Here is a 142836-nt window from a genome sequence, read left to right as displayed (position 1 = left end):
ATATGAGGAGCAGCTAAGGGAACTGGGGTTGTTTGGTCTGGAGGAGGCTCAGGGGAGACCTTATTGCTGTCTACATCTACCTGAAAGGAAGGTGTGGGGAGCTGGGGGTCGGCCTCTTCTCACAGGTAACGAGTGATAGGACCAGAGGGAATGGCCTCAAGTTGTGCCAGGGGAGGTTCAGGTTGGAAATGAGGAGACATTTCCTCTCAGGAAGAGCAGCCAGGCGTTGGGACGGGTTGCCCAGTGAGGTGGTGGAGTCCCCGTCCCTGGGGGTGTTGAAGGCGAGGTTGGACGTGGTGCTTGGGGACACCGTTCAGTGGGTGACATTGGTGGTAGGGGGGCGGTTGGACCAGGAGATCTTGCAGGGTTTTTCCAGCCATAAGGAGTCCGGGATTCTCAGATTCTAAGCCAGGCGCTCTGAGAACCCCCACTCCCGGCGCCCCGCTCCCCTCACAGGGCTCGCTGCGGGCTGCGGGCGCTGCTGCCCCGGGCGGGCCGGACGGACGCGGCGGGCACCCAATGCGCTCAGCCGCTGCCTCCCCGAAGGGAGGGGAGAGAGCCGCGGCCGGGCCCAATGAGGCGGCGCCCGGAGCGGGACTTCCTCCGGGGAGCCGGCGGCGGCGGGGCAGCGGCGGCGACACGTAAGTGAGGGGCAGGGGGAGCTGCCTTTGTTCCCCTCGGGTGGCGGCGGCGGGGCCGGCCTCAAGGATAGGGGGCGCCTGAGGAGGTGGGCGCCGGGGATCCCGCGGCCCCGCTTCAGCCCGGACCCAGCGCCGGGGGCTGGGACGAGCCGGCCGGGGGCAGCCCCCTCCGGAGAGCCCCTCGCAGCCCCTCAGAGCCCCGCGGCCGCAGCATGCGGCTGGGGCGCCGGCCCCGCTCCGCCTCGCCGCGCCGGGCCCGCCGGCAGGAGGAGAACGGCCCGGGCGTCGCGGCGGTGCCCCGGGGCTGAGGCGCCCTCCCGGCCCCTCCGGCCCTCCCTCCGGCCCTCCCTCCCATGTCTCCGCCTCGTCGTCCGCCGCCTCCAGCCGCCCGCCGCTGAGCCGTGAGGGGCGGGGGGCCCTCGGGACCCCGCCGGGGGACATGGGCAACGGGATGTGCTCCCGAAAACAGAAGCGGATTTTCCAGACCCTTCTGCTCTTGACCGTGGTGTTCGGCTTCATCTACGGGGCCATGCTGTACTACGAGCTGCAGAGCCAGCTGAGGAAGGCTGAGGCCACGGCGCTCAAGTACCAGCAGCATCAGGAGTCCCTCTCGGCCCAGCTACAAGGTACCGCTGCCCTGCTGGCCCCCTGCCCGCGGTCCCCGTACACCCTCCTCTGCTGGGGAAACCCAGCTCCAGCCGTCCCAACGCTTGGGAAGTTTTGCTCCTTGCCTTCTTCTCCCCCTCCTCTCTCCCCGTGAGGTTTTGCTGTCAGGCCGTGGGTGAGACCCCAGCCCCACTGACGTCAGTGGCACGTTTCGCTGCCGGTTCCTAGAAAGCTCCGCTATTCCCTCGCCCCCGCACGCTTTCTGGAGTGCCTCTCGGTCCCAAAGGGTTGCACATCGCTCGGCAGTTCCTGGTATGAAAGGCAGGGATACTCCTGTTCATGTCATACAGAACGTGTCCAGTTCTGGGACTTCTGCGTGCCTCCGCGTTGTCTTAGCAGTACTAGTGGTGCTGAGCAGCTATTCGGCTGTAAAAAAGCAAGGCTACAGTTCCAGGAGGACAGCGTGAAAGTTAAATAGCTCCAGCAGGGTGAGGGATATTCTAATAAACGTTTTTTTTCAAAGGGTAAGTTATTTGGATAAAGGTATTCTATAACTGTTGAAACAGCCTTGATTTTCTTGGCTTAAAGCTGCCACTTAAATACAGATCCATACCTACCTTGGTTTGAGGTTGCACCAACGTGGGCTTTCGGTACTTGAAGACAAAAAGATGCCGATCTCTGACATGTGCGCGTCCGGAAATCAGATGCAAAGCGGCAAACATCTACGTGAAGCATCAGTACTGTAGGTAGGGCAAGACCTCAGCACCTCGCTAATTGTCAGGTGCGAGGTTATCAGCCCAACATGTACAGAGGCCAACGACAACTTTCAGAACGCTTAAGGATTTTTTTTTCTCAAGATTGTGTAAGTCAAGAATACAGGAGATCAGCTGTAGTAACTGTAACACCCCTTCAGTTCAGGGCGATTTTCTGCCATGCTTTTTTACTGTGGAAGCGTACGTAAGAGCACTTCCAGAAGCATACTGCTTTTCTGCAGATAGCAGAATTAGGCTTACGCAGTTAGATTCTCATAGTGGTTCGTAACTTGGAGTATGCTTATCTGTGATCTGAGACCGTTGTTAGTTCCTATTTCAATTTCAGGCAATAATGCTGCAATGCCTTGGGGAAAAAATAAAAAGATAAAATCCTTCATTTTTGTCACTGAAAAGGCCTGAGTGTTTGGCTGGGAGATGGGTATGTGGCAGTGGGCTAAAAGGCTACTTTTGCTAGTCTGTATATTTGCCAACGGTATTTGAAGAGGAAACAGGAACATCTTGTTCTCAAGTTAAAATTCAACAAGTTGGCTTTTTCTGTTGCTCTGGCTATACCAGAGGATCATGCAACAAACTTTATCCTAACAGCGATAGTCTCTTGATCAGATGCATTGGGTCTGGATTGTGAGTTTTAACTTTCCCCTTCTGAAACGTTATTTTAAGTGGGCATCTACCCAAACGATTTCATGGAAGCAGCAGGCAACCAGTAGTTGATGAATGCAGGAACAATGATGCACTGAAAAAAAAAAAGTAAGAGAATAATTATATAAAAATGCAGCAATGAGAAATGTAAAATATGGACCAGGATCTGAAAATGCAAATACATTTGATTATCAATGAAATAACTTTAAATTGTTCTGGGATGCGTGCCAATGTATCAAGCCTATTAAATAGGAATGTTTAGCTATGCCTAATGTGGTAGCTGTAAACTTTGGGGAAAAATACTTACAATTAAATCAGAGCATACAATGAAAAATAAGATTTAAAAATAATTTTTTTTTTCTTAAAAATTGTCCTGTATTGTGGCAACAGTTAATAGAACTAACCGAGGGTGAGGCTGGGAGCTCCGGGCGCGTTAAATGCAGCAGCAAGCGTTAGATTCCTGATCTCCTGCTACAGTAAGTGGAAGCTACAAAGTCAACTTCTCTTCCCTGCGTTTCCCTGTAGATTTCACATGACGCTTGCTAGGATGAACTGCCTCGTGTCATCACCAGCATTTCTGCAGAAGGAGTTCATTAGGGGTGAAAACACGGAGAAGTCAGGATCTATGCCCAGTTCACCCTGAGATACACAAACACCATGTTAACTGGTGAAATACAAAACCAAAGCTATTTCTGAACCTTTCCCATTTGTTAAACTCTTATGGAACAACAGAAGGGAATTTGTTTTAAACAGAGACTTTAAAACAATGCCAAATGCCAACAGAAAACCCTGTGTTTGCAGGTGCAGCATCTGACTGCACTTTGAACTTTTAAGTAGCCTGGATTTTAAATCAACAATGTGTCTGTTGCCAAACAAAAAAGCTCTGCAACTATCTAGGCTACATATCTTTGCTGTCCTTCGCATCGCAAGATGTATTTCCTTGGATTTATCCTTTTAGGAGAACAATAAAATGTGTCATTGCTACCTGTGCAGCACAACTTCTCTTCCATGTGACGTAATCGGTTTCTCAAAGATGCAGATATTGGTGCAGAGAGAACTTTGGGACTTGCAGTGTGCTGGGAGCACTGAAATCTTTAAGAGGGAAGCAGTTAAAAGGGCTGCTTCACTTGCATAGTATTGCCAGGAGGAAAAGAGTGGGTGTATTCACAATGCTTGATTTCTTAGTGCTTACTGCTCTTTTCTGGGTGATTGAATAAGACTTTAAAGCTCATTACAAGCTGAGGAGAGAATTGAACCTTGGACTTCTGCTTCCTGAGCAAACATTTCATCAGTAAGCTTTTATTTAATTAAAAAAAAAGAAAAAGGCAACTTCTTAAAGTTGGCCTTTTGAGGATCCTGAGGCATTATTGTGCTGGGCTGGCTGTGCTCCTGGAAAGCCTGCAGGATTGAAACGCGCGGATGCCAGCGAAATACCAGCCAGTCTCTGAATTTCGGTTGGGTTTCGTTGTGGCTGTTCGGGCCTATAAGGGTAGCTGCTTTCCTGATTGTGCACAGAGCAACACTGTTAGGGCTTGCGGGTGAAATCTGAGTCAGTTTGGGAAATGCTTAAGGGAGTGTAGGTGACTCTTAGGTTTGTATATCCAGTCAGAGCTCGGTGCCAGTTTTAGACTTGAAAGCCTTTGGTCTGCCCAAAATCTTGAGAAGGCTCCTCGGATGTAGCTTGGAGTGTAGCCTCCCTGAACTTCCTGCTATCTGCTGTTTTCTCTCTGTGTAGTTTTTCAGGTTTTTCATCTGCGCTATGTAATAGGAACCTCCCTTTCAGTACTTGCCAGTTGTTTATGCCTGAATGAGCAGTGTTTTCTGTTTTTTGCTTGAAAAGCCAATCTTTTTAGATTTTAATCTTTTTCACAGTCTTGCTTTGTTCAAATGCAGCAAGTGAAGCAGGCTGAATCTTCTGCACGCTTGGGCAAAAGCTGCACCACAACCTACCATGGCAGAAGGTCCAGATCACTGAAAAATGGTGATGGAAAAGGTGTCAAAATCATTTACCTCGTGTGCTGATCTGAAGAATGGGGCATACAATGGTTGTCGTAGGGAGCTCTGCTTTCTGTGAAGCTCACAACTTAAGCTACTGGGCTGGGAAGTATTTGTGCCTCTTGAAATAAGATCAGGTTGCCATTTGAGCAATGATTGGCTTGGGAAGCAGAAGAATAACTGGTTGGAGAGGCTGGATCTTTAGCCCAGCTCATGTTGTAGCAGTTCTCGTATTTGAAAGCTAGGCTTCCAGGGCACTTCATGAAAGAGAACGTCAAACTTCAGTATTATCATCTCTTAACAAAGTCCTGATGGGCAAGGAGAAAGCAATGCTGCCTCTGTAAGTAACAAGGGGAATGCCAGAGGCAAGATTTTGAGATGACACAAAATCTCGTGACTGCTAAGAAAACTTAGTCATTGTTATCTTAAAGTCATTGTTTTCTGGCAGGTGTTTCACAGAGAAGCGGATCTCCCCAGTAAGCTGATTATTTTAGTCTCATTCTCTGAGCATTATGTGTTTGAAACATGAAGATAATCTTACTTAATATTCCTTAAAATGATTAAAAACAAAACTTGATACTGTTCATCTCCCGCGAAGACGCGCCAGAGTAAGTCTGAAGCTACTGGCTTACTGGAACAGACCTCAGTTGCTAGAAGAGATCTGCACTGCCAGCTGTAGACAAACCCAATCAAACCCAATCTTTGCTTCAAGATTTAATGTATCTACAGTATTTATTTATTTATTTACCAGCCTTTGCAACTTCTGTCTTCTCATCCGCTGGGTATTAGGTAATTCCTTGTGTACTGTTTTAATCTGTTTAATCTGTTCTAATCCCTAATCCTAATAACTGCATACATTTCGTGTCTTTTGCTCCCTTATTTTCCTGCTCTCTTAGAGTCTAAATGTGTCTGATGGCTTCAGGAAATCTCTGCAGGCTGAGGCTGTGTGAGGCAACCCAGCAGAGGCTCTGGACTTGCGAGTTGAGAGCATACGCTGTTGTAGACAACGTCTGGATTTCCTCAAAACTATTCCATCCAGTGCTAGAAAGCTTCACCTGAACAGCAAATGGAGAATTCCTCTGGGCCTCTTGTGCTGTTTGTCCTAAATTGAGGCCCCTCCTTGGAGTTGACCCGATAAAACTTCACCAGATGCATGGCAGCTAGGTGTACAGAGACTTGCATAATGTGTCACCGTACTGGATGATAGATTTCCTAGCTGTTTGTAGTGAAGTACTTAAACACGTAATGTACTTCACTATTTCACCCCTTTTTATAGTACTGTATTTAAACTTGTTCCTTAAGTTGGCTGAGCTAGAACTAATTACTTCTGACAGTTTGTTCTTCACGTGCATCATCCAAGCAGAACAACGCCTGTGCAGCTCCTGCGTGGTGTGATTGTTCCCTGTAACAGCAGCCTGAAGTCCTGTGAATCCCGTTAGTGTCAGATTGTACCTAATGCTATAAAAGGGTCCTCTACAGTTTTAGGAAATGGTTCAAACTGATAAAAAGTGCAGAGCAACCTTTAATGTGCGTCCAAACTTAAGGAAATTTGTCTTGCGTGCTAAGTAAGACTCCAGTGCCTGTATTTCGAACTTGCTGATGTTGAGGGCAACGTGCACCTGCTAAAGCGAGTCTTCTGCATCGGTACCACACTAAATAGCAAAGAAGGCATCCCTTGTTCTGCTACCATTGCAGTATCCTGCCCCTTATTCTGAAGTGCTCTGCTTGTGCATGTTTAAAACCAATCTAAATATGTATGTGTCTGTTTTGAAGACAAAAGACCTGTAGATTTAAGGTTACCTGGAGTTACCAGTATTTCTTCATACTCTGAGTACAGAAGAGGTGCTGGAGCTTTGAGTTCTGTAACCCAGGGAGCTGCCTTGTTCCTTCTCGACATGGAGCGGATGGGTCTGGGCAGCTGAATTCCAAGACTGGAAAAAGCAAATTGAGAAAATGCCCATAGTTATAGTTCTGTGTGGCGGTGGTGTTTTTTTACTCCTGTAATACATTCCTGAATGCCCTGAAATCACTTCCCTTATGGGCATAATACTTCCTGGATGAATTTATACTAGTGCTGCAACTTTACACCTGCTTGGGATCTGGTGTGCAGATCACAGAGCGTGTAGCCTGGATGAATGCTGGGCAGTATGAGATAGAGCCAGCGTCCTGAAACTCTGTTGCTGATTACAATTGAAGCCTTTTCAAGCTTGTGAGTGATGGATCTGGCTGGATCTGTGAACATTTCAGAGCTGAGAGAGGAGGGAGACAAGATGTGTCAATGCTTTGGAGGGTTTACATACCGACGTTTTCAACAGTCACCTTCTGTCCTTTGGTCCTAGCAGGTGAAGTTTGACAGGGGCTTCTGCATCACCTAAAACATCTCCAGCTTTGGTGAGGGAGACCCGTAGAGAAGCAGTGGATGCCACAGCCTCAACCTGATGCTTGCAGCTGCAAACTGAGCCCGAGTCCTGTAGTCCCCAGCACAGGTCAAGCGGTGGCTGGCTGTGCTAAGCAAGCGACGCGGGAAGAGTTTGGGGGTGGCTGTGACTCTGCAGTTGCACTGACAGTATTTTTACAGTTAATGTCAGAGAGTTAGGTACTGCTGGAGGGGATCAGTTAAGATTGTAAGATTCTTATGCCTTAAATAAAACGTTCCAGACACATTGTGTCACCGGACTGCGTGTTTTGGCTGGCAGGACGCCGGGTGTCTCTAGGTGGGGCTTCTGTAGGAATAAAGTTTCCACCCGCCCTCTGATTTGGGTATGCATTGTAGCATCTCTTACACAGTCGTGAGGATCTCGTCAGCAATTTGTGGTTAGTATAGTTCGCTTTGCTCATTTTGGAATAGGATCTTTGCATAGCAAAAAGTAATTAAATCTGCCCTGCTGAAAAGTCAGGTGCTATTTTGAGGTTTTATTGTAATGAAAGCTAAATAATTCAGATTAATAGTTCCATGTACTCTGTTTTTTCAGTAATTAAGGCAGAATCTTTTATTGGGTGACTTTTTTAATGAGTTGGGTATGAATTTCTTGTTGTACTGGAGCCTGAGGTAAGCACGTAGGGAATACAGCCTGTTTAGATGCTGTTCTTTGTTTAAAAACGTCTTCTGTGATGAATGTAGTTCTGTTCCTTTTCTGGTGATCTAGCATAACCCAAACTTCCTGAGATTTTTCCACTATGTCTCTAATTAAGAAATTAAAGAAACTTCAACTATTCCGCCTCTTCCTTTGCAGTTTATTTTCTTTCCTCCAAGGTATCCAAAATTAGCCTAGTATCTTATTTCCTAGAGGTGACTCAGATCCCGAGCTTGGCAGTCATTTCCAGGGATAATTACGGAGATGCTGAGAGAAGCGTGGCCTGCTTGCCCTCCTGGAGGGCACGGTAGGCAGCCTATTCCTATTCGTGCCACCACGCTGAATAATGACGTTTTCAGTGTTTCAGTCAATCTGTCATGCTCAGAGGTATATCGTAAGGTTTGATAGTGATCTGTTTAAAAAAAATATATAAAAAATATGAACCACGAACTTAAACTATTGATTTCCGTATGCAGCTTTTTGAAATGTACGACTGAAGCTGACTCCAAGACCCCTATGTTACAGCTCCCTTGAACAACTTCAAGGAAGCGGTTTAGCAGTTTTGTAAGTTGATAACTGTAGCTATTGCATCAATTCTTGCCATACTTCGTTAAGATAAAGGTGCAAATGTAGGTTTCAGTTGGGACAGACCGTTAGAATGTATATATGAAGTAATCTACACACTTTGTTCTTCAATGCCAATTTTATAGTAGTATCTGAATGTATATACCTGAAAAAAGTTTATATATATGGAAAAATACAATCTTAGCAGCATGTAGATAGAGTCACTGGACTTCTTCAGAAAGTTGGAAGAGCTCTAAAACAATTTTTGAGAGAAGGAACAGGCCTTCGTTTCCTGGAGCCAAGAGGTGAGCAGCCCCAGACGTTCAGAAACGAGAAGGAAACTTGTCGCTGCAGCCCTTCTGCATGTTTTTGTGTTTCTACAAAACGAGCCTGTGTGTTGTGACACAAAGGGCAGGAGAACAGAGAGAGGAAAATAAATAAAAAGGGGAGTGGAATCCTGTTAGAAGGAAATTTGCTAATCACCCTGTGTAGTTTAAAGGATAACATAAGCAGCATTCAGGCCACTCGCCAGCCAAGGAGTTGAACAGCCATGTACCTGTGTCTGACAGAAGGATGTGTTTTAAATACAATCATAAAAATAAAATTAAGCATCTAAGTCTAAAATCACTGAACAGGTTTTGTCTGAACTATTTGCATTTGTCACTGTAAAAAAAGCAAACAAAACCAAACAAATTAAAAACCACTTCAGCATAGGCAGGTGGATAGGAAATGCCACATGCAGGGTGAGATGGTAATCTGACCATGGGCGGCACCAGAGGCTGGAAGAAATCGTTGGTGGAGTGTGCAGGAAATCTCTTCTGGGATGGAAAATGTGATCTATTTCCAAATAAGTCATGCTTGAAGCCCAGCAAGCATTAAACATTAAATCACATTTAGTGTTCCTTCTTAAACTTTTGTTTTGGGCAGCACCTACTCCAGTTCACTGCTTCAGCATGATAAATACCTCCCCAAATCCCACCTCATCGTTTTGTTTTACTTGCAATTTGTTTATAAACCTGTTGTTTCCTAGAGGTGGTCTTAACTTCTAAGAAAGAAGACAGTACATAAGGGAGGGTGAAATAGGATTCTGTTAAATTTAGATATTTACTCCAGTTTAGAAATTAATTTTTGCATCATCCTGATAAGCAAATAGAAGCCAAAACTATTTCTCAGAAACATAAGCATGTGTTTCTGGGATGAACTGCATTAGCGTGCTGAATTCCCCCGTTCCACAACTGCAAGCAAGCAAACTTCTAAGATCTGCAACACTTCTGTGTGCTGTGCTTCAGGTTTTCCTTTTCTATTTGAAGATGCAAGGCTGAAGGTTCGATAAAGCAAATAAAACTTCTTGTATGCTTATCTGACCTCTGCACACATTCCAGAGGCGGTTTTGAAGTTCTATCATGATGCTATCATGATGAGTTCTGATATCTTTTTTTAATGTTTCCACACTCAACATTGCAGAGCTTCGTACAAACCCTTTGATGCAGGGCATGTTCCACAGAGAGCATCAGTGATCACTGTCCCTGTCAACACCCCAGGGACTGAGTGGGATTTCGTAGTGCTGGAAGGAGTCTCACAGCTGATTGTGGTAGGGACCAGCAGGATGCAGGTACTTCCCAAACTACCCTCTGGTTTTTCAGATACAATCTAACTTACCTGGAAAAGATGCCAGTGTTGCAAGATTAGAAAAAAAGTTGCATAAAAATGCAAGTCTTCAGTTCTGCATTATCTTTGGGTAGGTTTTATCTAGTAGATTCTTTTTTTTTAACTTTGACATAAATGCCTCCTAACGCAGCACAAAGCTGCATAATTTGCTCAAGTCCCATTCTCCAGTTCTAGTTTAATGTAGGAGAGCTGACTGAGCTAGAGGAACAGCCTTACTTTAATCAGTAGGCTATTTTTGGTGGGGGGGGATCTTTAAAAGCAGTGGATTTTCTTGCCTGTTCCTGTGTTGTAACTGGTTGTAATGTGACAAAGCTGTTATCTGGTTCTTTACATGTGAAAACTGAGAAGTGTAGGACTTTGTTTTAAAGTGAACGTAAATGTGATACTGCCTGCAGTGCTAGTTGGGGTTTTCAGTGAACAAAGTGAGAGCAGCCCATGCCTGCCTGTATACAAAGCTGTTCCTTAATTAAGCCAGAAGAAAGCTTGTTTTTCACGCACGATCAGCTTTGTGTTATCTTGGCTTCTATTTCTGTTCTTTTTATATGCATTCAAAACAGACATTTTAAAGGGCATAAAATATGAAATAGCTTCAATATTTTGTTCAATATATTGTAACTATATGGTTTCTGTAATGCTGTTTTCTTGCACTTTACTTAAAATACAGCTTTCCTACTCTTTAATATGGGAATGTTTCTATGGCTTTATTTTTCTTAGATGTTTGCAGTGTCACTGGAATACTGATTTATTGTTAAGAACCTCTCAAATAAGGCTTTCAAGTAGGCGGAGTGCATCCTGTGACCAGTAGGGGTTTTACTGGTTGGATTGGCAGTGGTGAAACAGGAGATCTTCCCGTTTGAAGGCAGATTCGCTGACTTAATGGCATGCAGAGCTTGGAGCTGGGAGAGCGGGTCGTGCTATGCTAATGTGTTCTCCCAGCATGAAACATTAGCATCAGATGAGTCAAGAAATCTCTTCTGAGATCAAAATTTTAATCACCATCATTGGACTAGGAAATCTATTCTAGAAGGGATTACTTGCCTAATAGAAATGTTTTTCTCCAAACAGGAAAGCTATTTGCATGGGATCACAACTTAAATGGCTTTCTTTGCGGTGACAAGAACTGGAGATGTAACTGTATTTCTGTAACAAGTCTGTGTTCTACAGCCCTTCATAGTGTTACCAGAGAAGTGCTGGTGTGGTAGGCCCTGCTCTGCTGCTTCAGTTCAACTCTGCCCCAGTCTGAGACAAAATAACATTGAATGTTGCCAAGACTACTGAAATCTGCTGGTTTTAAACCAAAGATGGTAGTACTGTGAGCTCAGAGAAGGATTGCAGAATTACTCAAGAAACAGTAACACTGCACTTAGTGAAACTCCTGGCATTGTGTATATTTAAGTTCCAGTATGTTCTTAATTTTTCAGTATGTAAGATGGATGTTGGGGTGCTCAGGACTCTTTTGGGTCATGCTTCAGACAGACCAAAATGCCAAAGTAACACAGCTGCAGAGTCGCTGATAATGTAAAACCAGAAATACTTTCTTTTATATGTATTATAATGGCTTATTTTTTCTAATAGCTTAACTGCTTAGAGATGCAAAGCCAAGTGAGCTAACTACGACTGTTAAATAAACTTGCTTTCATCAGATAACTTGACTCCGGTGTTGCAATTAACGTTCAGCCATGGACACGGTGATGCAATCTGCTGAGAAGCTTCCCCTCCTCCCCTGCTACCTGCTCCTCCACTTTCCTTTCTGCTTGGTAAAAATCTCACACCTTAATTCAAGAACTGTTAGGTGTCTGCTTATTGAAGACAGAGGGTGTCTGAACTAGCTGTGATTTTACTGGTTCTGTTTCTGGGCCCTGCCCTTTGAGGCTGGATCACCTTCCTGTGCATTCCTGTTGTGTTTTGTTTGCTCACATAGGTGACTATAGGTCCCCTAGGCACAATACCTGCCATTATTTTGGTTTGGGAATAGTGCATATTAACATTAAATTATCATGTTTCTCCCTTTGTTTTGTACCGTTCTATTGAATATAACATGTCAACAAAGTACAGTTATTTGTGCAAAGCTTAGTACGAGATTAGCGGTGGGGGAACTTACCCTGTGACAAAGATGTTTAAGTGCTGTGTCTGCATCGCACTGCCAGGAATTTATCCCTTTCCTTATATAGTTTCCATATCCTGGATGGGAAATCTGTAATAGAAAACATGTTTTTCAATACATATATATATATTTGAAATTCTTGCTCAAGTGTATCCATGCTGGTAGTGGAGAAAGAGAAATCCCCTGCTACAGCAACAAGCCTTTGGACTCTTGCCTAGGAAGTTCCTTACTGGTAGGAACCATGTACATTAATGGCAGATAAACTCCAATCTGTACAAAATCTGACCTCTGACCTACTCCCAGAAAGAGCCAGTGAGAAAATATGGCAGCTATGCTTTCTTAACAATTATTCTTAATGTTGCATGTCATGGGTTTTTATTAGAGGAAAAAATGTTGCAGAACATGTTTCAACCAGCACATTAACTAGGTGGGAAGAGAGGTGGGAGGCCATTTTTCTTACCCTCCTCCTTGGTTGCTTTTTGGTCAGCTGAGAGACTTGCATCAGGACGCTGCAGGCCGTATCCCAGGCTTTCAGGGGCTGCCACGCACAAGGTGGCAGTGAGGATGTGCTGCCCGGGAGGGGCACCAACGACCCCAAGTGCTGGGTGAGGGCAGCAGAGCCAGAGCTCAGCAGAGCCAAAATTGGATGCGGAAGTTACAGAGCACTGTGGTCCCTGAAAGCTAAAGCATTACATCCCTCTTCTCCTTTCTTCCGGCCCTTACCGTGATGGCTTTGTTGTGAGTTCCCCACTTGTTAAAACCCCAGGAGGACCTGCGGAAGGTCGCCTGCGGGCAAAGAAGTGCAACAAGAAACGTTACCTCAGAATCCGTTTGTGGCTCAGTCTGCTTGCCAAAAAGCCTCTTTCCACTCCTAATGGCATGGGAGGGGAAAACCATTATGGATTTTCATTTCTCTCCTGAGTTGCTATGCTACAACCGCTGCTCCTTTTGCAATGTGATTCAGCATTCACCATCTTCAGTGCCTAGATAAAACCATTACTGTAGTGCTGCCATCTTTTCTTCTTCTCTGGAAACTTACTTGCTGGCGACTTTGTGAGTGTTCATTAAATGCTTGTTTTGTTGCAGAGGATGTTGATACATTAGTTCATCTTGACTGATGCCCTTGACTTTAGATGATAAATAGCAAAGCAGGGATAGAAGCAGGATTGCTAATCAATCCTTGTCACCTAAGCCAAACTGTAAACATTTTGAGATAAGCCAGTAGCTAAAGAGCCTGCAGAATGTGGCTTGGGGGTATTAAGAATGCTTTTTAAGGTGTAAGAGGAGTTTTCTGTGGCTGCCAAGATACAAATCTTTGTTTGAGACTTCCTGTTGAAGGCTTATGCACACCAATGGTTTAGTTCTCAGAGAACTAGTTTCCTAGTTTTGAAGGAAAAAATCACGTTCCTTTAATTTGTGGAACAGCTCTTTGGTGCAAGAGTGCAAATTAAAATTCAAACAGTGAAAGGTGCTGGTGTCAAACTGAGGTTTAGCAAATCCAATTATGTATTTGTAAGAGTTCTAATTAATATTGTTGCTGCAAAGTTGGCTATTTTAGACAATGATCCTTCTGTCTAGTGAGTGGTGAGGAAAGGATAAATAGGGTCTGATGTTCACTGTCTGTTGAGACACATCCAAAACTTACCGTGCAAAGCACGTACTGCCTGAAGAGCTGCTCAACATGTACCTAAGTGGTGGAACCCTCTGCCAGGGGATACGGCACGTCCGAAGTACGTGTGGGTACAACAAAAATTCTTACAAGCAAAACCCTGTTGGCAGGTAAAACCAGATGTCAATTCATTTTTGTCTGGATTACATGCAGGTGTTCACACAATCTTGGCTTTAAAAGAGCTTATCAAAGACACCAGGACACCCTTCCTAGAGAAGGCATGCCATTTTTCCTAGCAGATGCCCCCCCATGGAGGACATGCTGGCACCCTGCATGCCTGCCTTTGCCTGGCCTGTCGAGGCTTTTGTGGGATGTGCTCTGAAAGCTGTGCCTCAAAGCTCAGCTTGTTGCTCTTTGCCTGAAGCACTGCACACAGACCGCGTCTTCATCTCCAGAATATCATGTGGGTAGTTTGACTCAAAGGAAACGCATAAATGGAGTTAAAAATCAGTGAAGATTAAATTTTGTTCTCAAACTGAAATGATCCATGACTAGCAGTCTCTGATACCCAAGCCTTACGGAGAAGCGTCATGGGATCCGGTTATTTTTTTATTTTAGCTATGCTAGCCCTTCAGATGGCTTATTTTGTTCTTCCTGCTTTATCTCCTGTCCCTTTACAAACAAGGCAGAAGAGAAGGAAAGCATGGGAAAATGGGAAAATGTGTACATACGTACCCTAGAAGGAGCGATGATTTGGTAGGTTTCATGCAGAACAACCATAGCAGACTCTCCACCAAGGACAGAATGCAGTAACTGTAACCTGTAATGCAATAGAAATAAAAACTTCAGGACCAATATCACATCAAAAAAAAAATGTAAGCAGCCCTTAACCTTATGACCTCATTCCACTTGTATTTTCTGGGTACAAGTTTTTTCTTTGGGTGTTCTGGGAGGTGGGGATTTTTATATATTTTTAAATATGCTGCTTTTAAAATTAACTGCGTACAAAATGTCTTTTCAGTTGTATATGAACACAGATCAAGATTAGAAAAATCATTGCAAAAAGAAAGGCTTGAACATAAGAAAGCAAAAGAAGGTAAAATATTATTTTCACCTTGATATCTATGATAAATTGACTATTAAAAATAGTAACTTTAGATGTGTATTGTTCAATTTTAAATGAATTGTCAATATATTAAAAATAAAATAAACACATTAGGAGGACCACCTTGGCAGATCTGTGGAATACATTTTTAGTGCTCTTTACAGATCACTACAACATGGCACAGTATGCACAGGAAGCATGTATATGGATATACCTACAACAAAAATGTATATGGAGTATGGGCGCATGTAAATCCTGTTACAGCATAATGAAGTGTTAAACCTTGTAACAAAAACATGGGATCTTTTCCTGCATTCCAATGTGAAATTAGTCTGATGCAGTTAAATTGATTCACTCTGATTTACTTAAAGGTAAACACATGCTTGCATACCTTTTTCTGATTTAAAATTAAGTTCCCGATGTGTATGACGGAGAAATATTCACACATTTTATTTCTTACTATGCTTTTCTTACCTTTTTTTCTTAACATCTGCCCTCAATGAACCTTTAGCAGAATGCAAACGTTTGAGTTTTCTCTAAGTCTTTCGTAGTTGTAAATTCACTGTAATTCTCAGAGTAAAGTCTGCATTATTCCTAAATCCGATGACTCAGCCACTGAATTCAAATAACTACTTTAGCAAAAGTTAAGAACATTTAAAAAAAACCTTAGTGTGCAGCTCCGGATAGCTGTCTGGTGCCATCTGGTGGATAGCTGCCTCATAGGTATGCAAAGGTGAGTCATCATTTTTAAATCCTGAAAAGAAGCGAAAAGAAGAAATTTCTGTTATGCTTCAATTTAGTGTTGACTTCCAAACTTTTTGAAGTACATATCTTTATCATAATACAAATATGCACGATTTATAAATGTCCTGTTCCTTTTGAATGATGCTACTGCGCCTCTGCAGAGAAAGCTCATGTGATGTATGTAATTGTTTTCACAGTCTTGAGCCTCTACATGTGAGCCTCATAGTCTATATCCCCTATATCTCACACATTTTTAAAATACATTGTTATTTATGATTTTTTTCTGAATGAAAATATTTGGTCAAAATATGAACATTTTGTTAAGTAATTCTGTTCTTGAAGATCTCTTGGAAAATTGTAACTGCATGAATATTCAGCTCATAAGAGAATTTATATACAGATGGTTATGCTATTTAAGTGCAAATGTTTGTTTTTTTTTTCATCTGTATTTTTCCTTTTGTGTTTTAGATTTTCTTGTTTATAAACTAGAAGCACAGGAAACACTAAATAAAGGAAGGGTAAGTCTCATCATTCCTAGTACCAGCTTTTAATAGTTTGCTAATATTTGATGCCATTTGAGCTGCAAGAAAAAGGAAGTGCTTTGCAATTATAGCTGTTCAAAGGAAGAGGTCTCACAAGTGCTAATTGAAGGAGCTCTTATTCCATTTCTGCTCTGCCATTCTTAATTATTTTTACCTCTTATTTTATAAGAAATAGATAATAATCTTTCTAGAAAATGAATTTAAGAAATATCCTCCTGTTTATAGTATTGCAGTTCAAACATTATGTTATTTTAAAGTGCAAAGGCAAATGAGAAGGCATTGGAAATCTTTTCATTGCTTAGTCTGCAGGAAAAAAGGACAGTAACAGCTTTCTAACAAATGGTCTTTGAACTGAAAAGTATAAAAATAAATAATGAACCTGTTTTAGATACCAAGTGCCAGAAGGAAAGATGTGCCTGGTAAAGGACCCAGAGACCTGTAGAGAACTCTTTATAAGAAGAGAATAAGCTAGTATTTTATGGACACTTCAGGTTGAAAGTGGGAAGACTTTGTGAGCTTAGTTACGTATGTTAAAAATACACAGTTGCTGCAGTAAGTGCAAAATATGCATACTTGTTATAGCCAAAACAAGTGGAGAGCTTAATTTGCTTCCTGTGAAGTTATGTCCATTGGCTTGCAACTGCTAAATAACCGCACGTACAGAGGTTAGAAGAATGACAGTATTGTTCTGATGAACACTTTTGTTTTCTTTTTACAGCAAGACTCAAATAGCCGATACAGCGCACTGAGTGTACAACACCAGATGTTGAAGGTAGGTGACTGAGATAACCAGTGTCACAGGACACTGGTGTCCTGCAGTTTGAAGGGTATACGGCCTCAGTGGCTTCTGGAAATTCATTCCAGAACATCAGTACACTGATGGTGCCTTCCTCTTACAACAGTACTGTTGGAAGATGATTTACTGCAGTTTTTACTAGTCAGGCTTTCCAGTGGATAATCTAATCTTCTCAAATGCAATTACTTGCATGGAGCAGTGACTAATCAAACTTTACTTATTTTGGCATCTAAGGAATTTCTTAGACACATTCAGCAGCTCCCCATGGGACAGTGCAACTGCTGAGTGAGGTGACGTAGCCCTAGAACAGGAGACTACTCATCACAGAGATCATTTTGTGTTTGAAAGGATCTGCAGTGTGCATGCTTTGAATAATAAGCTTCCTTTTATGAAAGCTTCGTATTCATCTGGACTTATGAAATAAATTGCCAAAGACAATATTAGGCGGATATGCTAATACAGAACTGTTCCGGTGTCCAACCTGGTATTTGCAGAGTCAACATGAAGAACTAAAGAAACAGCATGCCGACCTTGAGGAAGATCACCGAAAACAAGGAGAAGAGTTTAGCAGAACATTCAGTGATCACAAGGAGAGATATTTACAACTGCAGCAGGAAAAAGAGCAGGAGATCTCTAAGCTGAAGGGTATATGCTGGCTCTCCATATTAAAGTGTGTGTCTGTCATTGTGTTTGTGTGATGTGAGACAAAAGCAGTTTCTCTGTTCTCGCTAACAGGTCATTCATGTACAGCCTATGCCTATGATAAGTTACATTTTCTTGATGATTTTCTGTGGCCTTTCTGAAAGCTTTTCATATTTGTGCCTCATGTTCCTGTCTAGATTAGGGAAGTAGTAAGAAATGTATCACTTAAAAGCCCATCAGTGTCAGAGGCTATCATTATCAGTATCATACCATTCATTTTTAGTTCTAAGATTCATACAAAACCTGGAGAAATAGGTTTCCCTCTTTGCCTTTTGTTTACAAAAAAAAGTTAAAGAATTTTTATCACTTCTATCAGAGATCTAAATGCGCCTTTTTATGAAGAGAGTTTACATACTTTGTTTCTCATAGACCTAATTTTCTGTCTTTCTCAGCTCCTCTGAAACATGTTGCACCTGTATACTTAGGGGATGAAGTATTAATTTTTTTACTTTTAGCATCCTGCTTCCTATTACGGAGATTTCTTGCAGTTTGCAGAACTCTTCAATCCTAATTATACAATAGCATAGAACAAAAGGGTGAGGCGTTCCCCATCAAGGGCCTTTGGCCACTTCCTGCCATGTGTCACTAACACGAGTTAGTTTTGGAGCTGTCTGCAGTTTTGTCTGCACAGTATTTTGCAGGCAGAGGCTGTGTTTATTAGTTCTGCCTTGGCACCACACCAGTGAAGTCATACAGCGAGCTCTTGGGCTGAGCTGGATTGCAGCCTAGCAGCTTGGCGTGTCGGTAGAGCTTGCTTGTGTCTGCTTACAATGTTCCACATCACCATAATGTAACAAGTGGGAAGAAAAGCCCCTCTCCCTGGTCCCAGAACATAGTGCTGCTTAAGTATGCTGGCCATCTGGGCACCTTTTCCAAAATAATAGCGTAGTCCTACAGAACGAAACTCTCACTCACCTGATGCGATGTGGGGGAAGAGGGAAGAGCTGAGGGTGTCTTCCTTTCTGCATTTTAAAGACTCAGATTACCATAATGAATTTTGCCATCTGCAGTCCCTAGAATGAACAGTAATGCATAGTTCCAGTTGCACAGTGGGTGCACCAAAATAAAATGTAACCAAATATTAAGTTTTCTCCTTAAAAATGTCGGGGGGGGGGGGGGGGGGGGGGGGGATGTAAGGTAAGCAAATCCTACAATTACTCTAATCCAGTTTTACTATAGGAGCTGTTTAGAATTAACTGTAGTTCATGTTGCAGTGCTTTAGTATTATAAATCTGGGTTTAACCTCTCTATTTTGTTTCTTTTAAACAGAATCCTTGTATAATTTACGGGAGGAGAACAGACAGTTGAGAAAAGCTCACCAAGACATTCATACCCAGTTACAAGATGTAAAGGTAGGCTTTGTTTTGAAGGAGAACTGTCAAAACAATTGGCAACAAGAACGAATTTCCCAAGTTTTAACAAGCCAGAAATGGACGCTAACAAAGAGTTGTAGTTTATCTACTGTGGCAAAAGAAGAATATAGCTGAACTGGATTTCTCATCTTCTGCCACCAGCATTTAAAGAACATGCTCATTTAAAATAACTAATTAAAAAAGACTAAATCGGAAGAGAAGTATTTAGTATAGAAATTGGAAATTTGACTTTAAGTAATGAACTGTGTGTTTGCCAAAAAGAACGTTTCTCAGCTCTGTTTTATCAAGCATTTATTGAAATCGACTCCAATTTTTAGTTACATAAATTCTGGCCTTCGAATTTTCTTTCCTGGCACGCTCACTTTCTCTGTGCTTAATATGCATTCCAGGTTAAATAAATAAATGCTGTTATGCCAACTCGGTATTTTCATTTTGGAATACACTGAATTATCTTCTTAGTTCAGAACCCCCCAGGCTACCTAATTTACCTTTAGAACGAACTTTGTGAAACATGTAATGTTCTTTTTTTTTGTGTAGCAACAGCATAAGAATTTACTCTCCCAGCACAACCAGCTTGTAGTGACATTGGAAGACCACAAGAGTGCACTAGCTGCTGCACAGGTCAGAAAGGAAAGCAGCCTGTAGTAGCTCTAACCTTCCTTAAAACTGGTTTCTCTTAGTTCAGCTGACTGTAACGTTCTGCATGTAGCCTTTCGCATGGGGAATTTGCAGGTAGCACCATGCTGCACACTGCAGAGAAATGCATGAGTTAAAAGGTTGCTTTCAAGAAGAAGCTGCAACAGCTTATCTGGCTGTCAGAAAACACAAAGCTCTGTTTGTAGGCCCAAGAGCGCATGTATTACTGGTAAGAAAAGTACCTCTGCATTCACGAGAGCTGTAGAATACCTTTCTCTGTCTTCTCTGATAGAACTTCTGATAGTTTAACGTCTCACTTTCTGACATTCACTTATATCACTTTTAAAGACCTCAATGCAGACGTATTGATATATCATGAAGTTCCATTTTGTGTACAACTAGGTCTAGAAGGCTATATACATCAGTGCTACAGGGATCAGGTATATATGGAAGTATGCAAGTGCCATATGAAACCTAAATTAGGTTTTTGTTTAAAAAAAAGGCAGCATTGTCTTAAATGCCAATTTCAAGTGATCTATCTACATAGCTCAAACTTTGCTAGACTACAGCAAATTCAGTCAGCTGTACAGCCTGTGTAGGTCACAGGGGATCAGAAATTAGGAGTAAGGAAGGAAATTTTGAGCAAGGAAGACTTTGGTGAAAGATCAGAGGGAAGGTAATGAGGCAGCATGAAGATACTCTTATTCTTGGCTAATTTTCTTCATTTGAGGGTTTTTCAAGGTCCAAAAAAATCGTGAGTAGGACTAAAAGGACTGAGTTTATTTGAGTTCTGCTTGTTTTATGTGTCACATATAGATATTCAAAAGATAGGGAAAGACCAGAAAAGCCCCTCAGAGAATAAATATGTGAAGATTCTTAATTTCCAGCACTGAAAACATACTGGAAGCTAATTGTAACCTCTCCTCCCACTGGCCCTATTAGTTACATGGTACATATTTGCTTATATCAGAAACTCACCCAGAGCAGATTGAGGGTCTGATGTAAGGTCCACTAAAGCCAAAGGGAGGCTCCTCTTACTTCTGGCTTTTATTCAGTTCTTTATTTCGAACACCTGTGTCACACACAGCCTTTCTATCTGCAATCAGACTGTGGCATTTCTCATGGAGAACCTTTGTTCAAGTGGAGGATCTTGTAGAGCCTTTCAGAACAGAAGGCGTTCAGCACAGTCATGCAGTTTTTCCTGCAAACTAGCTACAGAAAGTTCACAAGGAATTATTGCTTAGAAACACAGCTCTGTAAATTACCCTGCTGTTTCTAGGTGTATTCTAGACATAAAATATCAGTAGTTAACACAGCACTAAGGTACTTGTGACCTGAATCTTTAAGGCGCTGTGATCTTTGTCCTTTCCCATAGCTCAAACAGCCAGACAGATCCTTCATATATTTTTACAAACCCCGTCTGTCTGCCAGCATTAATACCTTTCAGGCTGTGGCCTTGGATCACAGTGTTCAGCTTAGAATGATTTGTATGGTGGGGTGGAGTACTTTGATTCTAGACGTGCACAGTTTAAATATCCATGTGTCGTAGGCTCTCTGCATGGTCAGTGAGTGGGGAGAAAAATCAAAGATCTGTGTATTACTCTTTTGATAAGTAAATACTGTTTTTTACTCTAAAGTTTCTTACTGGACTCTCCAGCAGCTAATCGGGGAACAGCAGTGCCCTTCTGGAATGATGAGTGTAATTACTTTGAACTCTGCTTTGCTTTGCTTTTAGGCCCATCCGTTTTAATGGATGCCATAGTCTTTTGAAGATGCCTCGAGGTGCGTCTAAATTCAGAGCTGTTATGCATTGCATCATGTCAATCCGTAGCACTGTGGATATTGTTTTGTATGAGTATCATGCATTGTACATCAATGCATCGTGCCTGTCTGCTGTACTATTGATTGCTATGATACCACATAACACACACAAAGTGACACACAGTGCTGAGTGTAAAGCGTAACGGTTCTAACCCGAACTCTTAAATGACTTATGAAATATGCACCTCTGACTTCAAAACAGTAAACACTCCCACCACCTCCACTGGAGCAAAAGAGAAACCCTGTCACGGGGCACCACCTCTTGCCTGTGCAGTTGGTCAGCTTTTATAAGTCTTACGTCTCAAAAATTTTACTCTGTTCTTCTCTGCTGCATAGACAGTGACTGGTGTGCCAGTCTTGCTTCTCACGCTGGACTTCAAAGCTTGTTGAAAATACTCTGATCTTGTACAGAGTTAAACTGCAAACCAAAATACAACATCCTACTGTTGCATTTTTTTTCTTCCTTTTTTTCTCGCTCTTCACCAAAGGTGTTCTGTGACTTTCTTTGCCTCAGTTGTGTACCTTGACTGTTGTCTTTTTTAACACCTGCCTAAATATTGTGGAGTTGGCGTTTTCACGGTGTGTATATAAACTCCTGGCTCCAAAAAAAATGAACTGCTTTCTACTGGTAAAGAAGTTGTGGTGCTCTTAATTTCCCTCGCTTTAGTCTACCAAGAAAACTGAATCATCCTCTTCTGACAATTCTCCTGCTTGGCATGAAAAAAACAAATCTTTGTCTTTGTCCCATGGGGATTTTTCCAGCATCTTTGTATGCATGTGCACTTTGGCTGAAAAGATTGTGATGAATCAATGCTGTTTAGCGCATGGAAACAACCAATCTTAAAACCTCTCATCCCTGCTCCTCCCCAGTCTTTGCTCTGATGTGAATATCGAGTCTTTTTCTAGCATATGTCTTGCCAGCAAGTTCACTCGGGGTGACTGTTTTATTGAAAGAGTTTTATTGTTTTTTGTTGATCGGGACACGGTGTAACTAATGTGTTGACTTTAGTCCCAGGTGGAGGAATACAAACAACTGAAGGACACACTAAACAAAATGCCAAGTTTCCGACAGCCTGAGAAGTTGGAACAACCAAATGAGCAACCAGAGGTGCGGGCACCGTCTCCCCACAGCAGCCTCCCAGTACACCGCGAAGCTGTGGCTGAAGAGCCTAAGGAGGTACAGGGCACTGACTGGAGCTATGGGAAATAGTTCTCATTCAGCAAAACACTAGCTGTGTGCTCAGCTTCCATTAGAAGCATGTGGATAATTATACGTGTTTGTCACTTCTTGAATAAGGTAGTTAGGAACAGTTTAATTTGATTGAATAGTAGAAAACTACGGTCAAGATGACGTTCAAAGGCCTTTAAAACGGTTTTATGTAAGCTGTTTTCAGAAGTTGCTAAAAATATGAAATTTAATAATACGCTGTCCCTAACATTTTAGATATTTCATGTGTTATAAAAAGCTCTAGCTTAGTTCTGAAGAAATTCTCTCTTCATGCATTTCATAAGGTTTCAGTGGCACACTTGAAGTCAGTATACTTAAAATTGACATACTACCTGATGCTGAAAGATAAAAAAGGCAAAGATGTGGGTAAAGTCTACAGGTTAAAATGCCAGTTGTGTTTTTGTTTTACTAGAGTTATTGACTGGCAGAACCTACAGGAAATAAAAACAGAGCATTCTTTTTAGATACAAAATTGTAATAGTTTCATTCCACCTCAGAATAAAGTGAGGCTTAAACTGCATTTATGATGCTATTGTGCAACGAGTTGTTTAGCTATGTAGAGCCAGGAGCTGGGTACTCATCCCTTTTGGCAGGAAGGGTAGTTTGTTCTGAGGCAGGCACTTGGCTCTCCTGACTACAGATCCGCTACTGCAGGCTGGAATAAAGGTATCTATATCTGCTCTATAGCTCTCTTGAAAATATGAAATCCTTAATGTCTTGTGCTTGTTTTTCAGAATGAGAAACCAAAAGAGAGAGAAGAAATAAATACCCAGGAAAGAGAAGACAGAGTTGAGCCTTTTCATCTACAAAGAAGGCCTAATGAGGGCCAGCATGCCAAAGAACTGAACATTCAGGAGCAACAAGAAGCTGGAGAGGATGATGAGCAACATGTTGATCAAGTTGAAGAGGAACACAAAAAAGAACTTGAGGAGGAAGAAATGGAGCAGGCAGGTCAGCCTGAGCACTTAGAAGAGGAACAGGATCAAGTACCAGAAGAACACGAGTGGAAGAAACAGGAACAGAAGGAAGAAGAAACCAACATGTTGGGTGAACGTTCTCAGTCAGAGGTATGGAGCACTTCTCTTTCCTACTAATTGATTAGATTTGCTGTTGAAATGGAGGCATCTCTTCTCATTGCTGGCCCTATATCGCATTCACCTGTTCCTAGATAAAATCATATTTATAGAAAGCTTGGGATTCAGAGCACTCACCTGGTTTTAGGTAAAACTAATGTCATATTTATAGAAAATTTGGGATTCAAAGCACTTAGATGCATAGGATTCAGCCTCAACTTCAGCACATACTCACTGCTCTGCTTGCCAAGTGCAGCTTAATGAACATTAATTCTGCTGATAAAAAGCAACAGATGGAAGAAAAGAGCTGTCAGGTTGAATCCTATCTCCTGCTTTAAATTTGAGGCCTGTGGTAGGTGATGGAAAGAAGATAGGTGAGGAGCACAAATCATAGAATATCCTGAGCTGCCAAGGACTTCTGTTCAGCACTTTGATGAAGAGATGTCCCACTTTACTAATTTGATGCATCTCAGCAAATTGCAGTTTCCTTTTCAGGTATAGCTGCCTTCTGTAAATGCTTCCATCCAAGGGTTTGCTGTCATTTAAAAAGGAACTTTAACAACAAGATGAATGTGACTAAAACAGTCAGGGAAAACCAGTGCAGAGCAGTGGCAAGTCTTGCTCTGTGCAGCTCTAAATAAAACCAGTGAAACCTGGATTTACGTTCCAGATCGGATCTCCAATGGAAAATACGTTTTACTGATCTCACGTTAGGCCTTGTAAACACTTACTCTCCTAGCAGATTAACTGTGCAACTCCAATGGGATGAGAAGTCATTGCTGAACAGGTGCAGCGGATTAGAACAACAGCGATAGGTTAAGCTGTGAAAGAAGAGTTACAATTTGGCTGTAAAGAATGTGCAGCGTCTCACTTAAGGCTCACAAGCAGCCCCTACTGAAACTACCCATAGTCAATGGAAGCCTATTTACTGTCTTTATTGCCAGCCCTCAAAGCTTTTTCTATCTGGTAACATGTTGGCTTTTTTTATTAACGTGTAAGAAATGCATGGCTTCCCCAAGTCCTTTATCCTCTTAGCCATGTTCTCCACAAACATGTCAAAACTTCCAAAGTTTGCGCAGTGAAAAATTAATATAAATTTAAACAGGCAAAAATAAACAAAAAATCTTGTCTGTAATTTTCTTGATTGCATTTAGCATCGGTGTAACTTTCCCTCTTCTTTTTGGTGCTATAGGTTTTTTGCATGCTTGCTTCTGATCATTGAATCTAGGATTAAACTATGACTAAAACATTTCTCTGACAGATAACACCAACAAAAGCTGTAACAAAAAGATATAAGGCAGCCTATGAGCAACAGCTGGAGCAGCAGCACCTTGCAGCCCAAAGAGCGGAGGAGGCTGATCAGCTGAGAGAACATCAGGAATCGCTGCACCAGCAAAGACTGCGAACACAGCTATTGCGGCAGCAGCAGCTTCAAGAAAAAGAGCTTCAGCTACAGAAAGAGGCAGAACACGGGGAAAAACTCTATAAAAACCGGCTAAGGTTAAATTCTTTTACATAAGCTTGTTATGGTCTGGGCTCCGGGCTTCATGGCTTCCACCACACAACCACTGACAAGAGGCTGGTTGAATGCTATGAACCGGGACTGCCCAGAAACTAAATAAATACAGTGGGCCTCATTTCCTTCTTTCCAAGGATAAATCTGATTGCTATTTTTAAGGGTGGTTTTTGGTGGATTTTGGTGTTGTTTTGTTTTTTTCCCTTTTACTATAGAAGCTTCTGATGTCTGGAGTAATGAGTGCGTGTTCCAGTTCATAGCATTTTGCTTTGATTATGGACTACACTAGCTTAGGAGTTTTAAAAATACAAGTGAGCTCCTGTTGGTATATATCAAAATATAAGTACAGAAGTTAGTACAGGGGAACAAATGACTATTGGTTCTATACAAAGCACCTTCTTTCAGGAAAGGTGATCCAAAAATACGACAGCTAATAGAGAGCTAGACTGGAACCCGTTCTGGCAGGAGCTGGGAGAGGCAGAGATGAGGTAGGGTAGTTTGTTTCTTGAAGCAGAAACATTCTTTTTGAAGCTGAAATGATGAATTTGCATTTACTTTTCTCAGTCAACAGGCTCGTTATGATAACATGGACCATGACATCGTACAAGGGGAAGAAGAGCAAGGTATTCAGGAAGAAGAAGCAGGTAAGATAACATTTATGCCCCTACCATGTTCATAGGTTCCCTCTGAACTGCCTTTCATGTGAGATTTTAATATCCAGTTTGGATTTAAATGAAATACAAACTCAGTTTAAAACCCCAAGCTCAAATAACACTGGCTGAACCGACTGACTAAAATACAGGTGTTAATAAAGATCCTATCCATATTCCTGAAAAGAAGAGCGCCCTTTTGATTAAGCCACTAGGCTTGTGTCTCTGTTACGTTCCTGGCTCTGCCTATGATTTTGTCGGATGTCTTCAAATTGCATAATCTTCCAGTGTTGGTTTCCTACTAGCAGTAAAATAATTCTGTTGGCATTATCTGTTTAGTAAATGCTTCAGGGAGAAGCTAACTACTGCTAAAAGCACGTATGGAAGCTAGTATATAGGAAACTGTTTCTTAAAAGGGCTAAGTAGAAACTTCTGTAATACAATAATAATATCAAAAATTTGTCAGCTTATGAACGTGACAACCAGCACCAGGATGAAGGTGAAGATGATCAAAATAATGCAAATGAACAGCAAGAACCAGAACATCAAGTAGAAAATCAGCAGGTTGACGAATCAGTGAGTATGAATTAAGATGCTATGGATTGCAATTGCTACTGAAATGAAAACCCAGAAGTCTCATCTAACGTAATTATACACTGCAGAAGTAAGGTGAAACAGAGGTCTGCTAGGAAGACAAGTTTCACAGTTTAAAGCTACATCCGAGATCTATTTAAAGTTGCTGTTACTGATTTGGGAAGAAATAAAAAAGAGCTTTCTTGTTGGAAGCAAGTTGCTTTTCTACATTCCTTTGATCTGTGCTTTATGTGGAATAAAGGATTTGGACTTAGCAGGGACTGAACAGGGAAAATTGGATTCAAAAAAATAACAGAAGTAATTCATTGGTGGTCAGTCAAAGAGTGGTGACTATTTTTTTTTTCTTATCATTAGATAAGAGGGTGAGAGCCAACTTAATAACCACTGAAACCAGCTGGAGTCTTCCCACAGGAATCTGTGATCACTAAATCAAAACCTTTTCAGTATTGAAGAAGTGTGAGCTCTTGAAAGAGAACATAACTCCAGCGCTGAATGCAGCCATAATATGGATTTCACAGAGTTTCAGGAGATCCAGTACTGTGCTTTCCCCAAGTTCCGTCTTACTTGGTGTAGTAGAACATACAGTGCATCATTTTTCCTCCCCTTGTCTTCAGCAAATTTATGTGTATAGCAGATATTTCAAAGGAACTTTATATTGTCATTTATAAAGATATTGGAAACACTTTTCTTGAAAAAAAAAGGCAGTAATAAAATGCTCATTTTTTGAATGGTAAAGTGTGATGAAGACTGCCTGTGTCGGTGTGTGTTTGGGATTTTTCCTCCATGCTCCTGTTAACATAGATGAGGTCAATATTATAGGACAGACTGATCATGAAAGATATCATCAGCTCCTGAGCTGTGCACATTAATTAAACTCTTAGGTATTTTTTTTAAGCTGGTCTTATTAGGTATTGTCAGTTGTTAGATAGTCAGTAAACAGAGTTCAGCAGCTGATGTGAAATAAGTCATCAGCTTCATTCCAGGTTTTAGCATGCAGTTCTGTCCTCTTAGCATGTGTTCAGTACTCTTTCTTTCAGAACTGACAATTCTCTGTTGACTAGGTTTTGATGTAGTGACCCCTGATGTGTGTAGAGATTCCAGCTGGTTTCAGTGGGTATGGAGTTGGCTCTACTATAGCTCATGCTCTAGGGTAGCTTTCAAGTGAAGTGGAATTTGGCTGTGAGATTAAAAATATGTATTTAATATTCATTTCTGAAAATTACAGAAGGCAGCCATGGAAGATTTGAACCCTGCTGATGACCCCAACAACCAGGGAGAAGATGAATTTGAGGAGGCTGAGCAAGAGAGAGAAGAAAATCTACCAGATGAAAATGAAAAGCACAAGCAGAACAGCGAGAAACAAGGACATCCGGGAGTGGAAGAGCACCTAGTGGTCAGTAAAGGGAAAGAAAGATCTGCAGGTGCCCTTTAAGAACAGTGTGTAGCACTGCCTGATGATAGAACACTGAACTCCAGTCTTAAAGATCTTTTTTAAACCACGTATGATGTGCAGGTAGAAGTATGAAACTATTCCTGGTGATACACCAGTACAGCTTTCATCACGAGATTCACTCGGCAAGGTTCTGTAATCTCACACTTAAGGGTGCCCCTATTTCCCTTCCCGTAAGTGCCTGCAGGAACTCCTGTTCGTACGATCTTACTGTATTTGCACAAATTCCTGCTGTGCTGTTTCCATGCCATCAGCACTCAATCGACTGTAAGCAGTGGTGTCCATTTCCTTCTATGGTCATTCCAGTGAATGCTGCACAACTTGAGTTGTGTTCACTCTGTAAACTTTTCTAGGCAGAGATAATTTGTATTTTTATGACATCAGTCTTTATTGGTAAGAGTACGTCATTGTCTTCCTGATTAGTATGGAAAGTCTTGCTTTATTCTGTGAAATGAATTTTATTTTAATCATTCTGCTATTTTTTAATTTAGGGCAATTCTAAATCATGTAGCCAGGCTATCATTAATGCTAATGAAAGCACTATAACTTCGTATGCTGTTATTGTTCCTTTGCCTTGACATGAAGTCTTTAGTCCCAGAACAAGAAGCTTTAACCCTTGGTCTTCTAAAATTAATAGGTATGTACGCAGAACTAAATTTTAACGTGATCTTTCTGCAGATGGCAGGAAATCCTGACCAGCAGGAAGATAATGTGGATGAACAGTATCAGGAAGAAGGAGAAGAGGTAAGAAAACAGAAGTAAGGCGTATGTGGACTCACATAGCATAGCAAATGCTCTTTAACTTTCAATGTTGGTATCGTTTCTAACTGCAAAATGAACCCAAATCACTTTGCCAATGGTAGTTTCTGACTTTGTGAAACCTAGGGAGTCTTTGCCATTACCCTGCTCTCCACTAATGAACACATTTAGTGTTATTCATGCTTACCTGTTGTAATCTATTAGTGTTGTAATCTATTAGCCTTCCGTACAACACGGCATTAATTGTGCAATAATTGAAAAGATTAAGCCATTCACAATGCAAGGAAAAATTCCTGCAAACCTCAAGCCCTTCGGAGGTCATTGAAAACCTCGTGAACTTTGCACCCTTAATCACACGCTGCTGTTCTGAGCCAAGTGCTTTCTTGGTCAGCTATTTACTCTTCAGGACTGACTTCGATTTATCTGTGCTCCTCCTAAGCAGTCCAAGTTGTGTAAGCCCCTACTGTTCATGGAGTCAAGCAGGAAGCTGTTAGCACATTGCTTTGAACTGGAGGAAGAAGGGACTTTTCCTTCGTACGTTGAATGGCATGCTCATTATGCATGCAGCAGCATATATTCTGCTCTGCATTTCTTCAATACGTACCTAATCAATTGCTGTTTTCTACTTCATACTTAATGATTCCCAAAAAGCAATAGAAAAGGCTATTCATTATTCAGTTGTGGGGAGTACTTTGTCTAGATTAGCTGGAATGCAATTAGAATTCACCAGTCCAAAATATGGTTACTTAAATCAAATTAGGTCATCAGGAACTGGGAATAGTTGGCCTTTGGCAATTACCTTGGCTTACAGGAAATAATTTGATGCATGTTTCATGAAGGACTAGAACCAGCGTGCTTACTGGAAGTATTAAGAGTGAGCAGCGATTGAATGGGTAATCAAGAGTGAGGTAAGATGCTATAATTAGGAACAGTTTCTTTAGTGTGGTGACTAAAATACTGCACACTGGAAAGATTATTCAGATCTTTCCAATAAATCCTTCAGTGATCCAGGTTTGATGGTTGCTTATCTCATAGCAGTAATGCCTAACCTCAAACAGCATGTTCACAAGCAGCTTTCTCCTCCTGATGGAAGAAACTGATAAATAAACTGTCCTGCTACTGGTGAAGGTTGATACAAGGAGGGAGAGAAAAAGTATTTGGCTGTTGCTACTATCTGCTACAGGAAGGGAGCCCAGTGAGAAGCAGCACTTGTATTCCTGCTGTTATGGCAGGGGTAGGTGGCAGCAGTGAGTGGTGAATATTTCCCAGCCAGGTGAAATGGCTGTTTTCCACGGGGGAAGCTGAAAGGCTTTCAGGAAGCATCTTCCCCAACTTGTAGGACATCATTTGGAGCAGATGTGCACAAAAGCTCACCATTTTCCAACAGAAAATCAAGTTTACTTCTTTCTAATTTGCACCTAAACATAAATAAACATAAAGGGACATGGAAATGAGGGAAAGTGCTGACATAAAAGAAAGGACGGAAGAGATTATCCTTCCCTACCAGTCCCCACTTGCTCTTCTGTGGTTTTCCAAGAGCAGTTAGCAGAGGGATCACTCAACCACTAGGAAAACATGGACAACGTTAGCATTAAATACGTACATCACCTATCAGAGCTGACATATTTATAGGAGTCCACAGCGGGATGGAATGTTGGTAGTGACTCTGCGTTGTCATGATACTCTCACTGTAAAAGACAAGGAGAAAATACTGTATGCGTCAAGTTAAATGTGGAAAAGCAATTTAAAATAAATTAGCTGATGATAAGAGGGTCTGTAAAAACTGCAGTTAAATACACCTTCAGAGGAATTGAGTTTCCTGATTTGTTCCTTTTTTCCTTTAACCTCTCCATGCCCTTTCCTCTTTTTAAGTCTTCATTCTGCAAAAGTTTAGCTGTGAAAATGTGCACCCTTATGCCTCAGGTTGCTTTTTTAAAGGAAGTTATAATGTACAGAACATCTCCGTGCTTTGCAGATTCAGGAAGATTTGACTGAAGAGAAGAAACGAGAACTGGAACGCAATGCTGAAGAGCCATATGGTGAAAATGATGAAAATGTGAGTACTGTGTAAACCCATAAATTCGGTGACATGACAGGATTAAACACCTTACACAGCTGTGATCATGTCACAGCGACACTGCACAATAATTGTAGTAGCTTTCTTTAGATTATAAACCTTAACATTTCACACTGTCTGAACTTCCTTTTGCTCATCCTTCCACCCCCACATACATTTTTGCTGCTTGAAGACCTCTGAAAAGTTTTTCCTGTGTTTGGTCATTGGCTCTAACAACTCTGAGTCATTTTTTGTGTTCGTTAACTTCCATCTCATGGCCCAAGAATAAACTATAATAAAACTGTCACTTCCATGGAATCTCTTACTTTTTATTTTCTTAATCAGGCTGATGAAAAGAATAATGGGGGAGCAGATCAAGAGCAAGAAATGCCAGAAGAGAACAACCAGAAAGAAGTCCATGAAGAAAATTATGAAGAGGAGGAGGAGGAGGAACGTGGAGCTGCTGCAGCAAAAACGCGTAGACGAGGGGAGATGTAGTCCTCAATCTTTTGCAGCACATACATTCCTGATTTTAAGAAAAACTTTTTTAGGATATTTAATTCCCCAAAGAAGTTTGTGTTTTACACTTTTTACTTTTCTATTTAGATGCTCTCATATGTTTATATGAATACAGTATTTTGATACTCTAGATTAGGATTTCTTTTCTATTAAAGATGTACATAAACAGACATCATATAGGTTTCATTTTCTATAGTTCTGGGCATGTTTTAAGAGGCCATTTTGTAACACATTTTCACCTTACCCAAGTCTGACAGGTGTTTGGTCTAATTTCAGATATGTTCAACGTCTGAGGGAATCTATCTAGTGCCTAAACCCAGTCTGTATTAGTCAAGTTTCATCTTCCTTGACACTACTTAGGGGACTAATGGCTGGCCACACTACTTGTCCAAGGCACAACCTGCAGTGCTCCTAGAGGCCTGCAGGCAGTTTCATTCATTGTAATCTCACGAGATTCTTCAAATCCTTAAAGATAAGCACATGCCCAGCTATTTGCAGGACCAAGCCTCTTACAGATGCAGGGCGGTTATAAAATATGCAAGTTTTACAAGCCTTCAGAATACAGCCAGGTTAACAGCTGCTCATTTTGGCAGCTGTTTATATACAGTTAAATTATGCATTTATTTTAATGAGCATACCTAGGTACTTCAATTACATGCACTACATAGCAGATAACGTAAATGGTGCTCGGCTGAGATGTGAGCTAGAAATCTATTTAGACTTGACGATCCGTTATGCCAAATGAAAACACTACAGCTGTCACACGAATGAAAATCTCCAGAAGGAACAATTTTGTCATCCTAGTTAATATATTATAAATTTGACTGGACAAATGTAATTCCATCACCTTATTGACGTGCTTTCTGGAGACCGCAGAGGTGGTTAAGGCATTTTAAATGAGTTGGCACGATCGGTGCAAGATGTTGAACGAAGGCCTTTACCTTCTTTTACTTATTTATTTTTAAGTCTAATCTGAAAAGATTTCTGTGTCCTCTAGTGTGAAAATCAGACTAGAGACATCCTACAGGAGCTTTTTGAACAGCAAGCATCTCTAGCACTGCATGCCTAAATGTAAGGGAGAGGGGGGTGGGGAATGACACAAAATTGTGCCTTGGTAGGCTACTAGGAACATAATCACAGTGCATGAATATATACAATATTTGTATTGGTACAGACCCCAGTTATTTAATATATGTTATACGGAGAATGGGAATCTGGATTTCCTAGGCTATGCCCCATTGCTGGAAATGGGGCCACAGTAGCTTCCCATGAAAGTGTGTGTTAATATATAAAAGGAGAAGGTTTGGGATTTTTCCCTTTTTAAATAATGATGCATAGCAATGTTTTTAGTTTAACTTTTTATATGAATGTAATTTAATTCATTTTCTACTAACTCAATTATGTTTTATAGCTGGTTTCCATTTTTTGCAATTTTCCTGAGTATCCTAGACACAATGCTTATGTTTCATAGGAATATTTTCGTCAGCAAGTATTTTGGGTTTTAGCTACCATAAATCAGAGTTACCTTATGTATAAAAAAAAAAAGTTTACATGATACTGTAAAATGTATAATATGTACATAATCTGCAGAATACAATTATTTTGGTAAATTGGCCTGTATTTTTAATGTCACTGTTGCAGTATTTAATTATTTGAGGCATAATAAAACTTGACTGCAGTCAATAAACTAGAATATAGTCACTGAACTTTCACAAGCGTGACAGTTTGTTTTATTTTGCCAAATGCTGTGTTCATACCATATTTTAAGATAGAGTACAGTAGAGACTGGCAGAGAGGGGAAGGGAAGGAGCAGCCATGGTGGCATTTGCAGTGAAGTGGAGCTGTGCTAAGGCCAACGCTAACAATAGTGGCAGCTTTAGCTGAGTCTTTCCTCCTCTTGCAGCTCTTCTGTTGCCCCGTGGCAGAGGGCCAGGACTGGAACTCTGAAGGTACAGGTACAAATACTGAACTAAGCTGCACCTCGGAGTACAAAGGGCTCTGTTTTCACAGTACCTCTCACACCTAGAGGTGTACTTCATTTACTTTAATGACACAGCATTGCCTGTTACGGAATGTATATAGCAGCTTCAGTGCTGGTGGAGATGCTGAGAATGGAGACTGTCTTCTGTCTCTTCCTCTTCTGCAGAAGTGGAAAAAGCCAAAATCATCTGCAGATGCAAATGATCTACGCTGTCTCTACCACTGTAGCATCGCCATGCCAAAATAAGCTGCTGCTTGTTCCTCCCAAGTCAAGAAAGCAATTGCTTGAGCAATTCTCGGACGAGGTTACACGGGGGCTTGCACGTTTTGCTGGATTATGGGCCATACTGCTGCCAAGGCCCCTGGGCACAGAGCACGGTTATTGTGCAGCTATGATGATACCCCTTGGTTTGCTGTCAGGCAGTGGGGCTTCACTTGGATAACCTGCGACTCCAGCAAAAGTCCAGAACGACAACAAAACTGCCCAGAATCAGAAGCTACAGAATAAGGGATCCTATTATGTCTTGTGTGAGCCAGTGTTCGCAGCAGATGCAATGTTTACTTTGGCAAGCCTAACGAGTTCAGCCAAAAAAGTCTTAATGAAAGCCTCTTCTGTTCTTTATCGAGGGCCTGCTCACTTCAGAGAAGAGTTACTTGACTGAAGATCAACTCTGAGTGAGACTTAAGTCTTGGCTGACAATAGCAGCGTGCAGGCTCCGTAACACGCCCCAGCTACCGCTCCAGCGATGACTGCCGGGGCTTCCCCAGGGCTCCCCGGCCAACCTCCGCTGCCGGCTGCCTCGGAGGCTGGCATGACTCAAAACATCATTCAATAATACAGTTCAAAAACGAACGCTGGCACAGGGGCAGGATTAGGGGAGCTCCTGCATCACAGGACAAACAACGCAGAGGGTCTGTGTTTGTATCGGTGTCCCTCCAAAGGCTGCTGGTTTTTAGCATGAATTTGTGAAATGTCTGATGGAAGCGTCCCTCTTCCTATCAGGGATTTTGGCTTACAAATATGAATAAGTTAGCACAGTTACACTCCTGAAAGAGCTCACATTCATGTCAGTGCTGACCGTTTCACGTTTGTCTGCAAGATGCAATTAAGAACGCAGCCATGTACTGAAGTAGATAAAGAAGGTTAGCTTTAATGAAAGGTTAAACTTCACGGGGAGTTTTATACACTGCCTTCCGCCAAGGGAACAAAATGTCATAGATGGCGTTTTGGAAAAGGCAGCATCCTGAATGAACAAATGATACTGTTAGCCGTTATCAAAATCAAATAGCCGCAGTCGTGTAAAAATGGGATTATGAAATTAATGCACAATCTGTCTGAGGTGCCTTATTCCACTGGTGTCAAAGCGGGTGGCAAGACCTGCGGTTTCTCCCTGACCTGTGGGACAGACGAGCTCGCTCGTTCCTGGCAGGAGCTGCAAGGCACTGTCCTACCCCAAAAACTGCTGTGAACAGCCCAGGCCCTGCTCGTCTGCAGGAGAGATGGAGCAGCCCTGCTCGCGTGTTGCAGTCCTTTCTTGTGACAGGCCAGAAACGCAAAGGCCCCAGAGACTGTTTATGCTGCTAAAGGCTCCTCACCCCCAAACAAATCCTACACAGATTTAGCTTTACTAACAGTTTTATGCTGCAGTGTCAAAGAGTAAACTCGTTTTCTGGGGAGACACACAAGCGCTCAGAGTGTTTGCTGAAAAAAAAGTTGGTGCAGAGCACAAATCGAGGTGGACGATGCCAGAGACACCTCAGTGCACCTCCAGCATCAGCTCCTAAAAGCAGCAGCGGTGCCAACGAAAACTGCTCTATTCAAGTCACAGCTAACAGGGCCGGTGCCAGAAAACTGACATTAAAGAAAGATTAAAGGAGTTTTCTATTTCTCTGCGGGACCGACCAAGATGTGTGAGAAATGAACATATGCAAATGCCTACTGCAGCAGCCACACTGTGGAAAGCTGACGAGCAACCTCATGGCAAGTCCTGGACACCAGGGCTGCTTTATCAGCTTTTACAAGCTCAGCCCTGCACCAGAGCGATTCCGGGGTGCCGCTGGGATGTGGGGCACTTGGGAAGGATCTCCTGGGATCTGCGCTACACCTCTCTGAATGTCCAAATCTTTCACTGAGGAGCAATAACGTTACATGGCACAGCAGAAACAACGGACTCCTTTACACTCTTTGGGCTTCCAAATGCTCCAGAAGACGTGGAAATAGTTCCAGTTGTCTGACCGGTATGTCAGATGGCCACGTTACCCGATCGATTCGCTTGTGAAATTAGGGGATCTGGTGCGATGACTAAATAGGCTGAGATGTTTCCCATCTCAGGATCAATATTTTGATGTTTTCAAATGAAACATTGAAAATAATGCTGAAATTGAACAAGTCTTTGTCGAAGAGCTACAGTTCACAGTGATAAATGGGAGAGGCCACAAACTGTGTTATTCCTGAAAAGACATTGAGATTTGTTCTAGAGAAAGTTTCTTTGCACCGGAATACTGGACTACGTGAGATCCCTCTGCAGTTTCAGAATAATAGAAGAGTCGCTTACAGAGGAATTTATTGGTGTTTTTATGTAGAGCTTCGTAAGCTCTTCCAGGAGGCACATCTAGCTCCGCTATCCTGAAAACTGAAAACTCCAAGAGGTTGTGCAGATTACCTGGTGGCTGTTACAAACCAAGGTGATTCAGTGCAAGCCCGAGGAAGGAATATGTCAGAGCTGCTAGCCTGCTTCGACCTGCTCTATCGATTCTTACTGTGATGTAATTAGTTGTTCCCCAGGTCGTTCCTCAGGTGATGCCACTCTGTCCAGTGCTCTCTTTGGGGCTTGTCCTCACAGCAAAGGCCATTAAATTCACGCCTGACCTCGGTGCCCGCGACGCTCCCCATCGAGACAAACCTTCCTGTCATTTTGTTCCAGCTAACACAACGAACTTTTGGTCTACCACTCTTAAATGCGACACTGAAAGCAGTTTCCTTGTCCTTTTCGGTGTATTAGAGGTGTGGGATTTTTGATACAACATAAAGCATCACAGATGTATGGTCTAAGATCTAGCATGGGATGGATGTATTTTAAGTAGCAGCACAGAGTCGGGCCCTAGTTTTCAAACCTTTCCGTTCACTTGCCTGCACAGGATGATGTTTTTCCTTCTGAAGCTGTTTTCTTGGGCTAGCTCTGTCCAGAAGCCAGCCAGCTGCCAGCTTGGCTTTCCAGGGGGCTCTGTTGGGCTCCCTCTCTGTTTCTGTTTACCAATCACTCAGCCACCGATTAACACCCCATCTGTACAGGCACTCAGCACCACGGTGCGCTGCCATTACAAGCCAGGCATCAGCTGCTGAATTTGTAGCGTGACAGATTTCAGTCCCTCCAAACGCCTCCCTGCCTCTGAAACCCACAAACTTCCTTACAGCACAGAGCAACAAAAAGCGGGGCTTCAGCCCTCCCAGGGGGGCCTTGGTTTGCTCGGTTCCTCTGATTTCACGGGGAGGTGAAGCCCTTGCACACCGTGCATTACCGGGCCCACGTTCAACAGCTCAGGGAGCGGAACCGCAGGGTATGCGCATCCTCTGCAAGAGAGGCCATCCGTCTCACTTTTGGTAAATATTCCCCATCCCTCAAAAGATTTGTGCCCATATGGGCATCATCTCTTGTACCGTATCAATGCCAACTTTGCATTGCCATACAAACCACTTACAGCGTCCTCAGAACTGACAGGCCGCTTCATTACTTGCTTTTACCAACAGGTAGCAAGCACGCTAACAGCCGACGTAATGCAATACCTAATAAGAGGATTAAGTAGAGAGGATTTCTCTTTAATATTGCATTAGCAATCGCAGATACCTTCCCTGCCTGTCCTAACTCCCTCACAGGATACGGTGTCCACACTTGTAAGGGAAGCTTGCTGACATCTGAGCAGTCAATAAATCTGCGTGTGTTTTTTAATGACCCCAAGAGTTGTTTCCACAGGCTCACATTATCTTCCCAACAATTTACCCTCATAAATTAGTAACTAACTTCAGGGCTTTTTAACCCGAGGACCTCATTTAGCTCTTTTGCATCTCTTCTGACTGTAAATCAAGACTCAGCGTGGGTCAGGCCCAAGCCCCCTGACCAAGGGAACACCACAGGGGCAGAGGCAAGGAAGCCCCTGGTGCGTGCCATCAACCTGACACCCACAAACCTCAGCAAATAAACCTTCTCCAAGGAAATGGGTGATCCAGGAGCTAGGACGCTAGGTTTGGAATAAGCGGTTTTGAGTGTTTGCTGCTAAATCCTGCATGACATTTGAAGTTATTTTCACATCTGTGTTTCAATTTTCTGTCTATAAATGGGGAGGAAAGCACTTTGCTATCACACGAGGATTAGATCAATAAGAATATATTAAAGATTCATATATAAGTGCATTAAAATATCCACGCTAAGCTAATGCCTCCCATCTAAATACCATAAAATGCTCAGTGGGCTTTTGACTGAACCATTAAATGAAAGACTGTCAAATCCGAAACGTCCAGGAAAAAAAAACAGAATTACATTCTGCCATGACACACCGGGCAATTCCCATAAAATCGATGGGACTGCATGGCAGTAAATTGCCGGGGAGATGAGCTTTATTTCATGGCTCATAAATGAAGATGCGTCTCTAACAACCTGCGAGCCCTGACAGCTTTGCCTCTGGAGACAACCGGCCTCTCGGCCGCCGCGGCCGCAGCCTCCGTGCCCTTCCTGCTCCGTCCCTTCCCTGCAAAGGGCCGATGCCTGGTCCCTAAAAAATCTGTGGGATGGCAGAGAAGCCACCTCAGCACTCGGAGGGCCGACCCCACCAAAACACTTGGCACGTGAGGAGGATGCAGGAGGGAACGTGGCATCGTTCAGTCCAACTGCGAAGGCCTCCATGGTGGGGTTTACCTCATGTCCGCCTGACAACCTAACGCTTCAACCAACCAAATGTTTCATTAATAATCTTGTCACTGCACATTAAAGAAGGAGACATGGAGAGGGAAGGCAGCGTGCCTGAAAGCAAACGGAAAATTTACGGCAAGGCCACAAATTGAAACGAGACCAGTGCTCCCACATGCCTTGAAATTTGTGTCCCAGTCCAGAGCCTAACGAAAACAGAAAGATAGGGCATTAGCTAGCTGGTTTTATGTTAGGAAAATTGTTAACACATGGCAGTCATCGAATGAGACTGGCAGCAACTGCGGCGCTACAAAATACATTACAAGAGGAAGGGAGGCATATATGAGAGACTTGGACTTTGGTGACTGTGCTGTGCTCACCGAACCGGTAGGATGGCTGAGTTTGAGGGAAAATGCACGTTAATATGCAAGATGTCCTGCGAACACGAGTAGCTTTGCTGCTCCCTTAGCTTGCTGGCAGAACATTTATCTATCCTTGTATGCCAGACGCCTAGCATGTGCCAATAAATTATCTCTTTTTGGATTACCATACAAATAACTTGTTTTGACACTGGCTGTTCAGTTAGGGACCACGGTGCCATCCTCCTGATTCAACAACAATAAAAGCCAGCAGGGGATCTACACAAATTAGGACTTTGTGGCCATAGCTAGAAATAAAGGTCTACAGGAACAACAGATAAATTTAAATAAATTATAGAAATCCCTGAGGTTCGGGGGAAAAAAAAACCAACACTAAAAAAATCAGAATTTTTATCATTATTTAACATTACCTACTTCTTCTCACACAGAAATTAGAAGAGGCCTTTTTATCTGACAAAGCACAAGCTCCTGATGCCTCAAGACAACAAACCAGCCTAAAACCAGCATGCATTTGCCTTCCAGCCAAGTTCCTAGCCTTATCCTTTCCCCAGATACCGCGTTTGCCTTCGGCTCCCTCCTTCAAGCTGCCAAATCCTCGCAGAGCCCATGTCAGGCAGGCACTTCCATCTATCTCTGCCTGATCTTTCAACTGTTTTCCTCTTCCATAGTGATTTTTCCTGATAATGATTTCTTATTGCCCTCCAAAAGACATTTGAATCTGTTTTCCCAGCTCATACAGCACAATAAATTATCAGGAATCAAATTAGCTATCAAAGGGCTAATAGACTTGCTCCTTCAAGGGCTAAATTAGTTTTATCATACGTTATCTGGAAGGGGGGAGGTTTAAAAACAGGTTTTGTTCCTCATTATGTATACTGAAGCCTATCTTCAGCAGCCACTCAAGGGACCAAGAAAAGTCAGTAGCTCAGCACAGATGGCCTTGAACTAAAGGTCAAATAAAAGAGCACGAAAAACGTGGAAATACTTTAAAAGTGTTCTTGCAGACAGCAGCTGCTGGCTGGAGTTACTTTTCTGTACGGGCTTCACCACCTTTGAAATGTCTTCTCCGTATTACCGCATGCAATTTAATTTTACAAGAATTTTTTGTTTGTTTGTTTAGCTTTGCTTTGTGTTTTAAGAGGGATTTCTGTTATCTCTCAATAAGGGAAAAATATTTGCTTTATTGTGAAAGGATTAGGAAATACAAATGGCTGAATTAGCTCAGACATTGTACAATATCAAAGCAACCTGAACTTTCCATTATACTGCACAAGGTCAACTAAAAAAGCCCTCAAAAACAAACTATGACGACTACTTTTCCCTGTATATAACATCTTGATTCCTACTGAATCAAGCTGAGTGGATGAAAACCCTATACTGGGTATTATTACATCTAGAAAGAACATTGGATAAATACCTATTGACTAGAATTCCTTTCAGCTTGACAGCTGATATCCAAGCAAACTAGCGTACACCATTTCTTTGACATTACTGCTTAAATACTGCTCTCAAATCACAGCTTAGTGCTGCACTCTGTGCACTTTATGTTTCACGTACTCATTAATACAGAGATTATATGAAAACAGAGATGTTGGGTATAACCAATAGGGAACCTGGAACAGTTTAAGTCACGTCAGTTTGCTGCCCAGCTGGGAAAATAAGTCTTTCCAACACACTAAGTCTTCCTTTCTCTGGGGAAGGTTGGACCAGAGGCCCTCCAGAGATGTCCGTTCAACCCAAACTCTCTTATAACACAGCCTTTCCATCACGAGCACTGCACAGAGTGCACCAACCAGCACCAAGTGTTCCAGCAAAACACACGTGTGAGACCTGCATCAAAAGCAGCGGTGTTTGGTGAGAGGGGATGGCTGACCACACGAGAGTGCAAAACCTGCATGCAGCAACAGGGGCTGCTCCTCCCCACACCTAAACTGAGGAATGGCAATATTTATTTATAAGACTTTATTTAACATGTAAGTGACCGGGGGAAGATGAAACTTCATACTTTTGTGGGAAAAAATGGTTAAACAGAGCACAACAGAAACAGGTCACGATAGCTACTTGGGGTGCTTTGAGGAGCTGAATGTACTCCGTTGTACAGTACTTGTTAGAGCTGAGTATCTCGGGACAGAAAAGGCACCTTGTGAGTCTAGACACCCTTAAAATGAATATCTAGTTAATTCTAAGAAGTGCTGTAATAAAGGGATTTTATTCCTTTGAGAACTCCATGACATGGAATTCTTTGAAGCCACCAGGAGGCCCTCAAGAATAATTTGCAGAACCCCCAAAATTACCACAAAGAGAGGAAAAAGCACTTTAAGCCCAAGGCCTGCTGCCAGCTGCCTCAGGTAGGCTCTTTCAGGCATGCTGGACACAACAGGCTACACTTTCAGCACAAAGTCAACAACCGAGGGATCCAGAATGGCTTAAGGAAGAAAGAAAGAGCGGCAAATTGCAGCTGATTGTTATTGTCAAAAAAATCAGTGTTTCTCTGTGAAATCAGAGTTTCTTTTGGCTGTAGTTCAGTCCACAGGGAAAAAAAAAAAAAAAAAAAAATTATTTTTCTCATTCATTTTAACTTTTGAGAGTTGCGCTGCAGCTCATTGGCCCTGGTTTCGTGGCTGCTCTGCTCTCTGCTGTTGTCCTGATTAGATAGTTCAGGTGATACTACTTCGCCCAAGAAAATATTAATTGCTGTGGCAGCTTTCAGTGCTCATACAGGTATCTGTCTAACAGCTAAACCACCAATTCTTTGTAGATCTATCTTTTCTTCCAATCAGCGTGCTTTGTTAAAACAGAGCTAGACACTGAAATGAATAAAAGGAGGTTCTATAGTGAGTAACTACAATTAGTACTGAGAGAGTTACAAAGCCCCCTGCTTTGGGAAGGATCCGCGTATGGGCTGGTGATATGCAGATTTGTCCTTCACCAATCTCTAGAAGAGAACAAGAGCTAAGCATAGCTGAGAAACCCTATTTGTTTTCTTTGAAAGATTGCACCTTGGCTGTACTGCAAATAGCACACCGTCCGTATAGCCCTATCTCAAACTAAAGGATGCGTCTCCAAGTAAATTAGAAAAACAATTTATTCTAAAGAAAGAGATGAATTATAACTTAATTAAAACTACACAAGAAGGCTAGGGAAAGAAGGATTAATTCAGGCCAGTCCCAAGGGAACTCCAGCCCTAGCAGCACTTTGAAAAAAGACATTTGGTTACCATCCATCACCAGCACAGGAATTGCCATCAGTTATTCCCAGGGGGCATGACTTTTCCCAGGTAGATGGCTTCACAAATGTACCTCTTTACCACAGCGTGCTTCCCGAGCACAGAAATCACTCACTCCAAAGTCAGTTTGTATTTAGAAACAAAAAGAAGCAGAGATTGAATGGGAACACAGCAGCAGGCTACTTTGGAAAGATTTAGAGTCACGGCAGACAGCATAGAAGATGCGATACTTGCATAGCATAAAATGCACCCTTAATTTACAGCAAAATCGCCAAAGAGGGTGTTTCAGCATGCTGCCCCATGTTGGAGAGCAGACAGTACTATTGGAAGGTTGATATATGCACGGAGAGTGTTAACCTTCAGCAATATATATCCTGTAAAGAAACTTGTTTACCAGCTGCTTTCCCCCAACAATGTCACATTCAGTAATTAATAACCCAAGCTTTATGGTCTATGAAAAGATGTGTTATAATTAGCTTACCTTGTTTAGCACCACGTTGCCTCTTTATTTGCTTCCATTTGCGTGTTGGTAGCTGTCCTCAGACTATTGGGAAGGGGCTTCAGCAAGTCGGCCGAGGCTGGGGGAGCGAACCACAGTAAGTCCTGAGGGGCAAGCACTTGCGCAAAACAAATTCAACCTCTGCGATCCCCCTTCCCTGCCACTCCACACCCCAACCCTTCATCTACTCTTTCTTTGGAGGCTCTGAATTTCGGGTCACCAAGTTTCACCTTGTTAGGCAGAGCCTACAGGTGCCTTGGTCAGCTGGCTGTGCTTCTGCTCTGGGCCTTATAAGCATGTCCTTTACCAGCTCTGCTTGGTGGGAGCCTCATGGCTCCTGTCTTCAGCTTCCTGAGAGCCTCACAAAAGCCCTGCCCGTACCGGAAGGGCTGCCTTATATCTGGAGATGGCCGCGCAGGCCCCAGGCCTGAAGGAAAGGATATTTTTAATTTAGAGGCAGGGGAAGGAGGAGAGGGAGTGACAGGAAGACCAGTAGCAACTGGAATATGAGCACATCAGGAGCCCAGCTCACTTAGTGACAGGCCTTGCAGCAGCCATACTGGACTCCGGCCCTTCAGAGGAATCAGGCCCATGGAGGAGATACGCTTATAGAGGCAGAAATGGCTTTCATTTACACACAGATGTTTATAATTAGAAACAGAAACTGAGATATTTTTTCCCTCAATATTGTCACGAGATATGTTCCACTGCAGTTATTTAAAAAAGGCCTAGAGTATTTCAGAAATGACCATTTACATAATTTACCAACCAAGCCACGGCATGCTCCCAGAGCCCTGACGCTTCTCTCACATTACAAGCAGCCCCTTCTAGCTGCCCTTACTTCGAAGTTGCTTGATGTTAAACACACACACGGAGTTACTACGTCCCATTATATTTTGCTCTAAGCGGAGATATTTGGGATATCGGGGGCTTTAATTACTTACCAGGACTTTCACTACTGCTAAGTACCACAGAAGACATTACCTTTTCAGCCATGTTTGCGGTTGCACACCTGAAGGTAACTGAGCACTGCGTCACAGTCACAAGGAAGGCACGGCAATCCATCTTCTGGGCCACCGAGGCATTACGCAGTGATGTAGAGCTGAAATGTCTCTCCAACAGCACCCTTCTAGCCCTTGGCCAGGCTCTGTCCCAGCCCTAGGTGGTCCCTGGCCGTCCGACCCTCCGGTGAATCCCCGCGGCCTGGTCTGGCTCCTCGTCATGGCACAAACCTCTGCCGCGCGGCCCTGCCCAGGCTCGCGCACGTTATACTAGCGTTGTACTAACGTTATCCTGCTTCCAGCACCGCAGCTCCTTCACCCATCCAGGCACTGGGATGTGACAATCCAGAATTTAAAGGCAGGTTTAGGGTGGACTTAATTATAGCCTTTTCAGTAACTGGCAGACATCTGGGCAGTAAATAGACCTGACTAGAATAAATGGAATTATAACTGGAGACAAATTTGTCCTGGAATTATTCTGGTACATTCAAGCTGACAAATATAATAACTAGGCACTCTGCTATTGTGAGTCTCTTTTTGGTTCAGAGTGCCCAAGTGTGATACTGTCGCAGGAAAAACCTTAGGACACTTTTATCTAATCTTTGCGGCACGGGACATAAGAAGTACTTTGAACACTTCCCTTTGTAGTTAAATTAATACTATATTCCAATTTCTCTCTGGGCATAGAGCTATACTTCTGAACTTCAGCTGTGGTTTTAGGCTTGTATGCATTGCAATGTTTAGACAAAGACAATAAACAAAGCAAAGGAGCAGAGGAAAACAGAATGCCAATACGTCCAAGTTAGAATCGGTGGTAAAACATTAAGCTGAGTGAAGAACTGCAGCAGGTCTAAGCTCCTTATCCTTTGTCTTGTAGACACTGTTGATTTTAAATGTCCTCCGAGTTGAACTCATTCTTCTATAATCTTGTGCCCTGAATTAGACATCTGTCCTCACGAAGAACTCTGCCTTTGAAAGATTAAATAGGGACAGCTCATTCAGAATGGATGTCTGTTTAATTTAAATTATTTTACTGATTTATTTAAATCCACAGAACTTTTTGCTCCACCAACAGTTTTGCTTTGCCTTCATGATACCAAGCATACCACATGCAGTGGTGGGCCTGAAGGTGGAAGTGGGAGAAACTGGGAGAACAGCTGGGCCTGGCAGGCAACGAAAGGCTTGCAGCAGCCTGAATGACCGGACCCGGAGTTTCATGCTCAAAAGAAGCATGGGCCCAACACAAGGAAGGTCTCTGGAGCTACAAGAGTGGCGCTGAACTAACACAGAAGAAGATGCAGGATAAGACCCCAAAACGTAAAACTCAAAGACACGCAATGCTGAGGAAAAGGTGAGAGCAAAGTACTGACTCTGAAAGGGCTTGGAGCCGCCAGTATAGATGCAGTCTCCTGTTTGACTTCCCTTGTGTTCAGAAAAATGGAACTTTGTACATTTTATGCAGGAAATTGAAGTTGCGTCAGAGAAACATCTGACTTCACCATCAGTTCCTTTTAATAGGAACATCCTTAAACCGGCTCAGTGCTCAGGTTGAAAGGAGTAATTCCAGCAATCTAATAGAAAGAAAACAGACAGTACATAGAGTAGAAGTGGGAAATTTATTATGTTAACACACAATAAAAATAAAACGATCAGTGTGAAAAAGAAAAAAAAAAGGCTGACTGCACAGTTTCCTGTAGTTTGACTATTCAAGAACCTTCTGGTCATTCCCAATTTGTTACTATCCATGCTTGTCTCGTCCCTGGTATGGTCATTACATTTATTTTTATAGCTGCTTTTATCCAAAGCATATGTTTTCAATGGCCTTCATTCCTTATCTTCAGTGCTTTCAATTACATAATGCGGCACGGTACCTGGCAATTCCAAAGCAAATGTATCTTGGATGATAGATTACAAATGAAAAATGAACGCTCTGAGACATCTTAATAGCTTATTTCCACCCATGCTTCCTGCCAATGTGCCTCTGTGTCTCATACATGTATCCAGATAGATCAAAACATCAGTATATTCAGTATATTCACCAGTCGGTATATTCACTGCATTCATTTTTAGTTTCAGTGCTGATAGCCAGGAAATAATCAAAAATGCTGAAGGTTCTTTATTGAACAGCAAAACTTAAATGGCAGTGATTGAAAACCGCCTTTATAGACTAGAAAGTATCTGATTTTAATTAGTTAGGAAGGAAATGGTAAAACAAAAGAACATAGTCTGATCTTCAGAAACATCCTCATGGGAAAGGGGAGAGTGCTCTGCTTCTCAAAGGTTAACAGCCTCGCGGTGCCCTTTCTGGGTACCCGGTGCCTGATTTGCGAGCTGGTTGCTTCCTGCCTTCCTCTCGTCCATGCAGAAGAAAGCTGTGCTTCTGCAGCTTCGAAGACAGTGGAAGTTTTGCTGTTAAATTAAACATGGGAAGGACTTGGGTAGTCACTTGTGTTAAGTGAGGGAATAAGCAAGTACCGAAGGCACCACTGTCTGATGCTGAATCTGCAGGCTCCATTGTTCATTTCTAGTTTGCCTCTGTTGCGCTCTCAGCCTCTGAAGCTCAGTGTAAGGGAGCTAAAAGAAAATGTTTGTAAAGAAAACCAGTGAGCCACTGCTCTCCTGTTCACTGTGCTCGTGTCTGGTACTGGTGGCTGCAACGCACAGTCCCGGAGAAGGATAATGGCCCACGGTCTTCATTTCCTGGGTGATTTAAATCATTTGGGCTGATAAGAACACAGTGTGCTTGTGCTTCGTGTTGTACAGGGTTAATGTGTACATGAGCCAAGGATCTTCTTTGAAATGCTCATTAGTAGCTGATGATTTCTTTTCTGTTAGGGCTTTGACTGCTTCCAAGACCCATGTACTTAATACTTTCAGATGTTTTAAATCCTGCTCTGGAATTCCCGGGATGACAGTAAATAGACTAAATGACAAGTGTTGTTTTTTCTCATTTTCTTTCAGGAATCTGTCTTTGATTTGGTATTGCTCACTCCTTATTTCATACTGAAAGACTGAGACATAATGACAGGTAGACAGTTATAACGAGACTTGGGAACTCACTTCTGATCTCTGTCAAACCCAGACCTGTCTCATGATGTTAGGCAAGATTTTGGGAATGTTCTGGTAAAGTTTCATGAAATATCAGGTCTGAAGGTATCTTTGTAAGTAATCAGAAATACACAGTTCATTTTGGGATGCTTTGATACCAAGCTCACAGGTGGTTGTTATTATTCTAGATTTCAGAGCGCAATCACTGTAAATAAAATCTCAAAACCTCCAGCCAAATAAAGGCTCTACTTTCATTCCACTCCTTCCAGGTTTTCTTGAAACCTTAGATTGGGTTTCGATTAGACCACTCCATAACATAACTGCAGAAAACAAAGGAATAAAGCTCAAGAGTAATTTGCTTCGAGCCCATCTTTTCTTGGGCTTGGACAGGTGTTTCTCATGACTGCAACACAGTCTTGGGCCGAAAGCCCATCTTTTGAGATGAGAACAAAACAGTCTCTTAACCTCATAGCAGCTGCAGTGATTCCTTCATCTTTTCTGAGCCCTGACCAAGTGCAAGGGATCTGCTCTCAGTGGTGCCAGGCCTGGAACACTGAAATGGGGCAAGCTTGGAATTCCCCCCCTAACAAATGTCACAGTCAAGCTGAGTGTAAGTTTAGCAGGAAAGGAAAGACAGCAATAATCAAATTTAGAGCCTAAAATGTGTGTTAATTTATCCCTGGTTTGGCTTGTTTCTAAAGGTTCCTGCTGCTGGGGTTTCCAGCTGCCTGGTGATGTTGAAATGTGTCCAGGGTGCTTCCTCTGTCTCGTGGCTGTTGTCCAGCCAAACAGCTGGAACCTGATTGCTCTTTCTTCCCGGTTTCCCTTGTGACAGTGCTGACAGTGAACGTCTCATTTAAATCTCATTGCAGCAAAGTGACTCAAACATTACCGGTACATTTTTGCTCCTGGATGCACTTTAAATAAGATCAGCGTGGCTCCCCAGATGGTACCTACATTCATCTGGGATTCCAAGCCAGAGCATTAAAATACTGAAAGGAAAACCGAGGGTGGAACCAGCTCCCCATCAGGAAAGAATAAACCAGCGTCCGTTCCTCTGTCTTGCGACTGACCCAGGTTTCGGGTCAAGAGAGGAAAGCCTCCGAGGGTGTTCCCAGGAGACAATCAGCCAGTTTCTTTGGAAAAGCTTGTTCCCCTTTTCCATCTCTCGATGCAGCAGCCTCACAGCAGGCAGTGTTGAGCTGCTTGCTCCTGTCTGTCTCCACCCGGGCCAGCAGGGGTTTTCCTTCCCACCCCATCTCCTCTCAGCCTTCGTTCCTGGCCTTACTTCGGAGGACACGGTGTTTTCTCACATACGTCCTCAGTCAAGAAGAATATATTCCATCCTTTGTTCTCACGCTTTCCATTCCCAAATGCAACAGTTGGGGTTTTATGTTGATTACTGTGTTATACTAGTTCTGGATAAATCTCTAGACTCGAGGTAGAGTACGGGCCTCATTCCTCAGAAGGTTTTCAGGTTTTCTGCTCTTTTCCTCCCTGCGTGAAAGACACCTGCTCTCTGGACCAGTTTGCCATGCTGCCCAGCACACGCTGTTTTGCTTTGCCTATCTCAAAGTTCTTGTCCCTGTGTAAACCACATCTCTTCCCTGAAGCTGTAAGAGCTTGTTGGACTGTATCATCTTGATATACCCTGTGTACGAGCCCCCAGCCTGACGCTTTTCCTTTCACAGCTTTACAAAAGATTTTGAGCTAGGTGCTGTTACACATTCAAAATCATGGGGTCTAGCTCATGCAATATTTTGATCAGGATCTTGACCAACTGTTTTGACTGCTAAGCTGTGGGAGAGGTAAGGATACTCGTAAGGGAGGGCCTTAACTTCTCGAGCTGGTCATTTCCCTTGCTCTGATCCAACGCAGCCCGAGCTGCTGCAGCTTTTCTGTGGCACTGCAGAGCACACAGGGCTGGGCACTCATTATTCCTCTCTCCGTAACTGAACCAAACCGCGCCTGTAGCCAATACACAGCAGAGAATTTATTGTCTGTCTCTGGAATTAGGCAATTCTGTTAATTGTCTTCGTTTTCCAGGACTCTATCATTGTCTTCCCGAACCATTAGTGGCATAGCTATTTGTGTACCAGCATGAGCTGCCTGGAAGAAAAGCTAAAATTGAACAGAAAGTGAATCAAAGACAAGGACAGACACCTCTCAAAGACAATTGCACTCAGATATCCCAGGGAGCCCTGATAAATCCCTTTCTTGCTTCCACAGCTCTTTTCCCTCATTGTAGCTTTGGTTTGAGGAACCTTTACTAAGCAGCAAGACATTCCTAAACAACACCAGCCACCAGCTGAAAGGCTTCTTTCTTCTTTTGTGATTTACTTTGTCACTGTTTTCTAGACATACCAAACGCAATGGTGCTCCTAAACAAATACTTTTTGCATTATTTTTGATTTTCTAAGTGCCAAAATGATTGGGGTGGCTCTGGCTTTCCCAAATACAAAGCCCACTCAAAAGCACTAAGGACATCAGTGGGACATAAAGAAGGAAAGTGCACAGCCTGGTCTTCTATTCATTTTTTTTCCCTTTGCAGCCTGGATGTTAATCCCTGTAACATTTCCTGCATTGGACATGTGGTCTGGAGTTGGACATGCTTTTGGTGAACACAATGGGAGTCAATAATTTTTTTTTTTTTACACAGAGTTCTTAGACCAACAAGTCACCCAATATTTTTAATACACTAAATTCATGACACTCAGCATACACGTTATGTCTTATTTATGTCATTTATCCATACTTACTTGGTGTCTGTGGTATCATGAGCACATTCAGAAGAATTTTATTTCTGATTCAATGCCTCTTTGATCAGAAAAAAAATATTAACTTCCATGTGCAGGATTTATTGATTCTTTAAATAAGGTGATTCAAGCGCAGTTGTGATGATACAAGAACACAGTGCTAGAGCACAGTACACATTTTGGGGAAAAAACTGGTATCTGGGGGTGAAAAGTCCTCTGGTAGTTTTGGGATACCATCCAGTATTTTCAGATTTGGCAAACTGAAGAATACACTTAAAAAGAGACAAAAGAAAAATAGAAATTGAGAGAAGTATTCTTTGGAGATGTTGAGAACCAAACAGACACTGACCAAAAAAAAAAAAAAGGGGGGGGGGATACAAAGATAACCAAAATATGTTTGTGTTGTTGGAAATCTTGATTTGGTATTTGTTGCAGAATTGATTCGGTAAAGAATTAATTAAATTTTCTCAGTTTTCATTCTGTTGCCAAATTTTTATATCCTCAAACTCATGAAAGCACTCCAGGTGTCTACATTTTGAACAGAGTACAACCAAACCAGTTGTCTGATGCAAAAGAGGGGGCACAGGGTTAGCCTAGACTGAAATTCCTAGGCTGCTGAAAATCAAAGACTCAGACTGCAAGGAGCTCAGCTCAACTTTTATCCTTCTGTGAGAGAGAAGCAGGGCTCTCTGCAAAGCACCTCCATTTCTCACAAAGAAAATAAGTCCTCCCTCTTTGGTAGGCATGCTGCCAAACTGAAATGAATGGCTCTACCTCCTGTCATACTGCTCCTTTCAAACAGCGTATCAGTATCTCTAACCTTGGTCATTACGACTGCTGTTTGCTTCAGAGGAGGCGTCTGATGGAATTGTTGCTCCCTACAAGCATTACACAGGGTCCTAACCCACATGCTGTGGCATTTGCTCCTGCGCCTTCTGAGGTGAGCACGGACTTCAGGGCTCAGCCTCGGCATGTCAGGGCTTTATCTAGGCTTGAAAATGATTCACTCTGTCTTCCAACACTGGCAGCGAAAGCAATACCAGAGAGATATATTTAATTGCTTTAAAAGTTGGTAGGATTAAGGGCATAAAGATAATTAATAGTTGTTAAAAAGCGCTTTTCAGCTTTTCTTCTCCTGGACCTTTTGATATGTAAATAAGATGTGAAACCCATTATATTAAATTTACTGTGTAACTTTCACTTTGATATCTGCCTATCCATCTTTAAAACGCACAAACATTACCATCACACCGGTAAAAGGCTGCCTACTAGACTGAAGTAAAAGACAACTGGAAGCTCAGAAAGATTTTCATTTAACAAGTTCCTTCTCTTTTTTTCTCTCCCGGAAAGAAAGGACTTCTCAGACACATGCAGTAAGGTTTATCTCAGAAATAACCTGCTGTAGATGACTGACTAGATTCTGTGTTTGTTGTTGGGAAAAACACCCAACCGTGTCGATTTCAGGAGTTCAGAAGGAACATGCTTCATTCCCCATCTTGACCTGTGTCCAATTTTTTTCCTGGCAATAGGGTTTTGGAGTCAACATTAATTGGGTAAAATGGAATAGGGATGTGAGTGTCAAAATGTGCATGAGACTCAGAATAAATTATCTTGCCCTGAATTCTCTACTCTGTCATGGATTTGAGTTTTCATTTCTAGTATCTGAGGCAGCTCAGTTAAGTTTATGCTATGTGGCATTGCCTGCAACCTGCACATACACCAGGTGGAGGATTCAAGGCAGTGCAGCTCCCACAGTGCTGTCACAGAGAGAAAGCACCGAATACAGAAAAAATCAAATGAAGGTAACTGAAATGTCTCTTGCTTTAGCTCCCATCTTTCAACACATCCTTCTCATTCCACCTCTGACATCTAATGCAATTTAGACTCCTTTCGGAATACATGAGTGATGCAATGAGACAGAAGAGAGTTTGAGTAATAGGTAGTTTCTATTAATAAAAGAGAATCTAATTTATCTGCCCTACTCGCTGTCTCTAAACGTGATCCATGGACTTAGTTCAGTTCATGAACTGCCATTCACATGATTAGAAAGCCTCCCAGGAAGTTTCTGAATACTTTGTGGCTATTCTCAGATAATGGCTTGCCAGCCCACCTTCCTGAAGCACCTGTGATGGTTGGGAATATGGGCAAATAAAGAGATTACTTGGGAGAGCTTGTATTTCACAGAGTCACAGAATGGCCCGGGATGGAAGGGACCTCTGGAGGTCATCTGGTCCAAACTCTTCTTCTGTCATTGGACACCAAATCTGGGATCCTGGTTGAGATCCTACTCTTTTTGTGCTCTCTCACAAATATTTCTTGTGTTAACCCACTTTTTTGCCCACGGGATGATAAGACTTACTGTTGCCTGTAGCTTTCTTGAAACTCACAGGGATTCCTCTTGAGTATAAGGGATTCGAGTGGAGTGTGTCTCAAGTCTGATATTCCACTTAGTGTCATAATGTTATTTTCAGCCAGTGATAAGTGCTGAATCTGAGGTATTTTTGGCAGCTGTTTGAAGGATGTAAAGTAGTTTTTATTGACATTTAGTTCTCTGCATCTGTAAAGTACAAAGCATATGACATCACTGACCACATTCATAATAGTACACACCTGTAATCCAAGCATGGCATCTTGGAGTTTCCAATGAGAGGTACAACAATTTGATTCCTAGGGACCTGTTTTCACACTTTTTTACATATGTGTTATTTTTGCTAACCAAGGTCTGCAAGATAATATCTTTATACTTTATACTCTCAGCTTTCTCTATATTGTACAATAGATACATCATTACTCCTGTTCCCTGTATGAGAACTTTTGATATACCTGGCCACAAGACATCAGAATAGCAATAGATCCATTGTAAAAATATAGTTGTAATGGTTGCACCTGGCCTCTCTGCTCAGGTCATGTTCCACCATCTCTTCGTACACATTCTTTTAGCGTTTAACAAGTTCTCTTTTAGGAAAAATATCACTGAACTTGAGAAGATTCATGAATTATCCACCAGGAATAAAGGGGACATCATCTTACCTCCTTACTGAATATTTTCAACTCGGGTATTACATGAACTCAGAATAGAAATATACTGATGGGATTCTCAATATAACAACTCCCAAAATATCATATTTTGGCAGTTTGCAAGAGTCTGCTCCAGCCATTACTTACATAAATAACAGTTTTTATTTCTATGATATCAAATATATATATATATATACGCAGAACATTTTGTCTACCTTGGCAACCGTATGGCACTTAGGTCTGTCAAAGAATTGTCCACCAACCACAGTTTTTCCACACGAATTAATCTTTGAAGAATTCTTCTGAAGTTTTCCACCTGGTAAAGATCACCCAGGTCCTGAAATGAGAGGTTCAGCTCCTTGGGAGAGAAAAATAATAGAAATTACTTAAATTTTTTTCTTGCTTTCTAGTAACTACATTACTAAATCTTTTCAACGTCAGAATTAGTTAAAAGGTGAATCGATTTTATTATGCTTCTCTTCCACCAATTAAAAACAAAAGGTGGTGCCAAATTTGCCTTTGAATCATAGCGATGCACTGCATAATGCAATGAAAGTAAGGGTCACCTGAAGCGGTAATGATAGAAAAAGCTGGAGTTTTGCCAATCAGATAGCAGTCATCTGCGTGGGGTTGCAGATAGGAGTGTTTCTCGAACTCCAGCTCTCTCTATCGTCATCTGATCCACCGGTCTCCTTCCTCCACCCACTCTCCAACAGTCTTTTCCATAATCTCCCATTTTCTTTGCTTCATTATTTTTTTATTTTCTCCCTTGTGCTCTTTTATTCCAGAAAACATCTCTTAAGCATGTGAACCTTTCTTCCAGTCTCCTCCTTCCTCTTTGATTAGGGATGCCTGCGTGTGTGCTGGGTGGACAAAGCAGGACTAAGTGATCATGGCTTAAAGTAAGTTCCTACATGGCTTCCTCCTTGATCTCAGGGAGGTCATCACTTATTCCTGATGAGAACCTGCAATAATGTGGTACCTCCAGCCAAAAGAATTGCCTAAGCTGGTATGAGGACAGAGAGGGAGAACTGAAATGAAACTACTCCATTCTCTAACATTTGATTATCATTTTTTTGAGGAAGGTGCTAAGAAGGCAAAGAATTTCACTATTTTTATACGCCCAAGCACAAATGAAGCTCTATTACAAGATAGGAGCTAACTCTTCTTGCTGGGTCAGAACTCAAATTACAACGTATTCCAGTGTTCCTTCCAGCTTGTTGTTTAAACCTTCTGGTTTAAAGTGTCGTGGTGCCAACCTGAGCTTTAAAACTACCAACTGCAAGGAGCAGCCAGTGCATTATTTATTTGGCTTATTTACAATCACAGAACAAAGAACTAATGAGAAAGTTTTACAGCACAGTTTTCCCAGTTCTCTTGAAGTTTCTTTTGCCACTTCTCTGTGTCAGTTACTAGTTTTCTTTTTTTCAAAGTATGTTCTTCTCCTCTGAAAAACAGCTCTTCTTCTGAAGGCCCTGCTCAGAAAAAAAAAAAAAAAAGATTTACAGTAATGGATGTGATATAGAACTGGCATTTAGCTACTTGCTGAAAGATTATATATATGGCTGGGATGATATCTGAAATGAGGGAATATATATAGTATTAAAGGTGCGTAGGTTTCCAGGCTTCAATGAAGTAAATTATTGTGAAGATGTTCTACCATTTCTGGGCCCATTATTCAGCAAGCAATTTAAGGTCATGATGATTTGGTACATGGTTAGTAAGTGACATTTCTTCTACAGCTCAGAAAAAAAGGTTTTTTTCTAAACGGTTGCGCACAAGCATCTGAGTTCTAAAATACTGTTTCTATATATTCTTTCATAGGGTTTAACTAAGATTATGTAACAGAGATGTACTTATCCTTCAACTGTCCTGAGCAAGAGATATGTTTCTAACTCACCAGTCACTGATAACAGCTGCAACTTGGCCTAATATCCTCATTTAAAACTTCTTTGTATTAAGAACAAAACATGCTGAAGACTTAAAGTCAGTGGGTCTACTGAAATGCTAACAGCTATGAACATCTTTAAATTTCTACTGAAAGAAAGGACAGTGTGGCAGTCACTAACATGCAAACACCAGATTTTAAAATCCATCTTTCATTCCTCTTTCTTGAGTACACCTTTAGACTTTAGCCTTAGAGTAATGTATGTGTCACTGTTTGCAGGACTAGACTTCACTCTTGGTTTCTTGTTTGGTATATGCCTGTAGCATTTTGAACAGTATTTAAATGTTAATGAACTTTTGAGAGAGGTAGTAAACACCAGAATACTAAATTTTTTTAAATTAAGACTTCTGCCTTTTGTTTCCTGTTTTCAGAGTTACAAAGAGTATTTTCATAGCAATTTTCAAAAAGTAAGGTTGTACAATATGGAGCGAAATCCCATCCCTTTTCAAAACAGTGCTGAACTCCATGGTTTCATCTCTAACATTTAACAGCACGCTTTTAGAATAAATAGAGATGAGGCATAAACATAAATATGTCTTTTTGTTCTTTACCTTTTCTCACTCGGGGACAGTGAAGCTGATTTCCTTGAACATCATGTTCTTCTATGTCATGCCAGCTGAGATACTTGAAGGAATCAGAAGGAAGCTTAAAAAAAAGCACACACGCACACACAATAAAAACAAAGAACTAAAAGAGTCAGTTAACGGTTTTTTAGGTTTTGGCATTATATTTTCTTATATTTCTTGCCTTATTACAGTATCAACAATATTCATACATGTTTACACTGTCTTCTACCTTAATAACATTTGGTGAAGAGCAAAATGATGTATGGGAGTGAGAATACAACAGCATGCATTTGTACATGCATATGCATGTACACACATTTATGGATCATCTTACATACAAAATAACCTGCATGCAAATGAGACATTAAATCTAAACATAAAAAACGTGCCACTGCAGTCAAGAACATGAGGTTTCTGCCCATTTTGCCTTTCCACTGAAACGTGTTCTATAATTTCCAGGGCATTTTCCCCTCAAGTTAATGGCTGAGCAATGTATGCATCCAGAAGCTGGTAGATGCTGTAGGGATTCAGCCACAGCTGACACCATAGCATATAATCTTATTTGTAATCTGATCTAGCTTTGGAAGATAAAAGGCCTCCTTGCATTAACATAATAAGCTTCAAAGCTGAGGAAGAGATTTCAGCCTTAGTTACCCTTTGTCGATGTCTCTCATCTATAAACTTGTCATCGGACCAGTACACCAAACACTTACTGGGGAAGGCAGTCCTGAGTCCCAGTTCTGTCTGATGAATCCTCTGCTTGGTGATAAAACTGGTGGAATAATATCTGTATCACTCAGGACGGAGCAGCAGGTTGAATAGGACTTACAGAATTTCTGATTGCTTGTAGTCAGACCTGAGGAACTAGAGAGATGTAAAACCAGTAATCGATTCTGTTCAAAGAAACACAAAATATTTTATAATACTAGAAAATACAGAGTAGCAAGGGGTAGGGCATACCACCAGATGAGAGCCTCATGATCCTGTCAAACCACAGTTACAGCAGTCCCCTCCGGTCCCTTAACAGGACCTCTCACCTAAGGAGCATTTACGTACATACAGGAGGCTTTCAGGGGTACGTCCAAACATTAGGCAGAGGCACTTACTGGCAGTTTGTCAGAAAAACTCAGCCTTGGAGATAATGAAGAACTGAACCTGTTCAATAACATGGTATGTCCCCTTCTCTCCTTTAATTTATAATAAGATATAATAATAATATTATAATAATAAGACATTTAATAAATAGCCCTGCTGTCATATATCCAGCTTGTATGAAAAGATAACTCAGCTGCATAGTTATTTTAATCGAAGTTCCAAAGAGGAGCTGAACTTTGTTTAATAGAGTCTTGAAGTCATGTGCTTGTGAGCTTTGCCAGCTCATTGCCCAAGAACACTTTCAAAAGTACATTTTATATACCCCAAATGGTGTAATTTCTCCAATTGTGCTTCACAGATATCGAATAATTTGCAGACTGGCAGATGCAATTTAGAAATTTACCATGGAATACTTCAGAAAAATAATTTTAACTTAGTAAGTGTGTGCATACAGCACTATAATTTGACTTTTACTGTACCAGCTCAGCTTGCCAAAAAGTATCAGCTGTCAGAAAGCATCATTAAAACAATTATAGTCAGGAGCAGAAATGGAGAATAAAAATGCTGCTTTAAAATGGTCTGGTGAGGATGGTAATGAAAGTTTCATATTTAGTGTTAAAGACAAGCTAGATAGCACATCGGCTAAAACTTAAGATTACAGACTTATTGGCAAATAATCATGAAGAGACTTACTCTGTTGACCTTCTAAGATTGTTATGCCTCTTCAAACATTATCAAAACCAAATATTACTTCTAGCCTGGAAGCGCATACTGGCTGTAGAGAAAAGTACTGACATATGGAATTACACCTCCCTTCTTGTTTTACGATTTTTATTTTTTTTTAATGCAATCAAAGCTGCCACAATAAACCATAGGTGACTTAAAAGCTGAGAATGCTCAGCATTTCTGAAAATAACAGTTATTTACTTAGGCATTTTTAGAGGTTGTCTTGAGGCAAAGAGACCATTTTCAGATGTGTGTGCTGCTACAAGTCAGCAGGCATTCACGCACGCAGCAACTGTGAAAAGAAGATTTACCTTTGGTCAATGTGAAAAAAGAAAAGAAAAGAGAAAAAAAGTGCTGGGAACTCTTGCTTAGAATTGTCCTGGTATTTACTTTGCTTCCTTACGCATTAAATGAGGTCATATTAGAGAAAGATATAAAAATGCTTTTATATTCAAGGAAAAGATCTGTTATTCTTCTAAGTAATGGAAAAAATTGTTAAGACATATTCAAATAACTGTTTTTAATTGTGAGACTTTTCAAAACCTTCCTCTCACCTAGAAACTGCCTCCTCTGCTGAGACATGAACATACACTGCCAGTCCCTTGAAATGTGGGCTAAAACATTTTAGCTGGATGATTTCTATTCTGATATTTTGGCAGAAACCCACTCGCTAAATTCTGTACCAGTGATAGAAAATAAAACATAAAATTCCAGAATCAATATGTGATAGATAACACTTCTCAAGTCAGGTGGGTAGTGAGATTTCTATTGGAAAGAGTGACAGAAGGAAGCATTTTTCATCTCAAAACTGCCTGAGTTTAATAAGCACCAGCTGGACCCTAACAATGTGTCACAGGATTTTGCAGAAGGAGTGAGTGCAACACCGCTTTTCTCTCTCTTGCTTTGTTTTCCCGATCATTTTGCTGTAAAATTGACATAAAAGAAATTGCAATGAATGAGGCAGGATGCAATTCCAAACAATTACAGATCACACAATACATGAAAGTAACAAAATTTTCTGCCTTGATTGTGAGGCCCTTCGGCTGGATATGAATCTCCAATGACACCTCTGGGAGCACCACACTAGATTATGTCAAGCATTAGGGAAAAAAATTAGATTCATGATGTCTGTCCAGGCTGACTCATTTCCTCTCACTTTGCCTGCAGTGAGAAATTGGTGGCTATCATAAATCACAGATCTAAATTCTTATGAGAGAGGAATTAATTTCAGTAATGGAAACCCTCTGTGGCAATAACCTTCCTCCATTCCTCTCTCTTCTTGGGGTTTGGGGTGGGGGGGGTCAGCATCTGTGATGTCTTTTAAGTAGAGATACTTAGCTATATTTTAAGAATCCTATAAAACGGGATTGGAAATGAAACATAAAATAGTAAGGGGGAAAAACCTTGTATGTGACCAACTCCTAATTTCTGAGGCTGCTGGTATCATCAGTATGGCTTTGGCCACTGTTATCCAATCTGCGCACAAAATTAGAGAATAATCAAGTAAACATTAAACATCTAAAACCTTGATCTGGATGAAATATGATTATTCTCACCTAGCTGGAGTTGCCAGCCTGCAAATTGTCTTGACTCCGTCTACAGTTCGTGGAGACAAGTGGGTACGTCCATATATTTCCAGCTGGAGTCTGCTCTGCCTACACGAGGACTACGATAAAGGAGGACTATCATGACGGTAAGTCATGACTATCGCTGTGTTCTTTATACTTGTTCATTGGTGGAAGTCAGAGTGGAGAATGAAGTGGCTCAAATACTTTGTGAACTGGGCAGAATGAGTAGAGAACAGCTATTGTTTTTTTCAAAACATGATTTATGAGACTTCACGCTGTATCTTGAAACATCGTGCACTCCTATAGACTTAACTAATAAAAGTCACAGAAATATCGAGACGTCGGTGTCAGTCCTGCCAGTGAAATGGGTCTGCCTCTCCTCACACTGAAATCTTAGCAAAATTTTCATAGGCAATAAAACATTGTGAATTTTCTCACAGCAATGGGAGTACATTTGAGTCCAGCTGACTTTAAGGGTAGAATACATTAAAAGCCCATGAAACGCTTTGATGAGCTATGGGTGTGCTACTTCTGAAGCTATACCAGTGAAATAGATATTCTGTGTGAAAAATATCCCTCCTGTGTATTATTTTAGGCATTTGGCCTTTAAGAAAAGGCTTTCGGTCAAAAGACTTTTCTCCTGACACAACTGGCAGCCTTGATACGGAAACATTTTAGACGCTGGAGCGCATGTTCAGCTTTGCCTCGTGAAAAACAGTAAATGGCAAGCTCGGCAGATGAGCAGTCGAGACAAGGTGGGCTATAAGCAAACACTTGCAATTGGGATTTGGAAGGCTTTTGTCCTGGTGTGTTGAGCAGTTGCGGGGCCTGGCCTAGCCTCCAGGAGCGCTATCCCCAGCTGCTTCCCAGGACTCAGCGGCTCCAAGCAGGCCTAGCTTTCACTGAACCATGCCTACTTTCCATTTAAATCTGAAATGCCCTTGATACAAAAGAAGTAGGGCTGCTTATTCTGTCTCTTGGGGACATGCAGAGTGGGAATTGCTCTGGTGACTGCTACGGCTTCACCTCCACACAAAGCAGAGAGCACGTGTGATGGAGGGCGTCAGGCTCCTGTGCAGCTGACCCCAGTGAAGCCCGCTCAGATTGCTACTTAACAGCAGAGTGCTTCGAGACCTTTTAGTCCTGCAACTATACAAGTGGAAAACATGGATCACTCTAAGGGATTAAAATCTGCTGAATTTTAAGATCATCTTTAAGAAAACAAAAAAAAAAAGAAAAAAAAAAGGTGATAAACCCTCCCAGAGTGAAGAGTTCTTATATCCAGATAAGAGCCACTGGGTTCGCATAGGCTCTGACAGAGCTGGTTATGGATCTGTCCAAACCACTCGCACAAATAGCTAGCTGTTTGCCTGCATGATGCAAACACCCAGTTATTTATGTTGTCTCAGCCAAAGCTGATCAACAGAAATGAACTGCAGGGTTAACTTACAAATGCAATTTGTAAAGGTATTTAAAAGGCAGGAAACTCGGAATTCAGGCTGTGCTTTGTTCAAAATGCACACAATTTACTGCTATGTAGCAGGTGTTGCTTGTATGCGAAGGTTTATTATGAGAACCCTCTGAACTTAGAAGAGTAGAGGACTTGGACATAGTGTTTTCATGCTCTATTGCCCTTCAATTATTTTTATAGGGGTTTTATGAGACGTTATCTCGCATTCTGAAGCAGTTCATCTGAGCATAATTTAGTAACAAACACACCTGTAAGTTACGAATCCAATGCATCCTTGCTGCTAACTCAATCATCAATTATCTTGCTTTACGCATCATGAAGTTGCCCCCCCAAAAGACATAATTAACATAATTAGTTCTTATTGACATAATTATACATTCCTAGTATATTAACTAGTATTCCGTGCAGCTCTTCATGGATCTAACTTGCCAAAATACAAATTCCACACCTCAACGTGCCTGTTGCACATCTTTATAATAAATCATACACCTTTGTTGGGACACCTTCTGTCTTCCAGTAATGACACCAAGCCAATGACACCAAGAAAAAACAAAACAAAACCATTTTTTCCTGTTTTCACTGTGCAACAATCTCCATCAGCAATACAGGTTGGCACATTTTAAAAAGACACTCGATCCTGTAACACTATCTTTGTTGTCAAAGCATGTCAAGCCAGCTGTGCAATGTCTGCAGGTACTTCTCTTCTTTCACCCTCCTACCTTTCAGACATGTCTTGCTGCTGCATGAAATCCTCTCATCATGCAGAAGGCCATTTGTCTACAGCCCACGCTTATCTTCCCATCTTTTCCCCTGCACAGAGAGGAGGTTCGACATCCTCGGAAGAGAAATGACCCGCAAGGATCCTGGCCAGGGCTGTATGGATTCAGAGTCTCCAGGACAACCCTGTCACCTCGCAACGCAGCGGGGTTAGGAGCAATTGTCACCGATCCCTTAATTGCATCAAGCAAATCCCTCTGCTGGTGTAGCTGGTACCGGTGAGCTGTCCGTCCTTCCCTGAGGTGGCTGCAGGTAGGTGGGTGATACCTGCTGCCAGACACGTGGTCACCCCGATCAGTCTCCCTGACTGCACGTTTCTGACTTCTTTCACGGTTTTGCCCACTTGAAGTTCAGATTGCCTTTGCTTAAAACATCCCCTCCTTCACTAACGTCTGTTAAACAGCTTGCTAAGTAATCCAAGAACTTGGGATGAAAACAAAATAGATGCTTGTAGAATCTGATATTTTAAGTAATGTTCATTGAGGGCCTTTATGAGCATCTCTCTGCTCTGCTGAATGTCCTTGCACCACTTAAGCATGCTCAGCCATTTTATACCCAACCTTCCAGGCTACCTTCTTCGAGTTTGCATCTGAGAATGAAAACAAGGAACTTGGTGGAAACTGACAGGTCAGTTTTGTGCCTATTTTTATATTATATTTTTCTTTCAAGTTTAAAGCTATAGGTCTTGTGAATGTGTAGTGAAGCTATCCACTTTAAAATGGGTTCGGTGGTATGCTCATTTGGTTCACTCAGACAGAGTGGAGCTGCTGGCAGCATGCCACTGATGGAATTGCAGCAGCTCAGTATTGTTATGGACATTGACTAGTCTCTGCTGAAGTTTACAGGTGGCTTTTAAACTCCAACAGTAGTTACGGGAACCAAGTTTTGATGTTGTGCTGTATAAGGTTATAATAGAGCAGTCAATCATGCCCTATTGATCTGCAAGTGCAGCTCCCACATTGCAGGCATAGCTCCTTCCTCACTTGAGCCTAGCCTTCATACTGAAAGAAGAGGGGATAAATGGATTAGGATCAATGTGAAAAAAATTACATAGTAAACTCCTCTGCCCAGGGATACTCAACTGGAAATAACATAGTCATGAACTTCTACGGTTCTGCCTTCCGACCTTTCATTTTCTTCACAGAAAAACTATTCCCTGTCCTCCCTTTCCTTCAGAATTCCCTTTTCTCTTCTTCTTGGTCATTATAAAGGCTGGTCATTAAAATAGATTTTTACATATAAAGGCTCATACTTTCACGAAGAGTGCTTGAAGTCTCCAAAACATTCTGTTAGAAATTTTACTGGCAAATTTTATTTTGCCAGTAAAATACAAGATATACAATATACAAAGGTATTTGTGGCCCCAAATGTTGACTCATCAGTTCATTATCTGAAATTTAATAAAATAGCTACTCCACTCAGGTTTCACTAAAACTTCAGGTTGTACAGAGTTAACTACAGGGTGGGCAGAGAATGGGGTATGAAGAATCTCATCAGGTCAGTTAAGCACATCTTTTCTCTACCTGCTCAGAATAAAAATTAATATTTCATTTTTAAATTAAACAAGACGGTAATCTGGGGGCTTCTTACTTAATATTTTTCTTCTCTGTATTAAATGAAAGTCCACATCATATTAGTCCACATCACAGCCTAATGGGCTTCAGATCTTCTATGGCAAATACTTTCCTCATAAAGCATATGAAAAATTTCCTATGTGCTACTTCAGTGAAATGACATATTTAAGGTGGTGGCAGCATTTCCATTGTAAACACTCTTTTTCACATCCTTACAACCTGCCCATAAAAATGTGCTTCTGCCTAGAAATTCAGCAGCATAACCACAACCCTGCAAGAAAGCAATAGCTTCTCCCTCTTTGTCCAATTCTGATAATAATTTTGTTTTCGAAGTGGCTGAGTGGGGCAAATACACAGTGAGCAGCCTTCTCAGCCACGTGTCCCTCCCACCCACATGCGACTGATCAGATGCTTCCCTGCATGTCCTACAGATCCAGCTGGTGCTCTCCTGAAATATGTATGAACTGTGCGGAATCCGCCTCATCCTGAGACCTGACTAATGACAGCAACAACTCAAATTATCACGGCTGCTGTAGGCCACAAGATGCCCTGTTGTTCTGGGCACCACAGAAAGGCACTAAAGAGAGTTTGCTCCAGAGAGTTTAATTGAACAGAGCAGACAGACAAAGAGTAGGAGAAAGGCAATAATATTATCCTTCCCCCTTTCATAATAACTGAAATACTCAGACCATGAAATCCTGGCGCTGTGGCAGTCAACAGCAAAAAATCTGTTAATGTGAATAGGGTCAGCATTCATACATGATTCACAGAGACTGGCTTCATTAAAATCAGACCAGACGAGCAATCTGCCTTTAAAGCCTATGCACTTAAACTGCTGAGATTTTCAGATCTGACATTGTGTTAATAATCTTTAAAGAATAGTTAACTGACAGTTCTTCATTATGTTTTTGTGATGTGGGAATACAGCAGTTTGTAAAAATCAGTTTGTTGATTTTATTTCATGTTCTTTATGGAAGTTTCTTACTTAGTGTTAGCTTGATACCTGTTGGTGTTTTCAGACCGTTAGGTTGATGACACCAGTACAATCAGATCTAAAAATCTGATGACATTTATCTACAGTAGAAAGTTAATTTTTGATAAAACCAGGAATCTATGGTAATCATGCTGGATGACTTGGTTAGGGAGAATTTCTTCGAATATTTAATTGGCATAATCTGAATGGATACTCAGAGGAAGCACTAGGAAAGGAACTGAATATTAAACGCATATATGCTCATCTGTGCTCCGGCACATAAGCAGGCATTCTTGCATAAACTCTCCAGTTATTTTGTCGGGTTTCCTAGGCAACAAATTTCTTTTTGTCCTGCCCATTCAGGATTCCAGTAAAATGTTTCACTCCCAGTGGTAGGACTTGGAGAGAGTTTACAGGGAAAAGCCAAGTACAGCAGAATAAAGCCTTGGACAGGAGAAGAGCAGAGGTAGCGCAGCAGTTCATCAGGGTTACCAGACAAAAAGGAATCAACAACTAACTGCATAAATAACTGAAGAGAAAACTACGTATGTCTGGTTTTCCAAGGTGTTATAAAGCCAAGAGTTTCTGGGGGGTTGCTGGGGCCGTAACCAAGCAACACTACTGAAACTTGGTCCTCCCTTCTGGAAAAACAAAGGGCTTGCGAGGCCTAACGACAATATCTGGCACTGAGGATTGAGTCTTTCCATTGATTTTATGGTCTTTGGCTCAAGTCACAGAAAGAGATATTTATGGAATGAAGAATGGCATTTTTATTTGGTTTAGGAGACACTATCAAATTTGCCTTTACTAATAAAACGTCAGTCAAAAATTCTGGAAGAAGTACACTTTTTCTGACACTACAGAAAGAACACGTATAAGTAATGATTTGAGATTTTTTTTTCTCAAAAGTTTCTTTTCTTTACAGAAAATATACATTTCCTAAAAAATAGAATGGGCATAACTTGCCTTCTCTTGTAGCTGGCAACTTATCTGTGGGTATGTGAAAGGGAAAACAAAATTATATCCAAAGTCAGTGGCATGCAGCACTCCTGTTCATCGAAGTGCAATAATGATTTCTCCCATTAGAAGTCTCACTTAGATAAGGTATATTTCCCCTTTCACCTTAAAACACAGCTTTTCATATTGCACAGTTATTGCATCCCTCATCCACAGATGCACTTAAACTTACGCTTAACCTTTTAGTCCTTAAGAGTAAGGCCACTGCATTCAATTGGAGCAGAGTCAAACTTCCATGTGCCTACAGAAGAAAATAAATAAATAAATAAATAGATGGTATCTGCCAGATATCTGACAGATTTTTCACGAGAATGAACCAAGCATTCTTCTAGGGAGGTCATGGTTTAGAGCTCATTGAAATTGATAGGCAAACTGCCATCCATTTTAATGAGCTTTCTGTCAGTCCTGACTTGTCCAAATGCTATTTCTGTCTATTCTCAAAAATTGAAACATCTTATCCAAAGCTGCCAAAATGAATAAAGTCAGACAGTTGATGAAGCCACCAAGAGATGAAAACTCTGATAAGAGCAGGACAGTCTCACTGTCTCCATCCACGTCTCTGTTATGAATCTCATGTTTCACCTTTTCATATTTTAATTGTTAATAATTCCCAGTGGAATACAATGCTCATTAAGCGCTTCCTAATTTATTGAACATAAGTTTCATGAGGTAATTTTAATCATACGAAAATCATTCTAAATTAATTTTGATAAATAATTTCCTGTTGCAGTCTTCTAAGCTTCCTTTTGCACTCTGCCATTTGAAGCAGCATCTCTGGTTATTCTCCTGTCTAACTTCCATCATTGCAGATGCTACCGAATTTCCATAAACTGTTGTATTTATTTATGTAACTGCTGACAATTGCTAAAGAGTTATGTTTCTTTTTTGGGGGGGAAGGGGGAGAACTGATTACCTGAATTATAGGGAAAAAATTGTTTCACGTCATATATCAAAATCCTGCCTTCCTGAAACTCACATCTTGCAAATATGGGAATACTTAGGAGTCACCACAGCACGCCTTTAATAAGCTGGCTTTACAAAGTTGTCATATGTTAGGTATTTAGGATAAATAGGCATAATCTTTTTAAATATGGAACAGGAAAACTACTTATAATACATTTGACTCATTCGGTCTGGCATTATCAATGCCAGCAGTTCTCAAATTCTTTATATTGCGCAGCCTTTCCTTTTGTCTGAAATACTTTGCACCTTTCCCTTCCTTTCTCCCCAGTACATTTTTGCCTTACATGTACATCTGTTTCATTCATATACTGAATACGTGTAGGTGGGTGCGTGTACACACAATACACAGGATGCCACCTGCACAGCCAACCCATTTTATATGTGTACTTATAGGTAAGTGTAACCGTAGAAGTGCATATACATTTGAGTGTGCATATTTATGCACATCTGCATACACATATTTAATAAATGTGCAGGGACAGGCAGGGAAACAGAGTATAAGTACTCTTATACAGATAACAGTTTCATAGAAGATCACTGAATTTTAGTACAAATGTGCTTTAACGAATACCTACTCTCTTTCAAAGAGCAATCCCTTCTTGCTCTAGTTTCGATGATACAGGATGTTCTCCTGAGCTACAGTTCTGATTAATGTTACCCTGTTGCTGGGACAAGACCATAAAAACCACCGAGCTCTACATATGCGAAGAAAGGACTGAAAAAACAGGAAAGCACGCGAAGCAATGCAGCTGAATGACGAACATAATTTGGTTGTTTAAAATTCACAGACAGCTGCCTCCACTGCAACCAATGATGGAACTGAGACCTATGAATGTGTATTTACAGGCAGAACTTGTTTCCTGACATCTCTGATTTTTTTTATCCCTGTTCTTTCCACAAGTCTTATTGCCAAGAAAAAAAAAGTAGTTCAAATGAAAGTCTTGTTATTATTCACTGTCTGCAAGCATAATAAAGATGTTTTCTAGCTGAAAACAGAAAGCAGGGCCTCCTACAATCATGGGGAAAAGAAGAGTGAAGTGCCATCTATTTTTATTGAAGATCTATTGTTCATGCAACTTTTCTCAGGAAATCCGAGTAATTTGCTCCCAATTGCTTTCAGTTTGAAAAAAATGGCAGCCTGGTGTTACAAGCAAGCAGAAAGAGCATTATTTCCCTTCAGTGCTTATTTTATAGGAAGGACAAAGACACATTGTAGCTAGAAACTGGCACGCCCTGCCAAAAGAGATGAAACGTAATGAAAATGTGTTTCTGGTTGAAGTCAGAGAATGCATTTGCCGTATCACATGGTCATAAAGACTTCACAAAGGCACAAGAAACTCGGGAAGAAAGGAGAATATGCACGTCCTGAGGGCTACATCACCGTTCTCTGGCACTGGGGAGACACTGCTGCACTCCACTGCTTCGGCAGTACTGGGGGAAGTTGAGAGTTCCTTGGACTGATTTTCCATCGCTTTGTCCCTCAGCTGGGTATTTGTACCTGCTGCTATGCAGGTGGGAGTGCTGGCCTCACCAAATGGGGGACTCTGAGTAACAAGCATTTCGCATTCACAAAACACAGACATAATTATCAAATCCAAAACAGCTCTACTGGCTTTGTAGAGAAGGCATTCTTGACTCGTGTGTTCGTTCAAATGACAAGAAGACCTTAAAGCACCTCCAGTTGAATAGGGTACCTTCTGCTTACTCCACCTAACGCTGCCTTTCTGCCCAAGTGCTGGTGTTACAGGACACCGAATCTCCACTTTGCCTTGCTCTGCCAGTTCCGTGCTGTATTCCAGCACTTGGAAAACACGAAATTTCTTTTCTCCTTGACTTGCACCGGGGGAAGGGGCCCTGCCTTCAGCAGGAAACGTTATGTGGAGTTGTTACATTTTCAGGCAAACGAATCTTATTAAAAAATGTGACTAGGTGTAATTCTGTTGATTACGGTAGCTTATCGTTTCTATTGCTACTTGTAATTTTTTATCCATTCAGACCCCTGAGTTTTTGCAGTGAAATTGTGAAAGATCAGCAGCTGAGCTTCAATAGCATTCCTCCTCATTTCGCATGCTGCCTTTCCTGTTTTGTAGAGCTTCTGAATACAAAATGAAGCAGCAAGAGTGTGTTTGCTCTATAGCTAGCAAGGCATGAAGCACTTCTTTCTACAGCTGTGGAGTACATCCAGAATATTCGTAACAGTGCTGCAGGAGATGTGATTCAATGTGTGACAGTCAGCGTGCCATTGTGTGACACCAGATGATTAATGCTCACAGCAAAACACTGCTTGGTTTAAGCAAACAAAATTAAATATTTCTTTATGATTACAGAAATCACATGTTAGATCTCTGGGGGAACATCAGCTGCTGCTCTCAAATGCTTCATATTTGTTGACTTGTTTTCAAATGCTTTGATCCTGCACTGAATTTCCCTACCACATAAATCCACTGACACTTTGGGCCAGCACGGTGATTCAGTGATTGCGGACGGTAGCTCAGGACACAGTGGGTACCTGCCCATCAGTTTCCCTCTTGTTTTAGGACCTGCAAATTTACAGCATCGCTTTGTTCCCATTTTCAGCCTTAGAAAGACATCACGGGAGTTTCAAAGGGCAGGGATCTTAACCCAAGTGCCAAACCAGGAAGGTTCTTCCTTTCTAGCCCCCAGGGCATTACACCAACCTCACCTGTTGGTCACTCAGCATGGGGGTTGTATTCTCTGTGCTGGCAGTGCTTTCTGTGGGACGAATCACCTGGGCTACAAAGCAGGTGGGTCAGGGAACGGGGCTGGGTCCAGCGTGTTCCCTGGAGCATCCAGCCGCATTTGCCCCGTATTGGAGCAAAGCTGTATGGTGCACACCACCACCCCCTGCTCCTCGCCCTCCATCGGAAGGAAAGGCAGGCATGCAAACCACTAGACCGTGTCACATTCAGTCGGGTCCTCTCTCTGGCGATCACAGGCACTGGACCCAAGGGAGAGCCAAAAGGAGGGCCAGCCCCACGTTGCACGTGTTGTACATGAACACACACGCGAAATAAACTCCATCTTTCATTTTAAAAAAATATGTTTCGTACAGAAAATCTAAAGAATAAGCTGGCCTTACAGCACTGAAGGAAAAGTAAAGGTAAAACATGTTTCCCACTTGAAAACCTTTGTTTACAGAGTTGCCAGGATGCGTCTTCCGTGGAAACAGCAGACTTTGATCTGTCTTGTTCTTGAATGCTGTTCATATTATTATGCTTACAATGAAGGAGGGTGGAAAATGGGCTGCCAGATGGTTAATGGCCCTTCTGAAAAATAGCCTTCTATGTTGTTTTTTGAAGTCACTTGTCAGGGAACTATCATAATATAATCTCTGTATTCTTGTCATTCATAGAAGGAATCATATTTTAAGCAGGTGTTGTCAAGGCCAAGAAAGCCCAAATTAACTTGTCCTAAAGCTACTTCTCAGTGCACTGCCAATAAATCTACCAACAAGTTGCTGTATCCAGAAAATACATGCAAAATAATACACAGACAGCATATGAAGGAGTGATTTCTGCCAGCTCCTCAAATGAGGGTCATGACTCCTCTTTAGGGCTCTCTGCACTGAGAGTGGCTGGGTGGCTGGCGAGCTTTGCCACTGCCCAACATAAGCACTGATAGCCCTTTATTTCGCCAGCATCCCTTGCCTTCATTTTTCTACTTATAGTTCACTTGTGAATTCTCTGTGCAATGGCTGTAGCAACAAGAATGCACTGCCAAGAGTCCCAAGAGGCCTGAATTTATCTCATTTAATTTCAGGGACCCAAGGAAAGGCATCTAGCTAAGTTAGGCTCCCTGAACAGTTAACGAGAAAGGAGGAGAGACAAACAACCTATTTTTATTCTATTACATGCACCCTGCACCAAAAAGAAGTCCTCCAACCTCTAACCCAAGAAGCACAGGATAGCTTCACTATTTTGTGCTGTATTATCTTATGGTTTCATGTAAATATACTTAGGTTAGGTTCTGATTACTTATTATAATAGTATAATAATAACAACAGTATTTGCACCAAATTATACTTTTATAGATTCTAAAACTTTCATGCTTATAGTCTTTTTTTTTTTTGTAGAAACACTGATTAGAAGTCCATTTTGCATTTTCAGGTATGTGGCCTGAAGTCATATTTGTAATAATTGGGCAAAAGTCATGTTCTTACTAATCATCCAAAAGCAGAGCTATGTCACTTCCCACCTGGTTCTCTGTACTCATACATCAGGGCATAGCCTGACAGAAAACTGCACACGGTCCCAAACTGAAACTTGGCAATTTTTTTTTTTTATGGACTACAGAGGGATTTGGATCTCCAGATGGCTTTGTTTAAATTTAGCTTTTTATGACGTTTTTTTCTTTGTTTTGGACACTACATGATTGCTTACTTAATTTAAATAATTAACATCACGGAACTAGACGTTCCTTAATTTCTGCTCAGAGGTAACCGTACATTGCCCCTTGGGATTGTTTTACCTACCTTGTTGTAATGATCACAGTGAAGGGGAAAGCTGGTAACGTCCTCAGCTTTTGAAAGTGCCCGATACAAGGCTATTTTACTCATGGTTCCAAGCTCTCTGTCCAACATGTATCACAATTCAGAAGGTCACTAATCAACACATCACTTCTGCAGAACACTTTGTTCCATAGATATATATACATTACAGATGGAGGGAAACTGGAAAATAAATTAATTAAATAATCAAGATTGGCCTGTTCTGCTTGCATAACTGTAGCACTATAGCACTAAAATATTGCAACGACTGACAAGTAATTCCTGTTCAAAAACTCTGAACTGAGCTTATAAACTCTAACACTGTTTACAATTCTTGTTTTCATTAGACCAAGGTGAAAATTCTGTAGAGGAAAAATGGAGGGACATATGCAAAGCTGGTGGGAACAACATTAGAAATGGCCTCTTTAACCTGTAAATTTCACCGAGGTTTTTAACAGCAGCTCAGCTGATTAGGATGTATCCTTGGTTCAGAGCTGGCAGAAGAGTTTTAGGCAGTCCTGCTCCTGGAGGATGAACCATCCCCGCACTCTGCTAATTCCAAGCTGCAGCTTGACCCAAAGAGAACATTTCCCAGAAGACCTAATGAATTTTTCAGACCAATATTTCTCTTGTAATGAACCTGAGAAATTCTATTAATTTTTGTCATACTAGAGCAGCTTTCTCAATGTTACTTTTAGAAATATGCTATTTACAAAGCATACAAAAAAAGCCTCAAAGAGACTTCTTGTATAGGATTGTTGGTGACTGGTAACACCTGGCATTGTCTAGCCCATGATCCTTACATGCCTCAGGGAAAGATGGACTATGATATCTTGTATTTCTTAGCATGTTTTGGCATACTTCTTTCATTCTGTTCAGGTAATGATATCATACAGTTACCACTCGTAAGCATTCTGTCATTGCAAGTAACTTGGTTTTAAAACATTAATCTGAACAAATACATGCAAATAAAATAAAAATGTTGAACTATGATTGGATTTAAGTGCATTTGGTAGCATTAGAGTAGTTGAATGAATGGTTGAAGCCCATCTAAACAAATACTTTTGAAAGAAAAAACAGGATTTTTCCATGGCCAATTCCAATCCCCTAACGAAAGCATGTAAAGTGTGATTTAGATACAAACCAGATTTTATTTGTATATTTTTTCTTCTTTACTTAAAAGCACTTCTACACAAATACAAAACCATTTTTCCTTCAGTTTGTCCAAAAGATGCTTCTTCCATAAGGAGCAGAAGATGCGTGTTTATGAGAGCTAGATGGTAAAACAACTTCTCACCAGCAAAGCACTGGTCAGATCTGAAAAGTCGTTTATGTTAAGATTCAGTGTGGCTGCAAAGATAAAAACTCAGGCAACTCAGGCTAAATTCCCCAGATGCAGGTATTATTTCAAGCTTTTTCCTCAGCCAGGTCCTCGTAGACCTAGAACTTTACTACTATCTGCCAGACTAGCTTCCAGAACACAACACTGCAAACACATCCTTAAGAAAAAATCTTTCAGACTATTTTATCACAGTGGAGAGTGGACAGTATTGTGAAAACTTTTGCATACCATACTTTTTAGCAACAGCTGCCAACATCTTGAGCTTTGCTATGCTTCTATTTTTGAATGATTAGCTGCCCGACTTCCAGACACAGTCATTAACAGAATTTTGAGGCTGCATTTGTAAAGTGCTTCGAAAAAGTCTAAACAATTTCTAAAACAGCGAGTGTGTCACCTATTGCTTGAATAACACATCTTTACTGCCTTTCTCCATTTACCTACCTGCCAGAGTGGCTGTGAGTAAGTTTGCTATCCCTCACTAGCCTTACAGCCTTGACTATTGTAATGACCTGTTGTCTATGAACTGCAATTTAAAATGCATTTTGTTACAGGACTCATGTTTCTATTTTGTTTTGTTTGACTAATGCCTCAAACAATTGGTCCACGACTTCTAATTACTGCTGTGAAATGAAAAATGTTGACATCAGTGTGGTTTTAAGAGCAGTCCTATATTGAGAATGTCACTTGAGAAGCCCCAGTAGCTGGGGGTAACATACACAGTGTTGTTCACAAGTTACATAGTACTGCTGTGTTTGTGTATTGCCAATGGTTTTCCATGTCTAACTTTGTTTTATATCCCTTAACCAATGCCAGCTGGAAGCCGAAGACTAACTATTGAACCAACTACTAAAGGTCCCCAGTAAGCAAACAGTTTTCATTTTGTCTGGACCCTTGTAACTACTGCAGCTTGATCCAAAATACTTGGGGAATGCAGACAGTTTCACAAGCTAAAATAATCTACAATTCCTCATCAACCACATCAGTAGATGCAGAGTTCATGGGGGAAGTGAATTCACTTCTTGCTGGTACTAGCTGAATTACTAAGGTATGGTTTTCCTTCTCCTTGGCACCGTGCTTTTAATAAAATCTATTTCCATTTCCCACAGTGGGGACAAATGCAAAGATCGTTCATTAAAATGGACGGAAACAACTTGAGAATTAGCTTGTAAACATAGCTTTTGGAGTATGCTTAGTATTCTTTTTTAGAAAATCCTTGTAGGGAAAATATTGCTTCCTCCCCAGGAAGAGAGGACACCTCCTTACACTGGTGCAATTTCATTGTACAAGGGGAGAATACACTGGGAATCTGCTCACATGGAAATTCTAGTGACTGTTCACAAGGCAGCAAAGGAAAGGGGAAATAACAGAGGTAAGCAAATGAAAACAACAGAATAGTAGGATCAGTGCATCAATGACTTCAACCCTGCCATTCCTCTAGTTAAGAAAATTCCATAGTTAAGGAAATGTCTCCTATTGTAGCACTTAAGGCTCGGAAGTAAGCACAGTACAGCTCTCCTGTGGTTCATCAAAATGGGTTGAAAAACGTTTATCATCCAGACTATGAACAGGACAAAAACACCCCTATGAAGAATGGATTTTATCTAGCAATCCTTTATCAAGAATCAGAGAAAAGCTTCTAAGTTGTTTTTTCTTCCAATCATTAATCTCAGGCAGTGGCTAATTACACTCTCAAACACAACCCATTGATTTTACCAAGACCTACGTATACTTGAACCTCATTCAGGATGTATTCAGCTTTCCAACATTCCCCTAGGATTACTGCCCTATGAGAAAGTACTTCTTAGCTTCTTAGGATAGAGTGACATCTTGTGGTTTCTCCTGTCCATCATTGAAAAATTAGCCACAAAAGCTTTGACCAAATCTTTTGCTGTTGCCTGTACAGCACAAAGATCTCATTCGAGTAATATCACGTACTTCTCTCAGTACCTTGTAAGTCCAGTTTTATACTTCTGCATTTGCTGTGAGACTGCAGTGGGGTGAATCAAGTGCAAAATGCAAGCCATGATCCTTACTGTAATTTAACTACAGACTGTGACTACAGCAAATGAAAAGCGCTTAGCATCTAATAGAAAACCACAGCCAGAAACTGAGTGGCTTTCAAAAAAAGTCAGTCTAGCCCCCAGTTAAGTACAGGTCTGATTGTATTAAGCAACAACTTGCTTTGCCATTTTCAATAACCTTTCAGTCTCTTCTGTGCACCTGGGAAGTGGTGGTTGTGTTTGGTGTTTTTTTTTTTTTTTAAACATTCAACAATTACTTCAATCAAGAGTGTAGTGAGACAGTGAAAATTAGTGCTTGGAACAGCAATATATTAACATTTTAATACATAGAACATGACAAGTTTTGTTTGAATGAAGAACTAATCCAGAAATACCGTTTGCTGCTCAAGGTCATTTAAATGTGGGATCTTAACTGTTAAGTCAGTCAGTCTCAGGTCACAGCCCCACTACTAAAAGGACTAGCAGGAAAAACAGTCTCTTGAATTGAAGCTCTGAAAAACATTTCCAGCTGGACTCCAGTAAATGTATGCAAGGAGGACAGATGACAATGACATTAGGGAACCGCACCTTGTGCTTAAACTCCACATGTTCGCAGAAGGATCTCAGTAGACACTCACATCATGGGTCACTTACACAGCACAACTACAGAAGTTTCAGTAATTTATTTTCTGATATAGCCCCCAACACAAAATACAAATTTATTATTTTAAGAAGACCACACACCTAAACTCACCATATGAAATACTATTGTGGAATTCCCCTTACCATAAAAACAGAAAGACAAAGTATTTTGCTAGTTTCGTCTCAGAAGCAATAGCATCTTTGAAAAGAATATACAAAATCTAGATTAAAACCACAATGTAATAGTATTCATATACCTCAGTAAACTGGTAACAATACTTAAGATATTACTACTGAAAAACTGTATTGTTTGTGACCTGCTCTCGTTGTGGTGTACAACTAACAATTGTGCATAATTTAGTGATAAACCCACTCTTATTACTGAAAACCAGATAATTCTCAATTTTCAAGAAACATGAAATGGCTATTTTGCATCTGTAAGGACTAGGTGAGTATCAAGTGAAACAGCTAGTGCTTGCACCTCTGTTTTCTGCTTGCTTTCCAAAATACCGAGACAATTCTCAGAATCAGACTTAGCACATGAGGTGCATCATTCCTCTCAGTACCTATGGTTGGTCTAACTGCTAGGGAAGTCTGTGCACTTGCCTGATATCCTACTTCTGTCTGGCAGTTGTCCTTCTATAACTCCATAGCTTTCGTTCATGTCTATCTTCAAAGTCCTTCCCTTGGTAAGGAGCAAGGAACTGCAAGGAACTAATGCAAAAAAACCACAGAATTGGTCAGAAAGATCTTTCACTGCACTGGGAATAAACTTCATTGAGTTATCTTTCTCATGTCTTTCCACTTCAGTGAGCACCTCAAAATTTAGCCTGAAAAAATGTAACAGCATAAAACTCAGGCTCCCACTGAGGTTAAAAACACAGGAGATCTTTAGCATGTGGGGTTACTTTTACAGACATTAGGTGGTTTCCATGAAATCATGTAAACATGAAGATCCAGCCCTTCTGTAACAGCGTCAAAGGAACTGGATTTAAGCGCATTGAGGCTAGTTCTACACCTTGGTAAAATTAGCCTTCTCTTTCTTAGGAGGGAGAGGGAATGCTTCTAGGTATAACATTTTTAATTATATAGAACTAAGATTATAATTTGTCTAAATTTCAATACAAAAAATTTCTTATCAAGTCTAGACTATAAGACACTAAGGGCTATACCAAACAGCAGAACACTGCAGAAGAAGCAGGAGCTTCGTTTTTTGCTTCATTTTTCCTCTTTGCAATAGAATGAAACAGTCCAAGGAGGCAGGACTTGGTATGTGCTCAAACACCCTCCAAGGCAGCCCACCCAGCCTCCATGGAGTGCACGCATCACTTCGCAGCCTAACCTGCAGGATTTGCACCAGCAGGATGAAAATGTGACCCATGTGCCAACCTTGGGAAGTTCTCCTTGCATGAGTAACTTTGTGAGCAGTACCTATGCTGTTCTGAACTGAATGCATGCCTGAGAGGCCCGTAAGTTAAATTCAGCCACTGTGCATTTGTTCCCATAGAATTCAAAATAAAACTTCTATTGTCTGAAAACCCCACTTATCTACAAGTCTGTATTTATGATCTGTTTCGAGAGCTCCTCCCTTTTCTCTTATTCTTTCACCTTTTTAATAACTTCTGTTCATCTCATATTTTGTGCAATAAGGGAAGAAATAATTACATGCCTGCCTAGTGATCGCTGGTACTTCTTGCAAATGGAAACAGCAGCTAATTCCAGGCTAACATTTACTTGTGGTACGTGTCATTCTCCTCTGACAGTTTGTCCTCAATAAAAAGTTAGGGAACAAAAAGGATTACGCTGTTCCTTTAGACATTCATGAACTGAACATCTTTAGACATCTTTATACACTTAAAATTAAGAAAATAAGTATTTAACTTTAAGAAAGATCATTCTAGATCACTGAAGTGAGATACTGTAAAGCTCAGGTTAAAGTAGAACAACTACTTTTGTGGAAAAAATGTGTTCACACAAATGACATGACTATTCACCTATTTTTACTTCAGTCACATACATAGCTATTCTCTACTGACTAGGTTCAAATATTCATGCGATCAAATTTTATTGGCATCAACATTTATGGAAGGTGAATCGCAGAATCGCATGCAGGAGCATTCATAAAAGCAACATTGTAGAATCACATGTGGGAGTTCACACAGAAAGTCAACCACAGTTATCTTAGATAGAATCCATTAGGCTTAATTTTTTCCCATTAACTTTGATGAGACAGCATACCGCAGTCTGTTTACTATTACAAGAAGAGATTACATTTTTCCAGATGTAGTTCTTCAACTGTAAGTTATCATCAAGGTTTGCCATTTGATTATTCAGAGCTGCACACATTCTGCTCCTATCTCATTGATCCAGTCAGTCTTTGGACTGTGAAAAATTTAGGATTTATGGATTTGCAAGTTTGTTGCTTTACAATTCACTAGAACAAGAAAGAGTTGTTGACATGTACACAGTTTTATTTTAAGGACACAGCAATCACAATGACAAACGGAACCATTATTTTAATACTGTGAACTTTCCTCTGGAAACTGACTTGCACACAGATCTGAAAGCATTTAAAACAGTATCTTGGGGGAAAACACGGCAAACCTTAAATACATTAACTTCAAACTTCATGTGCTTTTTTCCTCGTTTTGGTAGCTGGCAGTAGTTAAAGCTCTTCAAAGTCATGGCCACTCGTATTCATTGCTTCAGGGTGCATTACCCTCCCCATGAATAACACAGTACCTGGAAAAGGGAAGAAGAGAGGGGAAGGAAAGATGTTAGAACTAAAAGGAAATGCTGACGTTATACAACGGTGAATTACTGATACTGAGTTCTAGACTGTCTGGTCCACAATTTTTAAAAACAGGAGTCAATCACAAACACTTCGGATATTCTTGTGAATAAGAGTAACCATTACAGAGTTCCCTGGCTTGCTTGCAGAGCAGGTAAGGCACTGGAACACAGATCCATCTGACAGTCCGTGGCTGCACAGTAACATTTTGACACCAAGCCACAACCACATCATTAAGACAACTTACAAATATGAAACTAAGGAATTAACTTAATCATTGCCCATTTTGCTAGTGAACGCTGTTCTCATCTCTTGCCTGCCACAGACCATTTCAAGAGCACAACAGAATTATTCATAGCTGTAATATATGTCCATTATGTAAAACACTCAGTACTAGGAACACAGCTCTTCCCACAGCGAAGCTCTTATGGAATACAGTGATTATGGTTATTCAGGGCAGTAACATTGCATTCTGATAAAAATGGTGAATTTTTATTCCCTGGGGCTTTTAATCACTGAATCAAGTATTTTTCATGATTATATCAAATTTCAGTTTTGTATTTGGAGAAACATGAAGTGGACATAGAAGGACTCTCGGTCTTTCAATGTTAGGAATTCCAATACAAATTGAGGAAAATTTGTAATACAGGGACAATTTGTTGATCAAAATACGTCATTTTCTTTTGTACCTCTGGTGATACACTGGTGAAAGATGTAGAAGAGTGAAAAATCTCACCTGTTCTTCTGTTCCTGACCAAAAAGAAGAAAGGATGATCAACTATGACTTGGGGATACAGCACTGCCATTCTGCTAATTGCGATCATTCCTAAAGGAGAAAGGACATAGTCAACTGAAGTATCACTGCACATTTTCTCCTGCTCTTCATGAAAGACACTCATAAGGCTGATGAGCAGACACTGAAGTACCACACCGCCGGCACTGAATGTCACCAAGAAATTGCACAATCTAACCAAAAACGAAAATGACCTCCAGAATAACTGCATGCCTATTTGTGCTTTAAGAAACGTTAAGAATGAAGTGGTACAATTTCCCAGGCTGAGGGAACAGCTTATAATTTAGAGATGCAGAACCTTAAGAGAAATTATGAAACCTGCTTACTTGTAGAAAGAAAATGCATTATGTTAGACAGCACTACTGACCTCTTTTAAACAGCTTCTAGCCTGCCTTTGATAGGAAAAGGTAACCCTTAACAGCTATAGAGAATAAAACTAAACGGGCTGATCTTGCAGCTTTTAGCTTCACTTGAATCTTTAAACAATGCAAAGGTTGAGGGTAAAATTAAGTGGGAGTCAGGCAGAATTTTGCTCTTCATTATTTTTATTTGGTGATGCATGGATTTCTCCAGGGCATTATCTCCCAGTGTTTCATTTATTTTTACAGTTTCACTGCACTGACAATGAAGACTCATGCATAACAGTAATCCCTGTCCATATTAATGTTACAATCCAGAACAGTTTCTAATATTCATCAGCAAGTCAGTCATTTTTTCCTTCCTCAAAGAAAGGTACAAGTTGCGGCAATTAGAAACCAGATAATGATACAAAATGGAACTTATTTTCAGGTAAACTAACAACCTGGCCTTCTAACAGTAATACTGGAGAGCTTTCTTTCCCCCATCTCACTTCTCTGTAAATGAGCTTCAAATGCAACTGCAACAACTCTCAGCTCCTAACTACTCTAGATCAAATGCTTTCAACCATTCTCAATTAGCAGATCAAAATTTATGAATGTTTATCAATGCTCAAGTTCCATGAAGATACAAACTGCAGTCTGACCCCCCCCCCCCCAACACTCATAAGCAAAATATTGAAGGTTTTCCACAGGATGCTCCAAACTTTGTGAAACACACCATGTTCAGAAAACGCTAACGCTTATTTCCAAATTTCTGTTCTGATGAGGAATATAGTTGCTGTGCTCTGTATCCATGCTACAAGCTATTTAGCTTTCCTGGCTTTCCAGCAAGTCATTTTTAAAATATTAATTAACACAGAATAACTCAGCATTTGAATTTGTTCTGTTTTTCACTCAGGTACCTGAGGCAGCAGCAGCTTCTGATCCTTCCTCATTAACTTCTAGGAAAGCCTTGTGAAACGCCTTTGCCAGGTAAAGTTCTTTGTTATCTGGAGAGGAAAAAGAAATATATTTCAAGCAGCTCAATAAAAACGAAGCATTTAGGAAAAAACACAGCCCCAAACCCTAGCACTATTATCCACCCTTTATACCAAGCAGGGAAGGATAAGAACGTTGTACATGGGACGTGCATTACAATATCTTCTGCCGATGCCTTTAACAGCACCCTTTACCTTGCTCAAGACGGTAGTGCTCTTCTACCCTTTACGTATTAGAATAGCATGGCACTACCTAGAGCACCAACATACCAGAGTAAAAGACAATCCTTGCACTCAAGATTTTGAATGTAATTACTGGGGAAAGGGCTTATGACACTATAATGCAAATAATTATAGAGAAAGACTTTGTCTGGGGGAAAAAAACAGGTATTTTCTTTCTTGCCATTATAAATCTTCAGTTTCTTTTAAATTTATTTACTGCAATAAAAATCACCACAAAACTGATTTTTTTTAAGTCTTGTTTTCCATCCTTCTTTCCCAGTATTTTAATTCAGGTCCAAGCCTACTCCTGCTTAAGTCAGTGGGTGTTTCATTACTTTTCTTTCGTGTCTAAGTGATCAGACCTATTGAAATAGTCAGCACCTTGCAGGAAGCAATACATTACACCATTTAATCAGTTTGACTAAGTTTCATCAGTACGACATAATGAGGATTAGATATACATTTATTGTACCTGCATAAAACGCACAGTAATGACAGAGCACAACTGGCAGTTAGGAAAGGAATAAAAGCTTTCTCAACAGGGAGTTACACAGCCATGAAAATCTAATCTAACCACCCCAGTGAGACAGCGATGCCATTTTGCATTTCTGATCCTTCAATGCCAGAACTCGAGCTGAAGGCTGAGTAAGAGGGGAAAGACTGGGACTACCTTCTTCTAATTGTTATTCATTTTTTTTGGCTTGCACAGCTGCAGCCGGCAGCCGTAATACTAACACAAACCAAAACCACAAGAGACAATAGTTTAAAATCTCTCCTGGGCAGGTCTCACTACTGCTACATACATAAGAGTGAACTAGACCTCATAGTTCAGCTGCTTAACTCAAAACTCACCATCAAAAGCCCCAGATGATTCCCTTTGAGACTGCATCTAGTAAAACACACTAGATTGCTAAATATTAGAAATTCTAGGCATCAGATCCAAGCCTCCAGTAATGTTGAGAGCTAGGATAAGATTTCCATTGCTGCTGTAAAACATGGGACATGAAGCATCCAATTATCTTGAAAACTAAGCACAATCCCCTCCCCAGCATTTGTCTCTAACTCTACCTAACCCATTTCTGTTAACAGAAACACCACCTGAAAGCTGTGCTTACATTCCAACACCAACACTTCCAAGCCCTGAGTGCTACCTGTAAAAATAGCTGAACGCTCGGATCAGGTGCTTAACAGCCATCCTCTAAAGCTTCCATTCTTACAAATGCATTAAGACCAAAGTTTCCCAAAACCGTTTTAGAACAAGCCCTGGATGTGCAAGAACATTACGGAAGTGATAATGGACAGATACGCCAGGCAAAAGAGGGTGACAGACACCTGTAAATCTAATTCCTATTGCACGCCTTGCATTGTGTGCACTGACTTTGTACACGTCAGTTAACAGGAATCCTGGTAAGTGCGTTGGTCAGTTCTGCCCATTTCTTCATTCCAGACGGCTGCATTCTGCTATCCTTGCTCGAGACCATTCCGATGCTCTATTGAGCACTTAAGCTATATACAACAAATACCAGTACAAAACAAACTCTGCAACCTCTGGAGAAAAATGCTGTTTCAGAGCTTATCCTAAACCCAAATAAATATTTATGCTTATTAGACAAAGACTTTGACACTTATCCTAATCACCCATTTCAATCATGGTTTTGTTTTTAATTCTATCAATTTCATGACCTCAAACTATATCCAAAGATCTCCGTGGTTAAGTTTTCCATAAGAGAGGCACTTTATTTGGTTTCAGTTTCTTGTCTTTCACTCCAATGGATATCTTTGTCCTTGGATGGTGAAAATAGCAATTCCACATCCAGTTTACCTTCTCTAGACTACTTGCTTTATATTGCCACCACCTCATCCCTCTCATTTATCTCTCCCTGAAGCGAGTCTGTTTCCATATGGGAGGATAATGTTGTCACCTGGTATTCAGACATCCTTCCTTGCTGCACTCTGTGATTGTCAAGTCACTGACTGCAGTACTTCATCATATACAACATTATATCTTTCCCTTACGATTTCAACTGTGGAAGAGGTGGGGCTTACCTGAGTATCTACTATCATGTCATTTTTCTCTAGTACCTTCTTTGAATTCAGATCTCCATAGATGTGATTTGACCTCTATCATCTCAGAAAAGCCCCGTAGGGATTTGGTACCAGGGTGAGCTTTCTGCAGGGCCCTAGCCTAGATACCCATTAATGTGTAGGAGGCTTACTTCTAATGTACATGACTCTGTTAGCATCTCATTTCATTTGTCACTACACTCCATATGCTTGCAAACTCCTACTCAGAGTTGCCAACTGGTTGCTCTGCAAGTCTCATTTTTAAGCATGCATATTTATTGGCTTTTTTGGCTTAGGTTGCCCCAGAAAAATGACACCTTCCTCAGCGAAGACTTTGAAGAATCATTTACTGGGATGTTGCCCTTCCAGCTACATTATATTGGGAAAGTAAGTCATTAAGATCACTTCACTGGTCCCCAAAGTGCACGTCACCTTGAGGTTAAAAGCATTTGCCATTTAAGGCATTATACAACAGTACAGTATTTTAATCATTTGAAAGAGAAGAGGAACTTTGCTACAGAAGACCAAAACAAGCTCAAGGGTAAGCCCTAAGAGGTGCCAAGATACTCAAGCTGCAAGATCACACGCTGTGTAAGTTATAAAGCCCCAAATACAAGAAGCTGTTTCCAGATTTGTTTATTCCAAAATTCCAGGTTTGATTATTTTGAACACCTGATAAAATCAGAGATTGAAATCAAATCTGTTGAGGATTTTTTTTACTGAAAGTGAGTCAGAATACGTGAAACTAGATATTTGAATAGGAACGTCCTCCTACTCACCTGTGTATATTGACAAATAATTTCTGCAAGAGCTACATCTACAGCATGCATCTAGATTAATACTTTATTTGGTTGCTCACGATCCAGACATCCTAGAAGGTAAAACTGACTCAGCTATTTCCATTTTTCAGATTGAGTGTAAAAAGTAAAATAAATATTGAAAAATCAGTCTAATCCTGCAATTTGATTTATATCCGCTAAACCCACATAGAGTTTCACTGAAGTCAACAATCTGTGCCTGGATCTGATTACAGGATTAGGGCTGTTGAAACTGCAGAAGGCTTTCCTTGACAACAATCCAAAGGCAACAGCAACAAGAGAGGGGGAGGAGAGTATTTTTAAATGCAACTATTTCTCAAAAAGTCTCATTTTCTTCCCAAATTAAAAAAGTGTTGAGACAAACATTTTGTTCATATATTTTCATTTAAGGTTTCATGAAGTGGCAAGTTTTCCAGAGGGCTGACACCGAACTGCATGTAAATTTCTGGCTTCAACCTCCTTATTAACTGACACATTACTCAGGTATTTGCAAAAGTAAGCTTTTAACATTTCCCTTTATGACTTACTTTCCTTTTTCCCCCTCCCCATTTTACACTGGGGAAATTAGAAATGGAGAACATCGTCTATATTTTAATTACTTGAAATTTCATCTCTATAGCATGAACAGTAGGGTTTTCATTAAGGATTATTTTGAAAACATTCTTATTCTTAATTTATCAAAGACCTTTTTGTTACCTGGTGGCACATGCTCTCTTAAGTGACAGGTAAGAATGTTATAGTAAAACTCATGAATTCTCTCTATACACTGCTCTACATTTAATAAACAAGTTACTCTTTAAATGGTAGAGGAGTTAATTCACTTATGCAAAACATGGTATTTTGATTTTATACGGCACAACCGTAAAAAATATAAAACTTTAAACAAGCCATTAGTCACATGGATTAAAGCATGAGCAAGTTCCAATCTTTCTGCTTACCTCAGCTACAGAATTATTCCCTGATATTTAGGCATATTTTAAATGAAATAAGAGCCAAGAATTGCCTTTGCAGTTAAACCTGCCCTGTGCATTTTCTATTCTCCTTGGTACTTTTCTTCTAATAAATTTTTTTTCCATACACAGACCAGAAGTTATTGTAAGGCTTACTTTTCTTTGGGGCAACAGAGAAATCAGAAGTATTTCTCTTCAGAAAACTGATTTTAAGGAAGCATTATTCATTTATGCAAATTGCTTTCGCATGAGCTATCTCTAGCTTTTCCCACCATTTCGCAGGAAAAGTGAAATCAGCAAAACAGCAGGATAGGCTACATGACAGCCTATAAATGGCACTTCAAACTTAAAAGTGAAAAGGAGATGAAAGTGTTAAGCATTTTTCTGTCAGTTTTATAGGAAGGTTCCCCTTCATTACCACCACCTCGAACAAGCCACACCAGTGTGTTTGCTTCCAGGATCAGCCCATTAGGAGCAGTTATTTCCCATCAGCTAAGCAAATATCTGGCTGATTAGAAAGTAACCCATAGAGCAGAAACACATACGGGAAGGTGTCTGAAAGCATCAATTACAGGAACCATTATGATCATCCTACACTGGTAACATGTTTCTAGCTAGAGAAGGAGCTGGTCTGCCACGCTTCAGGTCTGGACAGACCACGCTAAATGCACTGCTTGTGTGGCTACTTTTCTTACAAACAAAGGAAGAAACTTTAGATGAAGATCACTCAATTACCTTTTTTTTTTTAAACACTTCCATTCCTTTTAGAAGGTATTAAATGCATAAATATCTCCTGTCCACCTGTTTTTTGTTTTTTTTTTTTTTTTTACATGCATTGGATATTTCAACTTCTGAAAATAGTCTTGACAACATACTGAAATAGACAAGCAGCATACATTTGTTTATCTCAGAACTTTCTTTCCTGTGCTGCTCCTATACAGAAGGTATCTGGGGAGATGACTAATTGTACAAGAACTAAAAGCTCTTACTGCCATGAACAAATAGCCTCTGGAGATGAAAGATGACAACCCCTGGGGTGCATGAACCCCATCTGCCATCAAGGCACTGAAGACAAATATTGCTTTAACGTGGATCTGCTTCTTGCATAGTATTGAACTCTCTAAATTTCCGGTAAGACCCAATTGTAAAACACCCCGAATGAACTTTCCCAGGTCAAAATACCCCTTCCCACCCTGATGGATTGCTCCCCTGCCCCAGCTGCTCCTACAGTGGAAGTACTCATACATCATCCCCAAATCCCAAGGGATCAAGAACTTGCTAACAGTTTTTTTGTTGTTTTTATTTAAGAATCAAAACAACATTCTGTAGAGTTTATCGGTTATCTTCAGGCGGATGATTTTAGTACTTCCTCATATATCTTGGAAGACAAAACAAGAACCTCTTACCCGACATCGCAGTGAGGTCAGCACTACGGCTGAACAGTTCTGTAATTCCAAGACCTCTCAAGACATCTTTCAGATCAATTTCCTGTTCAACTGTGAACCTGGAGAACGTAACAGAAAATTGCAAAAATCAGAATGGAAGCAGTACCTAAATTAAAGATTAAAATTTCTAGCTAATGACAATTAAAGTACTATGGTAAATAATGTAAAGCAGGAGATTCAGCACTAGTTGCATAGCAGTGACACTTTGTATAAAAATGCTTACAAATAAGTTAGTTTACATTCACAGCTGAAATATTTTCTAATGCAGAAGCAGTTAAAAACATGCTGATGGTACATACAGTCCCTGACCATAAAACCTCAGAACAAAATTATGCAGCAGCTAAATGCAAAATGCTCGTGTCTTACACAACAGGTTTACTGTAAGAGCTGAATTTAATTGTAGACATACTAGAATGGAATAAATAAGACAAGGGACTGTAAAAACTTCATAGGCAGCTGTTGGCAAAGAAAGAATATGAAAGGATGCTCCGTTTTTATTTAGACAGATTAAGCAAAGACCAACAACTATGAACACTAATAGAACACTATGAACACAAAAGCTTTGCTGACTTTGCTTCTAACTACTGCTGTAGCAAAGTTCTAATTGGCTTTTGAATATGAATACAAAACAAAAATAATTGCTAGTGCAAATGCACTTGTGACGATCACCTGCCAAGACTTTGGGGACTTCGGGGTTAGCTTGCAAACCCGTGCTCTAGGTTACGTTACTATTCTGGCAGGCAGCACAAATTGAGATTTATCCTGAGGGCACGATTTTGACCAAGAGCTTGTTCCATTTGCAAAGACTTTTCAAACATTCTGAAAACTTATGCCTGGTATTCATAAAATGAACAAACTCAAGTTTTGTATATGGCAGAAACAGACTGGGCAGCTACGGAAACAATGAAAGATGCCAAAATACAATGGCAGCCCTGCCCAGAAGGTGCCAGAAGTCTACAGACACAAGAGACAAATTGAGCAGAGTTGTGAGTTCTTTGTAGACTAACAGCATTACAGATTTAAATTATGTTGACAATGACTGGTTATAGCAAGTGTACAGCAAAATATATAGTACATACAGTATTGTTAGTTTCTCCAGCAAACCTTTTAGTCACAAACAACTTTGCAATTACACTGCAGTCTTTAGTGAAGGGTCTTGTCTGTGCTAGATCCAAAGAAAATAAAATATCCTTCTGTGCAATTTCTTATAATATTTTTTTTTCCAGGACTAAGCTTCCTCAATTACATGTAGGAACATGTTCTTTCCAGGAGAAAGTATAACCCAGAAATCTGAGCAGCGAACAGCAGATGAAAAGCTGGGATGAGTGATACCTCTGCATGTACAAGCCTCGGCAGCTTGAAAAAGAATAACCTGGACATCAAAAGATGACTCGGTAAGAGTCAAGTGGATCTTCCTCCCTTACACCAAGTGCATTCATAATGATCCGCGATAGAATAAATGTTAATCATTACCCAGAGAAGAACTTTATGCAAGTTAAAATAAGATCTGGATGGAGCTCAGGACTAACAAATCACTGATGGCATCGCATGTGGTCATGTAACCTGTCCAGATGAATTCCAGTCTGTGCCTGGAATAAAACAGGAGAACTGATACTTGTGGTTTTATTGTTTTGGCAGTTCTCAGAAGAATCAGAGACCAAAAGACTTACGTCCTAGAGGAAGCTTCTCAGGTGTTCTGGCATGGAATGCATCAGCACAGCAGCATTTTTAAAGGTAAATAAAAATAGAAGGCTTTTCTTAACAAATGATTGCCCAGGATTGTGACAATTAGGAAGTCTCACGTGGTCAGAAAAGCAATCTAAATGAGCCACCACTCAAAAATAGTATCTCCCCTATTTCCTCACACATACTAAAGCACGTTACAGATAAGCTCTAATAATATTTAGATTTCCATGTATTTCTTATAGCCAGTGATGTCAGTTTTTGTTTAGAATATCTACAACCTAACCCACAGAAGAGACAGCCGGTCTCGTTTCCAAAGCCAGGTATTTGCTGTATGGCCAGACTTTGGTAATGCTGAACTACACGGTACTAGCCCCGGCCCACGGTTATCTGCAGTATCTGTTCCCTGTAACTAAACAGATGGCCTTTTCCCTACAATCTTTTAGGTGTTTCTGATGCTGAAAATAGCATGAAAAGTGGATTTCAGTACTTTAGTATCAGAAGTCAAGTTGCAACTGGGAACATTAAAGACTGAACGGAAGTAAGAAAGCACAGACACCGAAGGGAAAACGAGAAACGTTTTCACCATAGGGCTAGAAACGAAATAGAAAGACTGGTCTATTGAGTCAAAAGGAGAGCTTTCATAGCTAAGCAGTTCCGGAAGGTTCACCAACACACACGTACATGGCTACAAGCTCCCACAGGCAGCCTTAGGAAGCACTCAGCAGAAATAGCAGCAAGGGATAGTGACTGCCCATTAGCTATTAGCGAGACAACGAGAAGTGAAGATGGGAATTCAGCTCCCCACCCCAATGTTCCTTTGTGAAGTCTTTCCTATACGTAAAACGCAGTCCAAAAAGCTGATCAAAAATGTTTTCCTTCATTTCCACTGTCTTTGGGTCGCTCCCACACGAAATGAAGGACAGAAGGATGCTTTGGAAGTAGTATTAGATTGAGAAACTAAAGGAGCTCTCTGGAGAGTTGAGCAAAGAAAGATAATATTTTCATGTTTTTCAAATTTAAAACATCAACATCATCAGCATTAGATTCAAATTACATCAGCATTAGATTCAAATTACATATTTATGTCATTGACAGTCTCCTTTGTTGTGTACCTGAAGCTCTAGGTTTTACATAAAGCACTAACCGTTTCAGGCTTTCTTCTAGTTTATAGACTTTCAAGACAGAAAAAGGACAGCTTCATCTTGTACGAGGCTGTGCAACCCTTCTGAAATGCTGAATTTTTACTGAAGTCCTTAGGTGTTCAGGATCATGTGGGACTAAGCACACTTTCTAGTTACACAGCAGAAGTGAACTACAGCCTAACGCGATTCATCCCAGAGGCTAGAATTTCAAAAATTACTATAAATTCTGAGTGAGAAAAAGCAAGAAATTCCAGGTTCTCAGTTTTGTTCTAATACATTGCAGTCTGCAGAACAAGAAGCAGAGGAATAGCTCCATTTCAAGAAATCAACAATTTCTTGCTTGGAAAAGTGGCCCTCAGGATCTGAATCACTATTTCAGCCTAGTAAGCGGCTTTTAATACCAAGCTGCTAGCTGACATCAATTCCAACTTTTCAGCTGGAATTTCAGCAAGGCTGTCCTGAGGTGCTAGAACAAGCTTGCATAATTTAATAGACTGAAATCAAACAACAATAATCCTGCCACGCTGCTGTTCTAACCAAGCAGAGCAAGGCAGGTTATGGCTCTTTCTCAGGCAAAGTCCTGCTGTCCAGGGCTAAACATGGGCTGCAGACGTTGGCTAAGTGTGTATTTATTTCAGCAGTGCAGTTCTACACCTCCTGTGATTGCATCCCAAGAACAATAAGAATGGCCTCATAAGAAGGGGACTCAAGACAGCATGTTAAAAGGGGATAATGCCTGGGTTTTTTGATAGAAAGAGAAAAAAAATCACACAAAGAAACTTATTTCAACACCATCTCAGGCATTTTTAAGATGCTTTCAATGAACACAAAAGCAGGAAGGTCATTGTAGAAAGCCAAGCGTGCTGGGACAGTCTTTAAGAGGCGATCTGCAGACTGGGGTACTGTCACCAGGTAGCAGTTCCTCCTGTGTTCTTCAGATAAATTGTTAGTTTTGTAAATTAGATTCATGGTCTGTTTCACTTCTATGCAAAAAACGGATTAAATTGTTGATCACTTTAGTCTGGGTTAAGCTGGAAACAATGATTTGAAAATGAAAATGAGAAAGTATAATTTAACAATTCTGTACAAATCTCTCGTTTGCTATTAAGAGGCGTAATATGCAATTTCATTTGCACACAGATAATGCAGACAGAAACTGGGAAGTTGTGATTAACTTCTGCTTTGGCTAGTTGTTCAGGCCCTATTACAAGTGTATAAGTTTAAAAAATGTTCACTTTATAATTGGATAGCATCTTCCAGGATATAAAAATTTAATTTTATTCCACTGCTGCTTTCAGTTTCTCAGTGGACAGAGCCTGCAGGCCACATTTCATAACACGCCTTCCTGAGTCAGAGCATAAAATATTTATGAAGTTTTTATTTAGAGCATTGATAAAAATCCTGCAGATACCCTCCAAACCCCTAATGGAAATCCAACACCTTGGGAACACGCAATCAATCTTTAATTTTTATAAGGAAATTGCAGTATTACCGCATGGCGTTTCAAGCTCACGAGAGCTATCTCATAATCAGAAAATACTGAAGGTAATCAGCACCTGGTTGTACCTGTTTTACCTCTGTATAGCCTCAGTTTGAAAACATTTACCAAGTTCTTTGAGGTTCTTAAATGAGTGGCAGGCATGAAAACTAGCCTGAGGAAAGAATTGTTGGGCACAGAATAAATAAGGAAGTTATATGACCACACAAAACCTCAACCTCCAACTCATGTCTGAGATCCTGGCTGCAGAGAATCCTGGAGTCTCTGCTCACAGCTCCTGGGAAATGAAACTCCAGGTGAAAAACAACCACAAAATGCCAAGACTGTGCATTAGGCTCAGCCTGTACAAAATCTGCGGTGCAACTCTGCTGCTGTGCCTTCTTCAAATGAAACATTACTAAAAAAGGAGCACTTACTGCAGGACAAAGATACAGAGCCCCAAAATGCTGCTGTTCCCTCACTGTGATTCCAATCATAATGGCTTTAAAGGGAAGCAGAATTCTATCTTGAGCTGGATTCAGGGCATGCCAACAGCACCAGTCCATCTCAACCTAATTTATCCTGGCTGCCCTTGGTTTATGGTGCTCAGCTGCAGATAGCTCCTTGAGAATGGTTTTTACTATGGAAAGGAAGTTGATAAAAAGCACGGATTCTTGCCCTGCTCTTTACTCGTCAAATATGACCAACCCAAATCTCCAAATCACAGGAAAACAATAACTATTTGAGTGATTAAAAGAATTCACTGTATTTTTCTTCTGCCGTGTACTGTTTTGCACAGCACCACAGAAAGCTGAGTACATAGGGGTGATCCACACCAAGCTTGTGCCACACTGTTCTATCAACACTTCAATTAAATCATTATGAATCACTTGAAGAGTATTATGAACCAACTACACAGTTAGTAGTAAACAAGTATAAGGTAAGCATGGAAAAACAATTAGAGGCAGATGAAGCAATTCTAGGAAAGAGAACTAAGTGGTATATGTGAGTAAATACACCACTGAACACATAACTTATGTTTACAAATAAACAAATTTTACTGCTCTGAAGAAAAAGAAATCAACCCTTATAAATAAAAAAGAGACAAAAAAAGACTGACTGGAATTACCTCTCAACATTCAGCCGTTCGTGTCTACATAGACACACCAGTAGAACTTTTAAAATTAGCAGCAAACAGTAATCTAATTAGTACCCAAATGAAACATTTTAGCTTTTGTTAATAGAGGCTAGCAATATTTCTATGGCTCCCGTCTAAATGGAATGGTTAACATAATGAGCTCTGCAATAAAAAGGGAGCCATCATTCAGAGCGAATATATTTCTCATGAAGTAATCCTTTCAGGAGCTTACACCTGGAAGGGACACAAATGCAGCGTTCACTTGTTGCTCAAACTACCACCACTCTACCCTGAATGCCCTCAAGGCTTTCTTGTCACAGCAACCTTCATTCGGGTGCTACATAACTACAGACTTGATCAAGACGTTCAGGTTTTACCTCCTCTGCTGCTCCAACCGAAATGAATGCAGTCTTTCCCCTTTATTGACATGGGAGCATATTCTCACCTTGGTAAATATACTTCCACTTTTTGCTTTTTCACTGAGTTAGCCCATTCGTTAATCAACGAGGCTTTGACGAGGGGTTCCAGTGTGACCAGCGGAACTTCTTGTCTGGAAAGAACGATCATCATACTAATTTCATCTCCTTCGTATGGTATTTCCAGAACTTGATAGATACCACCTGCTTCATTGGAGCCATCACTGAACTCTCCTACAAGAGAATACACCAAAAAATGCTATCAGTAGTATTTCCTTCTGTCTTCACCAAAGAGAATGGAAAAATAAAAGGTTAATACTAGGCAATGTTTACCAAGTACTGGAGCTAAAGATGACCCACAAATTCTATATAAAATTTATAATGGTTTCTCCATCACAGGATTTGAGCCTGATTTCCGCTTTCATAAAGAAGGTAAGCTTAGGCAATCACAGTTTGTAGGTAATCATACCTCTGAACTTATTTATCTTCCATCGTTTGAACAGAGAACTCTAACGGTTGTTAAAGCTGCCAAGAGTTCCATGGAAACAGGTAGAGGTTTTTTTTTTTTTTTATTCAGAAGAGAATTTATTAATGAGTGAAATACTGCCCATGCTAGACACTGTAGAACCCATCTGGAGCTCAAGCTTAAGCTAAAAACAATCATTAGCTCTGCTATTCAGAGAACTCATATTTCACCTAAGGATGTTAGAGCATTAATGAACAAGCATTATTCTTAAACTTTATGTTTATTAGACTTTATATTTATTTAGAATAGTTCAGCTGGAAGATACCTACAAAGATCTTCAAGTCTAACTACCTGACCATCACTTTAGGGCTAACCTGAAGTTGAAGCATTTTAATGAGGACATTATACAAATGACTCATGAACACACTGACAGGTTTTGGGCAGCAACCTCTGCTCTAGGAAGCCTGTTCCAGTGTTTGACCACCATCACAGTCAAGAATTTTTTCCTAATGTCCAGTCTATTCATTTTAGTATTTAACACAGCACAAGAATATTTTAGCAAGAAGCAGGAATAGCTCCATAGTTGTAAAGAGTTTAGAGATAATGGATAAACATTCTGAAATTCCCCACGTGGCACCAAACATATCTAAAAAGTAATAAAAGATGTCATTATATATGTTGCTATCCAGTATAATACAAAAGCACACACATTAAGAAAGCATCAAATAAGCATCCCTTCACTGGGCAAACACCACATTTAAAATTCTAGGTGGATGAACAGTCAACAATACAAATAGGTATTACTGCAACAAAGCTATTAGGGGAAGACTTATTGGATTTAAATTGCTAAATCTCCAACTCACCATAGTAAAATTCTCCCTGCTGGTACATCATTGGAATCTGCACTTCGCTTTCATCATCTTTAGTAAAAGAAAAAGTTCTTGTATTTTCAGGTCTGAATTGTGATTTCCAATTGCCTTTAAAGTAGATTGCATTGATGAGAGCCAAATGAGTTAGAGCACCAAAATCTCTTGATGACACAAAATCTTTGATCATATCTAAGAAGAAAAACAACTGTCACTCTGCATGTCAAATTGAGCATTAAATCAAAACTTAAGACAGCTTGAAAAAAAGCAAGAAAATAAAGAGCTTTGCTAACATGTAATTTCCAATTCAGATGTTCCATTAAATCTCAAATTAAATTGTCAGTGTTTTGTAAACCTAAAATCACAGTGTAGGTGCATAAATCTTTCATTTGGTACATGTTATTCAACTGTTTCTTTATCACTACTTAAATATAACCCCACAATGAAATCAAGCAGAAAAGGGATCAAAAATATTTACACAGGTGCTATAATACAGTTCAGCATTATGCTCTTAAGGTCTGCTCATCTACAAACTTGGGTTCCAATCCAAAGAAGCACTTAAAATGGGTGCTTCAAGTGCATAAGCATACCTATTGGAACTTCACCCGGGCCAATTCTGAAGTGCTCAGTTTCTAATCAAGTAACGTCCCACTGATTAGTAAGGACTAATCATACAAAAAAGTGCTCAGCATTTGTCCCACTGACCCTAGCTCTTGAAAAAGCACAAGACATCCAGCATCTGCTCTGTGCAAGGGAGTGTGTCAGCTGAGAACAGCAGCTGCTTTGCTCCTACTCCTAAATAAGCAATTTACACGAGAATAGTCTCACCTGCCTTAACTCACCTTAAATAGCTTGCTTTTCAGCAAAACAATTTCGAGTTTGTTAAATTTGGTGCACTGACCAACCACCTTTGTCATTGTTCTTGAAGAACTACAGCCTACTTCAGATGGCTTTCTTACTCGTTCCTATTTTTAACTGACATTGCAGTGTAAGGTGTTAAAATAAACACATTCCTCAGACTGATTATTACTTCTTAATCCATGGTTTAAAACAAATTAATTCTGCTTTCTGGAGCATATGACACCTATCAACTGGAGTGAAATTTGTGTACCACAGGGCAGTTATTTGTTTTGGTTCACTGTTCATACTGCATTTTACCTAGAACATTCTTAAAAATGAGATATGACCCATACTTTCATACTTTATGGTTGGAAAAAAGAAAAAAATAAGGAATATACTTCACATTTTGCCTGTTTTATTTGGTACATCATTTCCTCTTGTGTTTTTCAGCCCCATCTTGTTAGTACACAAACATATGTTAATTTTTCAGGCCAGAGAAACCTTCGTTTATGTTTTCTGCTCTGAGCCTCCCATCATGCTAAACATGCTGGAGCTGGAAACCTGACTGTCTTATACTCCTTACCTAATGAGAAAATGAGCCTTCTGTCAGAGCTGGCAGACAGGAGAGAATAAAATGTAGTGCTCAGAGATTAGGCTGAGGGACTGTTACTATCGCAACCTAATGCTGCAAAACCTATAGCTGCCTTTGTTAGCTCGACAGTTCCTTGCAGGATGATGGTTATGAGCTTGGTCAGCAGATGTGGCAGCTATTAAGCATGAGACCTGGGTGCTCTTATAAGAGTCTTACTTTTCCCTCAGACACCATGCTTCTCTGAAAACACTGGGCAAGCTGCTGCATTACTTATATTCCCTCTATTTCTGCAGCTTAAGATAAAGGGCAGAATTTATTATAAATATAATAGGCTCCATTTTCCCTTGGAAAAACTAGATCATTTTAAAAATGGTCTAGAAGCATTATACGAGGTGTTTTCCCACTTTGGTACTGTAAATTTCCATACAGCATTATGGATTCTTAAATGCTTGTACAATATGATGGTGTTATGTTCCTTAAAGGAGGCTCCAATACCTTCAGTTTCACAATGGTACAACTGATGTTAGAACTGAATTTCTGTTGAATCGCTCAAAATATCATCCATCCCTCAGAGGGCACCAGATGAACTGCAAAGAGATTATGCTTTGATCCCTAGAAGAAGGCACTATATTCACCCCCATACCTTGGCTGCACATGCATTCAGAAAGTGTCACATCACTGGGATGCCACATGTGAACAACCATCACACCAAGCAGATCTAACAGGTACATTTACATCAGTCATTTTATACTTACTTCTTTCCCCTGCTACACGTTTTTGTTGTAAAACTCTGATGACAATATTCCTACAATCAAATACCCTTTCAACATGCTATCTAGTTCCCTCACATGGGAAAGATTAAATTACAGGGTCTGATTTTGTGCTTATTAAAATTATCTTTAGCAGTCATTAGTATTCAATTTCTCTGTACCTTGTACCTATGAGTTTCTCAGCATTTGTGATCCTCCCACACATCCAAAGCATAGGTCAATAACCCCTCTGTAGAGGTGTTTTCTGCATTTAGCAATAGTACCTATCTACTTTTTATACCTTAATACCAAAATCAGTATTAAAATGACTACCATTAAAACATTCTCCTTCAGTAAATATTACAGATGATCCCTGCACAAGGAAAAATATAAACGCACAAAGAGCTGATACTAGTATTTTTTTTTAATGGGAGGAGATATCTTGACTTTTATCTGTTTTGTTTAAGACTAAAGTAACAATTCAACAATGTTGTGTAACTCTGGAAACACAACAAATGCTCACTGCAGGAAGTATATAAAAATCACGTGGACTTACTATTTGTGTGATTCTCCACCCACTTATTGATGTGGGTAGCTACAGCTGCACTCTGGCTGAAATCTATATTCTCTACTTCAGCTTTAAAGTATTTTTTCACCAACTGCAAAAATTTGTCACTGACGTGAAATCCATTCTGCACATAAAGAGAGTTAGCAATATTCAGAACATAATGACTTTCTTCACTAGTTGCCATATCAGAAAGGTCCTTCAAAAAGGTAAACTCATCACCTGAGGAAAGAAAAACAAGTTCAGTGAGAATATTTTAGAAAAAGTTATTCCATGTTTTTCTGCTGGAAATTCAAAGTCATTTTATGAAAAGATTCTTTTTTTAAAGAATTGTTTCTAAATCCAGTAGCGATCAGCACATGTAGCCTCATTGACTGAAACCTGAACACACCTTCAGTTCTGAAAAAACAATCTGCAAGGCAGAACACGTTTAGAGCTTATTCTTTCTACTTCCTATAATTAGCAATATTAACAATCTATTTGAACTCCATTACAGACAAAGCTACCGAAAGCAATCCTTTCAACACCAGGAGTAACTTAAAATTATTCTTATGAGTCATACTGCTGTGCTTTACCACCACAAAGCCAACAGAATTTTCATTATTTCCTAAAAACTGTTCAGGAGCTTGGTAGGGAAAATTAAGTTCTGATGCTAAGGGACCCCCACAAGGTTCCTTCAACAAAGATCAGGTTTAGAATTTCCCAGAGTACTACATGGATTAAAAAAAAACATAAGCCATTTAACTGCTCCTGCGGCCAAAAGCCAACAGGACTCAAAAACGTGGTCTGCTTCAAAACATAAGGCTTTTAGTGTTGCGTTGCCTACTTGAAGCTGAAAATTCTAGCTTAAAATTTGAATTCAATTATATGTTCCAATCTCAAATTGTTGGAGTACTTTCCCTGAATAGCACTGATGCAAGAATGGTGAATGGTCTAGCTCAAATCTGTTGCATAACTCCCTCAGTTACAGCTAGGGGACAGTTTAATCAACATTTAGAGAAACTGCAGAACTAAATATTCACCATAACTTCCACAGAAAGACATAATCTGCAGAGAGGTATGGTGCAAGAAAATTTGCCAAATAATTCCTTTCTGAACTGTATTCAGAATTCCTTCCCCAATATCTGTTTGCTGAGAACTTAAAATTCCAACAAGTTTGAGGAATGAGACATTTCATTCAGGTTTTAAACCAGTCATTCCAACATCAAAATTCATAGAAACCACTTCTTCAGAACAATTTTTTCCTCCTTTGCTCATCTTCTCCATTTGCAGTCATAACAGAGTGGTTTGCATTGAATATGCTTGCACTTCACAGCACTACATCCAGATGTATGACTGCTTATCCCATACTACAAACAGGATGGCACGGTAGTATTGTTCTCTGCAAAAAGTGCATCTTGTGTATCAGGAAGGCTGCGGGGAACATGTGGAGTATCATGCTGAAACAACCAAAATGCTTCTATTTCCTAAATTAGCCTGCAAGCCTATATGATGTATTATGCAGTGCAAACAGAACATTAAAGACCTAGAATATATGGTAAAATCTACGTGTTCTACCTATAAGAACCAAGCCAGTTTTGTCAAAGTAAGACGTAATGCCTTCTTTCAAACTACCAACATTTTCATACTTTCTTCTAAACTATATTGCCGAAAACGACTGCCTTCCTCTTCAGGTTTCATTGTAAGCCCTAAAAAAGATACTTCCAAAAGTCTTTTCACGCCTGTAGAGGCAAAAGCATCCTTATTTTGCAGAAAGGAACAAAGATAATAGCTAACTGCAGTCACCTAAAATTCAGGTGCCCAAGTCAAGATTGTAAATAGGCATCTCTTGACTTGGAATCCACTCAAGCATGCCTCAGCAGACTCAGGCCAAACAAGATGTCAATAAGTCTACTTATTAAGAATCTGTGAACATCATTGGGTCATTTTCATGGTTGTTCAAGCATTTTCAAGTATTGCTATCTGTTTCTTTAAGACAAAAAGCCCCTTGTAAAACATGATTGAAAGGTCTTACCATTTTTTAAGCTGTCAAAACCCAATGAATGACGAATTTCTTTCAAAGTGGTTCCATGGGCTCCAAGCTCTACCATTCCCATGGCTATTGCAATGCTCAGAGGAGAGAAAAGAATATTCTCATCTTCTCTTGCAGCTCGCAGCTGATTGTAAACATTCACAGAAAGCTCAGCAATAGTTTCATCAGGAAAATTTGTCTTGAAGGCTTTACTTTGCAAAACAAGCAAAGACAACAGTCCAAGGAAATACATGTTGTAAGATGTTAAGATCTGCAAGATAAAATATAGAGGAAATAAGTTAATCTTATAAATAACAGTACATAACAGTCAGAAAATACAACAGTATTTTCAGTTTTAAAGCTGTGTGGAAAAAATCTAGTTATGAAGTCAAATGTAGACGTCAGTTATTTGGAGGAGATGCTGATAGATATACCCTTTGAACGGAAGTAATCATTTATTCTTCAAATAGCCTATTTCATTACGTGGCCTCATGCAACTTCTACAGAAAAAGACATCAAAGCACAGCAACGCCTCTCCTACTTTTCCCTTTAAAGCAGGATATTGTTAAGCAATCCTGATTTGGCATCGGTGTATATTTCTGCACTTTGTCCAGCAATGAGACTTACAAACACATTTCTTTCATTTGACCTTCCAGTAAGATGCAACTTATTCATCTAAGCCGCTCTAAGCCTGGAACTGGTAGAACTGCTTCAGGCACTGCAGGAGAGCTCGCTGACACTGGTGACAAAGGGAGCGTACCCTGACGCTGCTTGGTTGCAAAACCCATGGCAAGCAGCCAAAAAGCCTGTTAGTAAATAAAGGAGAGTTGGCTAGTCAAGCCAGCTAAGAGAGAAGCCCTGCTCAGAGACCTGCAGAGGAGAGCTGAAGTTACTGTGTGTAACAGGAAAGTGAGCTGGAGAAAAGGTTGCTACTAAAGCCTTTGACTGATCTACCTCCACCCAGGCCTTCTGAAAAAGCTTCAGGAAACAACAGCACTCACCCCAGCCCGGTTTGGCTCGTCACACAGCCAGTGACACCGCCAGAACTCCACCTCACGGGGCACTGCACATCTACCTCCGGCCTTCCATTTTCCTTTCAGCTTCCCACTGCCGTGGCACTGAACCCACCGCTGCCCGGGGCAGCCACAGCAGCCGACACCACCTGCGTTTCAGTTACAAAGCTTGGACACTTAGGGCATCTCTACCACAATGGAGCAGACAGCTCTGGTCCAGAAGAAGCATTTACACGTTACCCTGTAAATATGGGACAAATTCAGGTGAATGTTGCTGTTCTGCTGAGTGAAGTCCACACGCGGCCAGCCCAAAGGCCTCTGCCTCGCGCTTCCCAGCTCTCCCGGCTCCGCAGTTACCAGAGTTTCTGTGCACCTCACACGGAGACCCTTGGTAAGCTTTCTACAACATTTATATAGCTCATCTCGTCTTCAGAGGACTGTGTAGCATTAGATAATTAACTTGCATAACACTGAACGATACATAATTTAAGCGTTATTCTTCACATTTTATAGCTGAGAAAATACAAGAAGCAACAGGGTACACGTACGCACCTTGGCAGCAACCCATGCGGCCACTGTTTAAGATTCTTCCTGTCCCTCACCATGGCTCAGCCTTTTGTTTATTTTTTTTTCAGTGAGAAAATGAAACAGATGAACTAGTGCAGCAGACGTGCTGCAGGGGAAAAGGGCAGGAGCCCAGCGAGACACGAGCCAGAGGCCTGTTCCTCCCTCTCCCCGCCTCCCTTCTGATGACTGCGTACGTATTTCTATGAAACACGCTCCATTTCTCAATTCCTAATGAGCCTGCCCCTGTGCTGGCTTCACTTCATCTCTGGGCTACCGGATGAATCTTTCTGATTCTTCGCAAGACATCAAGAACCTCCACCAAAGGCTCCTAATCTCCTCAAGAATGGCACCGAACAAGTCACAGGCCCACAGCTGCAGCACCATATTGTGCTTATTTCTTGACGACTTTATTTCAGCACACGTATAAAACTCACATTTCACTGCCTCCCAAGGGAAAGGGCTTCAGTCTGAGGCACAACCACCATTTACCTCAAACACTTTGAAAAACTGTGGTCCAAAACAGTATGAATAAACTTCCCTAATAGTTTTTTAATAACACTTTAATAGCAGTGGTTTTTAACTATCTATTAGTTACTGACAAGGATATTAAGATTTGTTACAGCAGACAACTTGATTTTTGGGGGGGGGGGGGGGGGGGGGGCGCGTTATTTGGCTCATCCTAAAAGCCCTACCAGGTAACATGCACATGAACTTGTGTGCCAAAAACACTCCAAAAACAGTGAGGCAGCAGCTTATCTTTTATGCTGAGGATGAACACAGAGCATCACTGTGGCTTTCAAATTGGTCTGTAAAATTGGGGAATCTCACATCATAATTTAAGCAAACTTGTGTTGTGTTGCTCAGTGTGGTTGTAATTACACAGACAGCTACGGGTTCCCCCTCCCACCCTATATGAAGACCATAGCATTGAACTGTCCAAACTCAGACACCTGACAAGGTTACAAGAGACCTAAGATAATTTTCAGTTTTAAAAAAGGTTTCCCCAGCCTTTCAGTTGCAGAGGCAGCTACTCAGCACTCCACCACTGATCCCTGCCACATATGCTATTGCTAGGCAGGCTTAGATGACTGCAGCAGGCAGGCACAGGATACGCTCAGGTCCTTTGGTGGCAGCGCTCTCAGGCTATTTGCAAGGCAAAGGGCTTTCTCAGTGCACACGTACAAAATAAGGGAAGGTGTTTTAAAGCAAACTAAAGATCTGTGGGCGATGTCAGTGGGGAAAGGCTGTAGAACAACCCTTGTGCCAGCCAAAGCAAAAAATGATTATCTGTAAGTTTTGTCCTCAGTCTAATCCAAGACATTTGGGGTAAATCTTCAGCTCAACGCTGTCCTGCTGGTACACATGTACACTGTTTTACTGACAACTGGGAACCTCTCTTAATTATTATTCTAGTCATAAGTTACTGCTTCTCTGCTTCCACCTTACTTTAGGCTATATTACACTTGGTTTTATGCTTTCGCATGCCTCTTTATGCAGGTCTTGATCCAACAAACAGCTGGGCACTTACAGTGCAGCATGTTCTTAGCATCTTTCTTCAGTAAGAGGAGGGCACTCTTGTTCCCACAGCAGTATGGAATTACAGAGCATTTTAAGATTGCCTGTACCCTGCTCACAAGCATACTTTAAGCAAAGGAAACGAAGCTGAACATTGTGCAACGTATGGCTGGGATGTTAAACAGTTCTTGAGTATCAGACTTCTCAGGCAGCCTTTTCAGGCTGTTTATCAGCAGTGCAGTCTGTCGTAGTCTGTCCGTAACAATGAAATCAGTTAAATACTGCATCAGCTGAAGAGGAGATGAAGTCTACATTGCACAGTTTAAAAAATTCAAAGCCATCTGGTTAAAAAGTTACTGCATAGATTTTGCATTTATTAGCTACCTATATGATTAAAGTTGTTAAAGTTGCTTTCATCCCTTAAGCACACAAACATTAAGACCAAAGATGCAGATTTCTCATCTAGGGTCCAGTGACAGATGCTAAAATAAAGCAGAACTTAAATCAACTTATACATGAATACCACTCTCTCCTACTGCCAGGTGATCAAAGAACCAGCCCAAACTCTTCTTGCAGTAGCCTCTTCTTGAAACAACTGTGTATAAAATCATCTGTTCCTATAGAGGTTTGTCAGAACATTAGTTTTGTTCTTGGTTGTAACAGTTCTCAGTAAAAAGACAGTAACAAATCTAACGAAACATTAAACAATGCAGTATTGCCTCAGAAAACTGAAGAGATGCCCGCAGCTCCATATAAAACATTATTGCACAGTTGTAGAGATGTTATTTGATGACTTGTACCTCCTGGTGTATTCTCTGAGTACAGAGACGTGCCTGTTTCACCCAGGGGCTTCTTTAGGTTTTGGACACTGCTCTGTGGAGGTTTTAAGAGTTCCTTGGACCCATCTTAATGAAAGACACTCCTCTTTCTGATTTTTCTTGTTTATTAATTCTCACACTACCTAAAATAATCAGAAAGAGCTTCCAGCTATATGCCATTCAGTAGGTGTTTGCATTGAAACCTAGTTTCGTTCCCCAAAAGCTTGTGTAAAGGTTTCATCGCTCCTGGAATTCAGTTTGCCACATTCCCACAACAGATCACAGCCAGCTCAGTGGAAGGGCAGCGCTTCTGTTCTTTGTCCTTTAGCCAGCACAGATGTACTCCTGTACATGGGCAGAAGGGAAACCAATTTTATACCATTTGAAGAAAAACATGCATAGGCTAGAATACAGGGCTGATTAACTATAGCTCTTGCCTTCCTCCAAGCATAAGGCTGGAATGACTAAGAGGAAGTAGAACAACATCGCCCCCTCACACCCACAAGCTGTGAACTATTCAGATCATTACATATGCTTTCAGAAAAATGCAAAAGGGGCAAGCATCCTCTGGAAGCCAGGATATTTTGAGACATCATACCGACAAACTCAAACTGAGTTCACAGAAATGAAGCACCGTGAATTTTGAGACAGCGAGAAGAATTGAACTCACAGTAGGAAGGTGCCAAAAATTCAATTAAGGGTCGAATTCTAGTACCTTGTGCATGCCAGACAGGTTGGAAAAAAAAGGTTATCATTTGCTTGTCTTTTACACCTTCAGACTGTGGGTTTTATAAAGAAACTCCTTTACAGCTTTAGAAGCCTAGAGACTTTACAAAATAGAACTGTGATATATTGCCTTAGTTCCTCAGCACAGACCAAACTAAGATTAGTTGCCTTAAAGATTACTCTTGGCTACATGTAAGCTAAACACCAAAAGTGTGGGAAGCAGAAATGGGAAAAACTGCTGATTCCTTCTGAGCAGTGTGTAAAAGAAAAGCAAGTATGGTGACAGGACTGGCTGCATTCTTTCCTGTAAAGAAGGGCATCTGTAGGAACAGACACGTCTGGCAGAACGGTTTTGTAAAGCAAGGATGCGTTTACTTAGGGAGCAAGCCTTGCTGGTTGGAGGACAGAAAACACCAGAGTTGCATCCAGGCTGGAGCTGGGTGCCACCTTCTGCCCCCCAAGGCCAACAGAACTGTATCATGGCTGGGACAAATTATGGGAAGGAGACATGTTGAGTGAAATTCAGCCTACTGCTTTGCCAGTTAGTGAACAGGACAATCAGAGAAACCTTCTGTATTCCTGCTGATCTCTTGTTAGCAATCATAACAAACAGTACCATGGAGAGAGGGCTGCATAACTACAATTATCATTTAAGAACTCGCCACAACTCTCCCTCCAAAGAGGCCGGAGGAGACCAGCAGACCAGAGGAGATGCCCAGAGCTGCTCACATTTGGGAGGGCCATGCAGTGGCTGCCGCAGCTACCCTAAAGGATAAGCAGGAGGCACACAGCAGCACAGAGGCGCTCGGGAGGTTGGGCATGTCACTGTAATCAAGCATCTAAATACAAAGTCTACATCCTACCAACTGCTTTACAATCTGTGTACACGATCCACTTGGGCATACTTGTACATGGAACTGAGAGGGAGCCTTCTTGAAGACCAGAGGAAAAATAGTATTGATTTTCAGAACACGAGACATGAAATTCATGAGGTATTATTGCTTAGAGCCAGGCAGGACGATATACCCAAGGAAACAGGGAATAACTAGGTGTCCAGAAGACATTAAGATACAGCTATCATGTACAATGCAAGCAGTACATGATAATATTTACAAAGTACTTGCCATGACAGGGATTACCTTTAGCCAGCAAGTCAACCTCATATCAGGGCGCACATTTTTATATTCCTGTCTCGCAAAACATGTTTACCTCAAAAAAAACATTTATGCTTAGCTCATGTGAGCATATGACCTTGTCAAATGGAGATTCTACAGACAGATGTAGAATCATTAAGCTCGTTTGATTCCGTTTGTTTCAGAGATGTGCAATTACACTCATATTTCAATCTGCACAGACATTAGTAATAAAGTTATGGGATTTTATCACCATCTGTCAATTATGGAATCGCTGCCTTCTGGAACAGGAAACCTGGAGGTCAATTTCATTAGAAAGCAGCACAATAACAATATATCAAATACTGTGGTATTTAAACCACTAGCATACAGGAGCTAAAACTAGGAAATGTTTGGGCCATACTGGAATCTTGCTCTCCAACCCGCAGCTAGGCAAGCCCCCCAGGACTTGGTTTTAAGGCCCCATAATATCAGCAGCTTCTAGGAAACCTGAAAAGAAAACATACTGAAAACTTTCATATTGACAATTTCTATCATTAAATCCCAAATGTTTTTAAACTTTCATGGAGCTTGGCACTGACTCACTAACCTGCTGAGGCAATTATGCGAGCCAAAGTTGTCTTAATTGAGCTTCCTCAGGCATAATCCCTCAGCTCCAATTAAAAAATAGCAGAAGATGCTGAGAAGCTATGTCCAAAATACTTAAATTTGAATAGCCTAAAGCAAACATCTAAATCCAAGTCTAGACAATTAGGGTGGTCTTTTTTTTTTCAAGGAACTACTGCTACAAGGCCTGCAATTTTAAGGACCTATATACAACCTCTATATTTGTTTTTCCTGTCTAGGAGGAAAACATTCAAGTTCTTTGGCAGAGCGTTTTTCTGTGACAGCTCCAATGTGTCCCACAAGGAATAAACTATAAATAAGAAAAATACAAAAGAAGTCTCAAGAAGAAGAGCTGATGTACTAGTACAGAAGTGGGGGATCCCAAAGGTTCAGAATGGGGGGGTGCCTGCAAGCAGCCCTGCTGAGAAAGTCAAAACCAGAGTGGGGAAAGCTTCCAAAGCTGGAGACAAATACTACATCGATCTGCTTTCAACAGCCCAGAAGGGTCTACCTGTCAAGTCCCACAGAAACAGCTTAATCAGGCATAGATTTTTAATAGATATTCTATTTATTCTTCAGGGAGGGCTGTCAGTCCTGTACACCACTGAATGAGGCCACTCCCACGCATGCTGGTGTTGATGCAGTACGTTTTAAGATTTTGGGCATTTTCCAGCATTCGGAAGTGATATGGATGGATTTCTCACATGAACAGAGTAAGACAAACAGAAAGGTCTGTATAAGTGCCAAGCTGCTTTACCTTGGATCCTGAGAAGCAAGCAGCTGGAGCCTCCTCTTAGGACTCATTTTGCTATGGAACAAGGATCAGTGCCTGACCTGGGAGGGGAAGCTGGGTCTTAAACTCAAGAACTGATTTTGACAAGCTCTACTTCTGGACTTTTTTTTTTTTAAAGATCAATGTAATACTCCACTCATAACACAACCATCTAGGGAAGATCCCAAATGAAACAGTAACGTTATTTTTTCCTCCCTCAGATTTCCACTGGGTGGTTTAGGAAAGGAAGGAAGAGGAAGGGTATGGTCTGATTCTGCAGTAGTCATTTTCTATCGGCAGTAGAGATGGCACACTGAGTTATTTTATATACAAAAACAGCTTCTTGCCTGCTCTTGCATGTACTGCAAATTCCCTTACTTACAATAAGTCACATTTCTGTTATTTTACTGTGAAATTCAGTTGATCAGCAAGCTCCCAGAAGCAAGCTCCCAACTATAATTTAATTAAAAGGGCAGTAGCTAAGTTTCACCATATGCAACTGCCAGATGCAATCACTGCAGTTCAAGTCTAAAGGCAATGTTACTGCATGTACTGGAGCGTAGTTTTATAAGTGATGAAAGCTGTCACTTATGTCACAGACACTGCTGTAATGCATTATGATATTACAGTTTCAGCAGAACCAAAAAATATTAATAATACATTTTGTGAATGCATTTACAGGCTGCAAGTTTGAAAATACAACGTTCCAAGTGCCATGCACCTTCTTGCAACTCTGTATGTATGCATAATGGGAGCTGAGATACCGCATTACACTGCGCACTGCATCTGGCATTACCAAGCTCTCAAAGCCAATATCAGATCTTCAAGAGTTGGAGAACAGAAGGGCACAGCTAATTAGGGATAAGCGGAACAGGGGCCCTTCGATATCCATAAAGTCATTGGAACGGTGAGTATCACACCAAAAGTACCTTAAAATTGTTTCTCTTTGGAGGAGACTTTCTGAATCCATTTCAGAAGCTTACCAACCGAGGAAAAGTTCATGAAATTCTTAAATGCATTTTAATAAAGAGCTATTGCCTTTAAATCACCTCAAAATAGCTAAATAGACAAGGCATATACTCATTGTGAGACCATTTCATAAGTTCAATGTATTGAAGCATTAACTTCTGCTTGGTTCGGCTTCCTTCAACTGGAATTCAGACGAAAAAAGATCAGGTTATGGATACAACTAAATCAAGAAAATGAAGAAAGTTAATTAAAACATATCAGGATTTCAGAAAAGTAGTCTATCACTTCATGAACTGAATGCAAGTGAGACATACAAAACAGCTTTCTAATCTACAAAACAATATTGGCTTCAGACTTGCAATCAGCATTGAGCTCCATTTAAATTTAGGTAATGTCACTATTGCAAAGATAGTTATTATTCACTTGTTACACCACTCAGATCAGAATTAATTTCTCATGGCACACAAATAAGACATACAGATTGCTTTAGAAAAATATAACAGCTAACCCTAGCCTTAAAGTAGATGTTACACCCAAATTAATTAAGTGGCAAATCATCATTGTAAAGATGATTTACAATGCACAGGTATCGCTTCTTCAACACTTCACCTCACGGTCCATTCCTAGGCACAAGACAAGACGACAGCAGCCACAGCCATGGGTGAGCTTCCAGCCAGCTGCGATTCCTCCTGGAAGCAGCTGCACACACCAGACAGGCCCTCGGGACAGCCCTGGCCCTGACGGCCAGCAGCAGCAGGACATTAAATGCCAGCCCACAACAGCTCAGGAGCGCGCCACCGAGGCCAGGCCAGCAGCAGCCTGCTGGTAGAGCCCTGCTGGCAGAGGCTGCACATGACCTCCGAAGGACTGCTTGGAAACCAGCTGGAAGAGCTGCTTTGGCAAGCATCATAGGCCTGACCACAGAGCCACCATTAATACAAAACCAAAATGAACACAGTTGTAAAACTGGTCTCACAAAAAAACTAAGACAAAGACAAGAAAAAGAGTATGAAAGTGTTTGCTTCTGAACCAGCAGAACTGAATCAATGAGCAACATTTAACATAAACATTTAACGCTAATACCGTGCAAGATTCCCCACTTCAAGTATTTCTTTAACATCAGAACATCTGTTACAAACTAAAGACTTCTAAAACCAGAATCATCTAGATGCAAAATTCAGGCAGCAGGAGGATGTTCCACCCCAGACTTCACACAACAGGAAACTCCCAACAAGGCTTTCTGATGTGAAGGATGCTGATCCCTTCTATTTGAGGGATAAATACAACACGGTATTTATCTGCAAACATGTAAAGAAGGAAAGCATCTGGAGCTTTGGAGCTCTCTGGACCATGGTTATAGAAACCAATACAGAAAACTGTTCAACTTACAGTACCCCGGACAAGAGGGAAGAACAACTTTCATGAGATAGTGGACAGAACCATGACTAAAATCCTCATGTTTTCTTCCACATCATTCAGTTCCTTCCTCCCTCTCACTTCTCTGCATCCATGAAGTTACCACCTTAGAAAAATGGAATAGTAACCTCATACTATTCAAACTGGGTGAACAGGCAAGGTATGAAGTCAAGAATCAAATTCATCAACGTGTTACTGGAATTGTTCAGAGGGTATTTGGAACAACAGCACTTTCAAGGGATAAACGGCAAAATGGGAAGCAGAATGAAAGCCATAGAGGAAAAAATCCCTACTTTCTGTGGAAGATTTCCATAGAGGAAAAATACCTGTGTAGGTATCTTGTCCCCAACAGATGATGTGCACCAAAGAAATACAAATTCTTCAGTTATAGGAAAAAAGTCTCATTTTACTTAGAAAGATACAAAGAAAATACTCACGTTTTTGTTCTAACAGTTTTGTTTATCCTGGCCTTTGAGACCTATAGCTGTTAATAAATCCCTTTTGGCTCACCATGGACAGAACAGCTCAGTTTAGAGTCCAGTATTCAAGCTGTGTCTGGAAGGTGGAATTTGGCCTTGAAGATCACTGTGCAAGCCTCATTGGTTTGTGTTTATGAGAACTGATGCTGCTCCAAGTATCCTCTCCATGATAAGCCACTTAAAGACCACATGCAGGGAGCTGAATTTGTTTTAATCTCCCTTACTCTCCCACACAGAAACTTGTATCATGTTAGATCTGAAAGTAAATGCTGAAGCAACTCATATGACCAAAAGCAAACATGAAACACTTGTGTTGTTCACTGGCTCACACCAATACAGTCTCCCTAGGGCAGTATGAACATACATGGGGCAGGTTTCACCCAAATTTATGTATTTAAGATCGTAAAAGTTTATAACAGGAGAGCTCCAATCCTTTACAAAAGGCAACCGACACATTGCCAACACCTACATTCAGTGAAGAGTCAGGGTTGAACCTCAGTCCCCCTCACCAAAAATATGACTACTTGTTTTCCAGTAAGTCGTAGGTGTTTCCTTTAAGATTTCCTATGGCAAGTTAATATTAATTCTGCCCTTTGATAGAATATAATACTAGCCCCTTATTTTGTATTATAGACTATGATTCATGCGCGTCTGGTATTTTACATTGGTGGGTAAGACACACACCCTTATGAAAAATTAGGTTAATCATCTTAATTAGCTTGGCTTTGAAAAATAAACAGGCTAACCTGAATTCTTGTGACTGTATATATGATTTCAATTTTCAAGCCCTCCGCAGGTTATTTGGTCAAGTCTAAATGAAGACATTAAACAGGTGAGGTGGACAGCTGTACCTCAGAGCAAGGGATTTTGACCCCACTGCATGCCACCCAATTCCATTAACACACAAGAGATTTTAATTTTCAATCAATACATCTCAGCAGCAAACTCATTAGCCAACAATCAGCTAGAACACATTGCCTCATACAGACCTCCTGCAGTTAGTGCAGCTGTTGCAAAGCATTGCCCAAAGCACACAGACTTTTTAGTTACTCACTGCAGAACAGTTATTCTGGTGGTTCCAAACACACCCCAAAGTGTAAATGGGCAAAAGCTCACCTCTAATCATACAAAGAAGCTGTTAACCCTTGAAGAAACAGATCAACTGTACACCTTGTAGGTTCTACACTGCACCCACCTCCATCTCATCATCATATGAAGTTCATCACCTTGATGCACTACATGTTTTAAACGATGGCTACCCTTCCTATTAGAGGGAGAAAATCAGGCATGGCAGTGGAATTAAAAGGAGAAGCATTACTTACAATATGAAGTTATCCACCCGATGTTAATTTCAAGCTTATTTCTCCTTTGTTCAGTAAGGAAAAATGGACTATAAAAGCTCCAAATGAAGAACCATGCTCAAAGACTTGCTTTAAGCAGTAAACTGCCTGTGTACAGGTGGAAGCAATTTAACAGCATCAGGAGTCCAATCCTGTTTGACATTCAATGGCAGGCACTTCTGCATGGCTTAAAAAGCAAATGGTAATCAGCTGAGACATCAGCTTGGTGCTTGTTTTCATAAAAATATAGAGAAGCCAAGTGCAAACATCAAACCTTGAACAGGACACCTTTTCCAGCTCCCGGTCTGTAGTGACCTACCGCATTAATAATGGAATAAAAACTCACCCCACGTTTTCCTCCAACACTAAATTAAAAAAGCTAGACTTTAAACAAGCCAATCTTCATTGCACACAGAGTTGTAGTATTTGCATGTTTACTGTAGCTACCAAATACAACGTTAATGATGTCAGACAAAGACGCACTTGGCTAGGTAAGACTTATGTCTCTATCCAGAAATTAATAGCCTAACATTTGTCTCCCGTGATTCACTGGGTTTCAGGAATTGTTGCCATGTACTAGGAGGGGCAAAGAAAGGCCTAGTAAAATAATGGATTAAGAAAACTAAGTATAGCAAGACTTGAAAACAGGTTTATCAGAGCTGTAATTGCAAGTCTGAATGGTCACAGTTGATCCCTAACCTCAAACACTGTCTGAACTCCCAATCTGAGGCTGCATTAGAAAAAAAATCTTTAGTGTGGCCTTATTAAACATCTTTAAGGTTCTTCTCATTCAACCTGCTTATATAAAGCTTTTACTTCTTCTTGTGTGTTTTTTCCAGCCTAAATTGTAACGTTTTGTAATGCTGTGGCCTGAATCATAGAACCAAGTTAGACCATTAACTACCTCAAAGTCCTCAGGTTGTACAGTTTTGCTGAAGTCTCATCATTGCCTTTTTGCTGAACTGTTTCAGGAAGGGAACAGGACAGGACCCACGTTAACCTGCTATTTGTCAGCTCACCAACCGCTCTATAACAATTGCTCAGCTTGCTTCGCCCAGGAGTGCATACTGTTAACTTCTTTTCCTGCACTGTCCTGATCACACTGTGGATGTCTCGGTGTATTTGTCTTCTGGTGTTGCTAATGAATCAGAGGTCTGGATGGTTACTGTGAAATATTACCTTGTATTCTGAAGTAGTACTTTTCAAAAACCAGGAGAATTTTTTATGCCTAAGTAATTTACTCCTGAGCTTGGCTGTGACTCCAGCCCAGCTCTGAATTCTTTAAGACAGGTACTTATTTTTGTAATTGGACTAACAATGATGCCAGTTGAGGTAGCCAAGTATCAAAGTAATGTGGATTTAAAAGCTCAAAGTTTGCCAGTTCGGGGTTGTTTTATTCCAGCTTTTTTTTTTTTTTAAATCAAAAAAGGAAGAAGGTGGAAAAAAGGACTCTCACTGCTCCAATTCCATGCACACAGTAAATGGGATAAGAACAACCTGAAACTGCAGTAACCAAATGCCAGGTTAGACTAAATAGTTCACAACAAAGACAACGAAGCTCTGGAACAGACTGGCTGGGGAAGGCTCTAGGTCTACCCAACATCCCATAGAGTCATTTAAGAAGGTGAGGCAAGCATATCAGGAGTCAAGGAATGGTTGACTGGAAAGACAGATGAACTGGATGAGTGAGTTTTGAAGTTCTTCATATACAGCATACATTTTCACCATCCCCATGTTGACATACACCTCCTCATATGCATTGACTTCAGGGCCTTGTACAGCCTAAATGATTCTACGGAAAGTGAACACCAAGAAGGGTCTACTGCAAACTCTTGGTTCAATGCTTATGCAATTCTTTGGCAGGCCAGGCATGAAAGGTTCCAACCTCTGGTCGGAGTCTCACATGAAAACAGGGACTACGTCCATGTTGCAAGTTTTATGGCTGCCTTATAAAACCCATTAGGAACCAAGTTTTGTTCACTATTCATCTTCACTGCTATTTAAAAGGCATGAAAAAAATATTTCTTTGAACTGTTACAAAATATTGAGCTACTCAATTTGTGTTGGGTTTCTCAATCCATAGGGGAAGAAGTTAATGACAGAGCCCAACTGTGCATTTATCGTCCCAGCACCAAGTCACTCACTGTATGTCCAGAAGAAACATTGACAGAGTTCATCTCGCTTTACAGAAGCTGCGGTTACCATTTTTAAATAACTGAACAATTAACAATATGCTACTTCTCACGTTATGAAATTGAACCAAAGTGGCAAAATGCTTGAATTTAGCTCAAATGCCAGCTTATTGTGAACGTGGCCTCTTTTTGTTCCTATATACAATGTCAACACTCAGAGCTGGAGATCAGAGAGCAGCACACCAGAGTGCAGCTGAGAACAGGAGCAGCCAAGCACAGGAGAAAGCAAGCCTCTTACTGCCTAAATGAGAGAAACATTCCAGGAAAAAGGACTATTTCTAATCATAAGATAAGCAATTCTGAGAAAGTCAGCCTTTGATACACCTGTTTCCAGCAACATCAAGAAGGACAGATTCTGACTAGCTACCAGAGTTTCACTGGACTTTAAGTGAGCAACAGCAATTAATTTCAGCTAAAATATCTGCTACGTTCTTTAACAGATTTAATAAATATGGATTCAATTCAACAGTCAATATCCAAGAGATGTTATCAGTGATGAACTGAGCCCACAGGCATAACTGTGCCAACTAGAAGGTAGGTTTCCCCAGACAGAAAAAGTACTTTGCATATTTCAAGATCGTATCAACTTATCTATGCAGAACTAGTGTCCAGACAAATCTGCCACGCATGAGTGGGAACAGTCTGCAGTTACAGCTGAACTCTGGAATACCTGAATTAACCAATAAGATACTCACATTTTTATTTATTCCATAAAATAATATAACTAACATAGTAAACTTACTGGTTAGCTACATTTAAAATACAATTACTAACAATTAACTATTTGCACATATTAGACAAGCAGCTAAAACAGTAATTCTTTCCCCTATAATATCCAGGGCAATTTTTAGAAGATCTAAATACATTGGACTTCTATTAGCTGGAGGGTGACTTGCAAAGCATTATAGCAAGAATCTATTAATAAAATTTCCCACTTCAAACCCTTAAGCCATTCATCTGGACCCCAAAACCCAGACAGCAAGGATACAAGGATGTATATGAAAAAAAATTTCTACTTACCATGTTTTTATTGTCAAACATTTTCTTACAACAGAAGTAAGGAAACTGTTCTGAAGGAAATGAAAGCAGAACTAGCAGTCACTTAATTACAAGAACTGCCTTTTTTTTTAATGGAAAGTCAAACTATTGGGAGAACGGTAACAACCTCTCAAAAGGGTGCCGTAAAAATCATTTCACCCAAGCCTGTCCCACACATTGGGTCCTTTTTTCCCCCTCCTACTTCCCCAACCATCCTTTGTATTTGTAAGGAGCTAACTGAAGAACAACCAGGATTGTTATTGTTCAGACTTGCATAACTGAGCTTAGAAAAAGATTCAACATGGAATTTTCTAGCAAGCCTAAGAACCACTGAAAAGAAGAAAGCTTTAGCTACCAAGTCATTTCTGGATTTTGAAACTCTCAACCTTAGTAGAGAAGTTACAATAAAAATATGTCATTCTGGAAAATGAGCATTAAGTTAAAAAAACAGTGAAGGAAGAATATATGATTTTGGAGTTGAACGATACGCAGGAGGGAATAAGAAAAGGAATTGAAGTTAGAATCCTAGAATTAAGATTAAAAGGAAAACAGGTGGAAAAGCCAACAATAGTATGGGCAAGTATGTAATTATAGATTCAGTCAAACCTAACCTAACATCACATTTAAGGATCAGATAGATGTTATTAAGCAGTACTGAAACATGCTCTAAAAAAGAAACAAATGTTATTGTGCCTACCTCCCTGAAAAATAAAGGGTCTATTCGAGAAGTACGCATGCATACAAACCTCTCATGAGCTCACAGAATTCTGTTATGTAATGAAAAACAAAATTTGCTGATACAGGAGTCACGTAGATCTAAAACGGACATTTTATGTAAGAGACCAGCCAATAAAAGAAAAACACTGAAACATCGTTGATCTGTAACACAAAAACTTCTGTGGCTTGGTGTATTCACCAAGATAGCCCAATACCTCTGTTATGGGTTATTGATATTGTGCTTCTGAACCACTACTTAAATACCATCAAGCTGCTAGCTCCCACTGAGATACTGACCTAGCTACATCTTCCTTGTTTTGAATGCAGAAAATGATCATGAATTGGTACATACAGCTGTAGACTAGTAAAACCCTAACATTTCCATTAGGGAAGTGAAGGGATCCCTACGAAGCTAACAATTTGTAGCTTTTCTTGACACACAAAACGTGGTTATAGCATAATTTAACTTTTACAAGAACTTTGAATTGTGTGCTAATTATCCTCAGGTTCAAGTCTTCCAACCAAATCTACATGTCAGCCTCTGACATGCTGACGTCCATACAGAAGCATGTTGTCACCTCATCAGGTCATCACTTCCAACACGCCAGGATATAGGAAAGATCTAAATACCAGCTTGAACAGTACGTGTTAGTTCTTGTGATCCCTGTTTGCATGACCAGATCTAACATGCTTTCTGAGAAGTATTTTTTATCACATAAGGCTACTGCTGCCTGGTATCATCACTACGTCGGGCCCTTTTATTAGAAACCTCCAACAAAAAAAGTGGTTCGTCCAATATACATACACAAGATTAGCCCAAGGTCAGATTCTGCTTTAGAGGCTACAGCCCAGTACTACTCAGGCCAGGAAATACTCTAAACAAAATAAAAAAAAATACCAACAAGAAAAATAAGCGATTTCCCTAAGCATTTCCATAGCTTGCATAAAGACGTCAATTACCATAGCTTGTCTTCTAAATTAATGATTCACAGTGATGGATTATTCATGCAAGTCGGCCAGCTGAACATTATACTTTGACTCTGGGGAGAAAGTATAACATGTCTTAATTAACTATGTTTTGTATAAGCTAGAAGACAGTCAGAAACATTTTTCATTAATTTAGTCAACCAGGTAAAATGTAAGGAAATAGAACTAGTGGCGGCTGAACAAAAAAACTTCAGTACCCCCCATAACTCACAACTGAAGTGAACTGGATAGAGCACATTGCTTCAACTAAGCTCTGTAAAGTAGTTCCAAAGTGCTGTTTAGTTGAACAAACAGACTTCAGATTTACTCCATTTAAGCATGAAAGATGGGAAGTTCATGTTAATGTTGTCTGCTGTACACACAGCCTTGCAAGACTTCAAGGATGGAACAATTTGTTTCAGAAGGGTATCAAGTATTTTCGCACCATTGAACAAAATTCCACTCAACGCTGAGTTTTTCTACAAGTGAATGATGCATCATCACCTTTAACATTTTTCTAAATGAATGCTGTATTCTAATGACCTCCGTGAACACACATAACATTAACAAATATCATGAGTAGGCTTACGTAACAGATCAGGACAGTGCAAAACACCTCTAATTCAAACAATACCTAGGTCTTACAACTGTTCGCTTTCAGACAGTGTTATTCAACCACTGTACTGAAAGACTTGCAAATTAAAAACGGAAAGTCTATGACAAATGGTACCGTTTCTTCTTAAAGTAACATGAATGATCTAATATCTCAAAATCTATTGCAAGATGATCTAGGATGGCAAAGACAACCATGCCTGATGAGTATCATGGCCACCTAGTTGCTTACATAGCTTATATAAAACACATTAAGGTTGTTAAAAGTATTAATCACATCCATATTGACCTATACCTTTCTAAAGCTAATACCCAGGTGCCTGACAATCATTATTGGATTTTACTTTAAGAAAAGCCTACTTTCATTTTATGCTGGAGAAATACAGGTTAAGTATAGATTAAATTACTTGTTTTCAGACCTTAGTAGCAGACAAGGGAGTTTTTTCTTCTTTAGAACTAGGCTATCTATTGTAATAAGTAATTAAATAACTCGTGGATAGGATAGTTACAGGGTTATTTCAATTAATACGAAACTCATTTAAGAAGGGATGGAAAATATCAACTCAATTCATTTCTACAAACGTTGACATGACAAACAGCGGGAACGCATACAAGGCATACATCTTCCTCTTCAGGGCTTTCACTGCAGGTAAAGATGATACCATATTAGATAGACTTAGCTTCTTCTAACATTCTTATCTGCAGATTTGAACTTATGTTGATTGCTTTTCCTTCTAAATAGGAAGATATGATAAGAGTTCTTGTTGGGGAATATGCTCTTATCACATCAAGAATTTATTTTCGTTGTGAGTTTGTCCTCTCAAAGCTAATTGGTATTTTGCTGTCACTTCATATATGAAGATGTGGTATTAGTCCACATCAAACCTGTAAGTGATATCATGATACTGTATGTGTATTTTCCTCCCTCACACATGAAGTTACCCATGGCATTTTCATTCATGCATATCATCCCCTCAAAGTAAATCTACTTACAGTCAATTCATTTGACTCAATCTCCTGAATAACCTCTGCGTCTGCCCTGCTGCTCTGCATCCTCCATAATACATTTCTGCTTGCTTGTTTTTCTGATACTTGCTTTTCTCAGTATCTCCTCATGAAACTAGTATTCTGCTTTCTTTAGTATTTCAACACATGCACTACAGGGTGAGCAGATGGAAATTGCCAGCTACAGATGATGCTGAGTAGCTTCTGTGCAAGTGGAGACTCCAAACGTTTCCGAATCCACATGTTATTTGTGCTACCACGACATTTTCTGTGCCTCGGAGACGTTGCAGAGGACTTATCAAAGGCTCTCCTACAGGAGACTGAGCACAGCACGGTTACAGCATGCAGTGGCCACACCGGTGACAGAAATGAGCAGCTGCAGTCAGACATGAATGGCACATGAGCCCGTCCCCAGGAGGAAGAATGAGCACAGCCACAGCTGCAAAGCACCACAAGTGTTGTTTCGGGCTGCTTATTCCTTCAGACATCATTCTTCTGTTAGGAGCGTTACCTCATGCCTCACTGAATTTCCAATAGGTATTTAGGGATGCTCTTTACACACCTGTCAGTTGAGGGGCAGGGGAAGTATGTAGAGAAGTTATTCATCAGCCACTCTTGTTTCTGACTAAAATACATTTTAAAACACTTCTTCCAGGCAAAGTTCATTGGGGTTATATTTCAAAGACTATTATTTCCTGTTTGGACTGGTAGCAAACAAATTCCTCCTATTTACTCTAAAAGGAAACCAGCCAACATTACTGCAGGATGCAAGCAAGATCACAGCAACGAAAGACCAAAGCAGTGCTGAACAAAGCTCTGCATCTCCTGTTTATATCGTAATTGCAAGATGGTTCGGTTGTTCTCTTGGAAGTGCCTTCAGAGATTCTCATGAACAACTGTCCTCTTATTCTCCACTCAACTGGGATACCTCCAGTAATAACTTCTAGGGAATAGGGAGAAATAGGGGAACAGAATGAATTCTGCAATGGCTAATCACTGCCAGGGAGCCACAGGACAACTTGCTGAAACAAGATCTCATTTTTCACATCAAACCCTGGAATGAGAGGCATATTAAGCATTAAACTAAAAGGCTATTCTGTGATCTTCGACTCAAATGTCAGCTTTGACAAATATTATCTGAATCTTTATTTTAGAAGCACAAAGTCAGCTTTTTTTTTTTTTTAAACTTTACAGGAAGCAACTGTTTTTATTATAGCAAAGTTATTATGAATACTCTACTTCGACAGAGGCTTATAGTCACCATATGTAAGTGCACATGCTTTTAGAGACGAAACAGAATTACTACAGTGTTTTAAAAGTCCATATCCAGTCTAATAAGATACTAGTTTATTCCTTTTTAATACTTGTAAGAATCATTAGACATCTTTTGACTCCCACTAATGACTTTGGTTTTGGCAGACATTACTATTTCCTCCTCCTGCTTTCTGAATAAATCTGAAATTAACAAGTCAATAAACTGATACATTTACAGTAAAAATAACTTTGCTTTCTTCTCATCTTCCTCCCACTCCTCATATTTCTCTTTGCAGATGATAAGGATACCGTTCACCTGCAGGCTTACATGTACTCACAGCTACATGGGTAGAGACCCAGGCATCTTTCCTTTATATCAAGAGGATCTCAAGTTGAAGACCTTGCATTACAGTAGCTGTTTGTGTTGTCATAGGTTTTAATATCTTTAAGTAGTTTAGAGCAAATACTTCTTTTTTGAAATAGATATCTGAGAAAGAAAACATGAGTTGCTTCAGTGAACTTAAATTGCTATGTGAAGTACCCAATCATTAAATGCTCCAAGAACTGCTTTAATTTAAATGTACAAAGAAAAGCATTCCAAAAGGGCAATTTTAGTGTGCCAATTAAAGAGATGTCTTAAATCTTTAAACCTATTTTCTTTCTAGCTATAACTTATATAACTGATATGTACACAGGAAAAACTGGGGCAGTAAATGCTACCTCAGACAGAAATTGCAGTTACTGAAAAATGGCATTTTGCTCTATTGTCAAGGCAGGACGCAGTCTCCAGTGGCTCAGTGATCATGAGGAATTGAGACAGGCTGTCTTCAGTAGAGTACCCAGGCTCCTAACACCACCCTGGCGTGCCAAGGTCAGTTAAAAATAGCATTTAAAAGTCTATAAACAAGTTCTTTAGCTTTCTCCAAACTTCTGCAGGAGAGCCAAGGGCTGGACTGGCATCTGTGCTTTAGAAGTACTGGATGCAAAATGCAACTAGTGAGCAAGAGCCTGGGCATATTTTACTGCAAAGGCAATTAAAGTGCTTGCTGCAGTGTCTGAACACAATTCACAGAATTCAGTGAGAATTCCTGAAGTAAGAGAGTGTCTTAAGTACATTGTTAGAAGTTAAAAAGCAATTGATAGTTCTCCCTTCTCACACATGAAAAAAAACAAGCCTACTACAGAGAAGACAATGCATGAAAACAGACAAGCACAGGAACTGAAGTCCTTCCAAGGCTTAGAGGGATCGTTCTGAGCTAACCAGCACTTCTGCTTGCCTAGTTCAGAAATCCCACTACACACACAGCGCGGTTTCAGTTTTGACAGGAGGGATCTTCCCAGAAGCCAGCTGTCCATTAGACCCATCAAGTCATCATGAGTTTAAATTTCTCAGACATACACGGCGTATTAGGTACGCTTTACATTATTAAGCAATTATTAGTGTAGATGTAATGGTAATGCTGAAGAGCTGCAGGGTTGAAGCACAACCAGATAAGCAGAAAGATGCCCTCTGATTAATAGGCTAGTGATTTGGTTACATCTGAGCACAACCACATTGCTCAACTTCCTCCTCCGAGCAGGAATGTTACTTACTATTAATTCTTCCAGGAAGAATAGTCTCAAGATTTGAGAAAATATTCCTAAAGAATTATCATAATATTTAAACACTAAGCTAAACCAAAAATCCTCTACAACACAGAAGGTCAAATCTTATTAACTTAAAAGCGAGGCACATGTTTAACTCATTAGCTTGTATCAACACAAAATTTTCTCTTTTTCCATCTCATAGCTACAAGCTGCTTTGCAATGATTCTAAAAGACCAAAAGGGATAGGGATAACTTGTGCAGCTTTTATCACATTAGCCACACTCTGCAGTTTTCATAATCATTAGCTTTGAAGTATATTAAACAAAGCAGAATGTGACCTTAGAGTTGATATTTTAATCACACCCCATAAAAACAACTCCTTATCAAACATTTCAGGCCACCAAACGAGATGCTGTTCAGAATTACTCAAGACACGAAGAGGCAGTAAAGAACACCACTGCTGCCCTGCCAGGGAAACCAGGCAGTGACCACCCTACCAGGGAGGGCTGTTTTTTAGGGACAAGTCACTAGACAGCTCATGATCTGAGCTTGCTTGAAGAAATAACAAGCAACTGAACATGTACGAGACTAATAGGAGAAATGGAAGCTTACTAAGGCAATGTAGCATAGCTTCGTTTATTAGCAGACTGCATAGATTATGTTATCTAAGTTTATATTTAGTGCAGTGTGATTACTAAAATTCCACTAACCTTCTGACATCCAGTTTATAAGACTAACAGTATTCAAGATGCAAATTAAACCCAAGAATTTTAAAGATGTTTCCAAATTTAAATTAACTACATTGTTCTTAAGTGTATATGAGCAAAAATAGTTATCGCTAATCACAGCTGACTACGTAGATGTCTTTCCCTACCATCTGTCCATTACAGTGACATCTAACCATTAATACCCACAGTATCAACGATACACAATTATATGTAAAATAGAGAGAATTAAGCATTAATTTTTAAACTTATGTTTACATTTTGATTTGCAAAATTATTTGACTAGCAGAATGATGGAGAAAAAGACAACCTAAATACAGAGCATAGAACAAATGCATCTTGTATCAATTCATATTCAGCCTCTGTTTTACAAAGGCAGAATAAGTCTCGCCTGCTCAGAACATGGTTTGCCAGAAATTATTTTAAGAGGTATTCAACCACGTCAAATGTGTCTTCATAGATGAAGAGCAACAAAATAAATTTGAGTTTGAGAAAAAAAAAGTTAGGTACGTTAGTTGAAAAATATTCTAAAGACCTAGAAGTAGCTAGAACTTGATGTGAAGAATCCTAACCTTATTAAGCTTCAGATAAGCATATGACATTTATTCTGTAGCTGCAAGTGTCATCTGAGCAATTACAGCGGTGTAGTGGTCAGACACACTCCCAGAACCCCGTCAGACTGTGTGCATACCTTCTATGAGAAGAAAAGAGGTTACAAGAAACGTATCTTAAAATCAAGCACCAGAAGCTCACCACAGCCCCACGCTGCAGTAGGAACCAAGTCACGTAACAGGTACGTTAATCCCGGGGCAGTTTTGGAAGCAGCTTGATTGAGACGCACTGCTGTAGCTAGAGGGTTCAGACACACAGGGTACTGCGCGGTTTCAAAAAGAGGTACGAAGATGAGTGACAACTTCAGGAATACCTTCCCATACACATGACCAAACCATTCACTGGAAGCGGTTGACAGTGTAACAGAGTCAAAGCAAATTTCAAAACCCAAGTCAGCCTGAGAACATTAACACCTAGGACAGACAGTCTTGCAGAATCAGTACAAACTCTGCAGCTCATGCAAGCTATGAACAGCAAACTTAGCCTCACCACAAACCTTCACCCTGTACTACCTCAGGGTTGCCCTGTACAGTCCTGTAGAGCATCCACAGCTTGAAGTAAAAAGCCAACGGTCATCCCTCCCTTTTCCCTCACCTCACTGAGGGTCACTCCTCAGCACACTTAGAGCTACAACTGTTCTGAAAAATACAAAAGAAGTAAAAATAGCAAAGAATGAAACTGCTCTAAAACATCAGTGCTTAAAAAGAAAAAACATCATAAAGCATCCTTAGATAGGATAATCTATTTTGAATGTTAACAGCAGCAGCAGGACTGCAGCTTTATAGCTTTAAAGCATCCTAGTTTCACGGAGAAGTAAGAACGCCACGGACAGGCACATGCCTCAGTCTGTGCTATGACATTTTGGCAAACATCTCTCACCTCAGCAGGGCAGCATCATCTCCTACTGGGCTGAAGTACTGACCGCATCAGGCACAGGGAGACAAGAAATCAGGAACCAGGGACAGCAGGCGATTAACGACGAACAGCGCGTACAAACCCTACAAGTTATGAGTAGCCCCTTACCACCACGACACGCAGAGCATCTGACACAGGAGGTGACACGCACACCTGACCAAAACAAGGCGAGTTGGCGCGGCCAGGAGCCAACTCCGCACACACACACACCGAAGCACCGCAAACCTGGTGCTGGCTCCCCAGCGCTGCTCCTCACCCGCAGGGAGGACGACAGGGACCAGGAACAGGCACGGGGTGAGCACGGTGCCCCTCGGGCAGACGCCAAAGCCTCCCCACTTCGCATCCCAGGGGGACGAGAAGTCAGAGCCCCGCTCGGCGGGCACAGCGGCTTCACCCACCCACCCACCCACCCACCCGCGGGTTAGCGGCGGGACCCGCGAGCCCCGCTCGCGGCAGCGAACGCCACGCAGAATTTTTAAAAAGTTAGGCACCAACGCATCAAAACCGCGGATACAAACCCAAAACGGCGCCGCACGCCCAGACCGGAGCTGGTTGTTAACGCTGACACCTCCCGAGCCCCTCAGCGCCCCCCGGCCCGTGCAGAGCCCCTCAGGGGGCACCCGTGAAGGCAGCGGCGGGGGCTCCCCTCAGCGCCCCCACCCCACGCTAACCCCGCAGCGGCCGCTCCCGGGCGGCTCCCCCCGCCGCCCCCAGCCCCGCTGCGCTCCACGGGAGCCCCTCAGAGCCCAGCCCCGCTGCGGGGGACACTCACCGGCCCGCCGCCCCTGCCTGCCCGCCCGCTGGGTGCCGGTGCGAGCCCGCCCGGCAGCGCCGCCCCTCGCCCGCCGCCCGCGCCCCGCCGCGGGCACTGCCGCTGCCGCCGCCTCCCGCGCCGGGTTATGCCCAGCGCCCCGCCCCGCCCCTCGCGCCGATTCGCCTCCTCCTCCCCCCTCCTCCTTGCTCCCTCCCCCCGCCCCGCGCTGCATTGTGGGGCGGGCGGTTGCGGCCGGCGGACTACAAGTCCCAAGGGGCCCCGCGGCTGCCCGGCAGTTCCGGACAACGCCTGCTGGGCGCTCACCGCGGCGGGCGCTTCCTCCTTGCGGGCGCTTCCGGCGGCGGCGGCGAAGCCCCCCCGGGGAGCTCCGTGGGCCCGGCGGGGCGGGGAGCGCCCGAGGTACGGTGGCGGGGCCGGGGCTGCCCCCTGCGGCCTGCTCCCGCTGAGGGCCGAGCGCGGGGAGGGAGGGAGAGAAGGAGGGCGGGCGAGGGTCACCGGTGCGTTTGCGTAGGGCCTGGCTCTGCCCGTGGGGCTGCGCCGCGCTAGGAGCGTAACGCTGCTTCCAGAATCGGGGGCCGGCGGAGGGCTGAGGGAAGGCGGCGGGCGCGGCTCGGGCCTGGCCGGGCGGGGAGAGGCCGGGGGGGGCCCGCACCGGCTTGGGGGGGCCCTGAGGGACCCTGCCCGACCCCTCGGGCAGCCCAGGCCCGGCCGCCGGCTCCCAGCCCGTCCTTCTGCCTCCAGCAGCGCTGCCGGGCGGCGGGGGGCGCTGGCAGGGCAGTCCCGGGCCCTCCCCGGGGGTGAAAGCAGCGGGCGGCCCCTCGGGGACGGGCGGCGGCGCTCTGTGGGGACCGCCCGTTAGTGGGGGGTTGGGGGGGGGGTGGGGAGGGTCCTGTCCTGCGGCTCGGCCAGGCAGGGACACGGGGACCTCTGGTTATAGCTGGGGTCCTGTGGTCCCTCTGTGGGGGTTTAGCTGCTCCCTGGTCTTTGTGTGCTCGTTGGGGAGCGTTTGTGTGTGTGGAGGTTTGTGCCTTATCTCCTAGCGCCTGGTGGAGTAACGCAGCCGGCGTGTTAGCTTTGCTTTCGGATTCCTAAGGAAGAGGAAAACAACTTGAAAAAGAAACAAGAAAACGCTGTTGTGGGTATATGCACGCAGAGCTCTGTCCCCTTTCGCTTGCTCTGTGTTACAGCTCTCAGTGGGCAACTACTGAAATTGGGGCCTGCTCCAGGTGAGGTAGTTTCTCTTGTAGGCACACAAAACCGTGTTTTAGGGCAGACTAAACAACTTCCATCCTGAAGTTCACAATGCGAATTAATTGTCAGCCTGATCTCGGAGTAGGCTTGAATTATTTTGGAGTTGATGCGAGCCTAAAAATAGGCATCTTGTGTTTATTGCGGTTCGTGTGACTTGAATTAGTCACACAAATTGCCCTCACAATAATAAAATGCATAAGCAGTCATGCTTTGTCTGAGTGAACCCAACCGTTAGTGTGTTACACGTGCGTGGAGATGTTGGAAGAGTGCATGTCTCTTCCAGCAAGAGACATTTAAAGATACTTTTAAGACTCCAATCTTATCTTCTGATAATATTTCTTTGGTCACCTCTTCAAACTGCCAAGTATTAGAAGAATAGGGAATCGGTACAGCAGAGTGCCTTTTTCTAATTTTCTTGCCATCTTCTCTGGTTAATAAGGGAAACTTTAAAGTACCCAGCTATGCAAGGGGTAGGTGTATAGTTAAAATAGCGCACACTGTAATTTTTTCTCTTCTGTAAAATTTGCATCTGCAACTAGTCAAATATCTAAGCTCCCTTCCGCTGCGCCCATTGGTTTTACACGTAAGGGCCAAAAAGACCTTTGCCCTTAAAATCAAGATAGACATCATGTTAAGCGCTCTTGCCGTTCCCCACCCTTTCTTCCTGACCTTAAATAAGTTGTTCTGGTAACTCAGGGGGGTCTTGGAGGCTTTTCCTTTAACCCGATCTTCTTGAATCCTCACCGCAAGAAGTGGAGCAGAACTTTTTGGCAGTAAGGATAACCTTTCTGTAGCGGGAGCAGAGCTGTAACTTGGCTCTACCCATAAGGCAGCCATTGAATTAATCGTTCTGGTAGATTGCTGCCTCGGGCCTTCTTCCTCTTTAGTGCTTTTCTTAAAGAAAAAACATCTAAAGGTGCTTAAAATTTTCTACATTCTCCAGGCTCTATCTACATCAGATGGAGCAGAGACAACACTGGTGGTGCAGGTGGATCTCCCGATGACATAAGTGACCAGTGACGTCCTGCCAGAGTTTCCATTGTTTTGAAAGTCTTCAAAGGTCGCGGTCGTGAGACTGCTGCCTTCTCTTTAAATGCTCTTTCAGAAGCTAATACTACACAAATGCCTTTCTTTCATAGATCCCTTGCCTTGGCTTCACGCTGGCCAGTGAGCAGAGGTGGGTTTGGGAAAGATCGCTGTGCTCACTGGTTGTTTTCTTATTAGGTAGCTCGGTTCTTCTGCTACACGATCTTTAGTGCTTGACTGAAAGTCTGTCAGTAAGTGACAGGTTAGAGAAGCGAGCTTTCACCTGGGGCGCTTAGCACAGTACCTGTACGTTTGGGGAATTTCGGTGTTTCTTTTTACCCTTTTTGGTTTACAGGAAGCTTATCTTAATGTAGCTTTTTTCCCCTGACATAGTTCAGTTGGATGATTTTAAACATCGTTGGATGGGAATGGAGAAATAGGTCGATAACTGAATTCTTCAAAAACTTGTTCCTTGTCAAAATGTGCCGGTCCCCTCTGTGACTGCTGAATAGCTGGGGCAGTATTTTAGTGCCGAAATGGTGAAGGTTGTAATGTCGGATTTGTACTGACAGTGAAAGTACACTCCATGCTAGTACTTCTCTGGGAACAGAGCTTGATGGTTTTAACACTAAGCAGACAGGACTGTACTAGGTGGCATCTTAGCATTGTTTTCAAGTTGAAATCACCTTTAAATTCACTGTATCTGTCCTGTGTATTCTCTCTGATGGTTGATTTCATCTGATGCAGTGGGAAGCATGACTTCTAATCCCATATGCTGGGAACAGGCTACATTTGAATCTGTGGGATCGCTGTTTAAAAAGAAAAATCAGGCTAACATGCAAATTATATTTGGCAGTCTGTCTATTCCCATGCAGTGTGTCCTTCGATCTTCTCCTTGTCTCCCCCATCAGAGCTGTTACGAAACTTGCCAGCTGAATAGCACCTTTTTTTGCACCTAATAGCAATTTGCCAGGATTTTCTGAGCCACGTGACTATATCGTGCTGTTCTAATGGACCATCTTTTTATGAGATCGTATTCCAGCTTTTTTGAGTGTCTAAGGGAAAAAAAAAAAAAAAACAGTTGGGAGGTGGAAGCAGTGTAAATTCCTCTCAAGGAAAACCACCTGAGATTCTGGTGAGCTGAAGTTACACTTTTAGGAGACGGTGTTGCCATAAAGCCTGGCAGCCAAGCAGATGGCTACTTTTGATCAGACACCAAAAGAAATGCTGAAAGCTCCCAGTTGCTGCATGATAATGTGCATTAAGCTGTGGCTTTAGCCAGGCCATCTTGAAGGCTATTGGAATATCTAATAATTCACCTAAATGATAGAGTTGACTTCTGTTTTCATGAGGATTTGGTCATAATCAGGACCTCTTAGAAGGTGTTGGTTTGTCATGGGTGTGCTAGAACCCATACAGTCTCTGTACCGCAAATGTGTTTTGGGGGAAGCCTTCACCACTGCCATTTAAGGCTGACCAAGACTGCAGCGCATCCAAGTTACCCCAAAAAGGTGTGAAGGCAGTCCTGGCCGCAAAGAGATAGCGGGGCAGTAACAGCAAACGGATGTGCTGGGCGGAGTGTGGGGTTCGTACGTGAGTCAGAGGAAAGATCCCGGGGTAAGGAGCAGCCGCTGCGATTGAGATACCACGTATATTTTCATACGCTGGCGACAGAAGGATTTCGAGTCTTTTGGTGTGTACATATATTTAAAGCCACCCCTTGCCTTCAGTCACAGCGCTCGTACCCTTTGTGTTAGTACACATCCAAGATTTATTTACTTGGTTTGAAGAGTGTCGGTGCCTGGTAAGGAGGTAGGAGCTGGTGCCTGATTGTTTTTATATGGGGTGTTTAACCGTACCATGGATGAGTAACAGTAGCTTATGGCTCTTCAGGAGAAAATGAGCTCTTCACAATAGTCCGCGGTGAGGTTTTCATCATCATAAAAATCTATCATTTCAGTTGGTATTTTATTTTCTTTGTGGATTCTGATAACCCATAAAACCGAGGTAATTATTTCTAATGGTTATTTTGTCCTTCTTTGCCCTTCTCCAGATGATCAAAAATCTTTTGGGTAGACTAAAGCAACCTTCACTTACCTGTTTTTAACAACTTTTATGTTGACAGTGCAGTGCTTTAGTTAAAAAAACTTGCAGCCAGTTAGTCTATGAACACTATCTTCGGTGGTACTCTTTTGTGTAGGATCTTCCTGGACTGTTCATTTTTACTGAACTTCCAGAAACACAGGAGGAAACTGCAAAACAAGCAGCTCGCCCTCCACCCTGCCCCTCATGTGCCACAGTCCTTGGTGCAGGCAGGCAGTGAGTGTAATAAATAGACGGGACAGCTTGGGCTCGTGCTCGGGAGGCAAGCTTGTTCAGACGAGTCCCCCCCGTGAGTAGACTTTGCATGAATTTGGGTAACTCTGGATCGAGTTCTTTAAACGTAATCAACTTTTTAAGAAATAGCAAATATTCGCTTGTATTCTTCCAAGGTCTTGAATAAAACAGCTACGGGTAGGTGATGAAAATATGAGCCCTGACCTTCTGCGGCTCTATTCATGCTAACGTTTCTACACAGACCCCTTTTTATTTGAAGTCAGGGTAAGCCCTTTTTGTGGCTAAGGGACTCCGCTCATGTATGTCTCGTTGAAAGTTTCAAACGCTAAGAGAAATACAGATGAGATATTTGCAATCTGTAATCCATGTCAGAAGGTCTGTATAAATAGCTGTCGCTTGTCACTATATTTATGTTTAACTTCTAATAATATTTTCTTAACTGTCGGCTATTTCTGTAACGTGACCGGTTCCTCCCTTGGTTTATCACTTTGGGGTATGTTCATACTGCCCAGTCCCACGCTCGGGTGAGGCGGGTGTGATGTTTGCAGCCAGCCAAGTTCCTCCCTGTGCTTACTGTAGTCAATAACAAATTTCACTTAGCTATAATTACAGCTGTACTACTATATACTTGCCCTGGGCAAAAAGTTCATCTGTTTTTCTATTTAAATGGTTCAATGCAGAAGATTTTTAGCCAGTGCGGAACAAAAGTGGGAACATAGCTCCAAGAAGCATCTTAGTATGTTTTGACCTGTTCGCGCTATTGGGAAGTGATATCGATTACTGTCGTAGCTCCTGCTCTTTCTGAAAGATTTTGCTATATTCATTTTTCACTAAAGTATCAATAAAATCCAGTACTTGAACATACAGATGCCAGATGTCTAAAGGTTCTTGGGGATGGAAAAACTCCTCTAGCATGTTAAATACCGAGCAAATCTTAAAAAAAAAAAAAAAAAAAAAAAAAAAAAGGTAATATTTTTTGTGCGTCTTTATTTCTATTTTGGATGTTTGGATGTTAAGTCTTTAAGCTCCATTATGTTATATAAAATATTCTCAAAATCTTGACTTGTTGAACAGAAAACGTAGACTGTTGGAGAGATTGCTTATGAAGTGCAGGGCTACCTTCCTTTTTTCCACTTAATTCCTGGGTCTGAGCAATGATCACTCTGTGTTGGGTGTATGATGAGCTAGACTGGGTGGAGAACTTCCAAAACCTGGGTTCAGTTACTGGAACAATAATTTTCCATTGAGTTAACATAGTCCTGGACACACCCTGAGTGGAAAGATGACTGAAGACTCTTGCTTATATAAAAACAAAGGCGTAGTATTCACCATTTTTTTTATCGTGTATCAAATCAAATTACTTTCAGGAAAATTAACTATGTAAGAACTCGCAGTAAAGATTTTCTGGTAGTATGTTACTATAAAATATTTGCTCACTTAATAAATTAGAATTAGGGCTTTAAAATTGCATGAAGTAGTAATTCTATATTTACTTAAGCTGATGTCATAAAATAATTCCTGCTTTCTGGGCAGGAAATAACGTTCTGTGCTTTTCATTTTTTAGAAATTGTTAGTCATTCTAACTCATAATTGTTCTTTTTCTTTTTTCCTCACGACATAAGGACGATATATTTCAAGTTCTTCAAATATTCTTGCACAACGAGGAAAAAGAAGAAACGTTTCATTGAATGAGGAGTTCTTTGCTTCTATAGCATTTTTCTTGAGAAGTGGTTCTTTGAATGAGGATGACAATGGAAGAGATGAAGAATGAAGCAGAGACCACTTCTATGGTTTCCATGCCACTCTATGCTGTTATGTACCCCGTCTTTAATGAGGTAAGCTCTCTGCTTTTGCTGTAGAACATAGTAATCCTTTTATATCAGGAAACCTGATGGCAGTAACAGCCAGCTTAGCTTGATGGGGAGAACTTCAGGTGTTTAACACAGCCTTCTTTCTATGCTTTTCTTACTCTTTCACCCTGCTTTCCATGAACACAATTCCAAGCTCGTCAGTGGTTGCTAGTTGTCTTGGCCCTGGTCTCTTTTCTTAGCTTTTACAGAGGGTTTTAGCAAAAATGCTAGGTAACATTCGATTTTTTTCCTTGACACTGCAGTTCGTTTTCAGGTGGTCATTTCAGTGTTCTTATTTTCCTTTCATCACTGTAAATGTGCACGTAACTTTTTGCAAGGCTTTTTGCGAAGCTGTTTCAGCTCTAATGGTCACAGATCTAGCACGGCATTAGGAACTAGTGCAATCTGTGACAGGAAATAAGGTACAGTTTAACATGTACCTGTGAGCAGCTTGATGCATTTGTATTTTAACTGCTAATGGCTATAATTTAATAGGATACTTGTCTTTCTGTAAGTATCAGAGGCTGTCAAGATGTTCTCAAAATCTTCTGTCAGACTTCTGATGAAGGCTGAATAAAAGCAAAGTACGTCCAGTGACATGTCTGATTATTTAGGGAGGAAGTCCTTTGTTTGGATCAAACTCCACACTTTCTATCTCAAATGAGACCAGTCTCACTTCTTCTGCCAAGCACCTTTTTCATCATGCTGTGTAAGGCAAGGCATGAGTACTTTACTTGTTTTGTTCTGATAATGTTCGAACTGCTAATTGGTCTAAACTTTTATTGCAGCTAGAAAGAGTAAATCTGTCAGCAGCTCAGACGCTGAGAGCGGCCTTTATTAAGGTGAGAAGTTACTTGTATTGAAAAATGGTCATTTAAAAGGTAAATGATACGGTGAAGTTCAAAATAACTTTGCTTCCTTGTGTCGTCATGTTTGAAGATTAGATCTTTCTTAATCAGTAGTCTTAAATAAAAATGTGTGAACAATCACATGGACTAAGTTTGAAATGAGTGCACACATGAGTAGGAATCTGAATAATTTAAGCATATTGAGCAATTTTAAACAGAATCTTACTTTGTGTATGTACAAAAGGTAACAACTAAGCAATGCTTTGCTGTTTCTCCACTTTAAGTGTAAGTGTACCTAGATAGCTACAGCTCTCAGAACTCTTCCAAGTTAAATGTTACTTACAGCTGGTGGTAAGGGGCTGTGCTGAATGCAAATACCAGAAACTGAGATATTGGAGGAAATGGTAGTGCTCACTAAAAACACCCACGCTCATTCAACGCAGAATAATTTTTTCGATAGCAGCACAGGTAGTGTGAATATGTCCAGTGTTAGAATCTAGCTTAGCTTAATTTAGGTATGTCATCAGTTAAAAGGAGTTTTCTGTGAAAAGGCAATTCAAAGATGTTTGAACATATGTGATTTGTAAGAGGCACGCTTAAAAAATACCATGTGGAAGATGGGGGAGTTGCACCTGTGAATAAGTGAATTAAATTCTGGTATGTGCAATATCTTTGTTTCAAAGCAAAGTGTTTACAGGAATACAACAATACAAAGAATTTCGTTACAAAATATCTCTTACTCAAATTGAAGGGAGTGGAAGGGTTTATTGGAAAAGTTGCTTATACAAAACTACTTATGAAAAGAAAAATGGAAGAGTAGTTTTCAATGTAATATGCTAGTTTAAAACCATTAGACTTTTTAAAAATTTCTGGCAAATTGCTGCGGTATCTGAAGCAAATTACTTGGAAGTCTGCTTTTGTCCTTGCAATATTATGATTGATGGCATTTTTAAGAATAAATCCTCTCGCGATGCAGGCTGAAAAAGAAAATCCAGGTCTCACACAGGACATTATTATGAAAATTCTGGAGAAAAAAAGTGTGGATGTGAACTTTACAGAGTCTCTCCTGCGTATGGCTGCTGATGATGTAGAAGGTAATATCAGGTCTCTTACCTTGAATAAGCGTTTTCTTAATTACAGTGCCAAACAGGAGTATACATTTCTCTGTGCCCATTTTCAGAGGAAGTTTTCTGTTAATAGATTTCTTCTACCATGCTGAAGAATAGGAATAGTTGTTTTTCTGAATACATCTTTTGGAGGTACATATGTGACTAATAAGAGAAAATTAATTTTTAGAAGGTAGCTCACCTTCTGCAGATTTCTTCAAATTAAAAGCAAGTGTTGCACTGTCAGAGAAGGGCAGTGTATAGTAGGCTTAAAGTCCTTTTAATATTGCATTTAATTAGTGTAATGTCGTCAGGATTTCTTTTAAATAACATCTCCAACTTCCAATAAGAAAGGCTATTGTCGCGCGGTGTTTTTATTAATGCAGAATGTTCACTGTGGGTTTGTGGTCATGGCTGTCTTTTGTGCAGTCAGCCTTCAAATCCTTCCTGGCAATACTGCTGCATTTTGTGAAGCAGTGTTTTTTAGCTGCCACTAGGAACTTACTGAAAAATGCCATTATTTTTTCCTCAATATGTCCTTTTTGTTAGAATATATGATTGAAAGACCAGAACCAGAATTCCAAGATCTGAATGAAAAGGCGCGAGCACTTAAACAGATTCTTAGTAAGATTCCCGATGAGATCAATGACAGAGTGAGGTTTCTTCAGACAATCAAGTAAGTACTGTATTATATATTTTTCTGCAGTTCGAGGGGATCAAACTTTGCATTTGTATCTGGATGCTTAAATGCTGTGGGAGATGCTAGCAACACTGTTGCTGTTGGAAAAGAGCTTGACCTGTGGTTATAAATGAGTGAATAGAGTTGAATTTTGTTAATGAAAGCCCCGTATTAAGAGACAGAACTTAACTTGTTGATTTTTAATTTGAATTGGCATGTTACTTGTCCACGTCTTTGGTCTTTGTACAGAAGGAATATCAGATAGGATGTAGGGCTGTTAGAAGGGGTTTAAATTCCAACATTTAAATAGTATAGCTTATTGATATTGCAACTCTTTTCATTGTCAAATAGGGACATCGCGAGTGCAATAAAGGAACTTCTTGACACAGTAAATAATGTCTTCAAGAAATACCAATACCAGAACCGGAGGGTATGTGAAAACTTTTTTATATGCTGTTTTTAATAGTACAAGAGGAAGCCATTTGATCAAAGGATTAATAGCGTAACTGGTCAGTGACATAATGCTTTAGAAGAGGGTGACTTCTCTGCACGTCTTTCTTAAAAATAAGTAAATACCAGAAAAAAAACCCAAAACTACCACCACCCTAAACCTAAAATTCCTGTATCTACATACTGTTTGCTTGTTTTCTTCTGTCTTTAATGTCAAGACCCTCATTGTATCCAACACTCTGTGATCTTATAACCTTTTTGGTGTTTTTGTTTTCTTAGGCACTTGAGCACCAAAAGAAAGAGTTTGTAAAATACTCCAAAAGTTTCAGTGATACTCTGAAAACCTATTTTAAAGATGGAAAGTAAGTATACTTTTGTACTAAATTTATACATAATGAAAAGGTCTTGTTTGCCAAACTAGTATGATTAGGGAAAATAAGACAAGATTTTTGTTATAAGGGCTGATATGTGTTGTTCACTTACCCCAAACATACTGAAAGAGACCAGTTCTGTTCAGCCCTGTGTGAAGTGAATGCTGTGGCATGTGTTGTGGGCATAGGCTTTACAGTGCCTTGGGTATTATCAATATTGCAAGAAATACCAGGTAAGACTTGTGTTCCTTGTAATTTACATCTGTCTGAACTACATGTTCTTTTACCCCGCTCCCACCAGAAAGGAACAGCACTAAACAAAATCGCCTTGCTTACAGGTGTCACTTCTGAGATCAAAAACCTCAGTGGCCCCACACTTCTTTCATAACAAAGATTATTGAAATAATAGGTATTTGAGGAAAGTTGCAAATTCTGAAATTATCAGGGGATGGAGTGAAAAGAACAGGCATTTAATGATCATTTGCTCTACTCTTTTTTGTAGTTAAAACCACAAAGCTAAATAGAGAGCCAAAGTCTTTTAAGTTCCTGCCAATAAACATAGTCTTTCTAGAATTAGCTATGCAAGTAAGTCTGTTTGCCAGCTGTAAACTTCAGGTACATCACAATATGGTAAGACATCAATATGTTTCCAATTTGCCTAGATGCCAATATATTTAGTTACCCTGATTTAATGCTGTATTTATTGAACAAAGTTTTGAAAAGTGTTTAAACTAATATCTTTGTTTTTCTACCAGGGCAATAAATGTGTTCATAAGTGCCAACCGACTAATTCATCAAACCAACTTGATACTCCAGACCTTCAAAACTGTGGCCTGAAAACTGTATATGTTGAGAGTTGTACTTTTCAATGGTGAATAGGGTACCTTTATATGTAAATTTTAAAGTTGACTGTATAAATTATCAGCCCCTCTTTAGGGGCCTAATGCAGGATTTTGAATGGGATTATTGCCATCTTACACCATATTTTTGTAAAACATTGTAGCTTAATCATAATCTCACAACGAAGATTTTTTGCATCACTTTTTGCTATTATCATTCTTTTCAGAATTATAAGCCAAAAGAATTTACGCCTTAATGTGTCATTATGTAACATTCCTTATAAGAATTGTAAATATTTGGTGTTCTGTTTCTGACATTTTAACTTGAAAGCGGAAAACTGCAAGATTATGTATTTAACAATATTGGTGGCAAATATTCAATAAATAGTTTACATCTGTTAGACTGTCTTTTTGTATGTGAACAAAAAAGCATAACTCATCCTTTTAGAACTGCAGAGCATACATTAAATGGAAAAATTAAAACTGGGTGCTTAAAGTCACTGGCAGTTCAAATCAGTATAAAATGAGGGTTTTTCCTTAAAACTGAGATTTTGGTTGTGATCCAATACTAGACCAGAATACCAGAATAATCATATTAAAATGTCTTTGACAAAGTAATAAAGAACCCAAGAAGTGAGGTGTGTGTTTTGGTTTTTCGTAGAAACTAAATCCAACTTAATCTTTTGGTGGTAGGCTAACAGGTTTTTACTCCTCTGCTATTCCAGGGTTTTGTGCAGTAAAGGGTGAACTTAAAATATGAACAACTTTTTTTTTATACTGGTACCCTTTTGGGAGGGAGGAGGAGAGAAAATAGAAGTCTTCCAAGAAGCACTAGTGATATCTCTACTATGCATGCCATAAAGCAACTTCTTCCAGGGATTTAAATCATGAGACCTAGCTTGACAAATGTTCTATAGATGGTTGAGAACTGCTGATGGACAAATTGAACCTTTGTCACTGTGAGTTCATGGTAGCTTTTTGCAAGTTCTACTGAATATCGTGCATGCCCCTTTGAGGCGCACCTCAATATTACTTTGAAATACTAGGAATCTGGAAGATTTTTAGGAAAACTAGGAATCTGGAAGATTTTTAGGAAAACTAGGAATCTGGAAGATTTTTAGGATTTCCTTCTATAAATACTTACATGGGCATAACTAGTAAATTTAGGAAAGAATGGAGCAGCTTATAAAGCTGCAGAAACTGTTGCAGGAAGATCACTTCAAACTGAAGGAGCACAATGCTATAGGACTACTCTTTGGGTGTAAATGATGAATAAATATGGCCAGACTTCTCTTACACACTGGCCTGGTGCTGTACTGCTCATCTGGGGCGAGTGCCTTATCCGGAGTACATCAGCTGGGTCTTTGAATTCATTTATCTGCTTAAATGCTCTAGAAAAGAAAAGCCATACATACCTGCTGCCCTCTGAAGTAGCACTAGATGGATAGCTAGGTGAAAGAATGGAAAGTCATGTAGAGTTTTTGGAACTTCATTTCACTTGAAAAGAGTGTTTGGTACTGGGGAAGCTATGTCTGCCCATTTGATTCCTTGATGGTAAAATCAAAGAGGCTGTCAGGAAACGAACCGTTTCTGTCCATCAGTTCTTCCTATACCTTCATCCTTTATTGCATAAAGCTACCTAGTATAGGGCTAAGCTCCAGGTAGTCTGGCCAACGTGTCTTGTTCGTAAACTTACCGTGACTTTTTTTTTTTTTTTTACCTTTTCAGTGGTGGAAAATTATTGTAATCCATGCCTGGTGATAGGAAAACTTGAAAATTGATACCAGGTCGCACTCTTCTACTGTATGCAATGAATACATATCTAGTAGTCTTATAACTTTGCTTTATCTTCCACTGAGTACAAGCTGGGGCATATATTTATCTGAATTTTATTATGGTTTTGCACTTTATCTTCAAGTTACCCAAATAGCTAAAGATAAGTTTCTCTTAATGCATTTATAATACAGTAGCTGGTGTTGCAAATTGGTATCAGAAAACTTCTGCTGTGAATGCGGGTTATACTTGATATGATAATGTTAACGTACAGAATAAAACTGTGTATTTGTTAATAATGCAAAGAAACATTGTCTTAATCACTTCTTTTGATAGTCTTTTATCTAAAAAGAAATGAAGGAAAACATTGACTTGTTTCTGGTTAGCAGCTTCCTGCTTTAATGCTGAATTTTCTTTCTTTAAAAGTGTGAGATATGTCAGGTGCCCAGCTTCAATCAAAACTTTGTCTTGAACTGACATGAGGTAGTGGGTGTGAAATCTCATGGAAGAAGTGGTTGAGGCCTGATGTCAGAACACCAATTCATGCAGGCAGTAAGTTGCTCAGGTAGTATCAGCGTTGATTAACCATCATCTTTTCATGCAGTCTTAACTAGGTTACCACTGAAGTGTTTCCTCCTAGTGTTCTTTTCAGATCTTTGACTGTATGTCAAGGGAAAACATACCTTGTTTATTCTGCAAGTGTTATCTCTGGTCTGTTTATTTTTCGCCAAGGCTGTGTGCTGCTTTGGGAAATGGGTGGGGAAGGGAAAGGCTGTCTAGACAAGCTTGCCACAAATCTCAGGCTTAGCTAACTTCATTCTGAAAGGAATAAGAGGGAGCTAAAATAAACGCCAGTTAAGGTGTGAGATAGTAACCATCACATTTGGCATGGCATTGATGATCACTTACCCGTGGAGAAGGCGCTGGCTGTTCCCCCTGAGAATATCGCTGTGCCAGGCACTGCCTGGCTCCATCTTCCTGCAGCGCCGCTAACCAGCGCCTTCTGAAATGGGTACTGCAGGCAGTTTCTGCTTGTGAGCTGTGGGAGCTCTTCCAATTCATGTAGTGGTTCAGTGGCTTTGCTAACTTTGTCATTTTTCACTCCACGGTTTTGGTTTTCCCTTGGTCTGTTCTGGGCAGACTTTCCGTTCAAAGGAGACTAGTAGGAAGTGCACTTCAGGAACAGAACCGCTCCCGAGTTGCAACCTTAGTGCTAAAAAATAGCACTCAAAAGATGGTCCTGGGTCATCAAGCTTGGCTTCTTACCGAAGTTAAGAATTACCTACCGTATAATGTTGGTCATAAATCTATCGAGTTCTATTTTAAACCACCTTCCTTGTCCTCATTTCTCTTGTTAGGTATCATTTAAAAATGGTGGGGGGGGGGGGGGGAAGAAGCCTTCAAATATGGAAGCTTAATATCTATCATAAATTTAATTTATGATGAAGAATTCACTAACCTTGTTCACAACCAATTGTTCTTTTCCCCCTTCTTCACTTAGCCGTTTAATGTGTTATGAGGGTCTGATTGAATCCCATCTTGGGCCTCACTTTAAAAATACACCATCCCAAGTTTTTGGCCTTCTCTAAAAAGAGTGGAGGCATAGGCACTGCTAAGTTTGCCCCTTCCAGGCTGATATTAAACAACTTGTCCTCATGAGGTGGAGAAGGAGGGCTTGGCTTATTTTGAGATGTCCCTTCTTAGCGTCTGTCTCTCCTGCCCTGCCACTTGTTTGTGATCCTGTAGGCATGGTGCCTGATTTCTGAGACAATGCAAGAGAGTTCTCACTAGGTACAACACGGTTGGGTGGCATAAGCCTCTTCTGCATAACTTCTCATTTTGTGCCTTTTTCTCCTTTGCCTTCACCCAGATACGGCTGCTACAAACAGCTCAGGAGGCAGAGCACGTGTGCTGCTGGGGCTGCAGGCAGCGCACAGACACATCAAGGACTCAGGCAGTGCTGGGAGAAAAGCTCTTCATTTACGCTGGGGCCGACTCCTAGATGCTCACGTGTGATTTTCTTCTCTAATTTTGCACACATTGTTTGTCTCTACTATTTTTTTCAAAACCTGCCAGCACATGGTTCTTCTTTACACCCATTGCAAGGACGAGGAATGCAGCTTGCTGACCTATGAGGTGCAAGGATTGGTTGTGCCTACATTGCCCTCATCGTAAAAAGCTCAGACCGTGATAACGATAGCTGGACACTATCAGAGTATATGATTATAGGACAAAGGGTTTAATCTCTTCCCTTCTGCCACCTTGCAGTGCTTTTATCACAGCTCAAGTTGTGTTAAGATCAGTAAGACTTGACCTGCAAGCACGAGTAGTGAGAATCTGCAATGTTAGGAGTCTGCCGTTCGTGCAAATGTGCATTGTGTAAAGATCACTTTGGTCGGAAAGTACCAGTTTAAAATCTGTCTTTGTTTAGACTTTGCTACTGGTGTTCTTCTAGAATTTTTCTCACGATTAAAGATTCATGGGTGCTTCCTTTTTCAACCAGTAACTGAAGGTTTCCATGGAGGAAACCGCTTATTTAGGGATTGTCGGGGATTGTGACGCCTGTGAGCACCAAGAGCAAGGGATGTACAACGACTGCTGCTGCAAACATTAAACTTTTCTACCCTAGAGACACAAGTGTTCCTGCTTACTGAGTGTCTTCAAGAATGAACTGGAATTAGAGCACTAAGCAACGCGTTATTGGTAACAAGGTGAGCAAAATAGGTTTTCAGTTGCTGATTTCTAATGTGTGCTCAGATGCGCTGTACCAAATGTTTGTGAATTTGCTTTCTGTACCAGTCAAAGACATCATTGTACCAGATGGATGTAATGACTGGAGAGAATATTTTGTAGTATTTCACTAAACTAAGAAGTTTAAAACACTATATCTAAATTAGACATTTGTCTTTGACATTTTATTATTTCATAATTGTAACTACCAGGCTTTTCAGAGTGGATAATTGCTTTTTTCCTGAAGCTGTATTAGTCTTCAAGGACAAGTGATGGGTGAAATAGAAGCCTGAGTGCCTGAAGTTTTAAAATAAAGAGAATCAAGTATGAGCTACAAGTATAATTCACTTAAACTCCCTTTCAGCTGCTGGGTATCTAATCTCAGACAGAGCCACAGTGAAAAATGCTGTGGATGAATTTGAAAGCAGACTGAGTATAACCTTTAAGAAAATGCAGGACCGTTTCATGGTAAGTGAATTTTCTAATTAAAATGTTAATTGGAAGGATTTTGCATTGCTTATCGAGAAAGTGTGGTAACCATTTTTCATTGCTGTTTGCATAGCCATGTGGTATTAATAATTTTGTGTGCTTTTCTGCATCTGCTTAATGAGAGTGACAAACAGAATTTTCTGAAGTGGTTCGTAATGGAACATCAGAAATTCCTGTCAAGGATGTCATGCAATAAAGATATTTATTATTATTCTGCAAAGGTAATGATGGGCCACAAATGGAAAGGCAGATGCTTGAGGAAATTTCCAAACTTGTTCTGTGGTTCTAGTGTAACGGTTCTGTTTTCTCTGGAGATGCAGAGTCACTCAAGTCACCCAAGTGCTATCAGGAGGCAAAGAAAAAAAGGTGTAAAAGTGCAGTAGAGAGTACAAGCTGAAGTTTCCACTCTGAGCTACTGAGCAGGCGTTTGTTTACAGAAAGCTTTGTCAAAATCAAGTTTAAGAAAAGTCCCAAAGGAAAAGTTCTTCTGGAGTTTCACAAAGAGCTTTGGTTGCTGCAAGTAGGGGAAGAAAATCCTATTTGACATGAACTATCAATATCTAAGGGGCAAAGGAAAATTAAATTGGGTCTGAGTTTTACTTGCATTTTTCACATTGCAAAACTTTAAATATGAAAAATTTAAACACTAAACAGAGAAGCCTTGTGCAAGAAGATATTTTCTATCACAGAAACATCTCAAACGAGAACTGAGCTGCTCTTTCCAAAGAGAAAACGTCGGCATTATTGAGGCATAAAAGCTAAGTGTTTTTTTTTTCCTTCTAGCAGAAGGAAAGCAAAATATTGCATGTATATTGTGAAATAAAAGCAATAACAACTGCTGATGATGCCAAAGTAAGTGAAGTTCAGCCTGTTGACCTCTTACTAGCTGGAGCTGTTTCTCATGAACATGCAATAATGCTGCTGTAATTCTCTGCCAATATATGGAAACAAGTTGCGTTAGCGGAGTAATGCATATGGCAATTACAGCTGAGGTGCAAAAAACCCTGTTGTAATCATGTCTTTGCTAGACACAAATTAAACTGCGAGGCTGGCGTGCTGGAATAATTAGAGATCAAAACTGCTATTTGGCCAATTCTCATTTACTGAGGTGTCAAGTGTGATGGGTAACCTTGTGCCAGCGCTGCATCTGCAAGGACGCCGGGGCTGCGGGACACGCTCCCTCTTCTGCTGTCTGCGCTGGGGGAGGAAACCAGCGGCCCCCTCATGCTGAGGTTGCTTTTGTTCACCCAACTCCCGAAATGCTCGGCGAGCAGCCACTGCTTCTTCCTCTGCTTTATATACATACGTATATATGTGCATGTATATATATAATCTCAATTCTGGAATCTTAAGAGTAGGGTGCAAACCTTTCAGACTCTCCAGAGAGCATGTATTTACCGATTGCAGCAAAAAAATCGTTCTTTACTTCTGCAGGCCGCAAATCAGCCTCGCAGCTGTTGGGTTTAGAGCAAACACCTGTGGGCTCTGGGTATACAGCTGAGGGCAGGTGTGATGGGGAGGGTTCTGTGGCCGTTCTGCGTGAGGCCTTGCCCTCAGTTATGCTCAGTGTCATACCTTTCAGCACACACTTTTTACTTGTTTCCAGCCTCTTCTGTGGCCTTTGAGGCTGGTTGAAACGGATGGGGTTCATTTGTTCAAGGTACACCTACACGTACTGCCATTTATTTTCATAACAGCAGTCTTTGGGCTTCCTTTTGTGTGCTCAGCCTGCAAGCTCCAATTTCTGTTCTTCTCCAGGCTATTCGTCACTGTCCTTCGGGCCTAACTTTAGGAACAACTGGAGAAGTTCATCATCAAAAATTCCTAAAATAAATGGATTTCGCTAGGGGAATGGCCCAGCTGCAAACCAGTCATTTCTGCTCATCTCTAGTCTGTCACTCTGAATCAAGTGCCTGCAATTAAACTGCCGGAGCTGGCAGCTTTGTGGGGTTTCCGATTTCATAAAGTCTGAATTTTAAACCTCTTCCCTCAGCCACTTGTGCACCTTGCATGCAAAACGTTTTGTCACTTCTACAGAAAATTATACAGAGAACATGTAGTAGAACTGAATGAAAAGCTTGGTCGTTGCGTTTGTTTTCTTGGCCTCCGAAAAGTAACCAGTGTGTTGGATGCCTTGGGGAGGAGAGGGAACGAAGATCTGTTCTTGGCCCTGCCAGCAAATCTGCGGCCACTCAAGATAAATTTCCTTCCCGTTCTGGGCTCTTGCATGCACCCGCCTCATTCCTTCGCCTGTTTCTGCTGTAGGGTTGACATCAGGTCTTTTCTTAGAGGCGGTGGACCGGTTGTTTTGTCTCTACTTTTGCTGCAGTTTTGACATCTCAGGAAAGACCGTCAGGGAACGAGGACGGGCTTCTTTCAAATGGTGGTCGCGCTTCCAGCGATCCTACCCTTTGTGTGACCTCGCCCAGGGTGCTTCATTTCTCTGTGCCTCAGTTCCCTGGTCATTATTTAAGGAGTACGCACAATTGGGCCCTGATCTCTGCTACATTACTGTAATAATAATAAAATTTCCCAAGCATAAAGGAAAGCTTTGCAAGCCAATGAGTCTGTCACAATTTTAGAGTGCCATATAGTCTTTGGAATGAGAAACATTTTAATTTGAACAAGGGCAAATCACATAGAGTATGGGAGAATTCAAAACCTAGATGGTATCTTTTAAATATCTTAGAATTGAGGTAAAATAGAGAAGTTAGTGTCCTTCAGCTAAAGGGCTCGGATAATTTTCTGCATGCCAGAGAATATCAGAGAAGCAACTACTGGGGGAGAATGGTCAGAGCTTGCAGAATGTGGTTGTGTGAAAGGTGAAAAATCTTTCCTCTCTCATTAAAGTCTGCTGCCTGTTTTCCTCCTGGGAATGCTGAAGATACTTCAGCAGCTTAGATTGCTCCTTCTCCAGCTGAGTGTTCACCAGGACCTGCAGAGGTGCCAGGAGGAACTGATCCATGGTTCTCTGGGCTGCTATGCGCCATTTTTTGGGCATCTTGCAGCCACCTCACTGCTGCCCGTGCACCCTCCTGGCTTCAAGAGGCAGCACTGGTACACACCAGCCTCCGAGACAGCACCGGGGGGCTGCTTTGTAGGGTGCTAGCACCCTTTGGGCAGCGAGAGAGGAATGAGAACGGGAGAGATGGTCTTACCCACCTTCCCCGTATGCTTAAATAGGTTTCATTTATGTGGCAGAGAGAATTTCCGAGCTTCGCCTTTTTTCCCAAAGATTGTTTGAAAAATGTCTTGAACTAAAATGTCACCTCTTATTTCCCTATTTCTTTTGTATCTTTTCTATTTTAGGAATATAGTAGGAGCTCTTAATCTTTATGAAAAATTACTCCTAGGTGGTCTCTATTTCAACCTTATTCTAGAAATATAGCATAATTTACGGTATTGAAATACCAAAAGTTGTCAGCTCGGAATGGGGTCCTGTTATGCTTCATTTTGTGCAGAGACGCAAGACGAATTAAGGGTGAAAGAGCTTGGTGTTTAAAACAGTGTGACTCACAGAATCGGGAAGAAAGGAGTTTTGCCAAAGATCACTGGTACAATGTACGCAGAAGCCAGGTTTCTTTTGCCCCAGCTTTTTGTTCTATTGAATTATGTCACTTCTTTACAGACCAACCTGCCTCTCTAAGGGGAAAAAGTCCTACAGCTTGGTTTCAGGAACAAAAGGCTGTTAGGACAGAAAGTCACAGAAAATCATGCAAAAGTAATATCGTTTGCAGTATAACATAAAATTTTAAAAAAATAATAAAAATCCCTTGATGTAAGGTGGCGGTAGTTGAGAACAGGCTCACCTTTGACTTCAAGTTGTAGTCTGGTCATACACTCTACCTCCTCTTAATCCTTGCTTAGCATTACATGCTGATTACAAGGTGAAAATAGCAGAGAGTAGGGCAAATTGGCTGTGTTAGAACAATGTTTCTGATCATCTGCTTCGGAGCCTATTCACCGGAGCTGGCACAGATCTTGCTGCATGTATTCATTTTAAAAAAATTACATTTTGAAATTGAGTCAAGTTAACTAAAGTACGGGATGAAAAAAGTGGAAAGTGAGAGGAAGCTGGCAGAGTCAAAAGGGACAGAAGGAAATGTTTTTATATTAAGAGTCCTTGTAGGTTACACTGATAGCCCCAATTCTGAGGACATTTTGGCACGTACAGTCGTTGTGGCTAAATATGTGCTTAGAATATGCCAAGTTGCTTATCTATGTTTTTGCTTAAAAAGACTTGTATACTGTGTATATTGAAAATAAAAAAAAAAAAAAAGAAAAAGAAACTGGCTAACATCTTGGGAAATCATTGCCCTAATACATTCTTCATGTAGCATGCACGTGGTAACTACCAAACGCTCTTTTTCTCTATACTGCAGTGTGTCATTTCGAAGCAGCCCGACCATCTGTAGACTAGAAGGTGACATTTTGAGGGTCCCGTGCTGAAAGAGAAGCAGATTTTGTTCATATCCTAATAGATCTAGGTCAACTTGCTTGAGTGCAAAACACCTTAGGGGGATATCTTGCTTGAGGAGTGGCTGTGGTCGCCAGTGTGAGGAAGACCTGAGAAAGGGTCCCATGATTATTGTCTTGAAAGAGTGGGTGAAGCATCTCCGATATTTTTTCTCAAGAAGTATGTTATAATTGTAAGGGACAGTGGTTAGATGCAAGATGGAAAGGTACATGTGTGGTTCTGGCGACCTCTGCTCAAAGAGATTGCCTTCAGTGGAAGTGGAACCAGAAAAGTGTATTTAGGAAGATCAAGGGAGTTGATTAATCTTTTTGTGAAGAGAGATTAAGGGCTGGGCTTGTTCAAAATGTTAGCAAGGTCGGAAGAGAGATTATAAATTCCTACTTAAATATTTGAAATAGACATAAAAAACATGTCTAAGCTAAAAACTGGTATGATTGTATGATCAAATTACGGCTACGTGGTGACAGCAGTTTTATTAGCTACTAAAAGTGGGGTTTCCTCCTTACTTGAGGAAGAGTTTGTGTTCCTCCAAACATCTTATGAGGAAAAAGAATTAAGGTGGAATTTAGCGAGTTCTTGGAAGACATTGTGTAACTGAGCACGAGAGCTTCTGGGGACAGGAAATTAGATGAAGCCTATAAATATCTGAGGCTTATCTACACGTAAGGCAAGAGGGTTAAAGGTTGTTGGGTGAGTGCTTTCCACGCGGTATTTGCACTGCACTCATCACCAGCTTTTGCTGGTCACTGCCTGGGGCTGGGAATTCACTTTTCTCCTCCTCAAATGCTGTCATTTCTTTTTATTTAGTTTCGGTGTCTGTGTGCATGACGGGGGATATTTGGACTTTTCTCACTTTCTAACTAATTTGCCTGCAGTCAGCCAGGTAGCGCCGGTGCTCCTGTTGGCATAAATGTTTAAGCACCTGGACACTGTAAACTTACTTTGTATGTGTATGTGATGTACTTTGGGGATATAAGATGATGTCAGTTCCGTTTAATCTTCTGTAAAGGTCTTATAAATTTCTAGGAAGGCTGCTGTGACCTAGAGTGTGTGGTGATCTACGGAACAGATGTACTGAAACTCCGTTCTCTTGTACAGTTCAGTGAGCTTCAGAGTACAATTTTTTTTTGGAATAAAAAGTGCCACTTTGGACTGTTTGAAACTACCTGTAAATGTGAATCAAATTTTGTAGTTCAGCAAAATAAAAGGGGGGGTGGGGTGAGGAAGGAGGAACATTGCTATTAAAAATCGTAGAGCCATAGAATGGTTTGAGTTGGAAAGGGACCTGAAAGAGAAATAAAATAAAAATCAACATTACTTATCTCTATGCTTGCAAAATAAAGTTTTACCCCTTTTAGAAAGTGACATTTAGAAATTTAATTTTTAAGTTTTGTTTTCGTTTTTGTTTAAATCTGTATTAAAACATTTCTAACAGGAGAAAACCCATGATTCAGTTTGGAGGATTTTTTTATACATCTTAATGAGAAAAATGATTTTGTTTCCGGTCGGTTGCGGGTTCAAGTCACCAAGCCACAACATCAGTTATTCTGTCTCTGCTCTTACTGTCCTGCAAAGCGTTTAGTGTAGATTGCTGAGCACCTTAGAAAATCAGGCTCTTTACTTTTCATGAAGCAGAGGTCCTTATTCTTATGAGTGAAATGCTATTCCTCAAATATATCATTTGCAGTCTAGACTATCAATGTAAAATACGGACTTCTAGAAATAGCAATAACAAAATATTAATAGAATTGACCTGAGTTTTAGTTGTGATTTTTCTACATAAATATTATGAAGCTGAATTTCACTTCTTTCTCTCATATTTTTATTTGATATAAATAGGAAAGAGTACTTGCTAGTCTAGACAGGGATCTGTCGTAAAGACATGGGGTTGTATTCCTAACTTCATTCTCCACTGCTCTCCCCCAGGCCCCCCAGCCTGGAGTAAGTACATACTTTTTGTTGATAAAGGACAATTGAAGAAATTGAGGTAAAATGTGTGCTTTGGATAATTGCCTAGGAGATTACTGATAAGATACAGCAGCTTCCAGCCAAGTTCACCAGATCAGGCTGAGCCCAGCAACCACCAATCACTGCCACCTGACAGCTATTCAATAGATCATCTGAAATAAGCTTGTGGTCCCAGGTGTCCAAAGCTCAAAAAAACTCATTAGAATTGGAATTAATTTGCACCTTTCATAGTTTCAGCAGAGTGCCTGGCCCACAAAGAAGGCAATACCACTGCATTCCCCAGGGAACCAAAAAGTGTTGGAATTACTTTTTTTTTTTTTTTTTTGTGCTGAGTAGCATGCAAGAATTTCACTCTTGCCCTCACAGTTGTAGATTTTAGCAAGTTGTTGGGTCTGTTTCATCTTTTTACTGTGGAATTAAACTCCTCCTCGAATGTCAGGGAAGTTTCCAGAAGAATCAAGTCTGTCTCAAGTTATAAAAAAACATTTCGATATAAATTCTATAGTAGCTTTTAATTTTTCAGCTTAAAATAAAACAAAAAATCTCTCTGATTACATTAAAAGTCAGACTCCTCATTGCTGTCATAATCTGGCACAATTTGTGGGCATTTTTTGTTTTGTTCTTTATAAGCCTGGGGTTATCTGATAAGTCTTTGTAGGCTGAGGGAAGCTATGATTGCGTTCATATACATCTTAAGCTAATAAAAGAGTAATAAAAAAAAAACAACAACAGTTGGGTGAAAGGACAGTACTAGCATATGAACATTTATTAATTGGTCTTGAATGATTTAGGTAGGCAATTATCATTAGGGGAGCTAGTTTCAGTTCAGCTGTCCAGTGGGAACTCTAAAAAGAAAATATAAACTATCAAGCAGCAAGAAACTATCCAAACTACATTAGTCAGATTATTAAATTTCTGAAAAGATTTAATAATACGTTGCTTGCAGCTTCAGAGGTTTGGACCCACTGGCCTGGGAGGTTTGTTCTATTACTGTACCTATGCATGACCTGAATGAAATGCAAAGGTAGGCAGGAAATATCTCCCTGAATCGTAAGATGATGGAAATTACAGGAGAAAAGATCTCTCATGTCATTTAGTCCATTTCCTTGACAGCACAGAACATGAATTCAGCCTCACTGTTAGGGCTTTTTTCTAACATTCAGGATAAATTACCCTCATCCTAGCTGCAAGCCATTACTCACATTTATAATCATCGTACCACACTAAACAGTTTTTTCTGTTTACGTTGGCTGCCTTCAATGACTCTCACACTTTGTCACCCCCCTTATTTGTCACATACCCGGGCTA

At 40.9% G+C, this 142836-nt stretch overlaps 6 protein-coding genes across 10 annotated transcripts in view; 2 read left to right on the top strand and 4 right to left on the bottom strand.

The window, feature by feature from the left end:
* Positions 1-462, bottom strand: part of LOC308200152 (uncharacterized protein) — a 222834-nt gene extending 222372 nt beyond the window's left edge. The window contains exon 1 of the mRNA XM_080605366.1: positions 81-462. The gene's annotated coding sequence lies outside the window, so the exon portion shown is untranslated. The remainder of the gene's footprint in view (positions 1-80) is intronic.
* Positions 463-629: 167 nt separating this feature from the next.
* On the top strand, positions 630-32943 carry GOLIM4 (golgi integral membrane protein 4). Of its 2 annotated transcripts, XM_080605370.1 has the most exons (16): positions 630-1267; positions 14695-14769; positions 15991-16040; positions 16783-16836; positions 17355-17505; positions 18832-18914; positions 19473-19556; positions 22402-22569; positions 23355-23687; positions 24955-25193; positions 25774-25853; positions 26326-26435; positions 27679-27846; positions 28582-28647; positions 30638-30718; positions 31064-32943. In XM_080605370.1, exons 1-16 carry the CDS (start codon positions 1081-1083, stop codon positions 31214-31216), a joined length of 2082 nt encoding a protein of 693 aa, XP_080461496.1. In that variant the 5' UTR covers positions 630-1080; the 3' UTR covers positions 31217-32943. The 2 variants fall into 2 exon arrangements, with proteins under 2 accessions (XP_080461496.1, XP_080461497.1); XM_080605371.1 differs by lacking the exon at positions 19473-19556.
* LOC308200155 (uncharacterized protein) lies at positions 7753-22395 on the bottom strand. 3 transcript variants are annotated; one of them, XM_080605372.1, is made up of 7 exons: positions 20550-22395; positions 18478-18575; positions 15444-15532; positions 14409-14493; positions 12788-12850; positions 12062-12154; positions 7753-8140 (listed from the first exon to the last, which is right to left on the bottom strand). In XM_080605372.1, the coding sequence occupies exons 3-7, from the start codon at positions 15521-15523 to the stop codon at positions 8096-8098; spliced, it is 366 nt and encodes a 121-aa protein (XP_080461498.1). In that variant the 5' UTR covers positions 15524-15532; positions 18478-18575; positions 20550-22395; the 3' UTR covers positions 7753-8095. The 3 variants fall into 3 exon arrangements, with proteins under 3 accessions (XP_080461498.1, XP_080461499.1, XP_080461500.1); XM_080605374.1 differs by lacking the exon at positions 7753-8140 and adding an exon at positions 9107-9951; XM_080605373.1 differs by lacking the exon at positions 18478-18575.
* A 10265-nt stretch (positions 32944-43208) lies between the features above and the next one.
* On the bottom strand, positions 43209-73090 carry LOC308200149 (uncharacterized protein). Its single transcript, XM_080605363.1, has 9 exons — positions 69217-73090; positions 63934-64002; positions 60140-61198; positions 55274-55424; positions 54546-54639; positions 53403-53521; positions 52262-52404; positions 51388-51585; positions 43209-49300 (listed from the first exon to the last, which is right to left on the bottom strand). Exons 3-9 carry the CDS (start codon positions 60163-60165, stop codon positions 49189-49191), a joined length of 843 nt encoding a protein of 280 aa, XP_080461489.1. The 5' UTR covers positions 60166-61198; positions 63934-64002; positions 69217-73090; the 3' UTR covers positions 43209-49188.
* A 150-nt stretch (positions 73091-73240) lies between these two features.
* On the bottom strand, positions 73241-119475 carry SERPINI1 (serpin family I member 1). 2 transcript variants are annotated; one of them, XM_080605362.1, is made up of 10 exons: positions 119332-119427; positions 96584-96836; positions 95586-95853; positions 93563-93793; positions 90823-91017; positions 89523-89727; positions 83596-83693; positions 78061-78147; positions 76743-76832; positions 73241-75957 (listed from the first exon to the last, which is right to left on the bottom strand). In XM_080605362.1, exons 3-10 carry the CDS (start codon positions 95833-95835, stop codon positions 75881-75883), a joined length of 1233 nt encoding a protein of 410 aa, XP_080461488.1. In that variant the 5' UTR covers positions 95836-95853; positions 96584-96836; positions 119332-119427; the 3' UTR covers positions 73241-75880. The 2 variants fall into 2 exon arrangements, with proteins under 2 accessions (XP_080461488.1, XP_080461487.1); XM_080605361.1 differs by lacking the exon at positions 96584-96836 and having other exon boundaries at positions 119332-119475.
* A 111-nt stretch (positions 119476-119586) lies between these two features.
* PDCD10 (programmed cell death 10) lies at positions 119587-130728 on the top strand. The gene is made up of 8 exons (XM_080605364.1): positions 119587-119733; positions 125571-125783; positions 126587-126640; positions 127623-127740; positions 128302-128428; positions 128783-128861; positions 129161-129243; positions 130008-130728. Exons 2-8 carry the CDS (start codon positions 125688-125690, stop codon positions 130087-130089), a joined length of 639 nt encoding a protein of 212 aa, XP_080461490.1. The 5' UTR covers positions 119587-119733; positions 125571-125687; the 3' UTR covers positions 130090-130728.
* Positions 130729-142836: the final 12108 nt, after the last annotated feature.

Source organism: Anser brachyrhynchus, assembly GCF_964034855.1.
Source record: "Anser brachyrhynchus genome assembly, chromosome: 9".
NCBI classification, from domain to species: Eukaryota; Metazoa; Chordata; class Aves; order Anseriformes; family Anatidae; genus Anser; species Anser brachyrhynchus.
This window is presented reverse-complemented; position numbering and strand designations above follow the sequence as displayed.

What these genes read in the sequence shown, in the direction of transcription:
- LOC308200155 (XM_080605372.1), bottom strand. Translation starts at nt 15,523, where the DNA reads ATGATGACTCACCTTTGCATACCTATGAGGCAGCTATCCACCAGATGG. An exon ending in AAATCATCGCTCCTTCTAGG is followed by an intron (nt 12,851 to 14,408) that starts GTACGTATGTAC and finishes CTTTGCCCGCAG; the next exon opens with GCGACCTTCCGCAGGTCCTC. An exon ending in TTAAACATCTTTGTCACAGG is followed by an intron (nt 8,141 to 12,061) that starts GTAAGTTCCCCC and finishes TTTTTTAAACAG; the next exon opens with ATCACTATCAAACCTTACGA.
- SERPINI1 (XM_080605361.1), bottom strand. Translation starts at nt 95,835, where the DNA reads ATGTATTTCCTTGGACTGTTGTCTTTGCTTGTTTTGCAAAGTAAAGCC. An exon ending in GTGGAAGTATATTTACCAAG is followed by an intron (nt 83,694 to 89,522) that starts GTGAGAATATGC and finishes TACGTTCTCCAG; the next exon opens with GTTCACAGTTGAACAGGAAA. An exon ending in TGACCTCACTGCGATGTCGG is followed by an intron (nt 78,148 to 83,595) that starts GTAAGAGGTTCT and finishes TTTCCTCTCCAG; the next exon opens with ATAACAAAGAACTTTACCTG.
- GOLIM4 (XM_080605370.1), top strand. Translation starts at nt 1,081, where the DNA reads ATGGGCAACGGGATGTGCTCCCGAAAACAGAAGCGGATTTTCCAGACC. An exon ending in ACATAAGAAAGCAAAAGAAG is followed by an intron (nt 14,770 to 15,990) that starts GTAAAATATTAT and finishes TTTGTGTTTTAG; the next exon opens with ATTTTCTTGTTTATAAACTA. An exon ending in TGGCTGAAGAGCCTAAGGAG is followed by an intron (nt 22,570 to 23,354) that starts GTACAGGGCACT and finishes CTTGTTTTTCAG; the next exon opens with AATGAGAAACCAAAAGAGAG.
- LOC308200149 (XM_080605363.1), bottom strand. Translation starts at nt 60,165, where the DNA reads ATGCAGCAGCAAGACATGTCTGAAAG. An exon ending in CAGCAAGACATGTCTGAAAG is followed by an intron (nt 55,425 to 60,139) that starts GTAGGAGGGTGA and finishes ACATCTCTCTAG; the next exon opens with TTCCTCAGGTCTGACTACAA. An exon ending in CTGTCCCCGAGTGAGAAAAG is followed by an intron (nt 53,522 to 54,545) that starts GTAAAGAACAAA and finishes TTTTCTGAGCAG; the next exon opens with GGCCTTCAGAAGAAGAGCTG.
- PDCD10 (XM_080605364.1), top strand. Translation starts at nt 125,688, where the DNA reads ATGAGGATGACAATGGAAGAGATGAAGAATGAAGCAGAGACCACTTCT. An exon ending in GGCTGCTGATGATGTAGAAG is followed by an intron (nt 127,741 to 128,301) that starts GTAATATCAGGT and finishes CCTTTTTGTTAG; the next exon opens with AATATATGATTGAAAGACCA. An exon ending in AGGTTTCTTCAGACAATCAA is followed by an intron (nt 128,429 to 128,782) that starts GTAAGTACTGTA and finishes ATTGTCAAATAG; the next exon opens with GGACATCGCGAGTGCAATAA.